This window comes from Phaseolus vulgaris, chromosome 4, assembly GCF_051622355.1.
Source record: "Phaseolus vulgaris cultivar YP4 chromosome 4, ASM5162235v1, whole genome shotgun sequence".
In the NCBI taxonomy this organism is placed as follows: Eukaryota; Viridiplantae; Streptophyta; class Magnoliopsida; order Fabales; family Fabaceae; genus Phaseolus; species Phaseolus vulgaris.
This window is the reverse complement of record NC_143501.1, coordinates 47,423,760-47,565,188: the sequence shown is the minus strand read 5'-3', so window position 1 is coordinate 47,565,188 and position 141,429 is coordinate 47,423,760. Positions and strand designations below refer to the sequence as shown.

Here is a 141,429-nt window from a genome sequence, read left to right as displayed (position 1 = left end):
CATAAGAAAAGGAACATGTAAAAGGAATATAAAGTGATTTCATTCTTTCTATTTAAACCATTTTTTTAAAAGAGCATCCACCACTAATATATTTTCCCACTTTAAATTAGCTTCTATATTATAAATCTTGAATTCATTCTTCACAGAATATTTTAAAAAACTATTTTTGAAAAAAAATATTTTTATAAGTGCTTATTTAAATAATAATAATAATACTTTTAACGGGTTTTAGAGATGTATTTCATAATTGGAAGTTGTAACTTTGAATCAGAAAAAAAATATATATATATTGAAAAAATGGCTAATATGTTGAAACATCTTAATCCTAAACAGTTGTGCTTTTTTTCTTTCAATTATATTTTTTAATTTGATTTAAAACTAATAAATAAACTAAAAAGAAAATCCTTCCTGTGGTTTTAAAATATTTCCTTTATTCTTTATCCTCAAACTTGATTTTCTTTCTTGTTTTTCAATTTTTTTTATCTTTGTATTTAAACTGAATTTCAATAACATTAAAAAATTTCAATAATTAAGAAAATTATATCATAATAAAAATTATTTATTAAGTCTAGAATGTAATCTGTATATATTCTAAAATATTTATTTTTTTGTGATTATAATAAATATTTATTCATTATGATTTTTACCTATATAAAATGCACAAGTTAAATTACAAATATAACTTTCTCAATTAAACGTCAATATTTTTCACTTCTTAGTAATGTTGATCTTTTATTATTCTCGAAAATTCTAAACCCATTTTTAGGAATTAAGAACAACTCTTTCTACAATTTTAAGAAATATTTTTTAATATTTAATTTTGACTATTAAGTTAGTACAAACTATTTGTTTTTTAGACAATAATAAATATAATTTAACTAGGGATTATCTGATTCTAACTTGGAATATACTTTTTTTTTTTTAAAAATTATGCAGAATCATAACTTGCATAGATTATAATAGAATTGAAGTATCCCAAAAATTTTCATATTTTTTATTTATTTTATTTATTTTTTGATAAAAAAATGTTCTTCTTACAACACTAATAATATTTTATTTTTAGTTTCAATTTAAAAAATTGTATACTTTTAATTATAATAAAAAATATTTATTATTTATTTTTAAAATGTGTATTATCTCTTTAACTAATTTTATGTGCATTTTTTCACTTAAATTTAAAAAAATATTTGTATAATATAAGAAAAACTTCGAAAAGCTTGTTAGAAATAATTTAATATGAAAAATTGTATGATAGGATCATCTTATGACCAATTGAAGTGATGAAAATTGACAGAATACCAAACGATAAAAAAGAACTATAACTTTTAAGATTATTGAATTATAATCGCTTTTAAAATCAACATGTGTAGGGACACAATCTTCTTTTTTATTAGTTTATATGCTTTTAAGCACTTTTTTTTTCATTTCTAAATTACGAAAGCTCTTTAAACAAAAAGGAAAACTGTGTGAATTTTAAATAATATTAATTGAAATTCGATCACATATTCTGTATTATAAATTATACTATGCAACTGGTGAGTATTTTTTTTCATTTTATCTTTTAAATATGTATTTCACACATTATCTTTACAAACTAAAATTAAAATTTTATCCTATTTAATATGAAAACTAAAATGCTATTTGATTTCTTATTATTGGAAACTATTTTACGTTTTTAAGAACAATAATTAAGAAAAAAGTACTTTTTGAAAAAAAAGTAATATCTCTTTTTCAATTTCTAAAATAAAAAAAAAAAAAATCAAAGTATTTTTAGTGTGGGTGTCAAGTTAGGTCACATAGTTCCATATATATGAAATAGAGTTACGTACAATTTCTAATTTAATTAAAAAAAAACAACACATATATAAAAGGTGTTTTGTCGTATCTTTTTTTCCTAATTATTTTAATGCATTACAAAAATATGATATTTTCATTACAGAATAAATTTTTAAAATGACAACATCTAAAATTTCTCTTACGTGGTTATTTTTGAATGTATAACATAATAAACATTATGAAAGTATGATATTTTGATTATGAAATAAATGTTTTACAAAAATAACATTTATCTATGAAATACTTTTATGATAATGCAGTGTTTGTTTTATACCGTAAGTGTCATCATAGTATAAACATGGTTGAAATATAATAGTTTAATTAAAAAATAAATCTTTCCGAAGAAAAAACAGTTATCCATAAAAGTGACCTAAAATAATTTTTCTTCAAAATTTATTTAGAATTTAAAAACTAGTAAATGAAAAATGTTGCCAAATATAAAATGAGTAAATGTCTTTTTATTTTTATTTTTTATGTGATGTTAGATAATTATTGTTATTTTATATATGAGCGTATGTTACTATACTTAACATAAAAAATTTATATAAAAAAATAATAAATGTTTAATTGTTCCATAAAATAGGGTGTGCTAAGTAATAGATTTCTTTGGGCCCAGGCCCAAAGTGAAATGCACTGAAAGACCCAAACTGGTTGACCTAATACAAAATATAAAACGGCTCAATGCGCAACATGAGAAGGTGAAATGATGAATCTTTTTAAAAAATAAATACATTTTAAATTTTAAATTCTACATTTCGATAATATATTTTTAGAATGTATATTTTATAATTTATTTTCAAATTTAGAAATTTAATTTGAAATGTATTAATATATTTCGGAATGTATTTTTAATCCAAAAATGTATATTTTAGAAAAACATTTTAAAAATGTACAATATGTAATATTTTTAAATGTATTTTTGGATTAAAAAAATACATTATCAAATGTTAATTCTATAATATATTAATAGACTATAAATTTCAATTCTGGAATATATCGATCAAACATAGGGTATATCGATTGGCTTGTTTATTTTTTCTTATTTTTTTTAAGATCTTGATATAGGTATATTAAAAAACATAATTAATTATATAAATATTTTTAAAGTTTTTAATTGACTAAATAATTTTTATAATTAAATAAATTAAAATAATTGTTATAATTATATGTTGAATTATTTCATTATAAATAATAAATAAAATTTAATTTGTAAGTATTAATAATTTAAGTTATAATATTAATATATATTTGTATAATTTGTAAGTCTTATTTTTGTACAATGATAGCAATAGCAATAAGGTTTAAAGTGAAAAATTTAATAAATAAAGTTTTTTTTTTAATATAAACCCTAAACAAACATGCCAAAATGTATAAAGAAAGACAGTATAATACATGAATAATGAGAATATCTTAGAATAACCTAAGATTCATAGAGTATAGATTCATGTAATTAACTTTAGGTGATTTTTCTTATATTTTTTTAATTACAAAACAGAAAAAAAAAACTTTTTATGTTTTCACTATTTTCTGTATAAAACATTGGAAAGTATTTAATGCATTTTGAATTATTTTTTTTGAAGAAGTTTAAACTAAACACTTTTTTTATAGGATTGAATGGCTCTTTATTTCTTAATTTTTAAATTTATTTTCTATTCTGAATATTAAAATAAAAAAGTTGTATAAGGACTACTAAAATACTCTTCCAACATTTTAGTGAAAAACTAGTTTATTAACTCAGTGGCACAATGTAATTTAATCACAAATCATTATAAATGAGTAATTTATTAACTTTTTCTAACAATAATTTTTATCAGTTGATAGTGTATTTTTTTTTATAATTGAGCTTTAAAATTACAACTTTTCTTGAACAAATTTTTAAAACTAAATTTTAAGAATTAGATTTTGAAAAAAAATAAAAACAATCTCAAAATTAGGATCCATTCACTTTTTTTTTCAAATTTTCGTGTGTTTACATACATTGTGAAAAAAGAGAATAAAAAAATTATTTTCAGTATTTTTCATAGAGAATAGAAATAAAATTTCAGAAATTTATTTATAACCTTCCTCGAATTAGATAAAAAAAATTCGAAATAAAAATATATTATCAAAAGTATTTTTCAAAGGTTATGGACCAATAGGGTAGAGAAAGTTGTACCAATACTTTAACACCCATTTTCTTCACGGGCTTGGGAAGCTAATGGTGTCAGCCCATGTGTTTTTGGCCCAATCTATTTCTCTTTTCTTCTTGTGAATGAAAAGTGACTGTTTCTTCCTGCACCTCCATATATTCTTCTACCACCTCCATAAATTTTCGTATTTTCAAAAATATCCCTCTGTAATATTTTGGATTACATAATCCAAAAGTCTTTTTAAAAATTTGTAATTAGTTTCTGGATTACATAATTCATAAATTTTTTTTACATGTATGGTTCATTTTCAGATTATGTAATCCCGAAGTCTTTTTTAACTTCCAGATTATGTAATCCGAAAGTCTTTTTCCAAATGCGTGTTCGGATTACATAATCCAGAAACTACACTATAGGGGTGACACAAGAAGGATTAAAAGATATTTTCACGTGGAGTGAAACAGAAGAACCTATGGAGGTGCAGGAAGAAACAACCGTGAAAAGTAAATAGAAAATAAAGTTGTTTAAATTGACTTTGACTCACTAAAAAGTTGAGAAGAAAATTTGTAAGAAATTTAAATAATATAATAAAATAATATTTATAAAATAATTTAACATAAATTTTTTAAAAAAAAAATGTAAATTAAAACTAAAATACAAAATTATTATAAAGTTTTAATAAATAAAAACTATATTATTATCTGTATCGCATAGTAGTGCTACATAGGTTTATATGCAAGGTTAAAAGAAAATTCTTCTAATTTGTTGTATTTTTTTCCATTTTAATTTTCACGCTTTTTTTTTTATAAAAAAATCACACTTTCCATATTTTTGTCACTTGAAACAAAGAGGGGTTAAGTTCATTCTTTCATAGCTTCACTTTATAAACTATTTATAGTTTAATAAATATAAAGAATATATTATTAAAAACTATCATTAATATATAATTTTAGAATATAAATATTATAAAAGAGGTTATATATATATTGGTCCACCTATTATGTAGTGAAATAAGGCATTGAAAAATAATTGTTTGATGGTGGAATGTGAATGAGAATGTCACTTTCATATCTCCCAAAAAGATAAATGATAACCATTAATGTTGAACAAAGATAACCTTTCATTCATTCCAAAAGCTAATTTTGTGCATTCTTTTTTCAACACCAAGGGACACAATTAATAAACTTTACTTAATCAAATTTTTAAGATATTATCTATGTTATACTATTCCTTTCTCATACATAATGTTATGTTTATTTTGAAAATTAAAAAAAATATATAAAAAACTAAAAATATTCATAATTTCTCCACTGTCACTGCTGCTAATTAGTGTTGTTGTTTTTATCTAAATTAAATTCATTGTTCATGGTTCATTTACAGTTGAAAAGTTTTTGTTTGCCTTAATTAGTGTATGATGATTTTTCATATAAATAAACTAAAATAACTCAAATTATCGTTTCAAATAAATTATTTTTAGTACAATATATTTGTATTGGGAGATATATAAAAAAAACATGAAAGAAAAGTGTGTGAATGAATGAGGAAACAATTTAAAATTGTTACGTAGAAAAATTACATAAAAAAGTTTCATATGAATCTAATAGGGAAATTACTTAATAAGATAAATTTTATATCATAGACAATTTCTATGGGTGTAGATCTTCCCAAAAATAACGGAGGCGTACAAATGTTTTCTCGAATCAGACGGGGATTGTTCCTCGAATGCAAAGGTAAAAGGGAGTTTGACTGCAAGACTCACCCGTCAAGTAGTGACGAAAGTCTATCTTAGTGATTTGACGGTGACGAGTGGAAGGGTTGTCGGATAAAAATTACTCTAGAGATAACAGACTGATTTCCCTAAGAGTTCACATCGACGGGAAAATTTGACGTTTTGTTAGAAATGGAAAGAAACCATGTAGAATTTATTTTTTAATGTGTATTAATAAATTACACAGTGAAGTTAAATTGAGTTAGATTTATTGAATCGAGAGATGAAATTGAATATATAATGTAAAAGTGTTCCTTTAATAAATAAAACTATATATTTTTCTTTCAAAGTCAAACATTTTACATTTCTCTTTTCATTATTTTTCATTTCTTTTCCTTATATTTTCTTTAGATAGAGAATGGATTTTAAATAATTCGAAAGAAAAGTGTGGAAGTTAGGTTGTTTAGATTAAGATAAATAAACATTTATATTATCCTTTTTCATTGTCTTTTCCATTTTCATTACTCATCTTAAACTCATTGATTAGCACAAACAAAATCATAATATCAGTTTTGAATTATTTTAGTTTGGATTTTTTTTCCTTTTTGAAAGTCATTTTTCTTTTCTTTTTTTGGTGTATTTTTTTTATCTTAATCAAAGAATAAATTTTGTAGAGCACAAGAAAGATTGAGATAAAGAAGTTAATAAATATAATTAAGTATGATTTTTTGTATCTAATTAAAAAAACTGGTCAATATAAAAGTTATACATAATTTATATTAGTTTTAGCTTTCAATCAAGATAACAACTAACTAGAAAGGATTAAATAATTCCAGATATTGTATTTAGACACTGAAATCCCTGCAAATTGCATATGAGTATAAAGAGTGTGTGGACAAAAAGTTAACAAATTGCATTTAGTTGTAATGTGTGGAAATTATATGGGATTAAATAATATGATTTAATTAGTGACTTATAATGATAGTTATGTGGTGAAATTTTGTATTTCTTATATTTAATTTAATTGAATGCAAAGTACAATATGTAATGAAATAAATAGTCATTAATTAAAGAAAATATTCAAACTTCAAGTCACATATATTAGGATATTAAGGAAGTCACATATATTAATATAATTCAAGAAGAGTTAACATGTATAAATATGTGTATGTCTTAAGCACAAAGAAATTTTAACAATTAAAAACTTTTATTAAGTTTTAGTTTGTAAACTCATTTATTATATATATATATATATATATATTATTTAAATATTTATGTGTGTTATTTTTTAGGTCAAAAAGTTAGAGTTGTTTGTATTTGTATCTGGCTTAATTAAATTTAAGTTTCTTATAAATTTAAATATTTTCAGTTGAGTTTTAATTAAAAAAAAATTATTTTATTAAATACACAATTTTTTTATATTTTTTAAATGAGTCCGTATCATTTGATTTTGTCATTAATGGTGAGTGATGTGCTTTTATTTTGTATTGTCATTGTTTATATAATATCTTCACAAAGAAAATAAAAAAAAATATTTAATTATGTTTTAAGTGTATTATAAATTTCAGTATTTTCAGTTTAGTCCTGATAAAAGAATTTGTTCTATTGAAGGTTCAAAATTTTTATATTTTTTAATTAAGTCTTATATGATGATTTGAATTTGCAATCTTAAACAAAATACCATAAACTTGAATAAAATAAGAAAAATGAAATTTTCAAATCGTAATTATCTTTAATAAAGAACATCTTTTCATTTTATATATTAATGTTAAAACAAAAATTACATTAACCATGTAAAAACATGAAACAATGATTTTTAGTAAAGATAAATATAATTAGAGTATCAAAACTTCATTTTCTTATTATTCAGGTTGGTAGTGTTCTAAACCTAAATCCTAAACTCAAATGGTCAAACCACTCCTAATTAATGGTAGGGACTTAATTGCAAAATATAAAAAAAATGGACATTGAATAAAATATTTTTTTAATAGAAATTCAATTAAAAATACTCAACTTCATTAAAGACTAAAAACTTAATTATTTTTTTTATTTTCTATGTAAAAACACATAAGCAATCACCGCACAAAATCAATTAAAAATATCAAAATTTTAATACTTAATATAAAAATAATTAAAAATATATAATTTTTTTTAGATTTAAAATTTAGTTAAGTGTTTATGTCTTATGAGATGTTAAATTTTATAACATAAAAAAATAAAGAGTAAAAATATTATCAAAATTTAATTAAATGAAAAGAAAATATAAGAATTGTTAGTATTCTTCTAGTTTATGTCTAATTTATTTTTAATAATTTTTTATTTTCCACTTGATTTAAAAAAATATATATTATTTTTCTATCATTCACTCAATTTCTTTCTTCTTTAACCAACCTTAAGTTGAAATAATTTATCTTTGATTGAAAGAAAACAACCCTGCAATTATGTATCCCAAAAGTGGTAATGGTCCACAAGGTTTTATTTTTTTTATTTTAATTTGAAGAAATGTATATTTGATAAAGTTAAAATTATTGGAGATAAAGTCATAACATACTCATCCAATTTCCAAAAGTGGGGCACCTTTAACGGACTAACGGTGAAACTCCATGACAGTTATTTTAATATTAAAATTAGAAAAACAGTTTTAGTAAATAAAATAATATCAAATAAACCCTAATATGTCAAATAAGTTTTTAATTTTAGACTGATATATCATATAATTTTAGATATGCATTTTTAGAAACCTCCTTAACTTTTTTTTTAGTTTTGAAAACAAACAAGATAACATTTTCCAAATAACTAAAATCCTCATTCACTCTATTATTTTCACTCTATTATTTATTAGTAAGTCACATTTTCCTATATCTAACTTTAAACTTAACTGGTTTCGATTTCAAGTCCGAAAGATAGCATCGGATCGTTAGGGTCAATCATTGTATCTGAAGTATTGTTCCTCGAGAAATAACATTGGATTATTAGGGTTAATTACTGTATTCGAAGTATTGTCTGTTTTGGAGGTCAGTGTTTTGTCACGGTTTAGTGTTTTGATAAGTTGGAGAAAAAAAGAGTCTATAAACTATCATTAACTTGATTCTTGAGCGATGTAAGACTATATTGACTTACTGTAACATAACTTAGTCTTATAAAATTAGAATGAGATATTCAATAATTTATGCAACAATAAATAAATGATTTGAGAGAAAAAAACAGAAAAGAAAATGAAATAAAGGAGAAGGTGAATCATTGTGAATGGTAGAGGCCAAGGAAGCATTGTACCCCACAAATAGGGTCCTTGCAGTGTCTTGTTTTTGGTTTATTCTTCCATCAACAGAAAACAACAGAACCTGCAAATAACATAAATCAAAAAGTTATCTTAGTGAACATGTATGATATTCTGTTTACATACATTTCACAAAGTTTAGTATTATTCATAAATATTCATCTTAAATGAAGCTTATTCACATGCTTTGTGTCTTCCTTCTAGGGCAGAATCTTTGTAGAGTTAAAGGAGAGTGCAATATTATGCTACCTTAGAACCATCACTAGAAGGTGCTAGGTCAAGACAATTTGGATAAAATGTGAGGTTTTTCTAATGGTGTAATTTTTTTATATTTAATTGTATATCCACTCTATTATTATTATTTTAAGAATTTTATTACCTTTTTTTTACATGTTTTTTCAATTTTCCTATATTTTATTAATAAATTAAATTTGTAATAATTTTTTTTTTTAAAGGACATCTTTTCAGTCATGATAGTAAAAAGTGTAAAATTTGAACAACATGATTGTCAAATATAAAAAAAAAACCATTTAAAATGATAAAATGTATGAAAATTGAAAAAATTTATGATAAAATAATAAAATAAGTTGAATGGTAAAATTCTCAATATAATGATGGTAAGTAATCATTTCATAAGGAATTTTAAATTGAATGGAAAATAAATATTTTATTATTTTAAAAAAATATAATAAGGTTATAATAATATAAAATAATTTATTTTTTATTTGTTTAAGAAACTTTATCTCTCTAAAATATAATTCTTTTGAATACTCTGAATTTAGTTTTCATCCTTTCTTTAATAATAAGAGTGTATAAATTAGAAGGTAATAAAGTATAAGATAATTTGACTCGATGAGATTTTGAATTTTGGGTAAGAATGCAAGTTAGGATTTTCTTACTTTTCCTTTGTCTTTTGAGTTGTTAGATTTGAATTGATGGAATGCGTTTGATGAGTTTTATTTATCAAATTATTTGAACTGTTATTGAATTCTCAAAATAATGTTATTAGTAAAAAAAACATGTTTGAAAAAAAAAATACTCCACAAGCACAATTAGTTGAATGTAACAAAGATCATGACAACATTACCAAATCATGTTGCAAGTCTCACATGCAAGAAGTCTCACATGAAGAGAAGAGAAAATTAACAATTACTTATAACAATCATATTCAATATGTATATAAATAAAAACTTGTTATACAAAACAAACTAACAATTCTACACAAAATATTAATGTACTCAACATGGGCCATTGTCAAATATACTTAAGTGCTAGATAATTAAAATGTCACTAGATGATATAGATAATGTTATTTTTTATAAAAACCTTCACTTTGTGAAGTATTTCTCTCACAAGAAAAGCTTACACTAGAAGAAAATCATGAAGTAGAAACCAATTTTTAGAAACCATTTTAAAAACTAAAAAAAAATAGTTTCTAAATTAGTTTCTATTATTGTTAAATAGTTTCTAAATTGGTATCTAATTAGCCACCAAGGTTTTAGAAACCAAATTTAGAAACTAAATAATTGGTAATTAAAACCTTGGTTGCAAATTAGATACCAATTTAGAAACTATTTAACAATACTATAAACTAATTTAGAAACTAATTTTTTATTTAGTTTCTAAAATGGTCTCTAACTTAGTTACTATTGCAACTAATTATTTTGGTATCTAAAAATTGATTTCTATTTCATGATTTTCTTGTAGTATTATATGCATATTCTCTCATCAAAGAGTCATCATTATAATCTTACAAATAATTTCTTTTGTTGTATCGAAAAGGGATAATATCAAAATAGTCAAGAAAATCATAAATAACTTAGTAAAAAATAATACAAGTGTTCTTTATTTCAGGGAAAAATAAAAGGATAGTTAGAGTAACTTTGTACTCATTATTAAGTGATAGTGAAAATAATAATTATTAATTAATTAGTGAAATTCTTTACCATTTGTAATAGCCCACTATCAAAATTAAGGAGTTTTAGTCTCTTATTTATTACACTTACACTAGTTTTTTATTATCTTTGAGAAGTTGTTTGCAAGAAAAAAATTCTAAAACCCTTGTTATTGTTAAACGATCGCTCTAAACAATTTAGACACCATTAATGTTTGAAAAGTTCTTTTAAATTGAATTCCATTCTTCCTACTCGAGTTAACTTATTAATTTTCATTTACATTTTTAAATATTTTGAAACATTTCCTTATATATAACATATATTTGAAAAAAATATGTAAATATTATGTACAACAATTTTATGTTTGTATGTTTTTGTATTTTAATTTCGGATACATTAAATGATAGTCTTATTTTTTTTATAAATTAATTATTAAAGTAAGTTACATAGCTAAACCATATTTAAAGGTATTTAAGATTTATTGTGAACAAAATGAAATTTAGTTTTATGAATGGATTAACCTTATACATGACTAGGGAGTAAAATGGTTGAATGTACTTGAAAAACAACAAATGATACAATGAGAAAAAAGACAATGACTTTTTACACTTGGTTTGTTCTTTCATGCATGATGTCCCTTTCTTTTTTCCAAGCATGCATTCATTATTTAGTGCTTCCTCTCAATTATTTGTACCCTACATTCCATTATTGTTGGTTCTATATCACTTTCATTTTCTCTTTCCCCTCTCAAAACTCTTCATATTATTATAACCTTATATTAAATATTTTTTTTAAAAAATAAAAGCTTTATGTTAGACATCACTGTGTAGCTTGAGATCTCAACTACACTGATACCTCACTACAAGAAAATCATGAAATAAAAACCAATTTTTAGAGACCAAAATAATTAGTTGTAATAGTAACTAAATTAGAAAACTACAAACAATTTTGGTTTCTAAATTAGTTTATATTATTGTTAAATAGTTTCTAACTTGGTATCTAATTAGCAACCAAGGTTTTAGAAACCAAATTTAGAAACTAAATAATTGGTAGTTAAAACCTTGGTTGCTAATTAGATGCTAATTTAGAAACTATTTAACAATAATAGAAACTAATTTAGAAACCAATTTTTTATTTAGTTTCTAAAATGGTCTCTAATTTAGTTACTATTGCAACTAATTATTTTGGTATCTAAAAATTGGTTTTTATTTCATGATTTTCTTGTAGTGCCTCAAGTAACAACAATCATTTACCATCACATAAAAAAAATATTGTTAAAAAAAATACAAAAATACGGAAGAACTAGACCAAAATTCATATATTAACAAAAATGATATATAGTATACATAAAAAATTCTAATAACAGAAATCTTATATTAGATACTTACTTATTGACATTATTTAAATAAATTAAGTTGACCCATTTAAAGGAACAAATCACCACTTCTTTTTCATTCACTTGGAAGAGTCAAAAACATATATAGTGCTTTCAATTATTTATTATCTTTCTTAAATCACAACCACAATCTCGAGATACCAATTTGGATTCTCATATAATTCATTTTCTTGTCTTTGTTGTAGGGAATCTTTTATAATATAAATAAAGATAAGTATATACATCACTTTCTTCCTTCTTAATATAGTTTAAATAATATTATCTCACTATCTATTCATCAAAAACAAATATCAAAACTACTATAATTACGAATATTTTTTCAAAAAACTTTTATTTTCGTCAAATTCCATTTTATACTTTTCAATTATTTAATTATTTTTTTAAATGGTCAATGTTCCACGTTAGTTTTTGTGTCTTTCGTGGGCATCCCTTTCTCACGCCACAAATATTAATGATCACAAGTTACAATATCTGTGGCAATTATTTTTAATGTATAGTATATTGCATCTTAAGTGTGATGTTGAAATATTTATTTTAATTATTTATTTTCACAAAAAATAGTTGGAAGTCTTGATACCAAATGTTCAATTTGTAATGAATTTTTTTTTTTAATTTTACTTGTATTCAATGATGTTTTGTTGTACATTGAATAAATTCTCATTTAGTTATTATTACAATTGTATTATGAGATAAAATTTAGGTTAAATATATTTTATATCCTTTTACTTTTATACGAAATTGATAAAATTTACATTACAAGAAATAGAAACTAAAATTTTAACTACTAATTTGATTGCTAATTAGATACCAATTTATAAACTATTTCACAATAATAGAAACTAATTTAGAAATCAATTTTTTTTTTTAGTTTCTAAAATGGTCTCTAATTTAGTTACTATTGCAACTAAAAATTGGTTTTTATTTCATGATTTTGTTGTAGTGTTAGATTCCGTGTGTACTTGTAATAAAAAACTATTGAAATTACTCATTGTAAATTTTTTCTACGCGACAAATAGATCTTCAATGTGAATTAGTCGCTCACGTAGATGTTATAATATTATAATACAATCCATTAAAATTCATTTGTTACTTAAAAAAAACATACAAATAATTACTCACTTCAATAATTTTTTTACTACTAGAAAGTTTAAAGTTTGAATCAAGAAAAACCAATATTAAAGGACGTTATAGTACATATTTAACCCGCACAATATTAAAGGATTATGTAGTTTTTAAATTAAGACCCAACTTTTAGATGGTAATTAATTTAAAATGAGATAAATGAAATTATTTAAAGATATAAATATTTATACTCTTATGTATAAGATATAAAGAAGGAGTCTTATTCAAAAGATTCAAAAATCTTAAACAGTTACTTGAATCAATTGACGTTAATATATAAAAGTTAGATTCTTAAATTTTCAACGAACAAAATTAATTAAGAACGAAAAGTCTCTATATGAATCATCAATGACTATTATAATCTAAAAAGTTTTTCAACTTCAAGTGGAGCACTTCCAATGGCATTGCTGCATTTGATTAATTGATTCAACATATCAAATCTTTGAGTATAACTTAATGTCATTTTCACATTATTTAAAATAACATGTTTGTAACATTTCAAGTACACAACTTTGTAAAAACCACAAATTAATTAATATTACATAGCATACCATAAGATTTTAGATTAATTTTGTATTTGTTTTTTTATAAAAAAATTTATGTTACACATCACTATAAAATTTGAGATTACTTTAAGTAAGAATCACAATTTGTCACTGCACAAAAAAAATACAAAAAATTATGAGAAATTAGACCAAAACTTTATTAACAAAAATATTATATAGATAATTTATATCTATTAATAAAGAATTCTAAAAAACTAGATAAAATTATATTATAACAATGAAAATACTCTCTATAAACATAAAATAAAATCGTATATAATATTTATTTTTATAATTCTTAATATTAAAAATTCCATTGTAAAGATATGAAAAAATTATAATATATTAATAAATTAATAAATACAAATTTTACCTTATTGAATCTATTTTATGAAATTGAGGTTGCACTAAATTTTGCTCTCATAATATTTAATATTAAATAAATTAGTTACATTGTTGTCTTAGACACAGTCTTAAAAAGTTTATTAATTTATAGTGGGACTGTTAGTAGAAAATTGATAGAAAATGTGATTGATGTAAGAATAATTTTTTATTTATTTTAAAATAGTTTTTAAATTAAAGTTAAAATAAAAAATGATTATGAAATTTCAATAAACGAAAACTTATTTAAAAAAAATATATATATTAAAGTAAAATATTTTATAAAATATTAATTTGATATTAATTTATTTTACTTATGATATAATGCATTATAGGGTGAAATGAAAGTAATGGAGTGATCGAGTGAAGAGTGTTGAGAGAAGAGAAATAGCAACACGTGAAGGTCGTTTAGCAAAAAGTGGGACCCATATTGATTCCGTTAAAAATTTAAAATTTAAAATTAAAAAATAAAAAATAAAAAATAAAAAAGTAAAAAGAAAAACAGAAAAACAGTAACGTTTGTTGGTGATGAAAGATTGGTGTGTATAAATAGGGAGGAAGTTGGAAGGGCAAGAAGAGAAGTGATAGCAGAGAGTTTTTGTTGATGGCTTCGTTGGCGATGGTGCAAGGTGATCAACATCGATTCTTCTTCTTCTTTCTTCTTCTTCATTTTCTTCTTCTTCTTCTTTTTCTTCATCTTCATTCTTCATTCTTCATCTTCTTCTTCTTCTTCTTCATCTTCTTTTTCTTCTTCATCTTCTTCATCTTCTTCTTCATCTTCTTCATCTTGTTCTTGTTCTTAATTATAAGGAAAATGTGCAGGTGGAGGTGTGGATGAACGGTGCGTGCAGAAAAGCTATTGGATAGAACACACGACGGAGCTATCGGTTGAGTCAATGATGCTGGATTCAAACGCTTCTCATCTCGACAAGGAAGAGAGACCAGAAGTGCGTCTCGATTCCATTTTCTCCACCATTAACCTTCTTCTTCATCTTCTTCTTCTTCATCTTATGCGTTAAACATGTTTATGTGTCTCTGAATTGCTAACAAATTCATTTACTACTAATTATTCTTTAAATATACTAATTTAAAGTTAATTTATGCTTTAATTATTATTATTAAGAGAGTGAAAGTGAGGTAACTAACTCTTCTCACATGAGTTGATTTACTATGAATTGAGCTAAAATTAAATTAAATTAAGTCATTTTTAATTATTTTTTTTTAATGAAACTCGACTTATTACATGTTGTTTGATAAAATGCGTTAATTTATTTAGATATATTTTATTTTCTCTTTTATGTGTGTATAGTAGTACGATTCATGTAACACTGATTAAAACTATAAAAATAGTAACTAAAATGAAAGTGTTAACTTATATTAGTAGACAGATAAATAAATTAAACATTCAAACTATTTAAATACTATTAAATAACATTTTAATCTTAAAAAAAATTGAAATGTCAATTTATATAATTAAAAATAATGAAAAATAATATGAAAAAAAATTATTATTGATGAGTTCTTTGTGAATATATTTCAAACCTAACTTAAACTATTTAACTCGGGAATTAAGTGAGTAAAATTTATTACTTCATATAATTTTTTTTTATAAAATTCACTTTTACACCCCTAATTATTCTATAAGCATTCCATTTATACTATAAGCTTTAACACTTTTACTGAGACAAATTTATCCTTTAACTACTGCGTTACAAAAATCACCGATTTTTCTAATACAAAACATCTTTTTTTCTCTTATATCTTATGTTCTCAAATTAAAATTTAGTAAACTACAAATTAAATATTAAAGTAAAATTATATTTTTTAACTTTCCTTTTACTTTTCTAAGATTAAAATTTTTACTTTCACTTTGTAATTGGTTTACGTTAGATTTTGAATATTTTTTTTGCAAGTACTTATTATAAGTGTGATAAAAAAATAAAAAAATTTGAGTTTTATAAGATAAAATTAGTTTTTACACAATTTAAATAAAAAAATTAGATAAATTATTCAAAAAAAACTTTTATAATTTAATTTTAACTTACGAGGAAATTTCTCATCGAAATATTTATGAAAAAATTAGCTAAAAGTGTACTAATAAGTCATTACATCAATTACCACACTGTTATAAAGTGTGTGAGAGCTACATCAATTTAATAAAACAAATATTGTTTTTGGTTTCTTTCCATTAAAAAACATAGATATTAGTACAAAGATAAGATAAGATAAAAAAAAATCTTTTGTTCTTTATCTAATAATTAGAGATAATGGTTGAAATATGGAATATCTAGTTAAAACGTAAAGTTTCATAAGTTGAGATTTTAAGTTTCATAAACTAAGATTTCAGGTTTAATAGTTGATACACATATTGATATGATTTTTTATAAAAGTTGTAATTTTTTTTTCTTTTTATTACTCTTTATCATGGAATCAAATTTACATAAATTTTGATTAACATCCAAATAAAATTTATTTATTAATAAAAAATATACCATTTCTCTAATTTTTTTCACCACTATTTCTTTATAGAGAAGTTGGATTCTTTCTCATTACTATATATGTATACCATTGTTTTTCTATTTGTTTATTAAACATTATCCATTTTAAATATTTTCTTGACAGTTTTTTATTTTTTGTATCAGCAAATATTTTTATGAGAGTAACTCCAATGTAATTGTTGACTTTGGTTCTTAAAATTTAAAAATTACAAAATATCATTAGAGTAAATGAGTTTTTATAAAATTTCTTTATATAAACAGCTACATTATTAGTTTTTAATATTTATATTTTAGAGGTTATTTATTGTGTGACATCATGTAAAATATTAAAAAATTAATTAGTTCATAAAAAAAAATTAATTACAATGTATTCACAGTGCAAGGTTTTTCTTTACTAAGTTAACTAAATATGAGCTGTTAATTTTTGTAAAAATTATTCTAAAATTCATATTTGGAATAACTTTTAATTACTTGATAAATAAATATTTAATTAAGTTGGCAGTATATAAAATTTAAACTCAAAATTAAATGTTTGAAGTGATTTAAACAATAAATATTAAATTAGTTTATATTTTAATGTACTATTTTTTCTTAAGGATTTTGCAGGATTTAATTAACTTTCTCTTATGGTTCTTAGTCTGAAGTACTAAATTATAGGACCACTTTCCCTTTTTTTTATGTGAGTAGAAATGAGAGGCTAGAAAATTTCTTCTTGTACCTTTTATCAGTACCCTTTTGTTTTGTTTTTTTCTTTTCAGAGTGAATGGTTTTGTGACTCATCATCTATTTTTGTCACATAGGTTTTGTCCTTACTACCAGCATATGAAGGAAAATCAGTTCTAGAACTTGGAGCAGGTATTGGAAGATTCACAGGTGAATTGGCCAAGAAAGCTGGCCAGTTACTTGCTGTGGACTTCATTGAGAGTGCTATAAAGAAGGTAATTTCAAATCAAACTTTGAACACTAATTAATAATTATGTTTGTCAACATGAAAAAAATTTGGTCCTAGACATGTTATGATTTCCTTATTATTAAAAACAAAAGAGATAAAAAAAGAAAAAGAAAGATAAAGGATATGAGAAGAAATATTTCTTGTATTTGTTTTTATCTAAGTTTTCTTATATAATATGGTATCAGAGTCATTTCGAGTCTATTTAGGCTTATCAAGTTACTTGCTATCGGGTCACTGTCAGACCACTGATAGATATATAGTCCCGTTGACAGTTTCAATGTGAGGAAGGTGTGTTGGAGATCCAACATTAACTAGAGATTAAAAAATTTCATACTATATAAGTGTATTATAAGTTAATTTTCCAAGGTTGAATTAGGTTTAAAGTATTTTTAATATATTAACTAATGATGATCCTAATTTTTCATTTCACATCATTTTTCTGCAGAATGAAAACATTAATGGGCACCACAAGAATGTCAAGTTCATGTGTGCTGATGTTACATCTCCAAACTTGCAGATTTCTGAAGGATCTGTTGATCTGATTTTCTCAAATTGGTTACTCATGTATCTTTCCGACAAAGAGGTGAGTTTTTGTGTGGAAAATATTAAAGTATAGAAATTTCAATGGCTTTGTGTTCAGGTTAGATATGTTGAAGATAGCATGATGTATGACATAATCGGTTCTGGTTCCAAGTGAAAATGACCATGATAAACCTTCTGTTTTGTTATTAACATGCCACCAAACCCATTCTTCCAAGATGCAGTTGCATAATTTCATGACTGTGAGAAACAGACAAATAGTGACATGGCTTCCTTGTCACTGCCTCTTTTTGCCCTCTATGGTAAGGCTTTTATCTTTCCCTTTATTCATTTCAGGTTGAGAATTTAGCTGGAAAGATGATGAAATGGTTAAAAGTAGGTGGATATGTATTCTTCAGAGAATCATGTTTCCACCAATCTGGAGATTCCAAGAGAAAATACAACCCAACTCACTACAGGGAACCAAGATTTTACACTAAGGTTTCTTCTTACTCTAATTACTATGCAATCATTATATTTTTATTAACACTAATGCATTGCATCACTACAAATAATTTTTTTTAAGTAAACTAGGTAAAATATCCTAACATTTATTATTTTCATGTAGGTGTTTAAAGAGTGTCATAAGAGTGATGACAGAGGGAATTCCTTTGAACTTTCGCTTATTGGATGTAAATGCATTGGAGCTTATGTACGAAACAAGAAGAATCAAAACCAGGTAACAATATCTTATTTTAGTTTATTCAACTGGTTGAAAATATCTGATTAAAATAGTAAACATGTCATGCAGATTTGCTGGATATGGCAAAAAGTGAGATCAGAAGATGATAGGGGGTTCCAGCGGTTCTTAGATAGTGTTGAGTATAATCACAAGGATATTTTACTCTATGAGACTGTTTTTGGCCAAGGCTTTGTGAGCACAGGAGGACTTGGTATGCTTTGTCACTTTCATATATTTTCTTATGCAATACATTATTGGTATGTTTCTGAATTGAAAGTGCTTATTATTGGTCTTTGCAGAAACAACAAAGGAATTTGTGGCAAAGTTGGGACTAAAAGCAGGCCAAAAAGTTTTGGATGTTGGTTGTGGAACTGGGGGAGGTGACATTTACATGGCTGAAAATTTTGATGTTGAGGTAGTTGGCATTGACCTCTCCATAAACATGATTTCTCTTGCCATTGAACGTGTAATTGGACTCAAATGCTCAGTAGAATTTGAATGTGCCGATTGTACTAAAAAATCATACCCTGAGAACACATTTGATGTAATCTATTCCCGTGACACATTGCTACACATCAAAGTAAGGAACCATCTCTGCCTTTTTAATTTTTCTTTGGTAAAGGCCACACCCTCTTGTGTCTTCAGTTCATTTCATATTTCTAACTTTATTTTCTGCAAATTTTTGTTGATTTGTACAGGATAAACCATCACTGTTTAGATCATTTTACAAATGGTTGAAGCCTGGAGGTACACTTCTAATAACTGATTACTGCAAAAGTGTGGGAAGTCTATCAGTAGGATATGCTAACTACATACAAAAGGGAGGATACTATATCCATGAGATGAAAACATATTCTCAGGTATGATCACAACATCATTTGGCTTCTTTATCCCAACTGAAATTATGGACAAAATTTCTTTCTGTTTTCTTAGAGAATCTACATTAACCTTGAATATAAACTTTTATTATACAAATTATCAAGATAAAACTCATATTCTGGTGAAATTGCATATAATTTATTATTCATGTTGATATTTCTTGTACATGACATGCTTCTTCTATTCTAAATCATGCACAGATGCTCGAATTTGCTGGATTTAATGATGTCATTGCCATGGATCAATCTAATTTGGTATGTCAGAACCAATGATAATGATTTGCTTCATTGACAACTAGTATATTTTACCTATGATAATACTAGAATTTGTTTAACTTGAATACTTGTGTGTTTCAGTTCATGAAAACACTACAACAGGAGTTAAATGATCTTGAGAGCAAGAAGGATGATTTCATTGATGATTTCTCCAAGGTGGTTTTTTTTTTATGTTTTAAACATTTTATATGTTATTTAGGACCCATTCCTATATGCAAAACTCTTTTAACTAATTCATTCATTAAGAAAATTGACTGATTTAGGAAATAGCATTTATTTTTTACTGACTAGAGGTTGTAAAACAATCAAAGATATTTAAGTAAAAAAAAACTAATACAAGAAAATATCTTAAAAGAACACATTTCTAATAAGAATCTTACATACAACACAGATTTCTAAATGTACAACTTGTTGCTCCCACTAAATGTGAGTCCAATTCCATGAGGTTCACATAAACTTCAATCCAAAGAAGAGATGTTAATGAAAAGAGAATGTCAACATTGGTGACATTTCTTTTATTGTAATTGTAAGTTTTATTTTCAGAGCATTCATTCATTGATTGGTGGAAATACTTGGTTTCAGGAAGACTACAATAAAATTAGTGAAAGATGGAAGGCCAAGCAGATGAGGGGTGCAGATGGTGAACAAATATGGGGCTTGTTCATTGCCAAGAAAAAATGATGCTTCATTCTCATCATATCTCTTATTTTGTTATGCCTATATATTCTGTTGTTATTTATATGTTTTGAGAAAAGAATGTTTGTGCACTCTAGCACAACATAAACCATAAAATGTTCTTGACTGATTATGGTTTCCATGCTGCAAATATATTTCATTACCTGCTTCTAGTAACTATCTTTCTACTTTTGAAATTGTGGATTGAAAAGTTGAAACTAGGTTAAAAAAATAAACCAGTTTGGTTAGCTTCTGAAGCACTTGAAGCAACAGGTGAATTTCACTGTCTTACTGAAAAATCTAATCAACAACATGTTAGTCCATCTTTTAGGGAAAAGTTTTACTGTCTGTATGTTTCTAATAAGCTCTAACAAAACTGTTTCCAATAAAAAATAAATTTGATCGATGAAAAAACACACTAAATAATAGCATCCATTTAAAACTCATGCAGTAAAATAAACATCTATATTAATAATTACGAAAAATATTTTCTTTCACTACATGCTTAATTTCAACTATATCTGGATGTGAAGCAAACAAAGGAGTTTGATTTATATTAGGATCCTGTGAGGCATCCGACACATGCTCAAAAACATCATTGATTTTCTTAATTGAAACCTTCTCCCAATATGAGTATGAGTGTCAACAGCAGAACAACCAACAAAGTAACTCCTTTTTCCAATCACTTCTACCACACCTACTGGTCTATCCATACTCAGTAAAAGACTCTATCTCTACTTATGATTTCAACAAGCCTCTAGTGCCCATTTCCCGAAGAAATTTCTCTGCCTTATCAGTCTCATCCCTTTCAAGGAGTGCACAAATCATTATTTCAAAAGTTATAGCATCGAACATGCAACCATTGTCTTCCATCATGCACCACAAGGTCAATGCCTCATCAAGTAAACCCTTTTTACATAAACCATTGATCATAGCACTATATGTGTGTACATCGACACAGTAGCCTTTAATCAACACATTTTGAAAAATCTCTCGGGCATTCTCAATTCTATCCACTTTACACATTCCATCAATAAGTATCGTAAAAGTGTATATGTTCGGCCGAATTCCCTTCTCTGTCATTTTACTGACTAATTCAATTGCCTTGTCTACATGATGGTTTTTGCATAAAGTGTCCAATAAGGTATTGTAAGTGAATAGATCTGGTTGTTGATTTCTATCATGCATGTCCTCAATCAGATCCCAAACATCAGAGATTCTCCCAGATTTGCATAAACCATCAATAAGAGAATTGCAAGTCACTGTATTTGGAACTATATTCCTCCTATGCATTTCCTGAAAGAGATTCATGGCCTCGTCCACCCTTCTACTTTTACATAATCCATTAATCATAATATTGTAACTGTAAATACCAGGGGTTACTCCCATTTGGATCATAGAATTGAATAAATATTTTGCATTTTCTACTTCATTAAGTCACCGTGAATTCCCTTGAGCTCCATTTGCTTAAAAAGCGAAATAGCAGTGGAGTAGTTTTTCATTTTCACAAGGGATCCCAAAATCTTTCCAAATTCGAAGATGGGAGGAATAGGGTGCATACGAAGGAAGCGATTGAATTGGGAAACAGAGTCATCTTCAAGTGATGGGGTCTGAGAGTGAGAATGAGAGTGAAGGAGATAATAAGGGTTTGGAAGAGAAGGAGGAAAATGGGGGACAGAAGAAGTAAGAGAAAACCTTAACATTCTTCTTGTAACATTATTGAAGAACAGTGTCATCTTCAAAAATGGGGTCTGAGAGTGAGAATGAGAGTGAAAGAGAAGAAGGAAAATTGGGCATTGGAAGATGTACTGTAAAAAACTTAGGTAGAGTTTTTAACTTCACACAATTGTTTTTTTTAATTTAAATGCATATATTAATAAGGTTGACTCTTTTTAGTGAATTGTAGAGTTAAACCTTAATCTCATGCCATAATGAATAATTTCATTATTTACTTCACTATAATACAACTTGAATGGTGAATTGAACATTTATATTAAAAACTTACAATAGATATATATATATATATATAACAACATTAAATAAATAGTATCATTACTTAAAAAGCAAAACTGTTAAAGGTAGTGAGTGAGAAGGGCAGCCATGTCCGTGGAACTCAAGCTCTCTCGTTCCAATCGTATCTATCGACCTTCGGTAAAACCTTAATCTCTCTTTTCTCTCATTTCTCTCTTTTCTCTCTCTCTCTCTCTATAAACATGGTTCATCATTTCATTTTCCAGGAAGCTCTCGAAGGCAAAATCGTTGTCAAAACTCAGTCTTCAATTTCCCACTATGGAATTCGCCTCACTCTCAAAGGATCCGTCGCATTGCAGGTACCCTCTTGTTTCATCCCTCACAAAATGGCCAAAATATGTCAACTTTATGCTCAAAATCACTCCTTTCTCATTGGGTACCTTTCATTTTGAAACATGTTTTGATGCCATGTTGAAGGTTCGTGGAGGATCAGCTGGGGTTGTTGAATCCTTCTATGGCGTTATTAAGCCTATCCCAATTGTGTAAGTTTTCAAAAATAATTGGTGTGCATTCACAGGGAAATTAATAATTATGATTTTTGTTCCATTTTTAAAGAATTTTGGCCTTTATATATTTATAATTTGGATAAGTAAACCATGATAGTTATCCTTATATTATAACTACATGTTCTATGGATAACTCAAGCATTTTTGTAAGATCAATCTCAGTTTTTAATGGGATTTAATCTATTCTCCTTACCCTAGCTATAATTCACCTATAGTAGATGTCAATCTATCTGCACTGGGTAAAACCTTCATGAATGTATGCTGGATCATTTGATTTTGTTTTCATGGTAAAAGTGTAATTGTACCTTTGACCCATCACTTTCATTTAGGATGCTCTATAGCTAAATTGAGCTAATAAGGCCATTATTGGTGTTTGAGAAAAAAATCTGAAATAATTCCTTCACATGTTTCCAAATTCTTTTGCTCACATTAGTACAACTGTGCTTGATTCTTGTGATTGGCTTCTAACAGGAACAGGACCATTGAGGTTAAATCTTCTGGAAAGATTGGTTTGGGTACATCAGAGGTAGTGTATCCATAGCAAATGAATGGAAGTTCCTATTCAAAGCACTTTTATTTTGTTTAGTTACTTACTTGGCTACAATTTATTTCTTGCATTTATCATCTGTGGTCTACTGGAAACAAGATTGAGCTACTCAAATTGGATTTTTTTCATGTTTGTTTTGTAGTTATATCATTAAAGCTTCTAAATAAGAAAATAATCTGAAAAACAAATATTACTGGCTTGTGATTCTCATAGAGGATTATGCTTATTTATGGTGAATTTCCCTTCAAATCATTATCTGAGTCATCTGCTTTAAAATTTGTTTCATACATTATATTTGGTAGATCAAATGTGTCTTTTCTCATCAAAATTCATCTTGGTTAAAGCAATGGAATTTAAATTTGAAGGAGAGGAGCACTAAAGTGTTATTAGTATGTGATATAGCATGTAAAATGTGATTCAGTTTTAATAAGTTTGTAAACATTTCATTTTTTGAATCTGCAACTAGTTCATTCTTCGTATTTTCTTCCTGTTCTCATTTATGTGTTTATATGCTGTTAAGTGGTCTGGAATACTCTGGATATGATTTCATAGCTTTGCTAAAAGTATGATACTTGGCCACTTAACTAATTTGAATTTCTGAAATATTTGAATAATGTACTCTGCATGTGTGCAAAGCTTAGATACTTATTGATGAAGTTCTCAATTTAATACTTGGTTTATGTGACCTATTTTCTCATGTTAATACTCATTGTAAGTTTTGCAATCTTTATGCCAGTTACCATTTTCACTCAATCTGCGACAGCAGGACAAAAATTTAGAAAGATTTTATGAGACGTTCCATGGTGCAAATATAAGCATCCAGGTAAAATTTTCTAGGAAGTGCTTTGTTTATATATTTTTTCATTTCTTGACATCTACTGAAGAGTCTAAAATTAATCTGCTGCCAGTGTAAATTCTTTTCATTATACACTTACACTGTCACTGAACATGAAAGAGCCACATAAGGTAACAAGATTTGGTGAGACCTTATAGTTCACTGGTGGTATAAAGTTTTGCATTGTCAAAGGATCGCAATAACATCATTTTTCATTCCTATTCCTTTTTTATTTTTTATTTTGCATAATTTATTAGGTTGGTGATTGATAGCCTCTATAGTATTTGGTGACTGTAGATATACCTCGTGGATACTTGCATAAATCATTATCAGCAACAATGGAGTTCATTGTTGAAAGTGATAAAGGTAAGATTCTGTTTGGCCCAAATCTATATTCTTTATTTTTTGTATGTGAATGAATAGAAGTACTAAACTACCAGTCTCTTTTTTGTGGAAAAAAACTTCAGCTGATCTTCTACAAAGACCACTTTCTCCAGAGATGGTAATCTTTTACATCACTCAAGACACTCAAAGGCATCCTCTACTTCCTGAAATAAAATCTGGTATGTCCATTTACCTTCAATTCCGGTCTCATGAAAAGACAGACAGAAATAAAACAAAAATCGCACAATTGTTATGCCTTAATATCTCACATCACAAGTTGTAACTCACTATAGAGGACTTGAATAGGTTATAAAGATCAATGAGAGTGTGGCTCATGCAATGCAACAATGATATGTTTGAATAGGTGGATTTCGGGTGACAGGAAAAATCTCAACTCAGTGTTCTTTGTCTGGTCCTATCAGTGGTGAGTTAACTGTAGAAGCTTCTGCAGTTCCAATTCAGTCAATTGACATTCAGTTGTTTCGAGTCGAATCAATTCTTCTTGGGGAGAAAATTGTGACTGAAACCTCTCTGATTCAAACAACACAGGCAAGTGATGTTGGATTTGTATCGTATTAGAGCATGTCATTTCAAAATAAGCTGTCAATTGTATTTTTATTTATTAGCAGATAGCAGATGGAGATGTATGCCGACATTTGAGTCTGCCTATTTATGTAATACTACCACGTCTTGTGACCTGTCCAACAATCTTAGCTGGGTATGTGCTTTTCATCATGATTCTCCTCCAATTTATTTCACAAGAGTTATGTCACATTACATCCAAAACTGAACACATTCACACATGAATACATAGACATCAACATGATTATTCTTCTCCAATGTGCTTCTAACTTTTTCTTGTTGAGCACTTTTCACTTCATAAATATCTTCTCATGAATTACTTTGTGCTTGTAAAAACTCATGTTTATGGCAATACTGAATCAATTGAACTTGATGTTTATGCTATCACTTTGGTGCAGTCCCTTCTCAATTGAGTTCAAAGTTGCAATTGTTATAAGCTTTCAGTCAGAGCTGAGTAAATTGCATAAGAAATCTGACCCCAAAACTCCAAGACTCTGGGTAGGTGCACAGGTCCCTCCCTTGTTAGATTTGTGATCATTTTATGAATCTTCACTTTGAAGTATCATTTTTATTTTATGCTACCAAACACATGTTTCTGACTAACAATTTCCTTTTTGTGAACTTTCAGCTGGCAATGGAAACATTACCACTTGAGTTGGTTAGGGCAAAGTAAGAAGATTTTTTTTGTATAGTTTCTGAAAATATGACTTGATTTCAATTTGTGAATAGATATCTAACATTGCTTTACTCAAGTAACATTTTAAATATTTGGTTATTTCAAGTTTGATGTAATGTAATTCAAAATTTACGTTTCCAACATTTCAATGTGTTTTACAGAAGTATTGCATTGAAATAAATCTTCATCTCTCATATAGAAACTAAACTATTCATTTTGATAAAAAGTTCCAGTAATTTTAAAAATCACAGGTGAATCTAGATAACTAGTGAGGGAGGGACCAAGTTTTGTTTTTTTTTACTAAATTTTTAAAATTTAAAAGTGAATATATTTTATATTAAACTAAAGATATCTGTTTTATTTATTTATTTATAAGCTAAATGTTATTGTTGTTATCTTCTTCAACTCTACTTTAAATTTTAATGTACTATATTAATAAAGATAATTTTTTATTTTGATGCTTTCTTTATGTAATTCTCTCCTGAATTTTAAAATCACATGTCTTTATTTTTATTTAATATAATAGAAAAATATTATTAAATAATGAACATATTTTAATTATATTATTTGAATTGAATAACGTTTATGCCGTGCAAGGAAAACTGGTAGATTAATATAGTATATCGAACATGTTGTGAGAAACCGTACTCTCAATAAAAATTAACACTATAATTTTATTGTACCATGTAATTGAATGTTTGAGTTTAGTAATATTTTTTTATAATTTTTATTAGTTTTTATACTGAAAACTATTCCAAATTTACTTATATATTTGTGATTTTCATTTCTAAGGATAACTCTTTTATAATTTATAATAATTTTTCTTATATAAGATGGAGAGTTTAATATTATATGAGGTTACTTATTATTTATAACCAATCTTTTAATAACAAATTTAACAAATCTTACAGCTTAAAAAATCCATTTTGGACAATAAACCTTAGCTAATTTTGATTATGCTGAATAATTCAAAATTGATTATATTTAACTTTAAAACTGTCTGGTTTTATTGATGTGATCTGTTTAATTTTGTTTTGATTAGTTTGGTATTGTGGATGAGGGATGTACTAATGCTCCAATTTTTAAATAACAATGAAAAAGTAACAAATATTTTGATTGAATTTCTTTTTATTTAATTTTTCAGTAACAAATATTTGTATTGAATTTCTAAAAATAAAACATTGTACGCGGGCTGACCTTATGCAGGGCGGGCTAGACGTGGAAGCATAGGTTTTTGGACCTGGTCAAACATGCGCCTCACTACTAACCAGTCTCTCTCACATGGAATTTCACTTTCTTCCTCACCTTAAAACAAACACATAGAAAGCATAAAAAACAGAAAACACAAATCACAGCACATTCGTAGTGATGAATTAACAAACACATAGAAAGCATTGAAAACAGAAAACGTAAAGCACAACAAAGTGATATTAAGGATGAAGAATAGAAAGAACAGAAACCAACAGACGAAGAGAGAAAGCAAGAAAACGCATAGTGTTGAGAACGAACCTTATTTTTTAAGCTTTTTTATAGACTTCAAAATTAAGAATAGTCACTTTTACCATTTCAACCAACATTACTCCAAAAAATAAGTCTTCTATACCTGAAATATTTTAACTTTCCATGGAGATGCTTATACCATTAGTATACTGATTGATGCCTTATCTAAAGAAGGAAGGATAAAACAAGCCTAGAATGTGTTAGCTATGATGTTAAGAGCTTGTGTGAAACCTTGTATTGTTACCCTTAACACATTAATGGATGGGTATTACTTAGTTAATGAAGTAGAAAATGTGAAATATGTATTTAATGTTATGACCCAAATTGGAGTAACTCCTAATATTTACAGCTACAATATCATGATTAATGGATTATGTAAAAGGGTGAATGAAGTTATGAATTTCTGTCGGAAACCTAAAAATGGGGTTGCCTTTAAGGTTTGACTAAGTCAAAACCACACCTTAGGCTTGTTCTTCTAGAAACTAGGTAAAAAAACAAGCTAAAGTGATAAGCACACCTCCCCTATTATGCTATATGAACCTAATCTAGCCTATCTTGCTATTTGGACCCCTAGAGTGAACCCGATTTATTTACAACTTGTTTAATTCTTAAGAAGACTAGCAGGAAGAACATTTGATGTTCTGGCCTTTGCCCATTTCTTCTTCTGGTGAGGTCGGCTATATCCTTGGTGGGGTCTTCACTTGAAAGTTGAGATGACTTCTCATAGTGTGAATGGTCATGTGAGTCCTTGATCATCTTCTTGTTGGCTCAAGCGATAAGGGTTATCGCACAAGCCAAAATGTGATGAATTTTGGGAGTGCTCTTGAGTTGATTTTTGCTCAAGCAAGGTCTATTTTTGCTAAAACGAGATTATTTTCGCTTAAGCTAAAAATAATCAAAAAAACTTAAATTTTAAGATTTTCTTTTGTGTTTTTGTTTTATTAATTTATATGAAAATTTTAATTATATATTTAATTGAATTATCTTTTGTTTTATATGTTTATATAAATTTTTGAGTTATTTGCTTTCTAAGTTTTGGTATGATTAAATTGTGTGATTTTGTATAATGTTAGATGTAAATTCTGAAGTTGAAATTATTTTAAGGAAATAAAATATTGTGTTGAGATTGTTAGGACGTTTATTGACTAGTAATACGTCTAAAATGAGGTATTCTGACTCTACTGATATAATGTAATCATATAGATGAAGTTATTCAGGTGGTGAGAGTCGAATAAGGTTCATATGATTCTATCTAGGGTGTGAAAAAGAACTCAGTCTTTTATATTCATGTGGATTAACCCTAGCATATGAGATGATGCGAGATATTGAGATTTTTATGCACATAGTTGTGTGGATTCACAATGAGATAGTATTACAGGTGCAAATCTTTGCGGTTAAGTTAATGCACAAGTCTTCCAAAAATAAAGTCAAGTGTCTGAGTATGTTGGTCAGTAGAAGTCTTACATGAGAAATATTGATTATAAAATTTATAGACATTTGATTTTTCTGCATACTTATATGAACATCGATGAATTTGCAAATGTTAATTGAAGTTTTATTTATACTAGAAGTTTAAAAATAGTTAGTTTAACCTTTTGTCTGTGGTGTTTATGTGTTTATTTATCTGTGATGTTTGTATATATTTATACGAAAATAAGTGACTTTGCGGATAAAATAAAGCTCAACTATGTGCTGATGAAAAAAATTATATTTTGTTAGATAGTTGTTTTCAGTGTTGGAGATCCCACATCGACTAGAGATTAAAACATTTCATTGTATCTAAGTGGGTGCAAACCTCACCCCATGAACCGGTTTTATGGGGTTGAGTCAGACTTAAAGTTCACTTCGTAATATGGTATCAGAGTCATTTTGAACTAGTTTTATGGGGTTGACTTAGACTTAAAGTCTACTTCGTAATATTCAATTATATAAATATTAAAATCCTTAATAAGAGAAAATATTTTGAAATGTTATATGAGAGACATATATTTATAAATATTTAATTAGATATTTCAATTAGGTACTTATCACTATCAACTCTAGTTTTTAGAAAATAATATATTTTGTATATTTTAAAATTTGTATTATTTTACTATAATAAAAATCTAACGCTGGTTACAAGCATGTGTTGTTTATTAATAATAATAGTAATTAATAATAGAGACACCAACATATTTGTTATAATTATTAAATAAAAATATCATTATAATATTATTTGCACGTGGGGACCAAGAACGTTCACATTTCGTGACAAATAGACTCATTAATCACATGCTCCCTCTTATTTGTCCCCACTTTTCCTTATGCACATGCTTCTTTCTTCACTTTTTTTTTTCTTCTTTTAGAAACAATGATGTATGAGGATATTTAGTGACAAATAACTTTTTCAATTTTTGTTATTAGATTTACTGTTTTTCATGTTTCTTCATTGGATAACATAAACTTTATTGTTTCATGATTGTGGATAATATATTTATTCAATATATTTTGTTTAAGATAATTCTAACAAATTTTTGTTAAGATATATGATAAATATTATAAGAAAATGATAAAAAATAGTAAGAAGAAGAGATGTTTTTTTATCATTTTTTTATATGGTATTTTCGAGTCTATCATAGTGAGAATTTGTTGGGTTTATCAGGTCACCTGCTATCGGACCACCCATAACATATATCTCCACGCACGAGTTGGTAGCCTCGGCGTGAGGGGTGTGTTGGAGATCCCACATCGACTAGAGATGAGGACATTTCATTATATATAAGTGGGTGCAAACCTTACCTTATGAGCCGGTTTTATGGAGTTAAGTTAGGCTTAAAGTCCACTTATATATTATGAGATGTCTTAATCTCTGATTGTTGTAGTTTCTCCAACAGAGAAACTCACATTATCTTACGACGCGTGGTTAATGAATCTAGTCATTTTGTATTAAAATTAGATATTAAGATTATACTTAATTTGAGTATATTGTTTTGATTCTCCAAAATAATGGTGAAGATTTGTTATTATTCCTACTTCTAAATCTATTTGCTAATTAGTATAAGTCTAAGTTACAATATAATTAAATTTTGTATACAAATATAATATTTAAAGAATATACCATTTAAAAGAAAGATAAGAATAAGGGTTTATCTAAGTCATGATTGAAGCTAAAAATACTTAATTAAGTTATCTAAGACAAAGACAAAATAGATTGAACATAAGTTTAAATAAATTTTTTAAATTTACACAACACTTCAATCTTCATATGTCAAAGAATTTGTTACTACTTGCTCAAACCTTCATATTTTATTTTATTTTTCACACACATATATATATAAATAAATAAATATGAGGAAGTATAATATAATTAAAATATATCTTGTAATATGATAATTAAAAAATTAATTATCAACAAATAGTATATTAAAAGTGTGTAATTGATTATTTGAACATTTACAATTGTTGTAGTTAACTAAAGAGATTCTATTGTTTACAAAAGATTTACTTGGTCATCATTAAGTGTGTTAGTACACTTATAAATTTATTGTTGTAGGTTAAATTAATAGAACTTATTGAAAAATTTCAAAGCTAAAGGGATTTAACAAGTTCGTAATTAAATCTCTATACAATAAAACTTTCCAAATACAGAAAATCTCAAGAAAAATATGTCATTTGTAGAAATTTGTTCAATTAATTTATAATTAACATGTTGGTAAAAAATCCCAATAAGACAAAAAATAATACTATGATTTTTAACTTGGTTTTGGATTAATAGAGATTATTTTTAATTTCAAAACCTATTGTAAAAGCTGCTTTTTCCTTTTTATTATTGGCAACAGAAAGCAGATAATGACTTAAGATGATTGTGATGATTAAAGTATAGGAAACTAGATTCCAAGAAAAGAAAAATTATATTAAACTAATTTTTGCATGAATAGTTAAAAAATAACATTGACCAACCAAATAATAGTTGAAATATACAAAGTTTTTTAATGTTATTCATATTATATATTAAATATTATATGTATTATTAGTACAACCCACAGACAAATCGAATCCATCAACTTTTCCTCGTGAAACGTTTAGCCATGAAAATAATAGAATTTTTTTTTTATGAATAAAACATTAATTAATATCCAAACATGTGAGTCCAAAGTCAGAAAATAAAGGACACTGCTTAATTAATATATATATATATATATATATATATATATATATATATATATATATTATAGAGAGAAGGACGAGAGACACGTGTCAAATTAAGCTGGTTAAAGTTATTTAAAATAGAGAAATTGTTTTTTAAAGTTATAAAAAGGAAAAAAAAAATTAATTTTAAAATTTATTAAGTGAACTTATAACTCAACCTCATAAAATCACTCACGAGATTTGCACTAATTTATATATGATGAATTATTTTCAATTCTAATCGATGTTAAATTTCTAATAAAATTAAAAATAATAAATTTAATTTATTAAGAGAATAAAAAATACTTATTTTTCTTTATAAGTCTGATCCTTTTAAGAAATCATAGTAGATGTGATTTATTTTAACTATAAATGAAGCCTTTATTTACAATGTTGTGAGAGATTTTACGGTTTATAATTTAATGAGTCTTTAATTGATACCTCTGATCCATTATTAACACTATTTTCTATTTAACTTTGTGTGTAAAATTAAAATATTCACATTTAAGAGTTGAATAATTTTTATAGACATTCTTTTTAGTATTAAGATTGTAATTTTGTTCATGAGAAATAATATGTCCTCTCTTCTGTTTTTATTTTTACTATTGACTTTCGTTTATTCCTTATCGGTTAATAACTTTTCATTGGTAAAATATCAATTACTAACTAAAACTTTAGACAATTTTAAATTTGGAGAATAATTACACATCATATTTTTATTTATTGGAAGTATTTATTCAATTACTTAACACAAATAGTTATATCTCATAAAAATAAATACAATAGAACAATAATAATTCTTAAAATTTTAGCAGTATTATTTTAAGGAGAAAATAAAAATTGTAATGTATCTCGTTTTAAACAATTATGTCTCATCCCTAAGTTTTTTTTTTTTTTTTTGATAATGGCTCTCTGGTCTATTGGTCCCTCCTTCTTCACCTTTTTTTCGTAATTGTTTTCTTGTCTCTCGATTACTCCCCCTCCACCTTTCTTCTTGTAATTATTCTTTCGTCTCTTGGTTGTTCCTCCTTCTCTCTTTGTTATTCCTCCTTCACCTTCTTTCTTGTAATTGTTCTCTCGTGCTCAGTCGAGAGTGAAATTGCAAAAGTTTTCTAACAATCAAGTAAGTGTTTTGAATTAGAGTAAATAATATGTTGATAAAACGTACTTTACTCTTATATAACAATATAACAATGCTTATTTATACTACTTATGGGAGCGGTCAATCCCCCACCAACCAACTCTATGAGCCCTCTTCCCTATCACCACTTGTCAATGGAACTCATTTATCATACTAACCACTTCGAGATTGATTTAAATCATTGTGTGTATAAACAAACGTGAAATTAAACATGATCAACAAACTTAGAAAAATATAACAGTTTAAATTTTACATAAAAAAAATATTCACCCATCATGATCAACAAACTTATGAAAATATAACAATTTAAATTCTATAAAAAAATCCACCCATCACCAATAGGATGATTGATAAATAATAGTGAAGGTTGAAAGGTTGACTCTATTTTAATATCATATCTTACCATTTAATTAATACTATTATTATTTTATAAATTTCATCATTCAATCTTATTCACATATTTTACCGTTAAATTTGTTATTTTCATCACATATTTTATCATTTATTTTGTTTTCCATTTTGTGGTTATATTATTATTCATCACATAAGATGTTCGGACTTTCTTCTTGGTCTTTTATTCCTCTTTGTTTTTTTTTATTTATAAAATTTATCATTATTTCATTTTGTTTTATTTATTTGTTCCATTAAATTATAAATTATTAATGAATATAAAATATTAAATAATTTTTTTTATTGTTATAATAATATCATGACTTTAAAAATATTAATAATAAAAAAAAAATGTAAACACAAATATATGAAAATAAAATCTATGAACGTCTATGTTTGTTTCCGTTAGTAAAAGATGATATATTTTTAAGAATACCTCAACACTTTATTATGTTAAAATATTTAAAATGTGATAATAACATATATTAGGAAAAAACTTAAGTAATAAAGTTTATAAAATAAAATATGTAAGTGATTTTTTTTTTATCTATGAGATTGATTTGACTTCAATTAGCTCACATGGACATGAGTGTCTTACTCATCGGTTCGACCGGTCAATCAATATGAACCAACATAGCATAAATAAACCGAATCTAATTTAATCCAACGGTCCAGATTAAATGATTCGAACATGTACACGAGCGTTTTATTTTAGCTCACATTCATTTTTTCTTTATAATTTTATATATTTTTGTTCTCTCCTATCTCTGTGTCTTCTTCTACTCTTGTCTCTGCTCACCATCCAACCATTCCACAAACTTCAGATTTTTTTAATCTTTTCTCAAAGTCCTTTTCTTTGGGCCACTAGCCACAGAAAAATTCTTCAGGGTCTCTGATTTTTTGGCCATATGGAGAGGGAATTCTTTGGCTTGAGTTCCAAAAATGGTGCATGGACTACCATGAAAGATGATGCTGCTAACAAACCAAAAGACCCAGGTTGCACTTTCCACCATTTTTAAAACTATTTGTATCATTATTCTATCCATATAAAATTTGCACTTCTCACGTTGGTTTGAGCTTGAAGGTTTTGCATTAGCTCAGAAGTTAGAAAGCCAGAGCCTTTTTTTGTTTCAAATATTTAGAATTTTGTTATCATTGTTTTTGTTCTTTTGGATTGTTATGTTGTGCAAGAGGAAAGAAGTGGAAATTTTGAGTTTTTGTATGGCAACATTTTTCAGTTCCATTTTTGGATATTTTGACACCCCTTTTACTCAGTTTTACTTGACATACTATTAGTGGCTTATTTTCATAGAAATAAGAAAAAAAAGGAAAGAGCTTGTATTCCTTCCAAAAAGGAATACAACATGGAGGAACAGAAGAAAAGGAGAGTGCTTTAGCACCCATGTGCCACAGAAAATATAATTGTGGGGGTTCTTTCTTTGTTTGCTTTTTCCTTTTACCCTTTTATCTGAATTGATAAGAACTAGAATTTAAAATTTAAGATTTCTAATTCTAAGTGCCCTTTTAATAATAAGGGTGAGTGAGGAAGTGAGCCTATTGAAACATGAAGCTGTAAAGTGAAGGCATTTTATTCCAAGTTACAACCTAACTATAATGCATAACTACATTAATTAGGTGAAGTATCTATCATGTATGGAGCTACTATTAAAGAAAAATCTTGATAAGTGGGGTAATGGACCCATTTGGTATTTATGTTTTAAAGTTGATGTTTGATAGATGGGAATGGTGGGGAATGGCAAGTTGTATACAGTTGCCTTCATCTTCCTCCTGTGTCAGTGTGTTGTGAGATGGTCAAACCTAGGTGAACACTTTTTTAAGAGGAGGGAAAAACACTTTTTTGCCTAATTAAATAGTATGGATTTCAAAAACTAAAAGTGAAAGGTTTTGACTTAAAAAGAAAGTATTTATCATAAGAATTTAGTTTCTTACTTAATGTGGATTAAAAAATTTAGAGTTGTAGTGGAAGAACAGTGCACACTCTTTTACTTATGTATAAACTATTCACTCTTATAACATTAAAATGATTGACACTGTAATAACTGAGATCTTAAAACCAGTAGCAAAACTAATGATAAAAAGGCTAGTTGGGAGTTCTTGGTGTTTGTCATAATTTTTTCTGAGACATCATCAGTCTCTGAGATTAATTTTCATCATTTAAAATGTAATTTTCATTAATTTTGTTTACTAAGTTGGATGTTTTAATTCACTATTACTTTATCTCTCTAATATATATATTTTTCATTGTATTTTAGACAGTTAAGATATCAGGATTTAGAGATCAATGATAGCATACTATTTCACAAAAAAATTTATGGTAAATAGTCCTTTGTTCTCTTGTTTCACATTTTACAAAGAATAAGTAATGTGCAACAAAGTTTTTTTTCCTTTAGAAGAAGAGAAGTAATGTACAGTAAGAGGGACATGACACAAACATTATTGATTTATTAGATATGTCTGGTACATAATAGAGACGTGTCATTGGTGGTCTCTGGTGCTATTTCTTCTATATTTTATTGCAGAATGTGTCACTTCTTTTTCTCGCTTTCATATTCATCTTATGATGTGCATTATTCAAATGATGGAGACCATCAACTGTATTTTAGTACTGATATTATGGATTCTGATGTATGAAAAACATTTTAAAAGGATAAACATGTGTACACATTTTTTTAAAGTACATTAACCACCATTTATATTAGATATCCGAGGTTCACATGTGCATGCGTGGTGCTAAAATAATATTTTATGGTCTTGAGTAGTAGTGACTAGCTGTGTGCAACAAGGTCTGCATAAAATATTGTAACAGCCACAGCATAAAATATTGTAATAATAATTGCATTCAGTAAGGTTCACCATTAAACAATGGCAAACTTCATAAGGAGTTAATATATATTTATATTTTTCTATGGTTTATAAATTTGAATTTCTACACTGTGCCTGTTCAGATGCTGCCGACATTTATAATAAACTAATATGGCCACATCCCCACATATGAAATAATTAAAATACGTGAATAAAAATACAAGGCCTCTGGCTTCTTATGATTAAAGAGCTTTTGGAGCTTCTGTGAAATAGTTTTATTGTAGAGTAACTGTTTCAAGTGTTTTCATTGCTGTTGCTGAAGTTGTTCTGAGCCATTCAAGTTATTAGTTGTACCTTCATTATTTGCTTGCTTGTTTATCTTTTCTGTGGGGGGAAAGGGTTGAAAAAATAGTCTGTGGTGTGGGGTGGGGACATATTCTCATTTGTTTGATATTGGTTTTCCAAAGGCTGAGAGTTTTTCTTGTGGATATTGTGTGTCTTTGCTCAGGTTCTAGTGAACATGGTGAGAGTATTTTTCTTACTATTTTAAAGCTCCTTGAAGACCATTATCATTCTCCTGTTTCCTGTTGTTTGGATTTGGAAAACAGTTAATCTAATCTTTTTATTAGGCACTTTACCTGTATTTTTATACATCTCAATCAAAGAGCTAAGCTTCTTTAACTTTGAGGTATCTATGATTCTATGAATGTGTTATCATCTTTATTCACAGAAGAATTTTCTTTTGCATGGTTTCATTTCTCATGAGCTTGATCTAGTGTTACAACTTACATACACCTTTTTTTATCTTAATTTGCTGCAGTGAGGAGTTCAGGAATGCGGTGCTCATTCCCAAACAAGGTTTCAGTTCTTCCTCAGTTCCTGTCCTTCAAGACCAATCAGGAAGACAGACCTAGAAAGACTATTCTTGATCCACTAGCTTCATCTGGATATATGAACATGCCAACTAAAGAGGCTTTTGAGTCTAACCAGAAACCATTTTTGGGTGTGCCCCAGGTTTGCTTCTTCTTCTTTTTCTAATTAAGAGACTCTTTCAACTTCTTATTTCTACACAAGGCCTAATCTCAAATTTCATAGAAATTTTACCTAAAAGTAGAACATTCTCAAACTATCAGTGCATGCACCATTTATTCTATCTTATAGAGTTTAATTTCTATCTACTTGTATAAAAGTTGTGATTGGTATGATTTTTAAGGTGCTTATTGTAAAAATCCTCAAACTTGTCATACATAGTGGTGTGTGGTCGGATGATAATCTAAAATTTCTTTATACTGAGTGCATACATTATCTACTCCCGTGTTATTATTGTGAAAGGTATTTTCCACTTTTTTTTGTATTTTTTTTCTAAAGCTAATTTTTCCTTATTTATTACTTTGGTATTTTGTAGAGAACTTTGTCCATAGGCAAGCATAGTGCTGGAAACAAACAGGGAATGGTAGTTTATCCCATGCAATGCTGTGATGCACAATCTGCATGCCTTCAGGAAGCAAGAACATTTCCAGTTTCCAATCAATCAAATCAAGTGAGTCCTGTTCTTCAATCTAATCTTGCTACAACCGGATTGAACATGGTCAATTCAGGCATAAAACCACAACCTCTTGGTTCCAAATCTTCTGGCACACCTCTATCTGTTCTTCCATCAATAGGTTCCATTGTTGGATCCACTGACTTAAGGTATTACAAGTTTAAAACATCTAAAAATTGTAATTTTCAATTTCACCGAAGATACATGCTTAAGATATATTGAAGTGTGATGTGATCCTGTTGAATAATGTCACATCTGAAAACTGTTGTTTTTCCTTCAGGAATAGTTCCAATTCCTCTGCAATGGCTTCTCAGCTCACCATTTTCTATGCTGGTTCCGTATGTGTTTATAATGACATAACTCCCGAGAAGGTATATTTTTTCTAAATTTGTCTTAATTCTACTAAACTCTGAAGATTTGGTTTCTATGTAGCCAACCTGACCTAGTGCAATAAGAATTTAGTTGTTGTTATAGTCTTAATTCTGTTAAAACTTCATATCAGTTTTGCTAACCACTGTCCACTATTAAGGAACCAAAAGTGAAAAGGTTTTATTAGAAATTGTAACATTTAATGTTATCAATGCATTAAATGGCGTGATTTTCAATCAAAATTTTCTATTTATTGATTTCTGAACTAGTACCCTCAAGGCAATAGGTGTCAAAGTCACCATGTTCAATATTTGCATTTTTAGTTTTCTGATTTTCACTTTCCATGACCATTAGGCCAAGTCTATCATGTCAATGGCTGGAAATGGCTCTACTCCAACTCAGACAATGGCAGTTTCCACAGCTAAACTTCAGACAGCAGTTTCTATTCCCTTGAAAGATGATGGTTTCATTATGAGCCAATCCTATCCTCCTTCACCCCTCCCAAGCCCTCTCTCACTGACCTCTGATGTCAATTCTCAGCCAGGAGGAGGATCTTCTAGCAACAATAAACTTGCAATTATAAGACCAATTGTAGGACCTTCAACTGCCCCTACTAACCATTTGGAGTCACCTATTATTGTTGGTTCTGTAGGATCTGCATCTAAGGAAAATGCTCAACCAGGTATACTATGCCTAGTCTCTCCAGTATACTTGCCTCAGGCACGCAAAGCATCCTTAACTCGGTTTTTGGAGAAGAGAAAGGAAAGGTAATTGTTGCAGCTGGTCAATTTATTTTTTCTCTATCCCTTATTGTTTTAGACTCTAATTTGCACCCAGTGCAAAGTATCCGCACACTGATACCATATTAAGAACTGAGTTGAACTCATCTTCACAAGATTAGTTTGAAAGTTGAGGATATTAAGAACTGAGTTGAAGTCTAACTCGTCTTCACAAGATTTGTTTGAAAGTTAAGGATTATCCGCACTTATATATTATAAAAAATTGATTTTATTTCTAATCAATGTGAGATCTCCAACCGTATAAAACATTTGTAAATTGATTTCTTTCATGGAATACTTGTTTCCATGTTCTCCCTTTGTTTGGCCAACTATGGTGGTGCGGGTTGAACTTTCTAAAAATTACACAGACATACACTTTAGCAAGTGACATAATACTGAAAATAAATAGCACTATGTTATTCAATTCTCTTGCAATGAGTTTGTGATGTTGAAGCATGTTTTTGCATTGAATCAGGATGATGAGCACATCACCATACTTTTACATGAGCAAGAAATCATCTGAATGCAGCTCATCTGGATCAGACAGTGTTAGTTTCTCCTTTAACATCTCTGGATCCTGTTCTCTTCCAGCCACCAACTAGCCCTACATACTTGAATGGAAGTTTAGATTTATATACTTCTGTAATTGTAAGATCAATTTTTTGGTCGTTGATAGAGAAATTTGGTAGGCTTTTTTGTCCTTAGTATCTTCTTTTGGTTTCTGAGTTTTTCATAATTATTACTTTTTGTAGCAGTTTACTTCTCTACAAAGTTCCTGCAAGTCGTCATATATGATTTTTTATCTTTCACCATAATGTATAATTATTTCTTTTATACATATTACAATGAACAATCTTCAGATTCATCATGGCTATTGGTTGGAGAACTGATCAATGATTAATATATTTTCAGCTGATACATGTCTTACTTACATGGCTGATTAAGAATTTGGCTTAATTTCTATGGACATTTACTGGAGTATTTGTATATGGATATTTCTGAATCTTAATTTCAGGTGATGATAGAGAATCTGTTCTTATTAAAATATGCTTAACTTCAAATATGTTTGGTTGATGAAGTGTGAGCCACACACACTAGAAGATTGCACTAATTCAAAACCAACATATAAACGTGCATGTTTTGTGGAATAGCATCTGTGCCACAAAAGAATAAAGAGCATTTGATTCCATATTATCATTTGAAGTTGTTGGTTCTTTGTAGTTTAGATTATGTTCTACCTTTTTGCATGGATGGTAAAGCATCAAAGAAGGGTTCCACAAAAAATTTCTTGTGTGCAATCACATGGATGACGACAATTTTCAAGCAAATGACGTGTAGTTGTGCACTTCAAAACCTTTATTTCTTGTTTTATATACACACATTTTCATGGTGCTTATGCTTTTCAAGAGAGAAAAAAGCAAGCCCTTCATGTGAAATAGTTTATTCTTTTCGAAACTTGTGCTTTTGAAAACCACAAACAAATATATGGAAGAGTATAACCTATATGAATTTGAATAGTGAGTAAAAACATATTTTTTAGCATTCTCTTCCTACTTTGAAGAGTATAACCCATATGAATTTTCACTGGTGAGTAAAAACAATATTTTAACATTCTTATTACTTTATTACTTTAAGTCTAATTTAATTCCATAAAACCATATTTATGAGGTGAGGTTTACTCTCAGTTATATACAATGAAATGTCTTAATAGGTAGTTGATGTGGAATTTTCAACACATCCTCTTCACATCAAGAGTGATAACTCGTGTGTGAGATAACATATTATGGGTGGTTCGATAACGGTCTGATAGCAGGTGGTCTGATAAGTTCAATAAACACTCGTTAAGATAAATTCGAAATGGTTCTGATACCATATTATAAAATAGAACAAAGATGAACAAAAAAGTAAAAAAGAAGGCAAAAGATATGAGAATCCCTAATACGCACACTTACTACTTTGTTATTTGATATTCATGCATAATTTCCAAATTTTTGAACGACAAAAAAAAAGTTTAAATTATTAAGAGGGTAGGTGAATTATTGAAGTTTTTAAAAATAATTAAAACTCCATTTCAGATTATTTTTATCTGTAGGGTTAAAATTTTCAAAAATTATAATCAATTTTTGTTTATAACACCTTTTAGTTTTAAAGCTTTTCCTTTGTAAATTTCAGTTTCAATTAAAAATGTCCTATTATGTTAAAAATCATTTTAAATGTATTTTGTATACAATACTGGTGAGAACAATTGTATACATTTTGTATATAATGATAGTGATAGTGTCCCTAAGTTTAGTGACAACAATCACGTTAACATTTCAAATTATGGTAGTGGTAATAATAATAAGAATTATTATTATTATTAAATATAATAAGGGTAATTTTAAAACTTAAAAAGTTACATCTTTTACATTTGGAAATGAAAAATTATTTTAAAATAAAATAAAAAACCATTTTAGTTGTACCTTTGTGAAGGAGTTTTATTTTGCAAATGCATTTTAAAAAAAATCAAATAAAAGTTCGCAATTATCTTCAAGGAGTCTAAGTCTTCAAACTGTTTTTTTTTAAAATAAGTTACAGAAACAATCTTTAAATTGTTTTATATTTTTCAATATTTATAACATTTTTTTAGGATACATAGTATAATATTTTCTAACAATTAAGTTGTCTCCTTGTAACCTTTTTTAAATAATTCAGAGAAGTTATTGTAAAAGTAAAAGAAAGAGAGGGGTATAGAGAGAAATTTGACAAAAGGGGTAAATACACTGCACTAAATTTTTTTTAATTAGGTCTTTAAACATGTAAAAAAAAAATTGAGTCTTGGATTTTTAAAATCATCATATATTATTATTTTCTAACAATTTCAATTTGCCATAAACCTATTTATGTTTAGTTTAGGAATCCAAATGACTATTTTTTACTTTAGAGATATATTTTCACTTTTTAAAAATGATTAAGTGGACTATTAGTAATTTAATCACACAAAAAAGGGATAAACAACCTTATCTACAATAGTAAACTTAAGAAAATGTGGCTTCTATTTCATTCTAGCTAATATTTGCACATCATTGGTTTTCATTATGAAAATGAAGAAAAGTTAAATGGACTTCATCCTTCAATCATTCATTATTTCCACAAAAGGAAAAGCTTGATAATTCCTTTTTTTATTTCCTAAAAGTTGTTAATTTTTTTATATTTTTAATTTAATAGTTTTCTCATAATAAACAAACATGTGGACTTCATAATATAGCATGCTTGTTGCACAAAAATCTAGATAACAAACCAATACCTAAAAATGAACATATACAGTTGAATTTTGCAGATTCCAACAACATTGTACAGAAAATAAAATGTCAAATAATAGTATAACACAGAAACACATCCCAAACTAGCAAAAAGATAGAAGAAAAAAATGGTTGGCTCCATTTGGTTTGGTCTTAAAAAGAACCCTTTAAAAATAGAAGTTCCCTCAGATTTATATATCTATAACACCTAGAATGAGACACTGGGGGAATAGAGAGAAAACAACAGCAACATAAACACAATATTTTGTTTGTTGGTGTTGTTTCATCCTGAATTTTCTCTCTTTGATGATGAAAATGGCTTCTGGCATTGGCCCCCTTTCATTCCTGCTCATGGCCATTTTCTTCTCATCATATCTTCATGTTGGTTTCTGTCAAACTTCCCTTGAGCAGCTCCTACCTGGCCTGTCACAAGGAAACATTCTACAAGATGCACAGTGCATGCAAAAGCTGCTTCCATGCCAATCATACATGAAGTCTCAAACCAGTCCTCCTCCTGATACTTGTTGTGCACCCTTGAAGGAGATGCATGACAACAAATCACAGTGCGTCTGCAGTTTTGTTAACAATCCTTCTCTGCTTCGCTCCATTGGTTCTTCCAAGGATGACCTGTTGAAGCTCCCCAATGCTTGTGGCATTGATGCTGACTTTTCTGCCTGCAACAGCACAGGAGGATCTCAAGGTAAAAATAGTAACAATTAATCATTTGTTTGCTGCCACTTTTCTTTGTTTTTGTGTGCTTTCTATGCACCACTTGTCATATTTTGTGAAGAACTGCACTTTAAATTCAACTCAATCTTATAAAACTGATTTATAAGATGAGGTTTTAACCCAGTTGGATCTCAAACATATTTTTCTTTGTTTTTCTTCTTGCAAGAGCCTGTTGGAATAGAAGCTGAGTGCAGGTTGTAAACTTTTTTCATTTGGGATGGTTTATCTGTCTCTTTCTTTCATTTCATGATTGATGTTTGTTTCTCTTTTCTTCTACTAATAGAGGAGAGAAGCTTTTATTGGTCAAGTTTTTCATTGATTGTTATACCTTTTGCTTGGTTTAGGAATCTTTTGAATTATTCTTCCTTTTAATAGGTGATTTCACTCTCACATGCAAGTCATTGCATGATATTCCAATGAAGTGAGATGTTGTATTTTGCATTGTATCTTGCTGCAAAAGAAAGATGGCATGCAAAAATCTTAATCAAAATGATGAATCCTTATAAGGGCTACAACAACAGCACATGCTTCTGCCATAAACTGTTAGAATTTGAGAAGATGAATAGTTTAGAACCTCTAGAGTAAATTTTAGCAACTTGTGTGTGAGTTTACATAAACAACTCTTAGAATTCTTTCTCTATTGAGTGAATTTGAGGGTTTCTCTTTTGATAATATACATACAATACCTTCTTTTATTCAATTTTGTGTTATTATTATTAGTATTGAACTAAAATTTATTCATCATTTACTCTCTTAATATTCTCCATTCTTAACATTTTAACAGAAACTAGGTGAAGTCTTGCTAGTCATACACCTATTTCTATATGAATAAATACAAACCTTCATCACAATTGCTTTAAAAGTCATTTCAATTGGTTTACTAACACTTTTAATATCTTTACTTTTTCTTAAATTTTGCATTTAATTGGTGGTTCTGACTTCATCATGGTTTTTTCATTGTAGATGAAGGCTCATCATCACCAGCAGCAGAAGGTAAATCATCACCTACCCAAATGGACTTATGTTGACATAGGAGAAGAAATTTTTAATATGAACACATGAAACATTGGAAATAAGAGTTTTCAATTGAATTCAGACTAAATTGATCTATATGAATAAGAAGCTTTGGACTAGCTGTTTCTCAACATGCAGATGGAAAAATTGTTGAGCTAGTAATTCTTGGAGTGATGTTTTCATGAACAAATCCATGTGATTATAACTAATACTGCATTTACTTCTTCTAGGTGAAGGTTCTGTACCTGATGAAGACATATCTGAATCAACAAGTTCAACAAAAATCATTACTCCATATGGAATCAGTTCTTTTGGTGTACCTGGCTTTGCTGCTTTGTTGAGTGCTCTAGTATTTTCTTCATACTAGGCATCATCTGTGCATTTTCATGGCATGAATATCAAATGAATAAAGAACATGTTCCAGAAATCTCCATAGTGCAACCAACACATTTTTAATTTTAATTTTGCAGTGGCAGATGTATCTTTAGTGCCATCACTTCATTGATCAAATTCAATTTACAGTACTAAACAAATTACTGTTGTAAGATTGTTCATTGTTATTCATGTGTCTGTCACATTTTTGAAAACTTATAACAGAGGATTGTTTTTTATCAAAATCACAAGTTTCTTTTAACTTATTTACAATTATAAGATGCCTATAATAATTCACCACATTTATCTCTAGTTTTCTGCTATAATCATTGTCACAATTTATAACCTATATATATTATTTTTTCAATTAAAATGAGACAGACAAAAAAGAGAAACACAGGTAATAGGATAAATAGAAATAAAAAAATGAGATATAAAACAATATCAAATAATTAGGTATGATTAGGAATCATATAACTTTTTAATTAAACCTTCCAATTGGTTTTAATCATTATTAAGGACAATATAAATGTTTTTTCACCATTTACTTAAGAGCAAGCCCTTAAGAAAAGAGTAATAATATTAATATTATTTTTAAATAACCTTTCCCAACCATGTAAGGAAACATTAAGGTCAAAAAATTACCTCAAGCTCTAACAAATAAGAGAGGAAAATTGTCAAAAACACATTTTGATCCAAAACTAAAATATACTACAAATCTCTCCTTTACTAAACACATTTTAGGAATTTGATTTAATTTACTGTTTTCAATTTTTCGTTTTCATTTTATTTTAAAATTAAATTTTACGGTTATTTAAAATAAATTATTAATAGTTCAAACAGTTTAACTTTATAATATAAATTATTTATCATAAATTTAAAATCAATTTATATATTTAAAAATGTATTTGTTATAGATTTTAATTATAACATGTTTATATATATATATATATATATTGACATACTTAACTCAAACAATAAATAAGGATAATATAGTTTAACTTTATATAAATTTATTGAATACAAATTTGATTTTTTTTATCACTTTTCTTTGATAAATGAATTTTTATTTTCAAATACATGTGAGCTTGTAATAACCTAATGCATGAGGATCCACAAGGTCCAGATATGCTAACGGTGTTCCAACACGCAGCAGATTTTTTCTCCATAAACCCTTCGATCCTTCGTCCTCCTTGCTTCTTCTCTTCACATCACACATCTTAGAGGATTCGTCGCCACCCGCTGCCAGAATGTTTACTCAACTCCGTCGCGCCGCCGCCGTATGCGGCGGTGCTACATCCGACCGCCTACTCGTCTTCAGGCCCTTCAGCTCCGCCGCCGCTGTTTCCTCTGTGTCTGATTCTGATCCATCACTTCCCTCTTCTTCCGAATCACAAAGTATGTGTTGAATCCTGTCCCTTTGATCGATTCTCCATGTGGGTCAGTCTTGGTTTTTGCAATGCTGAAACCACTCTTCAAAAAAATTGAACTTTTTTTTTATGTCATTAGTTTTTTTGTTTTTATTTTCTTGGGTATATGGAAGGAAAATCATCTAGATGGTTGCTGTTTCTACCTGGAGCAATCACATTTGGCCTTGGGACTTGGCAGATTATTAGAAGAGAAGAAAAGGTGTGCCTTTTTTGTCATTGAATTCATAATAAGTTGGAAGCTGTTTTGTTTTCACATGATGTTTTGTAACATATGAGATTTCGAAACATTGTTTTTGATGAAGGGGCATGGAGTAGGATGGGGAGAGGGATGGTGTTGAGTAATATTATGTGAATGGTGTAAGAGGAGATTATGTGCAATGTGAAAAGTAGCGCCACCAATTGTACTTGTATTGTGATTTTTTTTTTTCTCTTCTTGCAATGAAGTGTTTGTAGTGAATGGGGGTATCAATTGTGTTTTGTGAATCTGTGATGAGGATCAAGTACAAGGACTCCAGTGTACCAGCTTAGTGGATATTGAATATGTGTTATATATTATATTGGTCTATGCAGTTCAACTATTAATTCTCTAGTTCGACTAGTAACTCATCTAACTGGCTCGGTTCTGCTTACATTGGATGATAATGTATTATGTTGTAAATATTTGGAAGATAAAAAGTTGGGGGATTGAGTTTGTTTTGTATTAGCTTGAGATTTCATGTTTAGATATTAGATCATTGAAAATTCCTTCTGTCTTTCAATTTTACAGATTAAAATGTTGGAATATCGAGAGAAGAGGTTGCAAATGGAACCATTAAAATTCAGTAGTACTTATTCATTAAATGAGGAATTAGATTCTCTAGAATTTAGAAAGGTTGCGTGCAAAGGATATTTTGATGATAGAAAATCAATCTATGTTGGACCACGTTCAAGAAGTATTTCAGGAGTTACTGAAAATGGCTACTACATTATAACACCTCTTATGCCAGTTCCTGATTGTCCTGACAGGTAAAACATAAACATTAATGGCTTTGTCAATGAATGTTATGCTTTAATTCGCTCAAAACTTTATTTCTCTCGTGTTGCTGACTATCATGTATTAGAGCTTAAGTTTCATCAAATGTTAGTGTGAAACTCTACACAGTACAACACTAATGTGTTCATTTTTCTGTCAGTCTTTTACATAGGTGCCACTACATGGTTCACTTGTTCTGTAAAACTATCTACTGATACAGTGGATTGAAAGTTTTCCTCATCATTATGTACTATTTTTAACTCCACTTGATCAAAGGATGAATTTTCTGTAAAACTGATGTTAGTTAGTTGATGTTGAAAGTTTTGGACATTGTATTCAACAGTACTATTTAATGAAAGTATTTGGCTTCCTGAAGTAAAGGGATCCACTTTAGAAGATGAATGCAGTTATATCTGTTGATTAGAAGATTGATTTTAATATAGTTTGTTATACTCTCCTCTGTGTGTGTTTGTTATAATTTCAACAATAGATTTTCTTATTAAGAGTTGTATTTGTGCTTTATTTTCTAAAGTGCACCCCTCTACTTTAGAGGAACTAATTCTTTATTCAAAAATGGATATTTATTATACTATGTACTATACACTATTTTCTCTTATAGTAGATTTTATTATTTTGATTCAAAATGTCCGTGTGCGGAATGAACTTTAGTATTTTACTTTTGGTGAAAGATTATTAACTTATTGTTTGCCCATTATGAATGTTTCATGTTTCACCAATATAGTTATCCATGGATGCATTGTGTTTACTGTGACTGGCTAAACATTGTTTAGTTTTTGAGAGCTTAGAAGATATTTGATTAATTTGCATTGCATCACTTCATAAACTTTAAGTGCTAACTTCTCCGTGTTAACATGTCATCACATTTTCAAGTCAACTATTGTTCTGTTCTTGTTCATAAGCAATCCATTCCTGGTTTTGAATGCTTCCGTGCCACTGGTTTAATGAATAAATTGCATTAGTTGTTCATAGTTTCTTCAGTTCTTATATCGTGTTTTGCTTCTTCCAGTGTCAGTTTTCCAATTTTAGTCAACAGAGGGTGGGTTCCTCGCAGTTGGAAAGACAAATTTTTAGAGGCTTCACAAGATGAAATTTTGGCAGATTCGTTGCCTTCTCCTTCTCACACAGATGAAACTACATCCTGGTGGAGATTGTGGTCTAAAAAGCCTCCTGTTATCATTGAGGTTGCCTCTCCCCTAAGTCATTTTCTTATTTAATGTGGAAAAATTATGGATTCAAACTTATCACATGGAACCACTTACAGGATCAGGTCCTGTCTGTTACACCTATAGAAGTTGTTGGCGTAGTTCGAGGAAGTGAGAAGCCAAGTATATTTGTTCCTGCAAATGATCCTAAATCTTCCCAATGGTTCTATGTTGATGTTCCTGCCATTGCTCGTACGTGCGGCCTTCCAGAAAATACCATCTATGTTGAAGATATTAATGAAAATGTTAATCCAAGTAATCCTTACCCTGTGCCCAAGGATGTGAATACCTTGATTCGAAGTTCTGTCATGCCCATGGACCACCTAAACTACACATTGACATGGTATGCAACTTACTTTCCAATGCTCATTGAATATCAATGTACTTTTTGTGGTGGCCCCTATCAGTAATGGTTATTTTTATTGGTTGATTGATAGTGTCAAGCTTTTATATTGATAATGTGTAGAAAAAAATTAGACTTGTAAATGGTTATTTTTTATTGGTTGACAGTGTCAAATTATATTGATAATGTTTGGAAAGTAAACTTTTTGTATAAAGTAAATAGTGTATGCATTAACCCTACAAAGGATTCTTACATTGTTATCGAATTATATAAGTCATCATGTTATGTTAAAGTAAGCTTGTTGAGTTGAAGCTTTATTGATTGGTTGATAGTGTAAAACTTGTATACTAAAAATTCATAGAAATGAAACACTTGTGTATAATTGGTTGGCAAGATTACAGGTTTTATAATAATAATTAGTTGACTCTGAATGATTCTGCTAATATTAAAATAAGCAGGTTTCTGTTGAATAATCTTTCTAACAACTTTTCTTTTGGATTTGGGTCAGGTATTCTCTTTCTGCAGCAGTTACATTTATGGCTTTTAAGAGGCTTAAACAGAAAACTAAGCGGAGATAGCAAACTCATTTTTCTGATGCATGTTATAGTAGAAATATTCAGACAGATTCTCCCCCATTTGACATCTTATCTCCTTGAAGCATTGTCTTCCAAAACTTTTCACATCTTGGTACATCTTATCTCCTTGAAGCATTGCTTTCCCAAACTTTTCTTCAAATCTCAATTTTCATGCAACTTTAGTCTTTCAAGTGAAGTCTTCCCTGTAAGTTATCCTCACCTCAAAAACACTGATGAAATGAAAGTGGGGTGATATCTTTGATCAAGAATTTTGAGCCACTGGGGCAAAGATGTGGATATTTTTTATCTAGAAGGTCATTTTTTTTGTTTGTTGGAAAAGCAAATAGCTATAAGAGGATATCATAAGAATATGTTTAGGCTGTTTGTATGGTTAGGGAGTTGTGAGTGTTCTTCAATTTTACTGACACAGACACATGTTCTACTAATAATCTAAATAAAAGATAATTCTGATGCTCTGATGCAGCATTTAATATCATTGAACATCATTCACTAATTGATTCATTTTTATTTTATTTTGATGAAATGTAGTTCATGGATTGTTTTTTAAAATATATAATAAAATAGATAATTATGAAAGAAATCACAAATTTAAATGTAATCAGTGGATTTCTATGCAAATGCACAATTAAATGTTTTTTCTTTAATTTGTCATCACTCTGTAAGAATATTTTCTTAAGATAAGGGAGTGTTAGAAGATACAATTTATAAATATCCTTCTGTAATTGTATTCAACGAGTAACTTGAATGTTCTTATAACATATCTTTGAAAGTATCTCTGAAGAAAAATTTCTTTTTGTAAATTGAAACAAACACATTTTCACTACTTTTTTGGTTTGATTTACTTGTTGTATAAAAAAATGGTAAGATCAAATAACCATAGAATCTAGATTTTTGAAACACTTTTATATTTTGTAATCTTTTTTCAAAATACATTTCTAAATGTTTTTTTTGGAATTTATTTTTCAGAGTGTAATTTTTGTATTTTATAATTATTTTTTAAAATGAGATTTTGATTTTTCAATTCTATTATAGAATACAAAAGTATATTTCAGATTATTTTTCGGAATATTTTTGAATTTCAGAATTTTAATTCAATAATGAAAAGTAGTTTTAAAAATTTAAAACGAGATTGGGTGTAGGTTACAATTTAGAAGTGTTGTAGGAAGAATTTGCCTCAACTAAACCATAAACTAGAGAATATTATTCCAACTTTATAAGCATACAAATAAATAAAAAATGAAGGTGAGAGGACATTTAAAATGCAAAGATTACATGAATTTACTCTGAAATCTTAATTTAAATAGATTTTACCATGTCACTTGTTATTTTGTAAGTTTTGTTTAAATAAGGAAGTCTTATAGTAACTATAATTTTCTAGTCTTTTATTTTTATAAAAAATAATTTAATTATATAATTAATTTTATTTATCCCGTTAGAGGTATTGACAACTGGTTTGTTTTTTGGTTTAAAAATCACTTGAACAAAATCAAAATACAGTTTAATATGAAATTCAAATGGATCATTATTTTATATTTCATTTTGGATTTATTTTTGCAGTTTTTATTACTATAAAATTCGTAAATATTTTATTTGAAAAGAATTGTACCTCCTTCCTTCTATGTGCCTTTTCAGGACAAAACCTTGACCTTGAAGGGGGGAGGGATTATATAAACTGTCATTGACTTCGATTCCTAAACGATGTGAGACTATATTGACATACGAGAACGAACATTTACTCGAATTAACTTAAACGTCAAGGTATCTTTACAGGTGTAAGAGCTGAAAAACAAAAAAAACTCGAGGAGAAACACTCAGGTAGAAATAGACTTGTAAAAACAAAATTTATTAAATATTTTATAATAAAAAAATGTAAAATAAAAGCATACTAATCTTTTTACTATAATTATTATTATATTCATAATTTCAACTTTATCTTGTACTTATAAATAAATTACATAATTTTATCTTTAAAATTATAATATAAATTTGTTATAAATATAAAATATATGGTAAGGAATTGGTTTATCTACATGTCTAAATAAGCATGAAAGAGTGTGAATGACTTCACTTTGAAACCATCCATGGCTTCACTCGTGTGTCTCAACCCTCTTCTTCTTCATCTCGGATCAGCTCTTCCCGCCATTTCTAACCGCTGCTTCAACCGTTCATCTTCCCTCAACCGGGCCTTCTCTGCAAACTCTCCTCCACGCGCCATGACCAAGCCCGCTTTCTCACCGGCTAAAGACGAAGTCGCTTCTCGTAAGTTCTACACTCCACTGATTCAACCCCATCTCTTTTTTCTCAAGCCTTAATCTCTTTCTGTGTTTTCTGAAGCTGGTGATTTTGAATTTGTGCCACCTCTGAGAATTGTGGAGTATCCGGACCCCAAATTGAGGGCCAGAAATAAGCGCGTAGTTACCTTCGATGATAATCTGAAGAAGCTTGTCCACGAAATGTTTGATGTTATGTACAAGTAAGCTTTTTGAATGTTGAAGCGTTTTCTATATTTGTTTAAGCTGAATAGAACTATGCTGGGCTGTTGCTAATTTGCTACATTCTTTTTTATTTTTGTTTTTCATTGAATTATTAATAAAATGTGGCATCAGTTGGGTTTAAGGCTGCTCTCCTCTGTTCATTTTCTTGGTTCTGACTCCTAGTGAGTGAGATAATGTCATTTGTGGAATGCTTGGGTTTTAGTGCATTTCAATGCTTGCTGTAATTTGGATGGGAAGTTAGTATTTTCTTTAAAGCACGGTTGTGAAGATTGACTTTCAAATTATATAGGCTAGTTTTGTTTTCTGAATACAGGACACAACAAATAAAAATTTACTCTAATCCTGAAAATATTTTTCTCTGTGGAAGTTTCCTTACAATATAGGAGTGTTCTTATGGTAAGCAATATCAACCATAATTGAAATTTGAGGGCAGTTTGCTGATTCAAACATGGTAATGTTTTTTGGACTTTTGTCTAAAATACCCCACAGTAATAAAAGGCAGTTTGAATTGGAACTAGGCATGCGATATATTTTAAATTATGTTGAATATATATAAATAAGCTATATTAATTGATATGTTAATGTTAATATAATCAATATTTTAATTCAAATAACATATTCTCAATTTGCTGAATTGTTAACAATATTGGTTGGCTTCCCACAGAACTGATGGTATTGGTCTCTCAGCACCTCAAGTGGGAATTAATGTGCAACTTATGGTGTTCAATCCAGTGGGTGAGCGTGGTGAAGGAGAGGAAATTGTTCTTGTAAACCCAAGGGTTAGCAAATACTCAAAGAAATTGACCCTATTCAACGAGGGTTGCTTATCTTTCCCTGGAATTCTTGCCGATGTAAAGGTACTTAACGCAAATCCTTTTCTTTTACATCATTCTTTTGACTGTATCTTTCCTTTTAGACCAGTTTTGGGAGAACTAGAGTAGCAACTTTGAACTCCAGTCAGTTTGAAAAGTTTTTCGTGTTTTTTATATATTTAAAAATTTTCTTCTTCATACTTGTGATCTTTGCTCCCATGAACTCAGAAAATCTTGGTCCAGATTGCAAATCAACCTTTGTTATTGGTGTTTTGGTTATGTATATGTAAATGTAATGACTAAAAGATTGAAGTATGTAAACAGCCTTTTCAGCTTACATACTTCAATATGTGCTAAATATCCATTGCTTTTCTTCCACCTATTTGGTGCTTGCGGAATGCCGAGTTCTGTGTTTCGTGCAATCATGATATTTTGTCAGATTGCATGATTCTACAATTTTTAATGGCCTGAAAGATCCTGACCATGCTCTAAAACATGTGGTGAAGTCATTTAGGATTGTAGTGTTTACAAGTAAATGGTGGGATCGTGTGATCCTCCAAGCTGGACCAAAATACTGATGGGACCCAAATATGCACTCTTGGCTCTTCCAACCTTCATTTCGGCATTTCCCTTAAAACAAAACGTGTTCTGCCACTGAAAGAAGTAGAGTTATCAGCAGTGAAGAAAAGACTTTTGGAAACATTCATCCGTTGGCCATAAGAGGTACCATATGCTTATAGAAACTTCATAAGTTTGGTCAATGATTTTTTGTTAGCCCTACAAAAAACAAAAATATCATCTGCATAAAGAACATGTGAGGATAAACAATCCCTTTAGGACTAGAATCTGTAGCCCAAGAACCAATTGAGATAAACCTCTGCTAAGCATCTTTTCAGCCAACATAAGGGCAACCAGAAGTAGGATCAGCTCAGGATTCCTTGACCAGAGATTTTACTAGTGTTATTTGCTCCACTTTATTTTTCTGTTTGATGGAAGTTGTTTTATACCCTAAAGTTATAATTGTTTTGTATGTAGCTAAAGTTGTTTTTCCATTTTTGTTGCTTTCAACATGTGCTTAACTGCAGGAATATAGCCATCTTGTCATTTGTTTCATGTTTATTTACTTATATGTCTCATAATTGTGGTTTAGCGACCAGAATCTGTTAAGATTGATGCACGTGATGTTAATGGAACTAGATTTTCAGTCAACTTGTCTGACCTTCCCGCACGAATATTCCAACATGAATTTGATCATCTACAGGTATGCTTTGAACTTGGATAACTAAAGTAACTAGTGTTTTAGTTTGTGCATCTTATTTTTATATAGTTAAAAATCGTAATAAATAAATACTTTTAAAATACATAGATTATATTATAATTAAATTCAGAGTAAATAAGTATCTTTGAATGTATAAAATTTAATTTAAATTTATTTTAATTGTTATATAAGGGCTTTTTTAATTGTTGATAATATTTTGAAAAAAATACTATGAAAATTCAACTGAGAGATAGAGATAAAATATGATAGATTGAAGGAATGGGTAACTAAGAAGGTCAAGAAAATATCAAGAAATATCTCATCATAGCATTATTGTACAAATAAAACCTGTACCTCTTCAGCTTGGTTTCCAAGTTTCATTATATTTTATGATTTGTATCTTTCTTTTACTTAAATCAATATAAGAATGTTATTGCATCACTCTACACTTCCCCAATACTATGGTTTGTTAAACTATTAGCACACATGTTACCTTCTTTAAAAATATGAGAAATTCTAAAATACTTGAACTACACAAGGAAATAAGAAATTTTTTATTGATAGCAATCACATGAATTACATTCTCACCTCCTCTATTTGTAACAATCAATCTCTCTAAAATAAGGAAAAAATATATGCTAAAATAAATAGAAATATTCTAAAGATATTTTATCATAATCAATATGTAGACCCTGAGATATTTTTGTCCCAATAAACCACTATTTACAATATTAAAAATGAATATCAATTATTCTCAATTTTTCATAAGATCCTTGAATCTGTTCTGACGAAGACCCTTAGTGAAAATGTCTTATCTGAAGTCTTATAAGAACATGAGTTGTAACCACAAGTTCTTTGTCTAGATTATTTTTTTATGAAGTGTTTGTCAATTTCAAAATGTTGTCATGTCATGTCTTGGATCATGGACAATGCTCATGACTAATGTAATTTTAAGCATATGTTTACATATTGTTGTTGTGTCTATAGGGAATTCTTTTCTTTGACAGAATGAGTGAAGATGTTCTTGATAGTATTCGCGGGCAGTTACAGGTTAGAAAATCATTTTCCTGTTTTGTCACTCTGTCACTTTCACTTGTATATCTTCCTTTGATTTTGTAATACATTATTGGAAAAACATTTATTTCTTTAGATAAATAAGCTAGACGAGTTATTTCATGATATGAGGATTTTAGCTATGTTTTGTGATGTACTACTACAAGGTGGAGGTGACTATGCCTTAGCAATCAAAACTAAAAATCTAATTTCTATTAATAGCCCAACTTTACTTGTTTTAAAAAAGATAGAAAAACTTCTGTTAGAGAGTGAGCCTTGTGAAAGCTGTAAGGTGTATTGTGAAATCTGTAAGGTAGCTTGTGACTTAGATGTCGCTCGTAAGTTCAAATCTTGAAAATATTATATCTACTTGTGGAGATACGGCTGCATGTAGGCCTTGTCAAGAAAACTGAAATTCGACCAAACTCAGCTGCATGTAGGCCTTGTCAAGAATGTTAATAATTTTTTTCGGTTTTGGTTAAATTATTGCAGGCCCTGGAAAACAAGTACGAAGGATTGACTGGACTCCCAAGCCCTGAAAAGATAGAGAACAGCAAGAAGAGAAAGGCTGCAGTTGGTTTTGGGAGATGATTATCTTCAAGGTCTACGGTAAATTTTATTTTTCCCATTCGCATAGATATTTAAATGTTTACATTGAACTGAAAACGGCTTGCTTATTTTGCAGGTCAATATTCATAACACTCAATTTATCACATAAAGACATTTCTACTTTGAAGTCCATAAAAAGATGAACCATAGATTACAGGTACTGCATATGGTTGGTTATGTTGGAGACATATGTGCATATATATATATATATATACACAACTAATTGCTCTAATTATCATTATACTTAACGAGGTTTCTCAGGGTGGACTTGCTTGTCTAGAATTGTTTATGCATACTGATTAGAAGACATCTCTATCATAAACAATGCCAGCGTCAGTTTTCCTGAAGGAGAGAACTGTCTTGAAGAGATATTTCCTATTGATTTATTTGTTTTAATTGTGGTTATTGAGGTCACCTGTGGAGTTGATTTTATTTTTCTGTAGGCATTTACTATGTATTATTTTGGGATTTATTACCTGAAAACAGCTAATGGAATGGAGGAAAGCCTTTCTTTATGTGGTTTGCTCTCAAAATCCCAAAGGCAATAATTGTTTGTAATAAAAGGGCCAATTGCAATTTAATAACTTGATTGGTCTTGAATGATTATCCTTGCCTGTGTGGAGGGGGTTTGTGATTTTAGACTTCCATTTATCTATTACAACACATGTAAAAACAAATAAAATACAATAAAAAGGTTGAATTTTGTTTCTAATAAATTTTGAAACCTTTCTTGCAAGTCTTTGAAGGATATAGTTTGTAGTTTTGGGGCAAGCCATGATTTTGTAAATTTAAACTTTCACAAACACCAAAATCAGGAATTCAAGGTTAGCTAAAAGATATAAAGAAAAACAACACAATTTTTTTTTATACGGTTTCGTTTAAGAAGAGATTTCACTGTAAGAAAATCATTAAATAAAAACTAATTTAAAAAAAAAAACAAAATTAGTTATTATAATAATTAAATTAGAAACTATTTTAAAAAATTAAAAATATTTTATTTTTAAATTAATTTATATTATTATTAAATAGTTTTTAAATTTGTATTTAATTATCATTAGAATCTAAAGGTAATAGTACTGATAATTGTTTTTCTAAAATTGATTTCTATGATTTTTTTTTAAGTACTAAAGGTATTGTTCAGAGTTAGTCCGAACTTACAACACAAGTATTTTTCTTTTAGTTAATGTTTAAATCATATAATTGTCATTCTCAATCCAACGATTTGAATACTTTGTTATTATTTTATAATAAAAAAACACCTTACTATATATAGTTCATAATTACTAATACTTTGACGCTATAATAATTTGTGCTTAACTTGCGGTACATTAGTGTAAATATGTTCGCACTATTTTAACAATATAATAATATACCAATAATTGTGAATATAAATTTAGACTTTTGGATTTTACAAGAGCATATAAAATTGAAAAGGATTAATTTAAATGAAAAAGATATAAATCAATGTCTAAATTTAGAACTGGATTTAAAATATGGTTCAAATTCTAGATCCAATTAAATGTATGGAAAACGGAAATCGAATTTATAAAAAAAAAATGAAAAAACAACCGAAGAATATGAACAATCCAAAATAACCATTAAAAATTTAAAGATTATTAAAAATCAAAATAAACCAAAATGATCACAAATAGTTGAATAGTACATTTGAATATCAACTCGAGATCTAAATGTTATAGTTTTTTAATGTCTATATAGACATTTAAATTTATGTAAGCTGGAACAATCTTAGTTGTGTTCATAAATGTTACAAGAACATAGTAAAACTTCTCAAAACAATTTTTCATTTTTGGTGTTTTTTGTAATTTTACTTTCTCCATTATTTTGATTTATGCTACAAAATTTAAATCACATATATTCATCTACTTAAGGAGTGAAAGTCATAACCTAGCCAAGTCACAGTTAATATCCCAGAAAGGAAAAAAAATTTCATGATGAAAAATTTGGAATTTATTTGTTTATTTATTTATCTGAGACAATATGAAGTGTAAACAAGATATTTAGGTTTAAGATCATCAATTACAGAAACAAAGTAAATTTTTGTTTGCACAACTATGTTGGTTTTGTGCTAAAAAAGCAAACATTTCACCTGCATGAGAAAGAAGGAAAAATTAATCAGAGAACTCACAAACAAAGAAACAAATGCAGAAAGCACAAACAAAAAGACACAAATTTGGAACAAAAATATAACCTAATGTAAATTGGCGTGTGTGCTCACAGAGGAGGTGATGCTGCTGGCATGTCCCACTTGTGTGTTTGGGCGTTTGAAGAAGAAGGTGTGCCCTTAGAGAACAAGGTATGTTGCCTTCAAATTTTTTTCATTAAGAATTTGAGATGCATATGCAAGAATAAAATGTTAGTAAATTTGCCACGTACCTGTTTGTAAAAAGGTTGTGTGGGTTAGTGGTTCAAAATACCTAGACTCAACTAAAATAGTGAATGAGGTGCTTCTCTCATCTCTGTTTTGTTCTTCTCAATTCTCAATGGGTTTTATTTATTGGATGCATCTTCGCAGGAGATGAATTTTGTGAAGTTCAATCCAACTTATTCTTCGTTCAAAGTTTGGAAAGAGCTGTTGAATGGAAGCTTGGATAAAAAATCCAATCTTGGTCATACTTGGAAGGAAGATTGTCATGTCTTTCACTGCTAAGACAACAAACTTAAGGTATGCCATTCCCAAATTTAGTGTCTTCCTGAGGTTCTTTTCTTATTCCCAAAACAAAAACGCCAAAAGCAATTATGGGTTTGATGCAATTGATGATGCTGTGGCCTTATTCAGTCGCTTAATCACTATGCACCCTCTTCCATCTGTTGTAGAATTTAACATGATTTTAGGGTCAATAGTGAAGATGAAGCATTACCCTACTGCTATATCATTGTTTAAACAAATGGGGTTGAGAGGAATCACCCCTTCTATAGTGTCATTGAGCATCTTGATCAACTGTTACTGTCACTTGGGTCACTTGGGTTTTGCCTTTTCAGTGTTGAGCATGGTTCTCAAGAGGGGTTACCAGCCCAATACGGTAACCTTGACTACACTCATGAGAGGGCTTTGTGTCAAAGGTGAGGTTAGGAAAGCAGTGGACTTTCATGATAATGTGGTGGCTCAGGGGTTTCTGTTGGATGAAGTTAGTTATGGGACCTTGATCAATGGGCTGTGTAAAATAGGACAGATAAGAGATGCCTTTGTGTTCATGCAAAAAATGGAAGAGCAGATGGTTAGGCCTAATGTAGTAATCTACAATATGATGATTGATGGTTTGTGCAAAGATGGATTTGTGACTGAGGCGTGTGGTTTATATTCGGAGATTGTTGGCCGGGGAATAAGTCCTGATATTTTTACTTACACTTGTCTAATTCATGGTTTTTGTAGTTTGGGGCAGTGGCGAGAAGTTACCCAGTTGTTGTGTGATATGGTTGATGAAAAGGTCAACCCAAATGTTTATACCTATAATATACTAATTGATGCATTATGTAAAAACAGAATGCTCAGAAAAGCTCATGATATGTGTAATTTGATGATTGAAAGAGGTCAGCAACCAGATGTAGTTACTTTCAACACTTTGATGAGTGGATATTGCTTATACAATGATGTGGATGAGGCAAGAAAGTTATTTGATAGATTTGTTGAGTGGAAAATTGTGCCTGATGTTTGGAGTTATAACATCTTGATTATTGGGTATTGCAAGAGTAAAAGGATTGATGAAGCTTTGATCCTTTTCAATAAAATGCATTACACGAATTTGGTTCCTAATATTGTAACTTACAGTTCTGTTATTGATGGTTTGTGCAAATCTGGGAGAATCTCTTATGCATGGCAACTTTTTAGTGCAATTCATGATGATGGTCCCTCCCCTAATGTTATCACTTACAATATCATGTTAGATGCTCTTTGCAAAATCCAACATATTGACAATGCAATTAAATTATTTAACCTAATGTTTGAAAGGGGATTGACTCCAAATGTTTTGAGTTATAACATCTTGATTAATGGGTATTGCAAGAGTAAGAGGATTGATGAAGCCATGAACCTTTTCAAAGAAATGCGTCACAGAAATTTGGTTCCTGATTCTGTAACTTATAATTCTCTCATTGATGGCCTGTGTAAATCTGGGAGAGTCTCACATGCATGGGAGCTTTTCTATGCGATGCATGATGGTGGTATGCCTGTTAATGTTATCAGTTATAATATCTTGTTAGATGCCTTTTCCTAATACACCATGTTTTCAAGGAAATCGATTATTGAACCTAATGTTTGAAAGGGGATTGAGTTCTTATGGTGTTAGTCATTGCATCTTGAATCTTGATTGATGAATATTGCAAGGGTTAAAAGGATGGAAGAAGCTATGAATCGCTTCAGAGCCTTGCAACAGTTTGGTTTTTGATACTACAAACTCATATCTCTTCTATTAATGGCTCAGGAATCTACGAGAATATCATCTGCATGGGAACTCATAGATGATATATACATGATAATGCATGGCCATCTATCACTTACAAGTTACAATATCTTGTTAGATGCTTTTCTGCAAAACCAGCATCCTGACAAGGTGACTATTTTATTTCAGTGGTGTCAAAATAGGTGCCCATTGCCAAATTGATAGGTTTTACAGAGATCAAAGACTTAACATTGTACTAGAGATTTTTCAGCATTTTGGCTAAACTTGCTGGAGTGAATGTTCTCACATATTACCCCATTATCAATGGACTCTGCTGAGAAGGTTTGTTCCATCAAGTACTGGGATTTTTTATGTGCATAAAAATGAGAATGATAAGCACAGGGGCTACTTCAAGAGATGTTTGCTGGAGATCTGAACAAATGATAAAACCTGGTGAGATACAGTCAAGGTTTTCAGACTCGAGAGTCTACTCCTAAACTCGAACGGTTCCCTCATAAACCCGTTCGAGTTTGATAACCTTGGATACAGTAGCTAATTCACACTGAAAACTACACTTCTAAAGAGAGGTTGGATAAATGCTTAGCAAATGCAGTGTTGTAGCTTTGATGTAGGTTGAACTCCAAGGAAAATGCATTGTTGCATATAGTCTTGCATGGTCATCTCCAATAGTTCATGAAAGGTGGCACTCTCTTGAGGTAATTGATGTTTTGTAAGAATATTTCAGGTAATTTATATTTATTCTTGGTATAAATTTTCTATTTCTTGAATGAATAATAGTTGTATCTGCATACTTGCTTGCAAAAGTGAAGCAATTTATGATATGGTTTAACTACTTTTTATGAAGTGGCATAGGTGGTGTTTGTTCCATTTTTTATGTACCTTGTGTTTGAATAGAGAATTTCACAATTTCTAGCACATTCAATTTGAAAGGGTCGATCTCATTTCAAATTATTTCATTCTTCAAATGTTTTATTTGAAAAAGGCAATTCAAATTTATTGAATTTTAATTTGCTTTTGTTTGAATAAAGTATTCCAGTTACCATCAAATACTAAGAAAAAATGTTTAAATATTAAACAATTTTTAATAATTAAAAAATGTTAACATTGATGATGTTTTTAGTTGATCTTGGTTGATGTTATTTTTTGTTAAAGTTAACCAAGATTTTTCAACTCACATTAACCAAGTTTTTTCTTGATTGACAAAATTAACATTGTGTCGTTAATAAAAAAGATCATTGTACTAATCAACAAAACAATAACCACAATAAATGTTAATAGAAGAAATGTTGTTCATATTTGTAAGAAAAAATAGTCTCTTCCACATTGATCAAGAAAACTCTAACTTATGTCTATTAAGAAAAAATAGTGGTTTATAAAAACAACAAAATAATTCTGACCATTTAAATAAAAAATAATTTTTTATTATCAATAAAAACTTGACATTAATAAAAAAGTAGTCCACCCATTGGAAAAATTCTAACTAACATTGACAAGGAAAATCCTAATTAACACTGATAAAAAAATAATTGTCAGTAAAATAACTCTAATTGATATTGGTTAAAAACAACCACTACCATAAACTAGAAATAATCTCAATAGACATAAATTGAAAAAAAAAATGTATTTGACATCAATTCAATAACATTGTTAATGTTGACCAAGATTTCTTACAAACGTTGGTTATGAAATAACTATGAGTTACTTTAGCAATAAAGTAATGTTGTTGATGTTGGTCAAAAAAATAAACACGGTCGACTTTAGTATGAGAAATTTTTGGTGACATTTATCTATAAACAATATTGAGATTAAGACATTCAAACCTCGATCAAGCCAACAATAACTCAATCTTAATCAAGTTAGCAACCTTTTGACAATTTAGTTGAAAAGAAAATATGAAAAGAAAAAACATATATTTGAGTATATGATGAATTTTAAATTCTTACATTTGAGTTGGAATTTAAAATTCTCTTATTAAGTAATCCAATTACTCAAAAAAATCTAGAGTTTCAATTTCTTGTGAAATTTCTCACTCAAATGACATTTTTTTCATAAAACATTTCAAATTCTCTATAAAAATAAATTATTCTCTTTAAGTTTCCTATTCAACCACACTATTGGTGAAATTTGAATGATATTTTAGTTGTTATCAGAGCATGTGTGTCTTTGAGTAGCTAAGCTTATTGGAAAAAAAAATTAAATCTATCCAAATGTACATTGCTAAGCTTATAAGATTTAGCATATAAAATTCTCATGTAATTAATAAGAGTCAACTTTCTATATGTACATTGCTTTTCAAATTTCTGTGGTTTCTATTATGTTCTATTGTCCAAATGATCAAACTCTTGTATTCTGTTCTTATTTTTTGCTTCTATGAAGGTTTCTTGCTCTCTGACTCTTCAGTACTATTATTAGTGCCAGTCTTGCTTTATTTGGGAAAGGTAAACTTTTTCAATACCCTTTAGATATTTTTGGAGGAAGAGATGTGTGTTGCTAAACATGCAGCATAATGTTTTGTATTTTATTAGGAAGTGAACTTTAAACCTAACTCAATTTCATAAATCGGTTTATAGGATTATAAGGTGAGATTTACACCCACTTATAAACGACTCTAATCTCTAGTCGATCTCTGATAAGTTAAATTTGCTCAATTCTTTTACTGAATGAGATATGCATCATACATTATTAGGTTCTGTAGTATTTTTTAGCATTTTTGTGTGTGTTCTGTTTTGGTGGATCAATTACTCATTATTTTCTAATCAAATGTTTGAAACTTTTCAAGTCCAGGTGTCTAGACACAGGAAAACTTGGTTTTTCTTAGCTGATGTTTAGCACACTTTCATTGTTGAAAGATAGAAACACACTTTGAATAATTCAGTAAAACACACTTTTATATATAATTCAGTAAAATACATAATGTATTTTAATCTTTTTTACATCTACTAATTTAAATTAGTTAATGAACTCTACTAGTTGCTGGAGGAACAATTTGGATTGGTATGTAACTATGTATTAAATGTATCAAATATCAGCATATTGTTTTGCTGTTCAAATTTCAATGGATGTCTGGTTTGTCATTGAAGATGTCAATTATCAGTTTATTCTTAATGAAATCATTAAGACTTCTTCAATCTCTCTGCCATACTATCTCTGAATATGCTGAACTACCAGGATCAGGTAAGGGAATTGGAAAATGCAGTTGCCAAAGAAAGAAAGGGGCAGTTCATGAGCATAAACAGTTGGTGTGGAAGGACCTGAACCCCAAAATTTGTTCTCCATCAATGTTATTTTTCTAATCCTGTGCTGGTGCCAATTGTACTGCTTTAACAATTGCATATTCTGGTTATATTTTTTAAAACAGAAAGAAAGAAATTGAGATTGAATTGAGGGTTGAAATTTTAGACACAATTTTCTGTATTGAATTTACTTTTTTCTGTCTACTACTGCTAGATGTGCTGATTTCATTGTTCAGTAAGATCAAACAATCCGTATCAGCCGAATGATACAAGTTTAGGCGTATTTATTAAAATATATATTAACAGTAATTAAATCGTCCGAAAATTAGATCATGTGAGTGTTAATGATGACGCATGTCTTAATCAAGGTTTAATTGTGGAATGATCCCAGATATTATAAATAGACACTTCAATCAAGACAAATGTACATCTATTATTAATATAACACTTATTTTATCATCAAAGAACTCTTTGAAAATACTCTCGATCCAGAAGAGAAGCTCGAGTGGCGAAAAAAAGAAAACAAAAGAAATTAAAAAAAAAAATTGATCAACCATTAATAATGTCTTAACCTATTTTACAATAACAAGTCAACTTTAGGAGAACAAGTATAAATGTGATGTTAAAGCACTTAGGGACAATGGTTGCTAATAATATCAATGTTGGATCAAAAGAAAGACATTTTTATATTAAAAGAATGTAAATAACATTTGTATGACTCAGGTGGAGCCTAAATTTTCTTTCACTTTACACTTAACTTTTCCATATGGAATGATAAACTAGTTAATCTCTAGGTAGAAAGCTTGTAAATTTACTTGAACATTGATTTTGGTTAATCATTGTACCAAGAACCAAAGTCTTTCTGTAATCCACATATTACTAATCATTTTTTTTTCTTCAAGTTTTTGCCAAAATGGAGCATATGATTAGGACCAATCACCCATAATGTCTGTGTATTAATAATATATAATTTATAAGGTGGTGGACCACAATTAGAAAAAAAAAAGAACAAAAGGAGAAAAAGTAAAAAGCCCAAAAGGCAAAAGGCAAAGCTTGCGTTTTGCACATAAACCACGGACAAAAAGAATCCTAATCTTCCAATTTGGTAAAAATCAAACAACCCAAAAAAAAGTTTTTAAAAATTAAAATAAACCAACAAAAAATTACTTTCTTTTTATAAAATACTAAAAATAAAAATTGATAAACGCTTTTGTAACAACTTAAGCCGCTCCGCCGCTGCAAATTCCGGCGAGCGAGACCGGAAACCGATTGCAAAGGCTCTCTGCCGCCCGTGCTCCGTCGTCGACGTCAGCGGTGGGCGGAAGAACCCTCCCGTCGACAAACAGCACTCTGCCACCGTTTCTCTGCTGGTGGCCGGCGACCATCCCCTCGAGCTCCGCCGCCGTGCCGTAGAACTCGCCGTCTCCGAACCGCCTCTCCACCTCTAGAAACTCGCCGAGCGACGCCGATCTGGTGTCACCGTCGCGGCAAAGCTGCCACCACTTCCGCCGCCTCTCCGCTGCAGTCGATGTCGACACGACGGTAGCCCTTTTCTTCTTTTTGACTGCGGCGGCGGTCCTCCTTGCACCGCCGGTGACCTCGGCCGCGGAATTTGGATTCCGGTGCTGTGATGGCACTCTGAATGTAATGGTTGGGAAGTTCACTCCCATCAGAGTCCCCAATGTGGTGCTTCTGTCATGGAAGAATGATCCAGTGGACTATCATTCAAAAACAAAAAAACAAGCTTTTGATTACTCTGACATGAAAAAGGACAAAATTAGAAGAAAAAACCTTCTGGGGTATGAAAAAATTGGAGATTTTTTAGAACTCTGAAAGAGGTAAGGTGAATCAGTGAAAGTGAACTTGATGGTACCTCAGTGTCAAGATCAGATGAAGAAATGGAAGAGATTGTGGGTGAAGATGGTGGTGGCACCAATTCAGTGGCAGGATCTAGCATTGCTGTGTTGTGAGTTGTGGTGAGTGAAGGATCAGAGAAAATCTCAGAGGTGTTGTGAAGGTTTTGTGAAGAGTATATTGTGTGAACTGTGAATATGTTGAGGTTGAGATTTGTTGGTTTATATGCAGTATAAAGAATTGATGAAAAAGCATGTTGGGATCAAAGGAATAGGATGCTTTTGAAATGATTGTTGCTTTGGGTGATTATCAATTTATCAGTATCAGTGGTGGTGGAAACTTCAAATCCAGTTTAATTTTAATTTGGCCATTTTCTTTGAAACCAAAATAAAGGAGTGTTAGGTAATAGAATTTAAACTTGGAAATTGCATTCATAATGCAGGTTTTCTTTTCTTTGAAACTTTTGTGAACATTGTTAAAGCAGTTAATTTAATGAACTTAATTATATTTGGATAGTTAACTTTAGTCAAATGTTAACCATAATGTATAAGGTAAGCAATGCCATATGCTGTCATATTTGCTTCTGTTTTTGAGTCTGTAGAAAGAATAATGCAATAAGAGGTCACAGTTTTCTGACTCATAATGGCCAAAGCTAACACCTATTAGTATTTGGTTTCTGATTCTTACCTTAATTTCCTTCATCTCTAGTCTCTATATTCTTATAGGTTACATTTGAGAAAAGGTGGAGGGATAAGTCAAAATGTATTGGTAAGAATGCCTCCATTATTGTTTTTACCTTTTTTAAGTTTTCCTCTTTTCTGTGCTCAGAACAAAATTTTCTTTACTCCTTACTTTTGTACAGAATAGCTTAATTTAGTATTTGATAGCTGTCTGAGGAAATGTTTATCATAGGTCTGATTTCTTTTATATGACTCTTGTTTTTGAAAGGAATGAGTTCCCAGATAGATACTTCAAATATTTTTTAAGAGATTGGATTTGTTGATAATCCATCAGTTGAATAATTATCTTATATTACCACTTTTAAAAATAGGAGCAAAATTAAAATTTTACTTAAATATGGACAATATAAGATATTATTTTATTTTTGAAAGATTATTGTTTTCGAACTGAGTGTTGAGACTTAGAGAATAAAACACTCTTCCACTCCCTTCGGTAGGTCGTTATCACTCTAAGTTTTCTGCTTCTCCTTCTTCCTCTTGGTCGTCTGGTCTTAAAGGTGGGGATAGTACCTGCAGAAGACACTCCAACGCTCAAGTCAGTCAGGGTGTCGACACTCGGGATAATGATACTTGGTTTTTGAAGTTTGTGTTATGTATATTACCTTAAGGAACTTGTCACCATAAGTTGATCGATCACGTATCGTCATACGACCTTTTCATTGTGGTTAATTGGTCAAGTTCCTGACCGACACTATCATGTGAATACAATTATAAATTGGTATTTTTCATTGTACTGTTCTCAAAGTAATTTTTTTAGCTAAAGATGCAAGATTTAAGTAGAATACTACCTTTGTGGCAATCAAGGAGAAACTAATATTTTTTTTATGTGAATCCATATAAAAGCAACTTTCTCTTTTAAATAATTTAATATATAATCCTAGGTGAGATATAATACATGGAGGAAAACATTTTAGGCTTTCAACAACAAGAGGTACTTCAGATGCAAAAGGCACTATTGTTCAGTTGAAACAGTACAATAACTTCATTTAAATTGCAAAATCAAAACTATGAACCATTAATAAATTATAATATGGTCTAAAAAAATGGGTAATAAGATTAATTTAATATGGTCCTCTGGAACATTAATTATAGCTTCTGTCCATTCAAAAATGTTGGTTTAATTAAAGTTTGGAAATTGAACAGAAACAATAATTGAATTATTAACATCTATTGTAACATGAAGCATAGTTTTGAATGAGTGCAGAGAGATAACCTAATGATGATTCTGAGTGGTAAAAGATGAATTATAATATGAACCATTATAACATGCTTTAGGAAAAGGTAAGGAGATCAATTAAATATTAAGTACTGAAACATATAAGTAAAAAAAAAACACTGATATAATAAAATATGTTAAGACTGATCAGGTAGCATTAAGAGAGAAAATATAAATTATAATAGGTAGAAATATAAATTATAACTGAACAGCAAAATTAGAATATATAATGGTTTGAATCTTTGTTGAAAAACATGATGGTATTTAATATTTCACTAAAAAATCAATGTTAGAGATAAAAATAATTAATTGTTATATTAATAAAATAAATACTGTTTTAAAAACTAAAAAAATTATTGGTATCTAATTTAGTTTCTATTATTAATAAATAATTTCTAAATTGGTATATAATTAAATACTAAGATTTTAGATACAAACTTTAGAATTTAAATAATTGGTAGGTAAAACTTAGGTAATTAATTAGATACCAATTTATTATCAATAATAAAAACTAATTTAGAAATCAATAATTTTTTTAATCTCTAAAATAATATTTAATTTAGTTAATATAGAAAAAATGGGTATAAAATCCAAAATAAAGTAAAATAAAATAGTTACTGTATGGTTGAGGGGGGAAATACCTAATAATTAATTTTCATTTGTAAGATGAGCTAAAAAAAATGTAGAGGGTGATGAGAAAATTTGGATTCGTTTTTCAATAGAGAATTGTTAACCATCTATTTGGCATGGAATCTAACATAAAGTGTAAGTAAATTACAAGAAAATGGTGTTCAAATCTTCAATTTAAGCTAAAGCTAGCTTGAAAGGGACTATCACATGATGTAATGGCAAAGTGTGGTGGTATATTTCTGTCCATATCCCCAACTAAAAGGTGAATTAAAGGTTAATGTTCTTGGCTTCTCTTACCATCATTCCAGCTCCAAGACACCATTGAGATTGAACTAGTATTGACAAAAATTTCACTTGTAAGTTTATGTTTTAAAAACCCTTTTAATAATCTTTTCTGAATATGTTGTGTTCTTTTTTATTGTCAAAATGTGGTTTTTTTTATCCATTGAATATATATATATATATATATATATATATGAATATAGATAGATAGATAGGACGATGATGATGTAATAAAATTGTTTGAATTGAGGAGAGATATATTTGCAAAGAAATTTTATGTTCAACAAAGATAAATAAAGTAATAGATACATAAATTATATATGTCTTATCATCTTATTTATTTATATTATTTTTATTTTACTTTTACATCTATAAATTTAAATTTAGTAGTAAGAAATCTTACGATAATTAAAGGTAAAATTATTTCATAATATATAAATAAATGTAAATCTCACATTCAATTGATTGGTCTAAGATTATCGACAAAAAAGATTTGTCTAAGTCACTTTGTTTATTTTTGTCCAAGTTACTTCTTTGTTTGTCCAAGTTTCTTCTCTTTTTGTCTAACTCACTTTCTTCTTTTTTCTTTGTGAGTTTTGGGTATCTCCTCCATTCATAGATTTTATAAAGTTGAGTTAGGTTTAAAATCTATTTTTCAAAAATTTGTAATCAGAATATTTTAATAAGTGGAGATGTTCTCATACTTAGTATACATGACATTATCTATGATAATCTATTAATAAGTTGAAACTTTGTTACCAAGGTGTTTTTGATAGTTTAAGATTTCTTTACGTTAATATTTGTACTGTGTTCATACAACCTTGTGAGTTGTTATAACTCATTTTAAATTGTGGAATGGGCAGCATAGTGCATGAGTCATATGATATGATATGATCAGAAGGGAATTGCATAAAGTGGAAAAGGGCTATGCCATCATACATGGCGCACGAGGTTCAGCACATCAAACTCATATAGTCATTTCTAATTCAGACTAAATTCACATGGAATTTGAGTTTTCTTTAACTTTACAGTTCAATAGGGGGGTTGGAGATTCATGGAAAAAGTTTCAAGCACAAACATAGCTCATTCATTCTAGAAAGGTTTTTGCCTTTTTAAATTTGAGAGCATATTCTCTATTATTTGTTTATATAAATTTTAAAATACGAACTTATTTTACCATGTTTCTCACTTTAAAAAATCGTGTAAGAAACAATAAATATAACAAATATTTTCCACTCTTTTCCTTTTTCAATGCCATCTTAAAAAAAACTCAAGAAATATGTTAACTTGAAGTAGTATCTATTCGACTACTATTAATCATTTCTAAAATAAAATGATTATAGAAATATATTAAATTGAAAAGGATGAATAACATACATGTGTGTAGTAGTGAATATATTGAGAAATTTTGTGGAGCTATTAAAGTAAAAGGTTAACGTGGAGCTATTATCTAGTGTAACAAAAATAATGACATTACAAGAGATATTTTGAAGTTCATTGCAAGGCATAAAACTACCAACACAGAAGAATGTTAGGAGTATCATAATATCTTACGGAATACTGAATCAAGTGCCGAAATTCCATAACATGACAACAATATATTAGCCTTTCAAGCTAAGTCATTTCTCTGTCTATGTACCTTCATTCCTAATTCCATGTCAGTATACTTCTTATGGTCCCATGAACATTTGAGTATACTGTACACTAAATGTAACTATATCCTTTTGGCTTGAACAGACTATGAATATTGAATGTGAAGGTCACTCACATGACTTCACTTGGCAACAAGATGAGGTACAGAGAGCAAACAAAACACCTAAAACAACTGCAGGAAATTTGGATGATAAAAATTGGCACAGAAACTATTTTTTTGGAGAAAACTCTATAGTAGAAAATCTGAATGAATTTTTTTTTTTTCTAAATCGACCTTTTACTGTGTTCATCTGTCAGCAGGGATTGGAAGATTATTGGCCCCAAAATTGAAGCTTATAATTAAAAGCAAAAGCTTATGAGATGAGATGTGATGTACAGGAAAGGAATACTTCTGTTTTATGAACAAAATGCTAAAGTAAACTATGGCAACATAGTCTCATAGTGTAGATCATGAGAAAAATGCAAACCTAATCTGATCATATAAGCTTGATTAAAGAAATTTACATGGGGGGGAAATCGTGGATAAAATCATTCCACATTTCAGCAGCAATAGAGTCCCTTAACTGTGAAGCAAGTACAATTTCTTCAGAATCAAAAGTATGATCTGATGGCTGAGTCTGGCTCTCAATATTCATCTTTGGTGGCACTGTCATCTCTAATGGGGGTTGTGATTCTTCCATTGGAAATGAACCCTGCTCATACATCTTGAAAAGCCAATCATCTGACTTCTCCTTGCGAATGAAATTGTGTAATGCACATGCAGCCACCACCAACTTCACTTGTGTTTGTAATGGGTAAGAAGGAGCAGACATCAATATAGGAAACCGTGCCTTTAAAGCCCCGAAAGTTCGATCTATGACATTTCGTAATAAGGAGTGCCGTTGATTGAATAGCTCTCTAGCATCTTGTGGGTGGAAATCGCTGGGAAATTCCTTGTAGTAGGGAGCAATGGGATACGGAGCAACGAAACCTGGCACATTTGGATACCTACCATCTACGATGTAGTATTTACCTGTATCATAAGACAAAGTGTATGGAAGTCATAGGAAATAATTAATCATTTGATTTGACCCTTAAGTTTGCATCATGTTTCATTTTTGTTGTATTGGCTTCATCATATGTTTCGATTAAGTCTTAAATATAAAACGAAGTTGGAAATGTTTTCCCTTAGTTGCTTTGTGAAAATAGGAATACATCACCAATCACCTAAGGTGGCATTTGGCATTGTCATCTCCTAATCATCAATCTTTCACAACTACAACCAAATAAAAGTTGAAATCAGCTAAATAATGAAAGATGTACTATCTTGATCAACTTCAACTTGATGCAGCTAAAGGATCGATAGGAAAAAATTCCAATGCGTTTGGTTCAAATGATAAAAGGGAAAGGAAGAGTCTCATTTTTGCGTTTGATTCAAGAAAAGGGCAGGGAAAACATGAATCACATACAGTAACATCATTACTAATATTAAAGGGGATGAGGAAGCAATTTAGTTAGTATAGTCCAAAGGTTATAAATTACTTTCCCTCTCCAACAAATTCACTCAATATCAGAGGAGAGAAAAATAGATGGAAGGGGGATTTTGGCGGCCAGTCATTTCCTCTCCACCCAACCAACTTTTTGAACCAAAAGAGATCAAATTAAAAAAAAAATACTTCCTCTCCCTTTATTTCCCTCCAATCAAATACACCATACTTTTTTTTTCAAACCAAATTAATGGGCATATGGGGAGAGAACATAAAATCCTCAAATCCAAAAAATGAGCCATGGTGAATTTCATCGACTAGGCCGCTCAACCCCAATATCATCTCTTTGAGCTTTGAGTAGAACAAATATAGGGACGGACAATGAGTCAACAGGATTCAATGAAGGTGTGAGAAATGGAAGGAAGAAAATGAGACGTATGGTTTTTGTGTGTGAGAAATGGACCGAAGAAACTTCAAGGAAAAATATTCATATGGTAATGGGTGAGTTAACAGGATTGATGCCTAGTATTTCCACCGTGCGGAACTTGCATCTCGACTTTTTTGGGGAGAAGTAGAAACAAGTTCAAACAATACACGAAGTTAGAGAAGCCAAATAGAGAGCAACATGAAGTTTTTTTTTTATTTAGTATGAAGAAGGATGAATCATAACAAGCATAATTTCATAACAATGAACCAAAAACACTTGTTGAGTTGGAAGTGAATTTTTTTTCCATAACAACACTTAAATTCGAAGGTTGCTACATAGACAATGCGCAACGAATTTTAGTTAACTGTTTTTTATACAAAAATGAAATGGGTAGCTAGTTGAAAGGGTTGGTTATAAGAACATTACATCTAGTAACTCTCATTTATTTAGGACATAATTGAAGCATAAAACTTTTCGTACAATAATGAAAATAATGTGAATTTAAAAGGCCAAGGAGTTCTGTTCTTCCTAATCAATTCATATATCATAGTACTGAAATAAAATGACTTTAACTTCCTAGTGTTAAAACTTGGTTTCATTCAAGAGACAGAGTTCAAACAGTATTACTACCTAAATCATAACTGCATTTTACATAAATTTACCGAGATAACAGAATATTTACCTTCAGGGACCTGCAATTTGTTTCGTCTTGTGATTGCTGAATTAAAAACTTGCAAGTCTGTAGCAGATCCTTCCCATCCAGCCAAAACATAATGGAACTTGAGGTCAAATGAGCAAGCTGCCAGAATATTCTGTGAAAGCAAACCATTCTTATTGCGGAAAGGTCCTTGCTCATCTACACCTACCGTCACTGGTACATGCATACCATCAATTACTCCCACACAATCCTATTAAGGAGTTTATAAAAAGTAAGATAAAATAAACCCATACAAGATACTGATTAAACTCATTTCTGAAATCTTACTTTAAAATATGGATAAAATCTAGGATCTTCAAGGATTTCTGAAGGAACACCAGATCCGGGAGGCTGAAATAGATCCAGTGAAATTGACATTATAGCATTCAAAACATGGTTAAAGTGACGACTAATAGTTTCTCCAGAATAACGAAATAACTCTTGAACTGCCCTTGTCCGTAGATTATGACCAATAATGAACACAAATATGGCCAGTTGCTCCTCAATTTTGATTCGATTTGTGTGGTGCAATAAACCCTTGGCTCGCAGGATATTACATAACTTATAAAATACAGGCTTATCCATGCGAAAACTCTCCAGACAACATTCATTTTGACCATTGAGTACTTCATCAACAAATTTAGCACCATTAGATGCTAAACGGATCAGTTCCTTCGGAACATGATTTCTGGAGACTCCATCATTTTCCTCTTCAGAACTCTCCATTAAGGAGTTATGACTGCTTCTGAGTTCTGATAGATGTTATACGTCAGTAGATAGAAATATGAAAATGAAATTTGTCGTACAATCAGAATGTTAATCAATGGCCAGTCATTCATACATTTTCAAACCCTTCCTCCCTATCTCTTTCGCATGTGAGACTAAAAGCCAGACAAGTAAGTTTTCTCAAATTATGCCATTAAGGCATAGTTACAAACAGAACTTAGTTCCAATTTTGTATTCTTCAACGTAATATACACTCTAGACAAAACCTACAATGCCACCCCACCACTCCCGGCAGATCTCAATATAAGCTTCATTTATCAAAAAATAAAAACTAAAGCAGGCAACAAATACACAGTCATAAATTGCAGAGAAAAGACTAAGCACCAAGCATGGAAAGCACACGGAATGATAACCATCTACTCAACTTCCCTCATACACCATGTTTTTGCATTTGCATCAAGTCCGTATTGCATTTAAAGCCAGAAAATGAAAATATGAAGTTTATGCAGTTTATGCAGTTCTTCAAAAAAATTCCTTTGACAATTTAAAATAGTCAGCAACGGTCCTACCTAGTAGAGGAGAGCGTTTATGTAAAAAATTAATATGTAAATGCAACATCAAGTACCTAGACAATAGTTAGGAAGCAGGGATATGGCGTGCAACATGGATATGATACGACAGAGCAGACAAATTTTAAAAATCATAAACATAACACAATTATAAGACAATGCATATAACTAATATAAAAATTAACATAAAACACAGATCTTAAATCAGAAGAGAGAACAAATTCCTTGTAAATATAATAAAATTTTATACTTTATCTAAGAATTGTGATAATTCTATCCGTATTAGTGTAAAGTTTAAAAAGGAAAATTAAATACAGGTGAAAGCAGTCAAAGTGCTATGGATTCTTAACATGGATACTTGTCTGACACAACTAAGAAACGACACAGCTACTACTTTAAATGCTCCATTTGATGGCCCTTTTCTTCTCTCATTCTTCGTTTCATGCTGGGCAGAAATGCCTGTAATTAATCACTCCCACAATCAAAACTGAAAAGTGAAATGCTCACAACAACTTTTTAAATACCTCAGGTATTGACTTAAGCTTATTAGGAACAACAAATTTTTTGCGTCTAACTTCATATTCATTTAATCTCCCTCGTGAATATATAATCTACAATAAACTTCAACAAACAACAGCAAAGAATAAGTTACTAGCAATAATCAAACTAAAAATTCAAGAATGCACAAAAAGGATTGTTCACTTTTACACAACCACACACAATACCTAAGTAAACACCATCAATGTACACACATTAGAAACAAGACCATCCTCAACCTCACACGAGGCTTTGAAAAACTGTTCGCGATCGCGATTGCGGCTGCAACGTCAACGCGACCGCAACTATGGTCCATTTATCTGTTATTTGGCACAATATAAAAAAAAAAAACGCGCAGCAATTTAAAAAACCTCTTCTGCAGACACAACAGGTTCATGCAATGCAGCAACAAAATGCAAAGAGAGGAACATTCACATGCTCTTGCTGCAAACAATTACCGCGAATTCGCACCTTAGATAAATGTGTGACGGAGATTGAACTCGCTCACTCCCATTTTGTCAGCACAGAAACAGTGAAACCGCGATTCCAAATGCGGCCGCCAGAAGTGATTTTGTTGCAGTGAAAGTAATTCGCAATCGTAACGCTTTTCACAATCTAAGAGACAGAAAATCGAAAGGGAAAATAATTGAAAAAATTTCTCAACAGCCAAACAGAAAAGAGAGAGAGAAATTACTTCACGGTTGGACTGGTACGGTACCTGACACAGTAATAGAATTGCACGTTATCATTATTTTATAGATAAAATTGAAAAATATGTTATTTTATTCCTATTTTTTTTATAAAAATTTACATGTTAGTTATTATGAAAAAAATTATTAAATAAAAAAATATATAAAAATATGGAAGGAGTAGCAAAACCTATATGTTAACTAAAAGACGAAACTGTCCTTAATTTCCGAAATTAAGAGATTTTTGGAAATTAAAATAATATGTTGGGTGCACGTTAAAAATGATTGGGTGTAGGAAACATTTGTCCAAAAACAATACATAGATAAACTATATATATCCATAAAAAATTCTAAGACCAGAGTACAATAAAATGGTTCTCTATTAATAAATTTTAAATTAGTCAACTTATCACTACATACATTTCTTTGACAAAAAATATGAATAACCTTAAACTTGATTTTCTCACAGTAATTAAGATAAGTATTTTGTTGATTACGCATACCTAATTTTTTTTGACATAGTGTGTTTTTTTGCAAAAAAAAAACATTTTTTAATTGTTACCTAAAAAAGTTTAATTAATAATTATTAAAGTTCTAGTTAAATTTAGAAGAAGAAAAATCAAACTAATTATTTTACAATTAAAACAAAAATCATAAAATTTTGAGTTTTAATGCTTAGTTACAACTAAAGGTTAAATATAAGAAATTGGTAGTCCAAACTTTAAATCTTATGTCTGTTTATAACAAGTAAATTATTAGAAATGGATTTGCAATATTGGCAGTATTATAATTAACGTCCATTGTTTGTCATGTAATAAAATAATTAATAAATATTTAGTTTTTATACTATAAGTAACAAAAGATCTAAAACTTGGGCAAAACTAATTTCAGGTGAAAATATACAACAAAAACATATTTACATAAATAAGAATATTTCTTATTTTAAGTAACTTATTATTTATTAGTTTAAAATATTTTTTTCCTATGACCGTCACTTTATATATATCATTAATGCTTTGCCTAAAATATAATAATAAAAAAATACGTAGTAAACATTATCAACATTTGTAAACACTAGATAAAATAAGAATATTAAAATAAATGATGAACAAATAAAAAAAAAACTCCTTATATATAAACACACCCTTGGAACCTAACCAAATCATTATAATTGGTTTCATTTTAAAAGGTTATTAATAGAAATATGTTAAGTAGTTTTATTTAGACAGTGATTATGTTATCAATAATTTATAAAACTAAATTAAAAAATTAGTATATTTGCACTTCATTAACAAAACTATTTTGAATGTGTCAAAGTAATTAGAGTATTTATTGTGTGAGTATAGAAAGGAATACTGTTTTAATATCAAAACCTTAATTTTATTTAATGTTTTAATTTAATGCTTAATATTTTTTTTTCGTAAATATATGCAAAATTTGAACTTTATATAAATTTTGAAAAAATTATAATTTATCAATTAACACCTTTGTGTGTCATGATAAAAAAAATATAATTATAATAAAACATCAAATTAACTTGTAAGAATTAGTGTGGATCAAACTTGCGATATTGTTAAAGTCAAAGGTAAAAGATTAAATTTAAAAAATATAAAAATTATAAAAAATAAGATTTTTTTATTGAATAGATAATTATGTTAATATCCAATTAACATTCATTTATCTAACGTAATATAACGTAATAGTTCACTTAATGTAGATATTAATAAAATAGATTAAGACGATTCTAATATGAAACAAAAATGTTATTTATTTAAAAAAATAAAAATGAAAAAATATTTTTAACAAATAGATATTTATGTTAGGATGGAATTAGTGTAGTGTTAGTTAAAGCTCACTTAATGTTGAAAATATTTTTAACCTTTTTTAATAAGTAAAGTTATTTGTTTCCTTATCAAACTAACATCAACTAAGCTCATGCGTAATAAAAGAAATATTAAAAGTAAATAAAATTAATATTAATTTAATTGACATTAATTTTAATAATTTTTAGTATTTATATTGACATTAATTTTATTTATTTTTAGTATTTATATTTATTTAAGTTAATATCAACTTAATTACTACTAATTTATATGCTATAAAGTTAACTTTATGATAAGAAATATATATTATTTTTAATTTAAATGTCTAAATTTAGAGATGATTTTATATATAAAAAAACATATAGAGTGAGAGTGAACTTAGAAGACTATGAAGCACAAATAGAGAATTAAAGAAATACTCCTCTCATTTGCATGCATAACCTCCTTCCTCCTCCTTACACTCTCTTATTCTCTACTCTTAAACACAAAACAAACTCTAAACTCTATAACCCTTTATTTAAATAATTAAATATTACTTAAATAAAAAGTATGTGTTCAAGTTGTTTCTTGTTTTATCAACGAGACTATCATTGATACAGATATTGATACGATACGAATACGAACACGAAAATATGTATAATCTCTAAAATGTAAAACATGGAGACACAAATTTACATATTATATAATTATGAATTATATAAATTGACAATAAAGATTTATGTGCATAAATATGTTTTAATTTTTGTTAGCAGAAAGAAGTTCATAACTGGTTCAAAATGATTTGTTATTTATTTTTATAATCATACTAAAAATTTATACAATAAATTTTAGTTTTTAGAAAACTAATGTATTTTTTAATTTTAAAATTGTGTTATAATAATACTAGAATTGTCAGAAATCTAACAAATATTTTTTGAATTTAACAGTTTACCGATACATATCCTACGATTGTCGGTGTTCGATACGTGTAACCGATACAAACACGTCATTTAACAGAAGTGTAAAAGACTTATAGCTATAATTACAAACTCTTTTATACTAGAGAATATCACTTCAGAGATGTTATCGTAATTTTGTAACATTAAATCTTAAATTCTAAACTTTCTAAATATTATATATTATTTTAAGTGATAATGAAGTATTTTAAAAAAGGTAATACTAATATAAAATACAATATATTGTCGTATAAACATAGTTATTAAAATAAGATTTACTATTAATATATTATTTTTAAAATAATTTTTTAAAAAAATTGTAAAATATTGATTTGTATGAAACCAATCCAAAATACTCCACTATTCTCATAAAACATCCAATATTATAAATTCTAAAGCTATAACTCGTGCACGTATCAGATTCCTCCAATACATTATCTCTTTATGGGTTTAAAATGGTTCCTTTCATTTTAGTCAAAGTAATTATATTTAATATTTTTGAGTTGTGTATTAATATTTGATAAAATATACGGTTATTAATACTATTAAGTGCTTTTATTTTAATTGGTAATAATTAATAAATATTATTAGTAATGATGGTTGAGTTAATGTACACATATAAATAAAGTAAACATAATTTTTTTCCTCGTTTATTAATAAAACAGGAGCAGAAAAATATTATGCTACACTCGCAAATACTAATAATTATAAATGAGTTGAGAAAATTATAATAATATATCTGGTAAACTGTTTTAATTTATTATTGAATTATTTACATTATATATATATATATATTTTAGAATTATTTTTAATCCAAAATTATAAAATTGGTAAGTACTAATGGTGCACGTGATAACTTCGAAATAGTATGGGCATTTATATATTTCGATTGGAATTATGAATGACTAGGAAATGAGTCACTGAAAAAGACACCTCAAATTTGTAAGATTTTTAATGAGTCTTTATATTCATTGAATAATTTATTATTATTTATATGTTTTTCTTTAATTTCAAACTTTTCTTTGTATTAACTCAAAAAAGTTAGAGATATTTTTAACTAACAGATTTTCAATATAAGTTTATGTTTGTTTTAAATATTTTCATTTTTTTATTAATTTTAGTGAAATTAGTTAAATCTTTGACTACTTCTTTATCTTAGTTAAAATATTTTTTAAAATAAGAAATTACATGTAAAAAGCGTTATTTATGTAATAAAATTTTAGATATGAATGTAGATATTTTGATATTTGAGTTTTATGTAAGATTTGTGTTGTTGAATATGTTTTTTTTAATATTTGAGTTGAAAATATAATTTATATAGTTTGAATGAATGAGATTATTTTGTATTAAAAGAATAATAATTATCAAATTATATGTAATTATTGTATGTAATATTGTACGATATTTTGTACGATATTGTACCTAATTATATGTAATTAATTTAATAATGATAAAATCTTATTATTATTAATATCTTACATTCGCAAATTCTTATAAAATGATGTAACATACACATATGAGAATAATAAACATTTCTTCTATGTTTTTATCATTTTCTTATAATGTGAGTATTTTAAATCTTTTAAAATGAAAAAATGAAAAAAAATAAATACTATAAGAAATCAGAAGTTTAAATATTAAAATATATAAATAATGGTGGAATTACAACTCACGTCAAATAATAATTTATTTTTAGTTGAACAAATAATATTACTTTTTTCTCTACTAAGAAATAATTTTAAATTTCTTAAAATATTTTTATTGCTTTCCAAGTTTTTCATAATAATAATTAAACATGTTATATATTTTTAAGAAATTTAATATATTAGTTTATTATTCAATGCTCCTTCATAGACTAGTGGAGTGTATTTTGGATGATTTATAAAAAAAAAATATAACATATTAAAAAATTCATAGACTAGTGGAGTGGTTTTTGAATCATTGTTTCCATGTGAAAAGTATTCTTTATATAGTCCTTGCTTCCGCATCCTCCACGAGTCTCTGGTTTTTTGCGGAAACAGACGTAATTTCCTTACTCTTTCCTTCTCTCAACTTGTGTAATTTCCCAATTTCATCGTTTCTGTTTCCATTAACTTCGATCCTTACTTCATCTATCTATTTATTGATTTTATTTGCATCTCTTTCTCCTGTGCAGTGTGCTGAAATCAATCGGAAGGTTATTCACAATGGCGTCTCGGAAGGCGATCGGTTTTGTTGGCGTTGACGAGTTCAGCTTGGAGATGGCGTTTTCCGCGATTCGCCATGGATACGATGTGCAAGCTTTTCAGGTTCGTTTTCTTTGAACAGTCTCATCATATCTGCAGACATAAGAATATAGGATCTGTCATTAGGAATCTGATTATGTGTGCTCCTACATTTCGGTTTTCGTGCAATGTCGTGCAGTCACTCAGCATTGGAACCGTCGAATGAAAATCAACGGTTCACTTTTAGTTGCGTGGTTAGAAGTAAAATGTAGGCAGTCATTTTCATTCAACGGAAGAATGCGTGAAAAAATGAATTATGATTTCAAATATTTTCCTTTTATTTAATATTTTAAAATTATATCTAATATTTACAAATCCAGATATAAAGTTGGTCTGATTATAAAAATAGATGAAAGGAATAAATATATTATGATTTCAAATATTTTATTAATTAAAATGTTATATTAATAATCGGGTTTTTTAATAAAGTTAGATGAGTTAATAGTTGATAAACTAACTGCATTTTTAATTTATACTGATTGATAAACAAGTTGATAATTGAAAAATAACATAAAATGATATAATTATGTAAATGATATCTGTGTTTCTAAGAAGAAAATATATTATGAGTTATAATTTTAAATTTTTTTAAATAATTAAATTTTTATTTATCTTTTAAAAGTTGTATATGTTTTTTTTTTAATTTGGAAAAGTTATTTGATTTAAATGAGTTGATATAACGAGTATTAATTTTTTTAATTTATATTATTATTACATTAAATTTATTATATTAATTGTTTCTCATAATGTAATAACAAATTTATTACTTCAACGTGATTTTTTTAATTTGAAGTAAGTAAAAATTAAAAAATAACGTACAAGTACTAAAAATAGTGTGATTGTTTGTAAAGAATTGAAATAGGTAATAATACGGAAAAATACGAATAATTAAATAATGCACTAAAATGCAATAAATAATAATAATAATAAATAATAATAAACAAGTTACCAGTTAGAAATTAGTTGAATTTGTTTATAACTAAGTTAGCTCTTAAAATAAGCTACTTTAATATTTATAATTTTTTAATAAAATAAATTAATAATTAAATATTCTCCTCAAGTTAGCTTAAATTTTAAATTTACAAATTTAAAATAAAGAGTAATTTTAAAAATTTTAAATCAGGTGCAATTAACAATTAGTAAGAATTTGCCGGAAACGTATTCCTTATCGGACTAGGAACCGGTGACCAGTCTGATTCGGTATGATACAAGATCAGTACAAAAAATGCCAGTCAAATTGCTAAAAATTAGTTTAACAAAATAACATTGTTAAATTAAAAGTTTATCTTTTTTTCTTAAAAAACAATTTGAAATATTTTTTTTTTAACTTATATAATTTTTTTATTATTAATAAATATCAAATCGTTATTTGAAATATCAGACATTCTTTATTATTATTATTATTATTTCCTCTCACTTGTTACTGCATTTTCTATTAGGATTTTACTGCAACTAATGTTTGCTTTTAGTTTGTTAAATACTACCACTAAGTAAGGTTACATTTAATTTGTACGGTTGGAATAAATTGTTCCGTAGATAAATAGTCCCGTCATTGAAGACATCGTGAAGCTTGGAGGAGTTAGATGTTCAAGCCCTTCGGAAGCTGGGAGAGGTAAATTTCAGCCATATGGTTCACTATTTCATATATTATATTTCTTTGCTCAAGTTTGTTACACTAACTTCATAAAATAGTTATATAATATGCAATATCATTCTAATTTCATAATAATGTACTTCAGAAATCTAAAAAAAATCAAACAGATTAGTTGTAAAGTTGTAACTTAAAATTCATAAATATATATAATTTGGGTGACAGCACCTGTTATCAATCGCAAGCTAAACTTTTCCGCCCTATGTTTAGCAGCAGTTGCTCAGTTATATTCTCTAAAATTTAAACATACTATTGTAGATTCCTCAAATCCATCATGAGTGATCGCGACTCTATGCTCCTTAGCAAGTTCTGGAGTGAACTTTTCCGTTTTCAAGAAACCAAGCTATGCATGAACACATCTTTTACCCCCACAGTGATGTACTAACCGAGGTCGTAAATTGGTCTATGTAGTACAGATACGAATACGGATACTGACACGACACGAATACGGATACGGATACTGTCATTTGATTCTGCTCGTATTCATCCTTTTTTCAACGTGTCTCAACTCAAACTTTCCATGTTGCAGTTACTGCCTTACCCTTAGGAATGGAGGTGGGTGATTCTGACCCTCCACCCCAAAGGCCATTCTCTCAAACCTTGAAAAAATTGACGCAATGGAGCCCCATTTATCGAATGTTTTATTTTGTGGAAAGCCCAACCACATGAGGAGAAAGTTGGGAATCAGCAGCTTACATTAAGATCAGATTCTCCTTTTTCTTCCTTGAGGAAACAGCAAATTTTAGAGAGGGTGATATTGGGAACGAGCCCAAACTCGGACACTCCTCTTAAATGGCGAGTCGGTGTCCGATACGAGTATTGGATAGCGACACTCGTATGACACCTGTAGGACACGTATCCGTAAAGTGTCCAATTCAAAAAGTATTTGTTAGATTTCTGACAATTCTAGTACGGTTCTAACACAATTTTAAAAAGAAAAAATACATTAATTTTATCAAAATTCAAACTTTATTATATAAATTGTTATTATGATTATAAAAATAAGAAACAAATTTTTGGGAACCAGTCATGAAAAACATCTTTCTGCTCCAAAAGATAATCTAGAACATACTTGTGCATATAAATCTTTATTGTCAATTTATATAATTCATAATTATATAATATATAGATTCGTGTGTCTCCGTGTCCTATATTTTAGAGATTTTACGTATCTCCGTATCCGTCTCCGTGTCGTATCAGTGTCTGTGCTACATAGGGAAGAAACCTCTTAAAGTTAATGTTCTTAGGCCCAAGAGGGAAAATATGACTACTCAGTAATTGGTGTTAGTGGGGGAATCAATTAGTTAGAGGAGAGAGTTTGGACAGGGAATTCGGTTTTCCTGTTTTGTAACTTTTTCTTAGATACTACATGTATCACATTATTGTATTAGAAACAAAATCTGCTTTGCCATATTTCATGTTACTTCGAGTTCAACATTTATTAATTTTACATGACTTTTCAGTAAAGAAGGATGATTCTTTATTAATTATTATTAATGTTAATTGCTATTGTCATGATTTTCTCTCAAAGTATGATCAGTGGAATAACTGTCCCGTTGGTGTTATCTAATACACTGATTGTACAGTTTATGTAAATTACACTGTTTCATGGTCTCCCTAATACATGTATTTCTGTCTCACTTGCAGATGTAACAGCTCTAGTTATCCTAATATCTCACATAGATCAAACTAATGACCTCATTTTCGGAGATGAGGGTGCTTTGAGAGGTCTCTATGCAGCTTTTTGGCATTAAACAAGTTTTACGTCCTAGGATTTTGTTTCATGTAAATGGCATTCATTTTGGGTTATGCAGGTCTAAAACCAGATACTGTTCTTATTCTGCGTTCGACCTTATTACCATCACTTCTCCATAAACTGGAGAGGGATCTAGCAGGTAATACATGTGATATTTGTTGGAGATCACACATCGACTAGATATTAGAGCCTTTCATTGTATATAAGTGGGTGCAAACCTCAACCTCATGAGCCGGTTTTATGGGGTTGAGTTAGGCTTAAAGTCCACTTTATAACAATATTTTTTGCTTTATAATTGTTGATTCTTTGTTAAAGGAGTTCCAAACTAGTTATTCCCATTCTCCCACTTTGGGCAAATTTAGTGATAGGGTGTTGCAGCCCAAAATTAACCATTTTTGTATATCGTGTAGAAATTCATGAGATTGCTTATGTTGTTGATGCTTATGTCTCTTATGGGAGATCTGATGATTTGAATGAAAAAGTCATAGTAAGTTATTGTCTCATTATCTTGTATTTATAATTTATTGCTTGGTTGTAGAATAAAAACTAATTTCCTTCTCTAATTACATACCCAGCATGTATATCTTGACTATTTTTTCTTGAATATTTAGATAGCATCATCTGGAAGTCTAGATGCCATTGCACGAGCACAGCCTGTTCTCTCTGGTAAAATTTAAAACAGTTTTTGAACTTGATATGCATTAAGAAAAGGGCAATTTGTTTCATTTGTATCTGAAGGTTAATTTATTGTTGCCTTTTGTTGACAGCAATGTGTGAAAAGCTCTTCACTTTTGAGGGTGAAATTGGTGGTGGCAGGTTTACTTCGTTCTTGCTCTTTTAAAACCTAATCTTTCCATTATGCAAAATTCTTTAACTGCACCAGTTCATCTTGCCATTCCTTGTTTTTCTCCCTCTCCTAAGAAGTGCAGATAATTAACTTAGATTGTTGTATATAAGTGGATGCAAACCTCAATCTCATGAGCCGGTTTTATGGGGTTGAGTTAGGCTTAAAGTCCACTTCGTAACATTGTTCATCCCAACCAAAAGTTACTATTATAGGTTGCTGTGTTCTGTTGGATATATTAGTTTTATCAAAATTTTCACCCTTTTCCTTTGCAGCAAGGTTAAAATGGTTAATGTAATGCTCGAAGGCATTCATTTCATTAATGCAGTGGAGGCTCTCTCTCTTGGTGCCAAAATTGGAATTCATCCTTGGATAATCTATGATATAATTTCCAATGCTGCAGGAAATTCATGGTATGTGTTTAACTGAAGCCTCTCCTAGCTCTATTGGAAGGTGGAAATAATTTCATCCATTTTGTAGGGCGTTCAAGAATTATTTACCCCTTTTGTTAAAGGGAGAGGTTAATCATCAAATTCTGAACACTTTTGTTAAGGAGTTGGTAAGATCAATGGATATCTGAACAATTATATATTTCAGTGTTTTTGTTATATTTTATGATTATACGATTACATCAAAATCAAATGTAGTCTACCAATGTTTGATTAATAATACTTTTAGGGTTTAAGGTTCAGGGTTTAAGGTTTAATTGATGTCAGAGACAAACCATTCTTGAACCTCCACCTTCTTATGCGAAGTGATCGGTTGACATAGTATTAGAGCCTAAAGAACCAAATTGTAAGGAGTTTAATTTTAAGTACCTATAATTAAGTTTTAGTTTCAGCTCAAGGTTTTGTCATTGTTATGTCCTCCAACACAAACAAGCTCTTGTATGAAAGGATGTCCAAGAGATATAAATGATTCTATGTACCCACTTAATAGCCTTAGCCCTTGTTTTTTTAGGAGTTACTACGAAGTTTATTTGACTTTTTGAAATGAACATGATGCCTTGAATTTCTATTTCATTTCCATGAATGAAGTCACTTTTTTTTGTTGTTGGAAAAGAGTCACTTTATATTATATGACTTGTTTTCAAAAATTGTCATTTTTCTTGCCTTATAGCAACTTTGTTTTCATTAGTTATTCTTTTGCAAACACTACAATGATAAAAAAAATTGTTTAATTTTCTAGGAAATCATTTTGAATATGTCCAAGTCACTTACTTTTCCACTTCCAATTTTGGCTGCTACTCATCTACAACTTATTCACGGTACAAAATCGGTAAACTATACATCCCTTATAAAAATAAAAAACTATCATTTCCAGCTTACATAGTTTGGAAAATCATTTTTTCAGGGGTTTCGCTTGTTGATAGTGGAGATGATGTTGCAGCACCGATCAAGGTTAATTGATGAAACATCTGTTTTAGCAGTTTCAATCAGAAGTTGTTTTTTGTTTTAGAAGCTGTAGTGTTCTCTTAACATCTATGATTATGTATCTGATATGGTTATATGAGTATTTCTAATGTTAAATATTCTTTCTTCATCTTAATAACAGGTTTGGGAAAAGGTTTACGGGGTTAACATTTCAGATGCTGAAAAGGCTGATACGTATAACCCAGAGCAACTGGCATCTGAATTTACTACTGATTCTAAGAGTGTGAGAAGGGTTGGTTTTATTGGCCTTGGAGCTATGGGATTTGGCATGGCAACTCACTTACTGAGTTCAGAATTTTGCGTTGTTGGTTATGATGTAATTTCTCACTCTTAAATCTTAAGCTATATTGCATTTAACTAGTAACAAGGAGATCTGATATTAGTATCTTAATAGTGAGTTGGTTGACCACAGATAATGAAAATGTTGGTTTGCATTATCAATAGCATTGGTGCCTGCTAGTAGATTATTGTGCTGTATCAAAATCAAGAGCCAGGTCCAACTATAATACTCTAAAAGGACTTCAAAGCTTTTTTTGAATGTTTGAAGTTGAATTTATTTGTATAAATTGTGTTAGGTATTTAAGGGAAAATGACAAGTACTGTTTGAGATCTCGCATCGACTAGAGATTAGAGCCTTTCATTGTATATAAGTGGGTGCAAACCTCAACCCTATGAGCTGGTTTTATGGGGTTGAGTTAGGCTTAAAGTCCACTTTGTAACATGGTATCAGAGAGCCATTTCGAGCCTATCCTAGCGAGTGTTTGTTAGGTTTATCAGGCCACCACCCATAACATATATCTGGTGCAACCCTAGTTAGGCTTAAAGTCCACTTCGTATATATCTGTTTATGGTCTAAAATGTGGGTGTTTGTATATTCATGCAAGGCAATTACTTCCTTCACCATATCAGTGCCATCCAGTTTCAGTATGAAAAAGACAAAATGAGTACATATAAAATGTCCTTTTTCTGGTATATGTTTCCAGATTTTTTTTACAAAATGAGTTTTTTGTATTGTGGATTTTCTTATCTGGAATGGGATTTTTGGAAATTTAAAACTGTATTGGGTGCAGGTTCAAAAAGATTGGGTGTAGGAAGAATTTGCCTTCATGCAAAGATGAAACTTTTACTTAATGTCATGGAAGAAAGTTATATGATCACTATAAGCATCGTTTCAATTTTTTGTTTCTAGGTGTATGAACCAACTCAAAGACGATTTACAAATGCTGGTGGCCTGATTGGAAATTCTCCAGCTGAAGTGAGCAAAGGTAAATTGATATATACTACGTACCCATAAATAAAATGATACATAAAATCCTGAAACATTGGTAATGTAGTGAATAATAAAATGAATAAAATATTGCCTTTGTATTCCCTGTTCTAAAAATGAAAAGCTTGAGATATTGATTATGTAACTGGGAATTGTTTGGCCTTAGAATTTGGATTATATCATTATGAATTATATAAATTGACAATCAAGATTTATGTAAACAAGGTTAGTCAAATATAACAAAAATAAATTTAATTCATCTATTTAAAATCCAAAAAGTGAAAAGAGAATAGAATTTATTTGAGGTATTTCATCTTTTTCTTGATCATCATCATTGAAAATGACACTTTAGTTTAAATTCATCAAAAGACAAATTAACAACTTCAAAAAAAAGTCACGTTATATGACGATATGATAAGAGATTAAATAAAAACATTCCCAACAATACATATATAATCTAAATATTCATGATTATACATAGGCATCAGATTCCTATTGTATTAAATGCTGTACATGATTTAGATGTACTCGTATAGTTCACAATTCCCTTAATTTCTACAATACAATGGATATAAGCTGCCTTCATAACACATAATGGAGAAACCGATTGGGGGTATGATAAATAAAGCTTCAGCAGTTTAGATACTAGAACTAAGCATTGATGTCAGCTCTTACAACACTGAATGATCCTTTCTGGTGTAATGAGTTCTACATATAAGCAGAAGGATATATTCAACCCATTTATTTATTTTCTCTTTACGTGCTATGTTTTTGTTATATATGATAACTTGCTAGATCAGGAAATCACTCACTTATTATTGGTCACAGATGTTGATGTTCTCATAATTATGGTCACGAATGAATCACAAGCAGAAAATGTTTTATATGGAGAAAATGGTGCAGTTTCAGGTGCATATAATATCTTACTACCCATATTAAGATGTCTATTTAACTATATACTGATATATTTTCTGCAATATGTAGCTCTTCCAGCTGGAGCATCTATCATTCTCTCTTCCACGGTTTCCCCTGCATACGTGAGTCAGCTGGAGCATAGATTGCATGGTATGTTACTCCTCCAGTGATATGGTTATCTTTTTTTTTTATCAGCAAAGAATGAAATTAAATTAAGAGGGATACAAAAGGGGTATCCCAACCCTTTTACATAAATCAAACCACATTAAGAATCTCCAAGAATAAAGAGATGAACAAATACCTAAAAGCAATAGATAGATAATGTTTGTTGCATAAGTTAGACATCCCATTCCAGCTAGCACCGTGCTCGTATTGGAATGCTATAAGCACTGCAAATTGCAGCTACAAAACCATCAAAAAACACCAAAATATTGGTTATCTCCACCACCTCATTGACATTCCTTCTACCCAGCTTGCAATGGCACGATTGTAGCACTTGTCACAGAATTAATCACTTCAATGCAACATCTTCCATTCGCTCCTTTTTGGACTTTGGCTTCCCCCTGTTTGCTCCTTATAAGCTCACTTTTAACAGAAACCAACTTCCTACTTGCCAGGGTCCATCTCGCACTCAGAATGGTTGGAGTTTACACCTTCGACTTACATCCCCCAACATGTCTGAATCACCACAACCTCTACTGCAACCATCCACGTGTGAGACCACTAATTGATCAGAAAACACACTTAGGGATTTCCACAACAACCAAAACACCACATAAAAAACACAGTGATATGGTTATCTAATCTGTATTTAGTCTCAATGTTTTCAGCTGATGGTTGAGAACTGGAATTAACATAGTTTGCTTGAGGAGTTTGAGTCTCAGTATTAATAACAGATTTAGCATGAGTTAGATTCAAGGTAGAAACAATATCAATAGTTTCTTTTGCTAATAACAGAGATTCAATATCATCAAAATCAAAAAGTATTAATAACAGATTTAGCACGAGTAAGATTCAAGGTAGAAACAATATCAATAGTTTCTTTTGCTAATAACAGAGATTCAATATCATCAAAATCAGTGATTCATAATCAGGAGCCAACGAATCAAGTAAATAGTTTCGCCAATAGAGATGAGAGAGTCCGAGATATATTTGATTCCATTAAGAAGTTACGAAATGGAGCGATCACCTTACTTTGTGTTCCTGTGTTCAGATCGAAGAAAACGAGCTTGCACCCAAGTTTCGAATGAAAATGATGTTGAATTTTGTTGCATAATTAAGAGATAATTATTCCATAATTAGTGTAGATTCCGTTTTCTATTTATTAGGACAAATTTGATATCTTCTGAAGATTTGATTTGTATAGTTTTAATTATTTTTTTTTTCCTTAATTAAATTGTAAAGAGTCTATAAATTTAGGATGTAATCACATTTTGTAAATACATTCAGAAATACTATCAATCCTCTTTCAAATTGGTATCATAGCTCCCGATCCCTGGGAGACTCTGTTTCTGTATTTTTTTCGGGCAGTCTTCATTGCTGCAACCATTTTTTCTGGTAGTCTTGATTGTTGTACTTTTTTTATGTTGACCACCACCTTGCATCGTTGATTGCTAACTACCGTCGTTGACCACGGTTGGAAATTTTTTTTCCGACAAGTTTTGTGAACAAAACCACTACCATTAGAACCAGATTTCGCCGATCTTCAAAGCTCAATTGGTTTTGAACTCTCATGGACTCCCTTAGTAAGACATTTAGCTCTTGTTCCTTAACCATTAGGGCTAAGAATTCTAGTTTCTTATCCTTTAATACTTCTAGTACTGAGAATATATGGATTATAGACTCTGGTGGTAGTGACCATATTACACCTCATTCCTCTTCTTTTTTTATCCTACATTGCTTTATCTGGTAAACAACATATTACGGTTGCTAATGGTTCCACGATCTTGCCACGGGAAAGATGATTGGAATTGCTGAAGAGTAAGGCAGGTTATACTACTTACATCACGAAGAAAATAAAGAGTGTGCTAGACTGCAGGCACTCACTTCTAATCTTCAGTTGAATCATCCTCTCAGATATGGTTTCAACACAAATGTCTTGGTCATCCTCCATTTAGTACCCTAAAGTGTTTATTTCCTGTTTTATATTCAAAAGTGTCTGTTCTGTTGAGTCTTTTCATTGTGATGTTTGTCAGTTTGCTAAACACAACCAGACAACCTTTTTTTCCAAGAATAATAGAAGTCCTAAACATTTTGATCTTATTCATTCAAATGTATGAGGACCTTCACCTATTCCTAATATCTCAAGTGCAAAATGGTTTGTTTCATTTATTGATGATTGTACTCGGGTTATCTAGATATTCCTTATGATAGATAAGTTTGAAGTTTTTCACTTGTTTGTCAATTTTTATCGAATGGTTCAAACACAATTTGGAAGCCCAATTAAGATATTGAGTTCTGATAATGGTGGAGAATATGTGAACCAAAACTTTTCCAAGTTCCTTAAGGAAAATGAGGTTGTTCGTGAATTAACATGTGTGAACACTCCTGAACAAAATGGGGTTGCATAAAGGAAAAATTGTCATCTCCTTGAGGTTACTAGAACTTTATTCTTCCAAATGTATGTTCCTAGATCTTATTGGGGAAGACTGCCACTTATTTGATCAATAGATTACCCTCTCGAGTTCTAGAGGGAGTTAGTCCATTCATCTTATGACCAGATTCTATCATTCTATTCCCATTATGACTAGTCTTCAAAGTTGTGTCTTTGGTTGGTTGTCTTGTCTTTGGTTGTCCTGTCTTTGTCCATGTTCATAGTCCTTATTGGGGTAAGCTAGATCCTCGGGCCATCAAATGTGTCTTCATCAATTATGCCTCCAACAAAAAGGGGTACAAATGTCATCATTGGAAAAGTCGTAAACCAAGGATGTTACCTTTCATGAAATGAAGTCCTTCATTCTTGGTTCTCAACTTAAAGGGATAGTATTCAAGAAGCTGAGTTGGGATGTAGGACCAGTGGAGTGCCAATAGAGAAAAATAATAGGATTGGGAATGTGAGGAAAGCCTAAAGATGGAGAACACACAATATCAAAGAATTGTGGGAAAACTTATCTATCTATCTATCTATGACACAATATGGCAGATATAACCTATGCAGTTAGTGTAGTTAGCCAATTTGTGCACGATACTTGCAGGCAATAAATAGAATTATTTATTACTTAAAAGCCTATATGGTAAATGATTGCTATTCAAAAAAGGGGAAAACTTATACATGAAAGTATATAATAATGCTGACTATGCAGATGAATTGTTGATAGGAGATCCACCATAGGTTATTGCATGTTCTTGGGTGGAAATATGGTAACATGAAGGAGCAAAAAAAAAATGTAGTCGCAAGATCAAGTGCAGAGGCAGAATATAGAGTCATGGCTCAAGGGGTTTGTGAACTATTATGGATGAAGATCATACTTGATGACCTCAAAGTATAATATAAAGCTCCTATGGGACTAGGGTGTGATAATAAGTCCGTCATCAATATTGCACACTATCCAGTTCAACATGACCAAACAAACACGTAGAGATAAACTGACCTTTCATCAAGGAGAAGTTGGATAATGGTCTTGCAACCATCGAGTACATCTCTTCAAGACTCCATTTGGCATACACATTCACACAAAACAGTTCAAACATCTTACTTGCAAGCTGAGAATGATGGATATATATTCACCGGGGAGTGTTGCTTAATTAGGAGATAATTATTCAATAAATAGTGCAGATTTCATTTTCGATTTCGATCTATTAGGACATATTTATTATCTTTTGGTGATTTGATTTGTGTAACTTTAATAATCTATTATTTCTTTCTTAACTAGGTGGTATAGAGTGTATAAATTTAGATTGTAATCACATTTGTAAATACATTCGAAAATACATTCATTCTTTTTCTTTCAACTAATCTTCTCCCAAAGTTGCCGAGTGGGAATCCGAGGCGTAGCACAATATCGATGAAGCCCATGAGCATGCAAAACATGTTTGATATGTAGAAGCCAAAGAAGATAATTTTCATCGTTAAGCTTCTCTATGATTGAAAATGCGGAAGAAAACACCGGATATGGTGACGGAAACCTCACTGAAACAGAGGTCGAAAAAGAAAACCGTGTTGGATTGAAAGCCATGAACTAATTTAAGAAGCTATATATGTTATGGATGGTCCAATAACAACCTGATAGCAGATGACAATAGGCTTTAAATAGCTCTGATACCATGTTAAGAAGGTGATTTTAAGTCTAACTCAACCTCATAAAATCAGTTTATAAGAAAAGGTTTGCATTCACTTATAAAGAATAAAATATCCTAATCTCTAGTCGATGTGAGATCTTCATCTGAAAAATATTGATTATATAATTTCTCGAAGTCGGACGAAACTCAACAGAAATAGCCATGTACTGATGTGGGACTAAACTCAACATTATGTAACAGAAACAACCACTTTTCTAATGTGGCGAATGTTATTCAGTTTTACAAAAACAGAGGTTTTATTCAATTACTCTATTAGTAACCATTCATGATAATAATGCAGATAAGAATTTGAAGTTGGTGGATGCCCCGGTTTCTGGTGGTGTTACGAGGGCCTCATTGGGAACTCTTACGGTGTGAAATACATCTTTGTCTTTTATCGAAACTTCGTTTTAGATTTTGTGGACCAAGACACTGATGTAATGAATAATTCTCAGATAATGGCGTCAGGAACTGATGATGCCCTTAAGAGTGCTGGTCAGGTCTTAGCAGGTAAAACTAACTGATCATAAAAGTGAAAAATGTTAGTTCTAATTCTGGACTTACAGTTATTTCAGAAATAATTTTCTGGTTAATTTATTTTAATTCTTTGAAATCAGCCTTGAGTGAGAAGCTTTATATTATCAAAGGTGGTTGTGGTTCTGGAAGGTATTTATTAATTTTCCAATATTGTTAATTCACTGTTTTGCTTTGACTAATACTGATACTTGTTTCTTTTTCGCATGAAACAGGTAATGTGATGTTAATTCTTATTGAAAGAGACACTGAAATCCACATAATGTACTATCCTGAATTCAAAAAATTGTACAATAACATCTGTTAAAATTGTTCTGTAGTGGTATAAAGATGATTAACCAATTGCTTGCTGGAGTTCACATTGCCTCAGCTGCTGAGGCAATAGCATTTGCAGCTCGGTTGGGTTTGAATACAAGACTGTTGTTCGATTTTATTGCAATTAGTGGAGGAACTTCCTGGTATGTCTCTTCTACGAAACAATCACGTTGTCCTCTCAATAATTTTGAAGTCACTAACTTTTTGATCAATTTGTGACATTCGTAATCCATTTTTTTTGTTATTATGTGTTGGAGATCCCACATCAACTAGAGATTAGAGCTTTTCATTGTATATAAGTGGGTGCAAACCTTAACCTCATGAGCAGATTTTATGTGGTTGAGTTAGGCTTAAAGTCCACTTCTTAATATGATATCAGAGTCATTTCAAGCCTATCCTAACGTCTAAGCTAGACATCCTATTCTAGCTACAAAACCATCACCCTGCCTCTATTGGTCTATCGGGGTTGAGTTAAGTTTAAAGTCCACTTCTTAATATTATGGTTGTATTCATGTCTTATATGGTGACGTGTTTATGGCTATTTCGAAAGAGTTTATGTGTAATTTTGTCTCTAATTCTTGAGGTTTTTTTATCCTCTTCTAGTCCTATTTTTCACTTCTTTCCTTCTTCTATTACATTATTCTTTTCTAAATAAAACACATTCATAGATTTTAATAGAAAATTTAACTGCTAACCTTAAGATATGTCTGTTGTTTCAGGATGTTTGAGAATCGTGGGCAACACATGATAGACAATGATTACACGCCATGTTCAGCACTTGATATCTTTGTGAAGGACATGGTAAGAAATAGTATATTCCTCCTGCTATTCAGCAGGGACACTTTATTTAAATAACATCATGATGTTATTTTAGTAAAATCTACTATTGCTACTCATGTACAGGGAATTGTTACTCGTGAATCATCTGCATGGAAAGTTCCACTTCAGCTATCAACTATTGCTCACCAACTATATCTGGCAGGTGCTGTATAATACTTTTGAATCTTAATGATGTATACAGTCTAATGTTTCTCTTCAATTCAACTTGGCCATTACTATTTCTGATTTTAATAGACAAAAGTAAGAAAAAGATACTTGAGGTTGACCATTTAATGGATAGAGGATGGTGCTTGTAGGATCTTCTCTTCATGATCTTATTTTTAAATGAACATCTCATTACTTAAATTGAGATCATGGTATCACAAATAATTGGACATAAGATTTAGAGTTTAGGGTTTAGGGATCACAAATGATTGAACATCCCATTGCACGAGTATTATTTGAACTTAACCTGATTTTGATGAGGAATTCCCACATTGATTAGATAAGGGGTATTGGGTATACCCAATTTTAAATCGGGTATGTGGACGAGAATTGATATGTATATATACACCTTTTTGTCATTATAAATTAATAAAACACTTTTAATTTATTAGTTAACCTATAACTTTTTTTATTATTATGTTTGATTTTCTTTTTCATTTGAACAACCATTCCTTTACTACACAATTTTTCATTATCTTAATTCTTTCACTCATTTGATATCAACCACAGATCCCCAAAGTACTGTACTGCATTTTAGTAAATATAAACTTTAATTTTATTGAATTAAATTGTTTTTAAAGAACACATTTTATAATTTATGATCATTTTTAGTATTTTTATTTGTTATTTATTTTTTTTCATTTGAGAATGTTTAACTATCAATCTCGAGTGTTCAATCATGCAAAAACTTACTTTATGAAGTCATCTAAAAAACTTATCTTGTCTTTTTTTTTTTCTTAGTTTTCATTTCTTTTCAAGAACTCTTCTTTTATTGCATAAAGTTATTTTTTCTTCTCTCTCAACTATTCCACTAGTTCAATATCCCCCACGTTTACTTAAATTTCCGATGTACTTTCCCTTTTAATATTTAAAAAATAGATATTGTAGTTTGTCTTAAAATTTCAATTATGTGTATATATTTTTCACAGAATGATACATAATAAAAATACAAAAAAGGGCTTTCAGGAAACTGTTGGAGAATTGCTTGCTCAAATTTATAATATTACTTTACAGGTTCTGCTGCTGGCTGGGGGCGGATTGACGATGCTGGTGTTGTCAAGGTATGAATAACTAATTTCAGTTCGTAGAACCTCTAGAATTTCATATTTTAGTTTTTTCTGATATCACAAAATCCATTTAGAATGTAATTAGCTTGATAAAATAGCAATTTAGGGTCTTCCATCTTAAACCCTTTTGAAAGTAATGCGAGAGACCTTCGGGCTTGACACATGGATAATTCACCAGTCCACCTATTTGGGGTTGAAATTTGACTAGTTATTAGAAAAATTGGTATGGCAAGGATGAACCCTAGACTACTTTGTCATTTACGCTCTCATGTACCATGTTAGGAGCTATGTAGCACAGATACGGATATGGATAAGGACACTGACACGACACGGATACGGATACGGAGATACGTATAATCTCTAAAATGTAGGAACACGAATCTATATATTATATCATTTTAAATTATATAAATTGAAAATAAATATTTATGTGTAAAAGTATGTTTTAGATTCTTTTGGGAGCAGGAAGATATTATATTTTTCATGACTGGTTCAAAAGAATTTGTTCCTTATTTTTATAATCATAATAAAAATTTATGCAATAAATTTGAGTTTTTAGAAAATTATTGTATTTATACCTTTTAAAATTGTGTTAGAACCGTGCTAGAATTTTCAAAAATTCAACAAATATTTTTTGAATTGAACACTAGTGTCGTATGAATGTTGACACCGATACGTGTGTCCGACACGGATACGCCCATTTAAGAGAAGTGTCCGAACTTCATAGATTAGGAGTAAATTAAGCCCAACAACCCCAAAATTTACCTTAAGGGATGATGCTACCCAAGTCTTATTTCTTATTAGGAGTGTTTTGACCATATTTTCCTTGAATTCTTTATTTCTTACCAAATTCTCTATTTTCCATGTAGCAGCCTATCTTTAGGAATAGGAAACTATAGTTATCACCAAACATTAAACTGTACCAGGTTTAAGTTGCTTGCTGGTAGACAGATATCATGGTACTATTGTAGTTTGTGAATTTGTTGGCACCTTTTCCCCCTCCTTTGCTTTTTTAACCCCCTGTCATCAGTTATAATTTTGTGCTCCCGCTCCAAACATTAAATTTTTCAAGATGATTTTGTCAAGAAAATAAAAACATTAGAATAAACTCTTCTTCTCCCTCTAATCTTAAAAAGACTGGAATTCCTGTCTACATAAAATCTACATTTGTTTAATATATGATAAACACAATGGCTGGAATAACTTGGGAGGCTGTACCAAATTTTGCACAGGTTTACGAGATGCTAACTGGTGTAAGAGTTGAAGGAAAAATCCAAGCTCAAAGGAAAGATGCCATGTTACATTCTCTTCCACCAGAGTGGCCCGAAGATCATGTTCTTGATATACAAACACTAAAAGAAAGCAATTCAAAGATTTTAGTTGTATTAGATGATGATCCGACAGGAACACAAACTGTTCATGATATTGAGGTATTAACAGAATGGTAAGTGTATTTCATTTTCTTTCTTATTTCCATTTTCTTGGAAGAATGAATGCGAAAGATATCTCATACGGTGCTACCTCAAACCAAACTACCAAAGCACTGATTTTTCTTTCATATTGTGCTATTTGTGCTATTTTTAATAATTTCTATAATCAATAATAATTTGTCATCATGAGATTGGAATTGAAAGCAAGATCTTCCTGAATAAATCCCAAGTTATTACTCAATTGGCCATGTTTCACTGCAGGACCATTGAGTCACTGGTGGAGCAGTTTAGAAAAAGTCCAAAATGCTTTTTCATTTTGACAAACTCCAGGTCACTGAGTTCTGACAAGGTAAACAGGAAAATTACTTCTATTTTTATCTCTCTTCTGTAAGAATTCTACTAATAACCATGGGTGAAATTTTGAAGAACTCTATTCAAAGGTAAATAGGCTACAAGTGCATGAGAGATAAATAAGGGGTGAGGGGCGGTCAAATTTTCTTTATTTTATGTATAATAAAGGAAACTTAAAAAATTTAAATTGATTATTTAAGGATATTCTGTGTTTGGCCACCAGAACAATTTGTATTTAAATTGCTTTAGTGATACTATTTGTATTTGGCCACCACAACTAAATCAACAAGCTCCATTTGTCCTATTGCTGCCCCACAAATGGAAAAACTTGTTATTGAAGTATGAAGAAAAAGTGTCATTACTGAGATGCAATATTTGAGCTTAATAAAGTTTTGAACTGAAATACATGCAACACTTTAATTTTAAGCGCCATACCATTAATTAAAATAATCTGAAGCATGGGCCTTGTGTCCCAACCAGAGTTTTAAGACTACGGCCTATACTGGATTTATAGTTGGTTGGAGGTGTTGGTGGGTTTGTCACGGCCCGCAGCTGGTGCAAGATGGAAAGGACATATGTGCTTGTGTGCAAGGGAGTCTAAAGGAATGTTAAGGACATGATGGAGGATTCTGTTTTGATGTGTCTTATAACAGACCAATAGAGGCAGGGTGTATTTGATGGTTTTGTAGCTGCAGTTTGCAGTGCTTATCCAATACGAGCACGGTGCTAGCTAGAATAGGATGTCTAGCTTATGCAGCAAACATTATATATCTATTGCGTCTGGGGTGTTTGTTCATCTCTTTATTCTTGGAGATTCTTAATGTGATTTGGTTTATGTAAAAAGGTTGGGATACCCCTTTTGTATCCTTCTTAATTTAATTTCATTCTTTGCTGATAAAAAAAATCTATATCAAGTTTATAAGTTTGCGCTTGATCTGTGGCAGGCCAGTGCACTGATAAAAGAGATTTGCAGAAATCTGGACATTGCTGCAAAATCAATTGACAGCATTGACTATTCCGTAGTTTTGAGGGGAGATTCAACTTTACGAGGTCATTTTCCAGAGGCAAGGATAATGTATTTTAGCTCAATAAGTATATTTCAATAAATAATATCGATACTCTTCAGTTTTCTAAACGACACTAGGTTGTTGTGTACAGGAAGCAGATGCGGTTGTTTCAGTATTGGGTGAAATGGATGCATGGATAATTTGTCCCTTTTTCCTTCAAGGGGGTCGTTACACTATTGCAGACACACACTATGTTGATGATTCTGATACGTATGTCTTTTCATTCATGATCTAGCTATAAGGAATTATGAATGGATCCAAATTAGAGTCCTGTGTATTTAACTTTTTTCACTGCAGGCTTGTTCCTGCAGGGGACACAGAGTTTGCTAAAGATGCTTCCTTTGGCTACAAATCTTCAAACCTGCGTCATGTAAAGCTTCAAACCCTTTATTGGCTTGGTCAATGCAATTTATATTTTCATGATTTGGATAAATTCTAAATTTTGAGATGCCTTTTATCCAATTGTAGTGGGTAGAGGAGAAGACAAATGGCCGAATACTTGCAAGTAGTGTTGCATCTGTTTCTATCCAACTTTTGAGGAAAGGAGGTCCAAATGCAGTTGCTAAGCATCTATGCAGTTTGCAGAAGGTATGCAAAATAAGGGAGATAGTTAATGCATAGTAGTTTGTACATTTTTAAGGTTCTAAGAAGAGAACTTGTGGCTTACTTTGTCTGGGTAAGAAATTACAAATAAGAAGGTATATTCAAACCACTTACTATGAATGTCTATTGTATTAAGCAGGGGACAATATGCGTAGTTAATGCAGCTAGTGAACGAGACATGACTGTTTTTGCTCTTGGAATGATCAAGGCAAACCTTCCTTCTCTTCCATGCCTTTCTGTCTCATTTTTGTGTGTTTTGTTACTGATGCAAATATTCTTGGACTGTCTTTTCTTATTAACAGGCAGAATTGACAGGAAAACGTTTCTTGTGTCGCACTGCTGCTAGTTTTGTCTCTGCACTTATGGGAATCATCTCTAAGCCACCAATATTGCCAAGTGATCTAGGAATAGCTAGAGAAAAGAATGGTGGTCTGATAGTTGTGGGATCCTATGTTCCAAAAACAACAAAGCAGGTGATAAATGAATTTAAGTTCCAAATCTAATCTCAAGCATACCCAATTTCTCATTTATGCTTATGCTTGCAAGTTGTATTCCACAGGTTGAAGAACTCAAACTACAGTGTGGTCAGTTCTTAAAAAGCATTGAGGTGACTAACATTCCAACTCTATACCTCATTTTTCATTCTTAATTGTTAATTCTCTCATGGAGACAATGATGATGAAAGTTTGCTTAGCAAAGACATTTCATTTTTATGCATAACGCAATTTCTGTTTTGAAATTTCATTTGCCTGTCTAATGACAAGGGTTTCTTTGTACTAGGTATCAGTTGAAAAACTTGCAATGAGCCCTATGGAAGAGAGGGAGGAAGAAATCAGTAGAACAGCTGAATTAGCAGACTTATATCTTAAAGTTCATAAAGACACTTTAATAATGACCAGCCGAAATCTCATAACTGGAAGAAGTTTGTCTTTCTTCTTTTGCTTGTTTTCTCTTCTTCCCATCTCTTGGTTAGTGTTGTAATATGGGATCTGTTCACCTATAAGATCCAACACAGAGATAGCTTACTTCTGTTCTCTTTTTATCTACCATTCAAAGCAAAGTGTAGTGCATTAAGTGGGAGAAATATAAGTTATTCCCCTCAATCTAATCTCTTTTTCAAATGTGCAGCTGCAGCTGAGAGTTTGGACATTAACTTTAAAGTGAGTTCCGCTTTGGTGGAAATAGTGAAAAGAGTAACTACAAAACCTCGCTATATTATTGCAAAGGTACTTCATATATAAAGGACCCAGTGAACGTTCATTTTGATATGGAAAATATGATATTTCCTTTTGTTCTACTGTCCTTACATTTTTTTTTGAAAAATAATCACGACTTTATACGCGATCAATATTGCATATATGGCTAGCATAGTCACACTGATAAGCTATGAAGCTCAGACACTTCTCTTAAATAGTGTGTCGGTGTCGGATATTCGTATCGGACACCGACACTCGTATGACACTTGTAGGACACGTATCCGTGAAGTGTCAAATTCAAAAAGTATTTGTTGGATTTCTGATAATTCTAGTACAGTTCTAACACAATCTTAAAAAGGAAAAATACATTAACTTTCTAAAAACTCAAATTTATTGTATAAATTTTTATTATAATTATAAAAATAAGAAACAAATCATTTTGAACCAGTCATGAAAAACATCTTTCTGCTCCAAAAAATAATCTTAAACATACTTGTGCACATAAATCTTTATTGTCAATTTATATAATTCATAATTATATAATATATAGATCCGTGTCCCCATGTCCTACATTTTAGAGATTATACGTATCTCTGTGTCTATGTCCGTGTCGTATCAGTGTCTGTGTCAGTGTCTGTGCTACATAGCTGATCGGACCTTTTTGGGCTGATCATCCAGGCATTCTTGTATCATGATCACTATGCTTTATCACGAAGTTAATTGACACGAGAAATGTATAGTTCATTAAAACCTTTTAGAAACACAGAAGTACAAGTGGACACTTAGGTTTCATGCTCAGGAAAGCAAGAAATATGTTCAAAAACATTTTTGCTGTTTAATTTACTGTAACAGATTTTGAAGTAACGTTTTAAAAAAACTTCATTGCATTTATCTTTACTATTTTGCAAGTTAAATAAAACAATTTCGTGAACTTTTGGTATTTAATCATGATATCAAATTCGGGGCTTTAGGGTGGTATTACGTCTTCAGACCTCGCTACAAAAGCCCTTGGTGCAAGATGTGCGAAGATAGTTGGGCAAGCACTTGCTGGTGTTCCCCTGTGGCAATTAGGCCCTGAAAGTAGACATCCTGGAATTCCTTACATTGTCTTCCCTGGTAATGTTTTTTAATTTTATTTTTTTTTCTCTTCTTAATTACAGTTTACGACCAAATCTTGGTATCTGGTGCAGTAAAATACATATTTTCCTCTATTCTTTAGTATATTTCATCTTATCAAAGATAATTTGCTTCTGGTAGGTAATGTTGGTAACAGCACAGCATTGGCAGAAGTTGTCAAGTCCTGGACTTACTCAATCAGATTTACATCAACGAAAGAAATTCTTAATGTAAGGATACTTTGGTTCATGGCTATGCAAATTGGAACTGATTTTCTTCTAATATTGTTTATTTTTTGGCACAAAGAATGCAGAAAAGGGTGGTTATGCTGTTGGAGCATTTAATGTCTACAATTTGGAAGGAGCTGAGGCTGTTGTTTCTGCTGCTGAGGAAGAACAAAGTCCTGCTATATTACAGGTCTGGAATAGTTAGTTCAAAATTCAACATATTGATTTGTGTGAATCCCTTTTTTTTATTGCGAACATAAATAATGTGATAGCACACAAACGAGGGGGAAAAAGTGGTACTGGAATAGAAAAGCTAAATATCAAGGGTTCCAACTTCTAAGCCTGTTGATGAGATTGGTGTAAAATAATAATCCTAGAATACTCCTCTAACTAGGGTATCAAACGCTCTCAAGTAAAAGGAAATTTTTAGTATTTTATAATGAGGGATCAAGTTATTCTAAGAGTACCTTTAAAAGACATAATCTTTATCCACACCCTTCATTTTCTTGTAGTCTAACAGTTACAGACGAGTTACCTGTTAGAACTATTAGATTACAAGAAAATGAAAATAAAAATGGAGTGTAACTCTTTTCAAAGTTACTGTTGAAGTAACTTGATCTCTCCTCTTTATGATTGCTCAAAAAGGTTTTGAACAAGTCACCTAAAGGGTCTGGATGTCTATAACTCCGAATCCAAGAGCACCAATTTGATAGTGTCTGTTGTGGGATCTGGGTCTAGAGGGATTGCTTCTGTTCCATTTTCTTTAGAATTTTTGTCGATTAGAGATTAGAGTCTTTCATAGTATATAAGTGGGTGCAAACCTCACCTCATCGAGCCAGTTTTATGGGGTTGAGTATACCATGTTACGAAGTGGACTTTAAGCCTAACTCAACCCCATAAAACCGGCTCATGTGGTGAGGTTTGCACCCACTTATATACAATGAAATGTCCTAATCTCTAGTCGATGTGGGATCTTCAATAATTTTTTTTCTATTTGCTGAGCACTAGTGCCAGAAAGACTCTTCAAATCAAGATAGTGAAGGATATCTCTGTAAGGCTGCTTGGAAAATCACATGATATGCTGTATTAAGGATTAAGCTTTTTCACAACATTCTTTTGAATCTCTGGCTAATGCTTAGATTCTGCACAGATAGTGTTTCTTACAGTATATTTTCTATTTAGTGTTGGCTGTTTTTCTTATTTTTGATGCGATATCTTTCTATCCTATAAATTTACACGATGATAAAAAATTTGAAAACATTGGAGGACTTATATGTTGATCCTTATGAAAATCATTTTGTCAGCCTTTCATTGTATAACACCTCCAATCTCCATGATCCCACCAGTTTGAGAAAATAGTGGAAACCTAAACAAAATTCCTTTATTCATGTTTTCTTATTTCATGATGAGCTTTGCTTTGTTTGTGGAGCAACTATGCTTCATACTTGATTAATTGTTTCTTATTAATTCCCTGTATATGTGCATCATCATATTAAATGACCTTTTGAATAACCCACAATTCTATTATTTTGTATAAAAACTTTGCTTCCTCTAAAATTTTTCTGAACTATCTTTACAATTTTCAGATCCATCCAGGGGCCTTGAAGCAAGGAGGAATTCCCTTGGTTGCTTGTTGCATTTCTGCTGCAAAGCAAGCCAGTGTAAGTGGCATAATATTATTTCTGCTGCTGCATTATTTTTTGCTGATAAAAAAAAAACTTAAAAATCTTCCTGTGTCTTACTAAGTATCTGATGAAGTTACACACTTGACACGTGTGGATGAGGAGAACGCAGTGACCAATATTTAGGTTTAGTAACCAACTAACCAGTATTTTGAGTGTCTTTAAATATCACTGCTTATTCATGTTCATATATGACAGGTTCCCATTACTGTTCACTTTGATCATGGAACTTTAAAGCAGGATCTTGTGGAAGCTCTTGACCTGGTAATTTGAATTTTTGCTTGCATAAAATCATACCTACAGAACGATTTCATTCTCAAAGATGATCCAGTGTCCATTTGTGTTGTGGTTAGTTATTTTTCTGTTATCTCAACTGCAATGTGAATGTAATGATTCCAGGGATTCAGTTCCATAATGGTTGATGGTTCACATCTTTCTTTCAATGAAAATGTTGCATACACACAATTTATAACATTACTGGCGCACTCAAAAAATATGCTGGTTGAAGCTGAGCTAGGAAGATTGTCAGGGACAGAAGATGATTTAACTGTAGAAGAGTTTGAAGCCAGACTAACAGATGTGAATATGGTATGCTACCTCTCCTCTACGTTACTCAAAATGTTCTCATGAGCTTTGCTTAATTCCTTTGTGCTTGTTGCATTAATTTCAGGCATCAAAATTCATAGATGAGACTGGAATAGATGCTTTGGCAGTGTGTATTGGTAATGTGCATGGAAAGTACCCTGCAAGTGGTCCAAATCTCAGAGTTGACCTGCTTAAGGTGATTAATTCCTTAGCTGAAACTTGCATAGAAATGCACTCTACCTAATTGTGCACAAATCAAAACGCAATTTTCAAAAAGCTAAGTTGATTGAACACAAGATAAAATGGTTGGAGGTTTCATATATGATTAAGAATTGGGATTGAAATGGACTTGAACACTAATCTGCACTTCTTGATCATACATTCAACCTTCCATGTTCATCACAGTTAAAACAAGATAATTCCTTACACTTAGTTACTAGGAATCTAACAAAAATTAATCAATTCATTGATTAACTTCAATTGATCCCTGCATTAAGAATAGAATAGTTAAAACCAAAAGCATCAACTTTGTTCCCAGCAATTGTAGCTTTTATTTGATTTAGTTTAGTTCAGAAAAGGAGATACATTTCCCAAAGGCATTCCAATTCTAAAAGCAAGAATATAGATTCCTCTACGCTCAAGCATTAAGCATGAAGCTTAACCTAGAATTGAAAGCTAAATATACTTATATATATGAGTCAATAGGTACAGATAAGTTACAAATTCATTCAATACCAACAACAATGAAGTTTAGCCACTCATGGTGATTAGGATGATTCAATGACTATAGTGAGATAAAGAAATGAAAAGGGAATAGCACAACTCTAAAGTGTCTTCAATTCTAATGTGTCAGCCCCTCCTCATTTTTCTTCTCTTCTATTTATACTCCAAACAAGTTGCCTTCAGCTGATGGCTTATACTCGGTGCTTGGATGATCTTCTCAGCGGATCACTTTTCTTCAAACTGAAGGCTTCTTGTGTGCTGAGTGGTTTCATTTTTATTTTTTTTTATCAGTAAATAATGAAATTAAATTAAGAGGGATACAAAAGGGGTATCCCAACCCTTTTACATAAACCAAATCACATTAAGAATCACCAAGAATAAAGAGATGAACAGACACCCCAAAAGCAATAGATAGATAATGTTTGCTGCATAAGCTAGACATCCTATTCCAGCTAGCACCGTGCTCGTATTGAAATGCTATAAGCACTGCAAACTGCTGAGTGGTTTCATAGTTCGCTTAGCCAAATCTGGTTTCAAAATTCACCTCTTCTTTGGAATACATCCGCTCAGCACCTGTTATCTCCCAACTGTCTGTGCTCAACAGAAGCTTCCTTGCACTGGCCAAATTCTGCTCAGCGGATCCTGTCTTAGCTCCTTGTTCATATCGATAACATTTATCACATTTTTCTATAACTTCTCTTCGTTTAAATATTTCCATAGTTCAACAAAGATTGGGGTTCTTTTTACAAAAAGATATCCAACTTCTCACGAATTAAGTATCTAAAACAAGTATTGAAATGTGTTTTTTTGAGATTTATCAAAAATCCAGACCATTGCTGATCTCCCATGTGATGAATTTTAGTAAAATTGCAAAAACCAGACTTCTAGGCTGATACTTCTATGATCTAGACTGGGTGACCTATACTATTTTGAGAATACTTCTTTTTCATGGTCTTTTCTCTTCAGCTGTAGTTTCCGCAGTTAAGATAAAATTTACAGATATTTGAGGACAACCTTGTGTGCTTCCACCTCTGAATTGGATATTTTGGGGTGGGAGTTGCCCATGTTCCCAATGGATAATAATTTAATTTAAGCCACACTTGAGGTTTTCTTTTCAATTGTGTAATTTTGACATTGTACCATTTTTAGGAGCTGCATGCTTTGAGCCTGGAGAAAGGAGTTCATCTGGTGCTTCATGGTGCTTCTGGTTTGAGCGAAGAACTTGTTAAGGTACAGTTACATAAACAACATATTTTGGAAGTTGGCTTTGAGTTTTGGTCCGTCAAAGTAACACTTACGTTTTATTAGCTTTGAGCTCACGGTACAATTGTAACATGCACTACAAGAAAATCATGAAATAAAAACCAATTTTTAGAGACCAAAATAATTAGTTGCAATAGTAACCAAATTAGAGACTATTTTAGAAATTAAAAAAAAAAATTGGTTTCTAAATTAATTTATATTATTGTTAAATAGTTTCTAAATTGGTATCTAATTAACAATACCAATTATTTAGTTTCTAAATTTGGTCTCTAAAACCTTGGTTGCTAATTAAATACCAATTTAGAAACTATTTAACAATAATAGAAACTAATTTAGAAACCAATTTTTTTTTTTAAGTTTATAAAATGGTCTCTAATTTAGTTACTATTGCAACTAATTATTTTGGTTTCTAAAAATTGGTTTCTATTTCATGATTTTCTTGTAGTGATGCGTCTAAGATTTTCTAAGTTATCCTTTATGTATCCAATTTCTGGTCCCTCCATTGAAGTCTAGTAGTTTTAGCACTCTATATTGCAAACGTTATAAGAGGTTCTTGTTTTTGACAGGAGTGCATAAATCTTGGTGTTAGAAAGTTCAATGTGAACACTGAAGTAAGGAAAGCATACATGGACTCTCTGATTACCCCCAAGAACGATCTAGTTCATGTCATGGCTTCTGCAAAGGAAGCCATGAAGGCTGTGGTTGCAGAAAAGATGCATCTCTTTGGTTCAGCAGGAAAGGCATAATTTCTACAAATTTACTAGCTAGGACTATGGTAACTTTCAACTTCATATTATTTTGTTATCATGTTTTCTGTTATAGTAAGGAATAAGGGTGGACATGGATTGGATTTTGAAAAATCCAATCCAAATAAATCCAATTCAGATCCAAATATTTGGATCAGATTTTAAATCCAGATTTATATTCTTTTATAAAAACAATTTAGATTTTTATAGATTCAAATCCAAATATTTGGATTGGATTTAAATCCATATCCATAATTTTATAAAAGAAGATTAAATTGATTGAATTGGAATGATATAAATGAGGTAGCATTAATGTGTCTTTCTGCTTAGTTATATAAACAAATCTAGTGTATAAAATATAAAAGTAGGGGTTGATTTCTAAGTTACTTTCAATCCAAACCAATTAAATCAATGATAAAAAAACAGTTTTTCTTAATTTAAGTTAGTATCACTTTTTTTCACAATAATATTATAACATCAATTTTTTTCATACACCTCCATGCACTCTCAGAAATATAAAAATTATCCTTTCATGTCATGAAAATATATTCTGGATTAAATGATTAAAAAAATTACAAATTATACAGTATAAAAGTTAAAAAATTAAATTATACAGTATAATTCTCGCAGTGTCAAACTGTGAAAATTAATTATTAACTCTAAATATATTTTCAATCATTCAATTATTGTATAATCTAAAATTATACTTTAAATTATATAATCTGTAATTAATATTTGTAATTTATATTTTAAATTATACAATTGTAATTTTATAGTAGTGTAATTAATTTGTAATTAATCTTATGAAAATATATTTTGAACTCAAAATTAATTTTTCGAGTTTCAGTGCAATTAAGTTTCACAATTTGAAATTAATTTTTCTATTTTTAATTAAATAAAAATTAATCTTTTTCTTTTGAAATATGTTCCAAAAGTAAATTTCCATTTCAAATTCTGAAATCCAAAAAAAATATATAGCTAAATCCAAAAGTTTATTTTTCTCTTTTCAAGTGGCATCTCAAATGAATGTCCTCAAATTGACATTTCGTGTCGTTCCAGTGCATAACGCTCAGAGATAGTGGAGAGAGAGTTTAGAAGTTTACAATTTAGAAATTCAGATTTTCTAATTTCTAAAATCTGTAAAACTAAAACGGAAATCTGATCTGAAAAAAATTGTAAAATCCAGATCAAATAAAAACTGGATTGAAATATATGAATCTTTAATGGATCAGAAGAGTGCAAAAAGAAGAGTAGTTTATCTAACTGGATTTTTTTGTCCACCCTTAATAAGGAATATCACCTCCTCATGAATTCGTTATATTGTTTCCTTCGGTTCAATAGATGCTTTCTAATTTTCTTATTAACTTCTCCTTCACTGCTTATGTTTATACTAATCACCAACACTCATTAAAGTGCATACCGAAGGCAATTTCTCCCTGCACCATATAATTCTAAGATGTAAATTGAAAATGACAAAAGTGTCAAACCTTACATAAAAGGAGCTGCAAATAAAAATTAATTTCGAAATCTTTTATCCAAAAATATTCTGGATTTCAATTTTCGGTAGAAACACACTTTTGAATTTTGAAAATTTTTATTCGGAATTTATTTTTAATTGTGTTTTGGATTTTTTTATATTTTTGAATTATATTTACTATCTTATTTTCAAATTTGGAATAAGAGTAATTTTGAAAATTTGAAAAAAATGATAGATTGCAGATTAAAATTGATATGATAGTGTTGAAATTGATATGATACCGAAGAAATTGCCCAACCGAATCTTAGGATATTTTTGTAATCATAGTTTTGAAATTAAGTTTACAATAATTTTAAAGAAAATTAGAATAATGTGCCAAAAGCAAGTTACAAAATTTGATAATCTGAAACATCTGTAACGTATTCTTTGATTTTCTTTAACAATAAGGTTACAAATAGCATCAATTATGTCAGAATTCAGTCAATAATGGTAAAAAAAGCTTGAATAATAGGTTCTAGTAGAAGTCTTAAATATGTAGAGTGTTTTGACAAAAAATAATAATAATAATAATAAAGTGATATTAGTTTTAAATCAATTCAAACAAATGCATTCTTCATCTATATACGAAATGCGTGAAAAAAAAGATCGAGAACAACATCTTTTTTAGTATATTTTTTTATCTTTTTTTCAAAAAGACGTGGTTGTGACACGTGTAAAAAACTAGCGTTTGTACTCTATAAGTATAAGTATAAGTATTCAAATTCAATTGTATTCACTATAGATGATTGATTTACATAACACATTTAAAAAGCATCTATCATCTATGTAATATGATACAAATCTACGTGAAAAAAAAAATGCAAAATCAAACTTAACAAAAAAAAAGTCCAGGTGTATAACTTTCTTTTATTTTCCATATCTTCTAATTTTCGGAAGATGGCTATACAGTATTAAATTTTTTAATTGAGTCTCTTAATTTTTAAATCAAAATTAATTTGATTTCTTTTCTGAAATTCTCTGATAACGTAGTGGTTTGTAGCAGTTGACAAAGAAATAAAATTGATGGTAATTTAAATATTAAAAAATTAATTATATATTTTACTAATATAGAGTCAAAATCAAAACCATTTTTAAAGCAAATATTAAGTATCAGTTATTAACAATTAACAGTTATATATCATGAATATTTTTATGATAATCTTGTTACATATCATGCTACTGCTGTGTGATGATGACAAAATCTTTTTTACATAAAAAAAAATAACCCAACAGAATTTTTACTCTTTTGAAAAGATTGATTTAGATATGATAAAAGATAGAGAAAAGAAAAAGATAACAGTAGAATTTTGAAACATTGTTTGTTACAATAACCTCGTTAGCAGTTAATGTTCACTTGGATCAGTTCTTTTTATATGTTCTTCAATCTCATCACTTCACTCACTTTCATACTCTCTCTCTTCTCTGTTCAATTCCAATGGCGGATCAGAGCCCCAAACCAGAGACCTTTGAGCTCAGCAATGGCAGCATGAAGGTTCTCCTCACCAATCTCGGATGCACCATCATCTCCTTATCTGTTCCCGGAAAAGATGGTTATGATCCGTTTCAAATTCCTCATTTGAAGCTTTTCCTTACCTTCAATCGTGTTTGCGTTTTACTGATTCGTGACGTGCTCTCTGTTTTGAAGGGGTGTTATCCGACGTCGTTCTTGGCCTCGATTCTGTTGAATCCTATCAGGTCCCTTTTGATTTTGCGATTTCTTTTATTGGATTTCTGGCGTCAATCGTAATGGGTAGTTTTGTTTTAGCTTAGAGAGGCTTGTTTGGTTGATGGGTATCTTTTCTCCCTTTTCAAAATTCTACCTTTCTGGTTTAAACAATACAATGGTGGGTGCCCTGTGAGAATCCATGGAAGTGATCTTTTTGTGAAATTCATGATTGAAATGTTTCGTCCTTGACATGAGGGAGTGTTGGAGACTATAAGGCTCAGACACTCCTCTTAAAAGGACTCTAGGAAGGGTGAAGTGTCTCGTTAAAAAAATATTTGTTGTATTTCTAATAATTTTAACACGATTCTTACTCAATTCTAAAAAAAAGAAGCACATTTATTTTCATGAATTTTGAGTATAATCCTTAAATAAGGAACCAATCCTGTTGAACTTGATGAAAAATATCTTTCTGCTAAAAAAATTGAAACATGTATATATAAATCTTTATTGTTAATTTATATAATTTATAATTATATAATATATAGTTGTGTCTTCATGTAGTTTCTGAGATTTCTCATTGATTAAATTTTGGGGTTGATGTCAAATTCAAATTTTAAGACACCTCAACCATATATGATGAATACGACTTTTGAAGTATTATATGTATAATATTCAGTTTCCTTCTGATGATTTACTGAATTATGTTGCTTGCAAACAGAAAGGTCTTTCTCCTTATTTTGGCTGCATTGTGGGTCGGGTTGCGAACCGAATCAAGGATGGCAAATTTACACTTGATGGAGTTCAGTACTCTTTGCCTCTGAACAAACCCTCAAACAGTCTCCATGGTATCAATTCTGTGTTTTCATGTAGTTAAACTAATCCTTTCAGATTTTTTTATCCATTTATTATGATTGAAGTTAAAAAAAAAGGTTTTTTTTGCCATATGAAGTAGTGGATCATGCAATGTTTGTGTTGAAATATATGCATTTGATTAGGGTCTTATTGTAATGGTTATGAAAATATGAACAATTATTTTAATCAATCTGTGAGTATTTCCTCCATTCCATTGAAATCTGACTTTGAAAAAAAAGGCGAAACATGTATGGATCTGTCAAGCAAAACATCATTATTGTGTGCACTTTTATTTTAAAATAGCACAATGATCTAAACAAAGAAACTTTACCATGATCTATTAGTTTTGTTTGCTATTTTCGTGATCCCTTATCCCTCTCCAAATCTCAGGTGGAAATGTTGGGTTTGATAAGAAGGTATGGGAGGTAGTTGAACATAAAAATGGCGAAACCCCCTCAATTACTTTCAAGTATCACAGTCACGATGGAGAGGAAGGTAGTGTCTATTCTCTCTTTCTTCCTCACTCTTAAGCATCATTATGCTCTTCCTTTGTCTTTATTCAGCTTTTGTTTTCTGTAATACAAGGTTATCCTGGGGATATCACCATTACAGCCACTTATACACTCACCTCAAGCACAACTCTGAGGCTTGACATGGAAGGAGTGCCAAAGGACAAACCCACCATAGTTAATTTGGCTCAGCATACCTACTGGAATTTAGCTGGTCACAACTCAGGGAACATTCTTGACCATTCAATTCAGATATGGGCTAATCATGTCACTCCTGTGGACCAGAATACTGTGCCAACTGGTGAAATAATGTCAGTGAAGGATACCCCTTTTGATTTTACATCTGAGAATAGAATAGGCAACAATATTAGTGAGGTTGGATTGGGATATGACCACAATTATGTGCTTGATTGTGGAGAAGAGAAAGATGGTTTGAGGCATGCTGCAAAAGTGAGGGATCCATCAAGTTCAAGAGTACTTAACTTATGGACAAATGCCCCTGGTGTGCAATTTTACACTGCAAACTATGTTAATGGTGTTCAAGGAAAAGGAGGGGCCATATATGGAAAGCATGCAGGGTTATGTCTGGAGACACAAGGATTCCCTAATGCCATAAACCAGTCAAATTTTCCATCTGTTGTGGTTCATCCAGGTGAGAAGTATGAACACACCATGTTGTTTGAGTTTTCACTTGAGTGATGTTGTTGGAGTGGCTTAGCAGTGAGGTAGAAAACATCTTGTATTGCATATTATGATTTAGAACCTGAACTTTGGCTTCTAAAATTATCACTTTTTGCTTCAAATAATTATCACTGTCTCAAGTTTGAATTCTCCATTATAAGCTGTGCTGTTTTGTGCTCCTAAATGTAGCATTATGTAGCAAAATGTTTGTATTTGGAAGTTGTGAATTTTGTGTATGTTGAACTTTTAATAAAGACGAGTTTTGAACCTTGAATTTATTTTTTGATTAATTGATAAACGATTTGAGATTATTTGACATTGTGATATAACAGTATGAACAACAGTTACATATTCTATGCTTAACTATGGTTAAGCCTTCAAAATAGTAAGACTACTAAACTAGGATTTTCTAAATTTCTTCTCCTCTTTCCTTATTTTCATAATATCTCACTTATATAAGTGAGATTTAGGTTAACTTAGATTGGATGTGTATACTATTGGACCTATCCTAACACATTGTCTATACTATCATTTCTTTTGTGATAAACTATCTATCTTTTCAATTTAACTGCTAAACGATAATAATTATTAGTAAATCATGATCATAATTCATTATTAAAATGTTACATGGTTAACATAGCAATATGGAGTAAAACACCCAACAATTTCTCCAGTTTTATGTGTTTTCAGTATGTTCAATTGTGACCACAATGCCAAACTAATCCAAACGAAGTTAAACAGATCCCATCAATAAAACCAGACAGTTTTAAAGTTAAATATAATCAATTTTGAATTATTCAGCATAATCAAAATTAGCCAAGGTTGATTGTCCAAAATGAATTTTTTTAACCTATAAGATTTCTTAAATTTGTTATTAAAAAATTCATTATAAATAATAAGTAACCTCTTATATAATATTAAACTCTCGATTTTATATAAGAAAAATGATTATCTTGGAATTATAAAAGAGTTATTCTTACAAATGAAAATCACTAATATACATATAAGTAAATTTGAATTAGTTTTCAATATAAAAACGGTTTTCGAACGAAGTTGGAACTTAGAAAACGATTGAAACTATTTTTCTTCTTCTTTGTTAGGTCGATTGGATTGGACTTCAGTTCCTCTCCTTACAAAGATCCTTCCTCTCCTCGTTCCACTCCTTAGCCTTCATATAGTCCAGACTTGGATGATATTTTCAGAAGACACTCCGACACTCAAGTCAAATTTAGTATTCGACACTGTATTTTGAGTACTGTATAATGACGTACTTGATTCTTGGAATCAATGTTATTTATAGAGCCTTTCTCATTAGGTCATATCAGAGAGCTTGGTTGAGTCATGTTTAGAAGTATATTACCTAACTCTTGATTTTTTATTAGTCTCGCTAACTCTGCTTAAGTGTAATTTGATTTATGGTGTCAGTCGGCATCATGACCGAGTTCCACACCATGATGTTGGTTGTACGAACTCTCCCAGTACAAAAACTAATAAAAATTATAAAAAAAAATATTATTAAACTCAAACATTCAATTACATGGTATAATAATTCATTTCTATTGAGAGTACGGTTTCTCCCAACAATGTTCTCCTTTTCAACAATCTACTTTCTACCCTTTTTAAATCTAGCTAATTTTGATGTGTACAGTTACTGATATCAAAACTTTTAATATATAAATTCAAATTTTGATATACCATATTAATCTACCAGTTTTCCATGCACGGCATAAATGTTATTCAATTTAAATAATATAATTAAAATATGTTCAATTTTAATAATAATTTTCTATTATATTAAATAAAAAATAAAGACAAGTGATTTAAAACTCAGGAGAAAATTACATAAAGAAAGCATCAAAATAAAAAATTATCTTTTATTAATATAGTACATCAAAATTTAAAGTAGAGTTGATGAAGATAACAAGAATAACATTTAGTTTATAAATAAATAAAAAAACAGATATCTTTAATTTAATATAAAATATTCACTTTTAAATTTTAAAAATTTAGTAATAAAAAAACTTTGTCCCCCCCTCACTAGTTTTCTAGATTCACCTGTGATTTTTAAATTACTTGAAATTTGTATAAAAATGAATAGTTTAGTTTCTATGAGAGATGAAGATTTATTTCAATGCATTACTTCTGTAAAACACATTAAAATGTTGGAAACGTAAATTTTGAATTACATTACATCAAACTTGAAGTAACCAAATATCTAAAATGTTACTTGAGTAAAGCATTGTTAGATATCTCTATTCACAAATTGAAATCAAGTCATATTCAGAAACTATACAAAAAATTCTTCTTACTTTGTCCTAACCAACTCAAGTGGTAATGTTTCCATTGCCAGCTGAAAGTTCACAAAAAGGAAATTGTTTGTCAGAAACATGTGTTTGGTAGCATAAAATAAAAATGATACTTCAAAGTGAAGATTCATAAAATGATCACAAATCTAACAAGGGACCTGTGCACCTACCCAGAGTCTTGGAGTTTTGGGGTCAGATTTCTTATGCAATTTACTCAGCTCTGACTGAAAGCTTATAACAATTGCAACTTTGAACTCAATTGAGAAGGGACTGCACCAAAGTGATAGCATAAACATCAAGTTCAATTGATTCAGTATTGCCATAAACATGAGTTTTTACAAGCACAAAGTAATTCATGAGAAGATATTTATGAAGTGAAAAGTGCTGAACAAGAAAAAGTTAGAAGCACATTGGAGAAGAATAATCATGTTGATGTGTATGTATTCATGTGTGAATGTGTTCAGATTTGGGTGTAATGTGACATAACTCTTGTGAAATAAATTGGAGGAGAATCATGATGAAAAGCACATACCCAGCTAAGATTGTTGGACAGGTCACAAGACGTGGTAGTATTACATAAATAGGCAGACTCAAATGTCGGCATACATCTCCATCTGCTATCTGCTAATAAATAAAAATATAATTGACAGCTTATTTTGAAATGGCATGCTCCAATACAATACAAATCCAACATCACTTGCCTGTGTTGTCTGAATCAGAGAGGTTTCAGTCACAATTTTCTCCCCAAGAAGAATGGATTCGACTCGAAACAACTGAATGTCAATTGACTGAATTGGAACTGCAGAAGCTTCTACAGTTAACTCACCACTGATAGGACCAGACAAAGAACACTGAGTTGAGATTTTTCCTGTCACCCGAAATCCACCTATTCAAACATATCATTGTTGCATTGCATGAGCCACACTCTCATTGATCTTTATAACCTTTTCAAGTCCTCTATAGTGAGTTACAACTTGTGATGTGAGATATTAAGGCATAACAATTGTGCCATTTTTGTTTTATTTCTGTCTGTCTTTTCATGAGACCGGAATTGAAGGTAAATCAACATACCAGATTTTATTTCAGGAAGTAGAGGATGCCTTTGAGTGTCTTGAGTGATGTAAAAGATTACCATCTCTGGAGAAAGTGGTCTTTGTAGAAGATCAGCTGAAGTTTTTTTCCACATAAAAGAGACTAGTAGTTTAGTACTTCTATTCATTCACATACAAAAAATAAAGAATATAGATTTGGGCCAAACACAATCTTACCTTTATCACTTTCAACAATGAACTCCATTGTTGCTGATAATGATTTATGCAAGTATCCACGAGGTATATCTACAGTCACCAAATACTATAGAGGCTATCAATCACCAACCTAGTAAATTATGCAAAATAAAAAATAAAAAAGGAATAGGAATGAAAAATGATGTTATTGCGATCCTTTGACAATGCAAAACTTTATACCACCAGTGAACTATAAGGTCTCACCAAATCTTGTTACCTCATATGGCTCTTTCATGTTCAGTGACAGTGTAAGAGTATAATGAAAAGAATTTACACTGGCAGCAGATTAATTTTAGACTCTTCAATAGATGTCAAGAAATGAAAAAATATATAAACAAAGCACTTCCTAGAAAATTTTACCTGGATGCTTATATTTGCACCATGGAACGTCTCATAAAATCTTTCTAAATTTTTGTCCTGCTGTCGCAGATTCAGTGAAAATGGTATCTGCCATAAAGATTGCAAAACTTACAATGAGTATTGACATGAGAAAATAGGTCACATAAACCAAGTATTAAATTGAGAACTTCATCAATAAGTATCTAAGCTTTGCACACATGCAGAGTACATTATTCAAATATTTCAGAAATTCAAATTAGTTAAGTGGCCAAGTATCATACTCTTAGCAAAGCTATGAAATCATATCCAGAGTATTCCAGACCACTTAATAGCATATAAGCACATAAATGAGAACAGGGAGAAAATACGAAGAAAGAACTGGTTGCAGATTCTAAAAATGAAATGTTTACAAAATTATTAAAACTGAATCACATTTTACATGCTATATCACATACTAATAACACTTTAGTGCTCCTCTCCTTCAAATTTAAATTCCATTGCTTTAACCAAGATGAATTTTGATGAGAAAAGACACATTTGATCTACCAAATATAATGTATGAAACAAATTTTAAAGCAGTAATTAAGTATGATGTTGTAGAGAACTCAGATAATGATTTGAAGGGAAATTCACCATAAATAAGCATAATCCTCTATGAGAATCACAAGTCAGTAATATTTGTATTTCAGATTATTTTCTTATTTAGAAGCTTTAATGATATAACTATAAAAAAAAACAAGAACAAAACATGAAAAAAATCCAATTTGAGTAGCTCAATCTTGTTTCCAGTAGACCACAGATGATAAATGCAAGAAATAAATTGCAGCCAAGTAAGTAACTAAACAAAATAAAAGTGCTTTGAATAGGAACTTCCATTCATTTGCTATGGATACACTACCTCTGATGTACCCAAACCAATCTTTCCAGAAGATTTAACCTCAATGGTCCTGTTCCTGTTAGAAGCCAATCACAAGAATCATGCACAGTTGTACTAATGTGAGCAAAGGAATTTGGAAACATGTGAAGGAATTATTTTAGATTTTTTTCACAAACACCAATAATGGCCTTATTAGCTCAATTTAGCTATAGAGCATCCTAAATGAAAGTGATGGGTCAAAGGTACAATTACACTTTTACCATGAAAACAAAATCAAATGATCCAGCATACATTCATGAAGGTTTTACCCAGTGCAGATAGATTGACATCTACTATAGGTGAATTATAGCTAGGGTAAGGAGAATAGATTAAATCCCATTAAAAAAATCAGATTGATCTTAGAAGAATGCTTGAGTTATCCATAGAACATGTAGTTATAATATAAGGATAACTATCATGGTTTACTTATCCAAATTATATATATATATAAAGGCCAAAATTCTTTAAAAATGGAACAAAAATCATAATTATTAATTTCCCTGTGAATGCACGCCAATTATTTTTGAAAACTTACACAATTGGGATAGGCTTAATAACGCCATAGAAGGATTCAACAACCCCAGCTGATCCTCCACGAACCTTCAACATGGCATCAAAACATGTTTCAAAATCAAAGGTACCCAATGAGAAAGGAGTGATTTTGAGCATAAAGTTGACATATTTTGACCATTTTGTGAGGGATGAAACAAGAGGGTACCTGCAATGCGACGGATCCTTTGAGAGTGAGGCGAATTCCATAGTGGGAAATTGAAGACTGAGTTTTGACAACGATTTTGCCTTCGAGAGCTTCCTGGAAAATGAAATGATGAACCATGTTTATATGTTTATAGAGAGAGAGAGAGAGAAAAGAGAGATTAAGGTTTTACCGAAGGTCGATAGATACGATTGGAACGAGAGAGCTTGAGTTCCACGGACATGGCTGCCAACTCCCCTTCTCACTCACTGCCTTTGACACTTTTTTGCTTTTGAAGTAATGTTGTTGTATATATCTATTATAAGTTTTTAATATAAATGTTCAATTCACCATTCAAGTTGTATTATAGAGAAGTAAATAATGAAATTATTCACTATGGCATGAGATTAAGGTTTAACTCTACAATTCACTAAAAAGAGTCAACTTTATTAATATATGCATTTAAATTAAAAAAAACAATTGTGTGAAGTTAAAGACTCTACCTAAGTTTTTTACAGTACATCTTCCAATGCCCAATTTTCCTTCTTCTCTTTCACTCTCATTCTCACTCTCAGACCCCATTTTTGAAGATGACACTGTTCTTCAATAATGTTACAAGAAGAATGTTAAGGTTTTCTCTTACTTCTTCTGTCCCCCATTTTCCTCCTTCTCTTCCAAACCCTTATTATCTCCTTCACTCTCATTCTCACTCTCAGACCCCATCACTTGAAGATGACTCTGTTTCCCAATTCAATCGCTTCCTTCGTATGGACCCTCTTCCTCCCATCTTCGAATTTTGAAAGATTTTGGGATCCCTTGTAAAAATGAAGCACTACTCCACTGCTATTTCGCTTTTTAAGCAAATGGAGCTCAAGGGAATTCACAGTAACCTTGTCACTCTCAACATTCTCATCAATTGTTTCTGCAACTTATCTCAAATTACCTTTGCTTTCTCTGTTTTCTCCAAGATTTTCAAACTCGGTTATCAACCAGATGTCATAACATTAAATACATTCATGCGAGGTCTCTGTCTTAAGGGTGAGGTCAAGAAAGCACTGAACTTTCATGACAAGGTGGTAGCACAAGGATTTGTCCTCAACCAAGTGACTTACGGGATTTTGGTCAATGGCTTGTGCAAGATAGGAGAAACCGAAGTTGCCATTCAGTTGTTCAGAACAATTGAAGGTTTATCAATCAAGCCTGATGAGGTAATGTACTCTACAATTATTGACTCTCTATTCAAGGAGAACCTTGCAAAAGAAGCTTATGATTTGTATTCTGAAATGGTTGCCAAAGGAATTTCTCCTAATGTCTCAACCTATAGTATCCTAGTTCATGGATTTTGCTTTGTGGATCAGTTACAAGAAGCAATTGGCTTCGTAAATGAAATGCTATCAAATAATATGATGCCAGATGTTTATATCTATAATAGACTGATTGATTGCTTATGTAAAGAAGGAAGGATAAAACAAGCCAAGAATGTGTTAGCTATGATGGTCAGAGTTTGTGGGAAACCTGATATTTTTACCCTTAGCATTTTAATGGATGGGTATTACTTACTTAATGAAGTAGAAAATGCAAAATATGTATTCAATTCTATGATCCAAATGGGAGTAACCCCTGATATTTACAGTTACAGTATTATGATTAATGGATTATGTAAAAGTAGAAGGGTGGACGAGGCCATGAATCTCTTTCAGGAAATGCATAGGAGGAATATAGTTCCAAATACAGTGACTTACAATTCTCTTATTGATGGTTTATGCAAATCTGGGAGAATCTCTGATGTTTGGGATCTGATTGAGGACATGCATGATAGAAATCAACAACCAGATCTAATCACTTACAATACCTTATTGGACGCTTTATGCAAAAACCATCATGTAGACAAGGCAATTGAATTAGTCAGTAAAATGACAGAGAAGGGAATTCGGCCGAACATATACACTTTTACGATACTTATTGATGGAATGTGTAAAGTGGATAGAATTGAGAATGCCCGACAGATTTTTCAAAATGTGTTGATTAAAGGCTACTGTGTCGATGTACACACATATAGTGCTATGATCAATGGTTTATGTAAAAAGGGTTTACTTGATGAGGCATTGACCTTGTGGTACACGATGGAAGACAATGGTTGCATGCCCAATGCTATAACTTTTGAAATAACTTTTGAAATAATGATTTGTGCACTCCTTGAAAGGGATGAGACTGATAAGGCAGAGAAATTTCTTCGGGAAATGGGCACTAGAGGCTTGTTGAAATCATAAGTAGAGATAGAGTCTTTTACTGACTATGGATAGAAGTGATTGGAATAAGGAGTTACTTTGTTGGTTGTTCTGCTGTTGACACTCATACTCATATTGGGAGAAGGTTTCAATTAAGAAAATCAATGATGTTTTTGAGCATGTAGTGAAATTAAGCATGTAGTGAAAGTTTCTTTACCTTACAAAATAGTGTAATTAAAAGAAAATATTTTTCGTAATTATTAATATAGATGTTTATTTTACTGCATGAGTTTTAAATGGATGCTATTATTTAGTGTGTGTTTTTCATCGATCACATTTATTTTTTATTGGAAACAGTTTTGTTAGAGCTTATTAGAAACATATAGACAGTAAAACTTTTCCCTAAAAGATGGACTATCATGTTGTTGATTAGATTTTTCAGTAAGACAGTGAAATTCACCTGTTGCTTCAAGTGCTTCAGAAGCTAACCAAACTGGCTTATTTTTTTAACCTAGTTTCAACTTTTCAATCCACAATTTCAAAAGTAGAAAGATAGTTACTAGAAGCAGGTATTGAAATATATTTGCAGCATGGAAACCATAATTAGTCAAGAACATTTTATGGTTTATGTTGTGCTAGAGTGCACAAACATTCTTTTCTCAAAACATATAAATAACAACAGAATATATAGGCATAACAAAATAAGAGATATGATGAGAATGAAGCATCATTTTTTCTTGGCAATGAACAAGCACCATATTTGTTCACCATCTGCACCCCTCATCTGCTTGGCCTTCCATCTTTCACTAATTTCATTGTAATCTTCCTGAAACCAAGTATTTCCACCAATCAATGAATGATTTCTCTGAAAATAAAACTTACAATTACATAAAAGAAATGTCACCAATGTTGACATTCTCTTTTCATTAACATCTCTTCTGTGGATTGAAATTTATGTGAACCTCATGGAATTGGACTCACATTTAGTGGGAGCAACATGTTGTACATTTAGAAATCTGTGTTGTATGTAAGATTCTTATTAGAAATGTGTTCTTTTAAGATATTTTCTTGCATTAGTTTTTTTTTTACTTAAATATCTTTGATTGTTTTACAACCTTCTACTCAGTAAAAAATAAATGCTATTTCCTAAATCAGTCAATTTTCTTAATGAATGAATTAGTTAAAAGAGTTTTGCACATAGGAATGGGTCATAAATAACATATAAAATGTTTAAAACATGAAAAAAAAAACACCTTGGAGAAATCATCAATGAAATCATCCTTCTTGCTCTCAAGGTCATTTAACTCCTGTTGTAGTGTTTTCATGAACTGAAACACACAAGTATTCAAGTTAAACAGCAAGTAACTGGCCAGCTTTCTTGGCCAATTCACCTGTGAATCTTCCAATACCTGCTCCAAGTTCTAGAACTGATTTTCCTTCATATGCTGGTAGTAAGGACAAAACCTATGTGACAAAATATAGATGATGAGTCACAAAACCATTCACTCTGAAAAGAAAAAAAAACAAAACAAAAGGGTACTGATAAAAGGTACAAGAAGAAATTTTCTAGCCTCTCATTGCTACTCACATAAAAAAAAATGAAAGTGGTCCTATAATTTAGTACTTCAAACTAAGAACCATAAGAGAAAGTCAATTAAATCCTGCAAAATCCTTAAGAAAAAATAGTACATTAAAATATAAACTAATTTAATATTTATTGTTTAAATCACTTCAAACATTTAATTTTATATATTTAATTTTGAGTTTAATTTTTATATACTGCCAACTTAATTAAATATTTATTTATCAAGTAATTAAAATTTATTCCAAATATGAATTTTAGAATAATTTTTACAAAAATTAACAGCTCATATTTAGTTAACTTAGTAATGAAAAACCTTGCACTGTCAATACATTGTAATTAAATTTTTTTTATGAACTAATTAATTTTTTAATATTTTACATCATGTCACACAATAAATAACCTCTAAAAATAGCAATATTAAAAACTAATAATGTAGCTGTTTATGTAAAGAAATTTTATAAAAACTCATTTACTCTAATGATATTTTGTAATTTTTAAATTTTAAGAACCAAAGTCAACAATTACATTGGAGTTACTCTCATGAAAATATTTGCTGAAACAAAAAATAAAAAACTGTCAAGAAGATATTTAAAATGGATAATGTTTAATAAACAAATAGAAAAACAATGGTATACATATATAGTAATGAGAATCCAACTTTTCTATAAAGAAATAGTGGTGAAAAAAATTAGAGAAATATTTTTTATTAATAAATAAATTTTATTTGGATGTTAAGCAAAATTTATGTAAATTTGATTCAGTGATAAAGAGTAATAAAAAAAATTATAACTTTTATAAAAGATCATGTTAATATTTTTCTCAAATATGAAATCTGACATCTCAGAACTTGCATGAACTTGCATCTTAACAAGACTGGTATTTCATATTTCAACCATCATCTCTCATCATTACATAAATAACAATGAATTTTTTTTATCTTATCTTTTACTAATATCTATGTTTTTTAATGGGAAGAAACCAAAAACAATATTTGTTTTATTAAATTGATGTAGCTCTCACACACTTTATAACAGTGTGGTAAATTGATGTAATGACTTATTAGTGCACTTTTAGCCAAGGATATAATAAATTGATGTAAATTGATATAATAAATTGAACATTGCTTCATTTCAAGGATCAATCTGTCCAAAAAATTCAAGCAAAGTACAACAAAAAGCATATCAAACTCGATATTGGATACCATGATTAAATCAAAACATTTATACAATTATTATTTTTCTTACAATGTGTTTCATTGTGATTTGAAGCCTTAAATTATTTTAGTTAATCATTGCAGACTTAAAAATATGTGATTTAGCACTTGCTCAAGTTTCATTTGATGAGGCTTCATCAGCTATATTGTGGACAGTAAGTATTTTAGGAAATTGATGCACTAATTATTTTTGTTCTGTTTTTTTAAGGTTTTTCAGCTGGAAAGTGCAATCAAAATAATTATTTCTGTTCCAGAATCATTTTTCTAACCATTTTAATTTGAGTTTTGAAGAGTCTATATCAGTTAAGACTAACTGCTCCGAGGTATTTCCTTAAAGTTTCATGAGAAATGGCAAGCACAATAATTACATATGATGTTGTAACAATTATTATAAGTGAACAATTATTGGATCATAGGTTATTGTAAGTGAACAAAAATCTAGTTAAAAACACACACAAAATGAAGATATATTGCAAAAATTGTTTACAAATTGACGTTGTCAACTTAGATTTCATAGGTTATAGAGGATTCTAATAACCATGAAGTTGGGTTTAGTGGAAAGTTATAGTAAGAAGAATCATGTGTGAAAAATATTTTATAAATGTTCATAATACTTTAGGATGGATGTTATGATTATATATTTTGTGAGTATTGGTCATTTACAACTCTGCACTGCAAACTCATGTATGCATGTTTTTATTTATAGTATCCAAACCCTAAAACAAGAGTAGGAGCTAAAATTTAATGGCCCAATAAGGCTTTATTCCTTCTTCTTATATGCAATAGAACAATAGTGAATAGTTTCCAAATATCAACAATAGTAGTTATTAAGCCTTGCTATATTATTATAGAATATTAAAATTGAGTTAAAGGTTGTAAGAGCATGTTTGTTGTTTTGCTGTTAAATTAATGAGATGATAGAATGTTTAACGTCGAAGAGATAGTACTATAAACAATCTTTGATGATCTCAAGTTGTCTACCAACGAATTTAATTATAAATTCAGTTACCCAATGTTCAAAACTAAACAATCAAACTTAGTAATGACAATAAAGTAAAAGTGGATTTTGATTAAAATGTTGAAAAATAAAGTAAACAATTTAAAACAATAGAAAAGCAAGTTTACTCTCAAGTTTCAATAATTAATTCTTCATTAGTTTTATTAAGATTATTAAATAGTATTCAAAATATATGATTTATCCAATTTTAAAATTTTAAAAAAAATTGTCTTAAATTGTACCGATTTGAACAAAACTTACTATGTAGGACTAATAGGACATTTGAACAAGACATAACGCTCTATCTAGTCTTCTAGAATTTTATGCAACTCTTTCCTTCCATTACACCAAGTATAACAAGTACCAGTAAAGACATACAAGAAAGATCATTAGAATTAATCCAATCAAGGAATTCATTACAAGAAACCTAATTAAGAGCTACCCCCTTTACAGTCATCTGCCGAGAGCACAACATTAAAATCTCTCATAATACACCAAGATCTTATGAAGGAACTAAGATCCCTCCACAAAAATCATCTAGCCACGTATGTGTTAGCACCATAAACACCTGCAAAGCTAAAACATTTATCATGCAAATGACAAGTTACATAAATAAAGTGTTCATTTACAGAAAAATTTCGGACCAGATTAGGAACCGAAAAACACCAAAGCTTAGCAACTTTATTAACAATACGAGACGTAGTCACCAAATGCATATTAACAGATTTGAAAAGGACTTCAAAAGCATCATCAGTGTATGACACCATAGGTTCAGCAAGAAAAACCAGAAGGGATTTATGTAGTTTAAGTAAATTAATCAACATCTCCACAATTTTGTGGTTTCTCAGTCCTTTAACATTTCAGAAAAATGAAGAGACTTTCGTTGCGACGTTGTTGAGAGAACTATCTTAGCAATTTTTTTTTGGATTTACCAGTCCCCTTAGGTGGTCTCCCTGGTTTTCTTTTAATGTAAACTTTTTCCTCCCCAATATCACTGGCATCTTCTCCCATCTCATTAGGATCAACCCAAAATTTTGAAACAACATTTGTAGTTTCCAAACCATCAAAAGAGGAAAAATCATTTTGCAAGACCAACGATAGTGCTTTAGCCTTTCGAGGGGAGGTATGAGGCGACGAAGATGGTACAATTGCAATAGCAGAGACCTCCACATGATGACCATCAATTAATTATAAATATATAAATTAAAATTATTGATGTTATTAATTAAATATCTTAATTTATATATTTTTATTATAATGTTATTTTTAAAAGTAATGTTTAGGTATATAATTATGTTTAAGATGTTCTTACTTTTTTAAAATGATAATTTTTGAATAATTATGTGTATGTAATATTAAGAAATATTAAGAAATTGACTTACACCTAACTCAATCTTATAAGATCAATTTACAAAGTGAGGTTTACACCCACTTATATACTACCAAATGTCTTTATCCTTAGTCGATGTGAGATCTTCAGCACACTCGTCACGTCGAGACTTGCCAACTCGTGCATGAGACTATATATTATGTGTTGTCCGATAATGACCCGATAGTGGGTGACCTGATAAGTCCAACAAATTTTCGCTAGACTTTAAATGACCCTGATACCATATTAAAAAGTAGATTTTAAGCCTAACTCAATCTTATAAAGCAGTGAAGTTTGTATCTACTAAATATCTTTATCTCTAGTCGATGTGGATCTCCAACATATAATATCTTAACTTTATTGTTTATTTCATTATTTATCGACTAAGTTATGAATTTTCTAACTCTTAAACATCAAACTCACTATTATTTTGATTGCACATTTGATGTCACTCATGCATGTGTTTGGTTTTTTTATCAAGATACTTAAATTTTTCATGATAATCGTGAATGTGCGTTTTGCTTTAATAACTGGTTTAATAAACTTAATTTGTTTCTTTTAAATATTGTTTTGATTTGTGAGTAAGACTCTTACTCCCTTTTAAATTTGAGTTTATGCACTCTACAAGATTGATCGTTACATAAACATGTATTCTGCCTCAATTATATATCTAAGTTTGTGTTTTGGATGATATTTAATGTAACGACTTGCAAAAACTCTAACTACATAACACTTAATTTAGCATAATATTGGAGAACAAGAGCAATATGTAATCCAAATTTTTGCTACATATATTGTTAGAGCGTAAAATTCATCATCCTATGATTTTGATAGTGTGCTAAAAAACAATCAAATATAAAACATGACCATACTTGATTTGTAGACGATAACTTAGTTCATTAAGGTTTCAAGTATTCAAATTACTTCGTTATATTATATTTTTTCTCATAAAAAATAAATGTATTTGTACTCTAAATTAATTTGGATAATTTCTTTTTTCACATCCTAAGTTTACTCTTTCCAAAATTTTAAAATAAAAAACAAGCCTCTTTTTCCTAATTATTTTGTCTGAGTGGTAGTGTGGAAGGTTTCCATGACAAACCAAAATAAGTAAAGTATAATTAACATAAATAGCTTCAAAACCACATTTTAAAAGAAGTTAACACGAGAATTTATAAAAACTAATTTACCTATAAACTAATTTCAGTTTAAAACGAAACTCTCTTAATTTTGTTCTAAATCCTTCAAACTACTAGATAAAGGTTTAGCACAAAAGCTAGAAGGTTTGTGACAAAATGGTAATAATATGAATTTTCAATTGCACATTTTCAACAAGCACATAAAGAAAGTGTATTAGTTTGGTCAAAGGTAAAAATAAAAAAGGGTCAAATAATGAAGTATTAAATAAATAAAAAAAGAAAAATGAGTAAGGTGTGGGTGATAGAAAATGTTAAAATGATTCTAAAATTGGGGTTGAAGAATTTCTGTAAAAGTCATACACATTTTCCTTTGAATTCAACATCATCACTATCACACCAAACCAAACCCTCTCTTTCGCTTTCTCTCTCTACATTCGTTTTCTCTCTCTAAGTAAAGCTTCAAAATCAATGTCGCAGTTCACAGCAGCATGGTGCTAGGGTTAGTTTGGTTCATCCAAACATGGTCTTCAAGGGAAGGTTCTTCTCTTCCAAGAAATCCGATTCCTCCAGCCCCGATGCGTCATCCAACAGTCCTCGATCTTTCTCATCCAATTCCCCTTCCAGATCCGACAAGAAGAAGGCTAAATCCGCCGCGCATCCAACTCTAGCAGCCGGAGGCAGCGGTGGCGGAGCTCTTGCTGCGTGTCGTCAGACGCAGGTGAAGGACGGGACCAAAAAGAAGGATGTGGTCAAGGGGAAGGAAAGTCAAACTCCGCCGCCGGAGGCTAGCAAGGAATCTCCGGTGAAGAAGTTGGCGGCGGGGGAAGGACGGGAATCGTCGGCGTCGGTGTCGCCGATTCTCGCGTCGTCGCTGGGGCTGAACAGGATCAAGACGAGATCGGGGCCGCTGCCGCAGGAGAGCTTCTTCGGGTTCAGGGGCGAGAAGGGAACGACGGCGCTCGGCGGTAGCAACCTCTCCCGCCCCGGCGTCGGCGTGCGCGGCGGCGATGGGAAGAAGAAGGAGGCGGCGAGCCTGAACAGGGTCGGGTTTCGTGAGGGTTCCCGTGGCGGTGCCCCTGCTGCCGGAGGTTGGGGCGATAACCGGAACAATTCTGACAGCGTGTCTACCTCGGGGAGCATGCCGTCTAGGGAGCAGAGTCCGGTGGTGTTGCCTCGGTCGCGGTTGCAGAACGGAGAGTCATCCTCGGAGGCCGCAGGTAACACTGTAACTGTGTCTGTGGATTTTGTAATGTAATGATTCTGATTGTTTGGTTTTGGTTGATTTTTTAATCAGTTAAGTAAAGGATTGTTGCTTCGGTAGTTTGATTAGAATTTTTGTTGAGAAGGGTTATTATGGGTCCGCAAGACATTTCTATTTATTTGCATGCTTTAGAAGAATGGCTTGTTCTCATGCATTTAATTGAGAAATGAGAAATGAGAATTGCAAGGAATGAGGACTGGGGAGTGGGGCTGGTGAGTGGAGTGGACTGGGTATCTTGCTTGCTCTTGTTCTGGTACTATGATTCTATTAGGTTTAGAACCTTTTGGAGTGGAACCCCTAATTGAAAGGACTTGGTTGTTTCTGTTCCCTTTGAGTTGGTCAAGATTAGATGCTCCATGTTCTTTCAAATTTGTTTGGAACACAACAGTGGGACAGAAGATTGTAGTTCTTATTTCACTTTTAGTACGATCTGAATTGGAGTTGACTAGACTTTTATTCTCGTGTTTGAAAGAGTAAAGAGACGAGGGATAAAATTGTAATTGAATTTTAATCTATATTAGTAATTACATTTTAAAACTGTTATGTAGTTCTTCACAGTGATTATATATATACACCTACACTCATATATGTTGATGACTGCATTTTATATGGACATCTCAAATATGATGACTCTGCATTGAAATAATCGTCCATACTTGGATGACGTCTTATTAATCTTTGTATTTGAAGATTTTATCTACAAGATATAGCTCACACGTCATATTAGAATGATTAAATAATCATGGATTATAACCAGCTTTCATTTAGGAATAGAGAATTGCATAGCTCAATTGATGAAGTTAACTAGTATTTTCAGATATTCTCCTTAATCCTTATGACAATCATTTTTCTAATCACACTTTGAAGGGGAAAGTATTTCTACTGTTTTACTTAATCATTTAATTAACTAAATTGAATTTTTAGTAATGTAGTTGGGAAATACAGAAGTATTTTTCCACTAGATGGGGTCAGCTACAATAGTTGAGACCACTTGGACTCAATTTTGGAACTACTTTCTAAAGGTTTGGGATCTTAGTTGTAACTTGTGAAAACTGGACCAGGGTTTGACTTGAGCAAATGACCTGGTTACTGATTCAGTGATTCAATCTCATTCTAGTTGAGAAAACAGGTTAGGCATAAAATTAAGAATGAAAACCACAAAAATCAGCTGCATTTTCTGATTTGATATAAACCAACTGGGCTTACCAGTTTCTACCTTGATATTACCTGGTTCCCTGAGCATTGACCATGTTTGACTGAAAAGTAGTTATTGATAGGCATATCACACCCAAGAGAAAGAAGCATGTCAAATGCAGTGAGACTAGAATTTGTTCTGAAATAATTTATTCGTGCACTTTCTATATTTTGATTGCTGTTTGCATTACTTATTCTGGAAATTCATTATTCAAGTAGATATAATTCACAATTTAACTCCCTTGTAAAATAACCAGCTTCTACTAAACATAAATAAATATCTAAATAACAATAATAACTGAAGGTAAATACGTAACTAAAGCTTGAACCTGCGCAAATGCACAACTAAAATATCATGCTCGCATTCACAGATCCTAATTAAAGCACTGACATATCCCTATGACTAAATATTGCAATTAACCTTACCATAACATTAAATCAAACTGTTGATGCCTGTGGATCACTGGATCTTTGAACTTAAGATTTCTTATAATTTTTAGTGCGGCCATGTCACATTGGTTGCAGCTTTGTACTGAAAAAGTGGATGGTTTTAGTAGCTAATTCACAACTTTTCACCTTTCTGTATCTCTGCCTTGCAAGCTCATCTATTGTTGGTCTCTGTAGTAAACATGATTTTTTTATTGTGAGGTAATACTGTGTATGTAATATGTGTCAAATGTGAACACAAGGGGTATTGGAAATAGTCCCAAGTGGGTTAAGCACAGACTGTATATATAAGAGGTAGACTAGTACAAATAGCCCAATCAATTTTGTACAACAGCACACATAAGCTCAAAGATCAACTAAGCTTACTCCCTCACACAAGCTTGGACCGAGACTTGCTCACAAATTGCAAATGGGGTTTTGATGAGGCGGTTTTGGGTTGATGCCATTATTGGTTTACTTTTATATGTACACCATTGATCAACAAATTTGTTTTAAAGTATTTAGCAAAACTGACAGTTTTTTTTTCTTCTTAAAATGTTACTTATCCTTATGATATCACTTCAAACAGGCAACCAGGCATCATCATGGGCTCAGTCTGGAGGCTTAAGAAGTGAAGATGTTTGTACTCCAGAGGTACCACTGGTTTAGAGTGTGTTGGTGCTTGGTATCTTTTGTCATCACTTTGATTAACTTTTTTTTTTTATGAATTAGTTGTTATTTTCTGTTTGTTCATCTATTATGGTAGAAAATAACTCAATTGTTTCTTCTCAGGCAGCATATGATTTTGAAAACCCAAAGGAGTCCGAATCTCCTCGTTTTCAAGCCATATTACGTGTCACTAGTGCACCTAGAAAGAGGTTTCCTTCAGATATCAAAAGTTTTTCCCATGAGTTGAATTCGAAAGGTGTCTGGCCTTTTCCATTTTTGAAGCCTCGACGGTTAAATAACCTTGAGGTATTTTAGTTTTGATTTCACATTATATTGTGGTGTTGATGATTTGTGCCACAGGAGGGAATTGCAATAAAATTGTTTAACTTTGTTGTGCAGGAGATTTTGGTTGTTATTAGGGCAAAATTTGATAAAGCAAAGGAAGACGTAAACTCTGATCTAGCCATTTTTGCGGCAGATCTGGTTGGAATTCTTGAAAAAAATGCAGATACTCATCCTGAATGGCAAGAGACAATTGAGGACTTGCTAGTTTTGGCAAGGAGCTGCGCTATGACTTCATCTGGGGAGTTTTGGCTTCAGTGTGAAAGCATAGTTCAGGAGTTGGATGATAGGCGTCAAGATCATCCTCCAGGGATGCTAAAGCAGCTTCACACTCGAATGCTTTTCATTCTCACAAGGTGTACCCGATTATTGCAATTCCACAAGGAAAGTGGTCTGGCTGAGGATGAACCTGTTTTCAATCTCCGTCAATCAAGAGTCTTGCATTCTGCTGGAAAATGTATTCCTCCTAGTGTGGGAAGGGATTCTAAAAGTTCAAGTGCTGCAAAGACATTAAAGCCTTCATCAAAAAAAGCTTTTAGTCAAGAACAGAGTATGATGGGTTGGAAGAAAGATGTTATGCAACCTGAAAATCTTTCACTTCCTGCTGATGACGACAATACAAAACACTTTGACTCTTCAAGCAGGGATCGAATGGCTTCTTGGAAGAAATTCCCATCTCCGTCAGGAAAAAGCCCTAAAGAAGCTGCTCAGTTGAAGGACCAAAATTATGGGAGAGTTGAATCTTCAAAGGCATCAAATAATAAGAGATTCCCTTCTGATGTGGATCTCTCTACCGCTAAGCCATCTGAGTTTCTTCCTATCAAAGATTCCTTGGATCATGTTTCCAAACACCAACATAAAGTTTCTTGGGGATACTGGGGAGATCAGCAGAATAATAGTGAGGAGAACTCGATAATTTGTCGTATATGTGAAGAGGAAGTTCCTACTTCACATGTTGAAGATCATTCAAGGATTTGTGCAGTTGCTGATAGATGTGATCAGAAGGGACTGAGTGTCAATGAGCGTCTTGTTAGAATTGCTGAAACACTAGAAAAGATGATGGAATCATGTTCACAAAAGGATTCCCAACAAATGGTGGGAAGTCCTGATGTTGCAAAAGTATCAAATTCTAGTATGACTGAAGAATCTGATGTTCCTTCTCCTAAACTTAGTGATTGGTCTCGCAGAGGCTCAGAGGACATGCTAGACTGTTTCCCTGAAACCGATAATTCTACTTTTATGGATGACCTAAAAGGATTACCACTTATATCATGTAAAACTCGTTTTGGTCCAAAGTCTGACCAAGGTATGACAACATCATCTGCAGGGAGCATGACTCCAAGGTCACCATTGATGACACCACGAACAAGTCAGATTGACTTGCTCTTGGCAGGGAAGGGTGCTTATTCTGAACATGATGATCTGCTGCAGGCATGCCATTTTTTAAATCTTTTTCTATAGTTCTTTTATATCTAATTTATTGCCCATACTAGTTGTCATGGCTGGCTTTTATCCTTTCAATTTAGTATGTTGTATCAAATGGTCCTCCCCATGTGTTTACATATAATGTTGAGGTGATACATGATCCAATATTCATAACTATCCCTAGGCATTATTTCATTCTATATTCAGTAATGTTATATTGTAGGACATTGAGTTGAAATCGTGTTTTTTGAGACAAAACATGTGCTTTTTTTGTACTGAGAAAACAAAACCAATACAATAAATAGAGGAGTTATGGTATCCTCTAATAATAAAGATATGTTTACGAGAATAAATAAAACAATTCTAATAATAAATATAAAGTCTAGATATTCTTGATTCTAAAAGATATTCCTGGTTATGAAACATCTATGCCTTATTTTTATAATTATAACATTTCCCCTCAAGCTGGAGTATATAAGTCATATGTGCTTAGCACTGCGAACATGATTTTTCATTGGTCCTCTTAGAGACTTGGTGAATATGTCTACTTACTTTTCACTAGAGTTGACGAATCTACTGTTGGTGCCTTCAAACCCAACTTTTTCTCTTGTGAAATGACAATCTACCAGAGTATGTTTAGTCCTCTCATGAAAGACAAGATTAGAGGCAATGTGTAATGTTGATTGATTGTCACATGTAAGGTGCATTTGGGATTTTTTTTTTCAAATTTAAGCTCTTTGAGGAGTTGCTTTAGCCATATGAGCTCATAAGTGACTATGGCCACTGCCCTATAATATGCTTTTGCACTTGATCTTGCAACAACATTTTTTTTTCCGTATTTTTCCACAATATTAAATTATCTCCAACAAGAACACAATATCCTAAAATGGAGCGTCTATCATTTGATGACCTTACCCAATCAACGTTAGAATGCCCAACAATTTGAATATTTCCCTTGTTTTCATTAATATGGCCCTTTGCGTGGAGCATTCCTAATATACTTTAGGATTCGTATGAATGCATCCCAATGGTCTTAAGAGAGTTTTGAAATTGACTTCCTATGCTCACTTCAAATGAAATATCAGGACGAGACACAGTGAGGTAATTTAGCTTACCAACTAACTATTTGTATCTCATAGGGTCAAAATACAGTTCACCTTGGTCAAGTACAAGTATGACATTTGGATCCATTGGAGTGTCCACAAGCTTAGCATTTAAAATCCTTGATTCTTCTGAAATATCCAAAGCATATTTTCTCTGAGAATGTCCTTGGACTATGAAACTTGTATACCAAGGAAGGAAGTACCTCAAATGTGCAAGATTTTTTGTTTGGAATTGTTAACCAAGATATTTTTTTGGTTGGACAATATCGTCCTTATCACTACTCATTATAACAATGTTGTCCACGTATACAATAAGGTAGATACATCCTTGGGGAGGATGACGATAAAACAGATAATGGTGAATGTATGATTACAAATTGTTAGATGATTGGCCAAAAATGCCCAAACCATGAATAAGGTGATTGCTTGAGGCCATATAAGGACTTGCAAAGGCGGAATACCGTATTAGATGACTCACCCTAAGCAACAAATTTAGGTCATTTCTTGATGTAGACTTTGTTGTCAAGATCATCATGCAAAAATGCATTCTTGATGTCAAGCTGAAATTGAGTCTGGTGATAAATAGTTGCAATGGACAAGAAAAGTCAGATATATGCCATTTTTGTAATAGGAGAGAAAGTGTTAATATAATCTTGTCCATAGATTTGTGTCATCCTTTGGTGACCAAGTGAGCTTTATAGGGATCAAATTTACCATTAGGCACAATGTTCTAAGAGTGTAACATCACATGCTCTTGATTGTGAACCATTAGCAACAATGATGAAAGACACATTTTCAGTAGTAGTGAAGGAAGATAAAGAACAAATATTACCAAATATATGTTTAGTTGCACTAGAGTCAATGACCTAAGGATGCATGGAATTACTAGTGTGTGCTACCAAAACAATGTTACTAGTAGATTGGCGAGTCTTATACCATTTGAGAATGACCTTATGTGTTGGTTGAGTTATATGAGGCAGTCAACTATGTTGGAAATCAATCTTTTAATCCTGGGGAAAAACTAATTATAAAAAAATGTAGGACAATAAACTTAGATTGAACCACCGAACGAGGTCCAATGGCCGCGACCATCGAGGTCGTGTTGAGAAGGAAGAGGTAAGCACAATGATGGGTGGTTGTAATGTAGGCTTCGCCGCACACATCAACAAGGTTTGCAGAAAGAATAAAACTCTTCACACCAAAGATCGTGGGTCCATCAGGCGAATAGGGTTTTCTAGAGGCTCTAGATACCATCTTAGAAAGTAGACTTTAGGTCTAACTCAACTTCATATATTGAATTGTAAGATAAGGTTTATACCTACTTAAATAATATAATTTGGCTATATCTTTAGTCAATATGGAATTTCAACACACTCTTCCACGTCAAGGACTAGACATGTGTATGGGAATAGATATTAATGGCGGGTATGGTAGTAGTCTGATGGCGGGTGGTTTGATTGGCCTAACAAACTTTGTTAGGATAAACTCTAATACCTTGTTAAACTATAGAAAATAAAGAGACATTAAGCTGAAACCCTATGTTTATGAGACACCATGGGTGGGTGCTTTATTTATATTGAGAAAATGGAATCAATACAATAAATAGAGGAGATATGGTATCCGCTAATAATAAGGATATCATATAAGAATAATAGATATATGATCTAAATATTCTTGATTCTAAGAGATTAAAATAGCCATTCCTGACTATAAATGATATTTGCCACATTTATATAATTATTAAAATAAATAAGGATTTTGGTGTCTAATTGTTTGTGCTTTAATATCCAACTGTTTATGTCTGTATATGTACTGAACTTTAATAAATGAGTCATGTATTACATTTGCTTAAAAAAAATATCAAATACCTTCCTACTTCCATGTATTCTTGTCAGAAAAATCTCATATTTTGAATTCTTTTGTTCAAAATTCTCTATTTTATTGTAGATGAATGAACTTGCTGATATAGCTCGATGTGTGGCAAATGCATCTCTGGATGATGATCGCACAAGTTCATATTTATTATCTTGTCTTGATGACTTGCGGGTTGTTGTAGAACGAAGGAAATTTGATGCACTTACTGTGGAGAGCTTTGGAACACGTATTGAGAAGCTGATACGGTTAGTATTTTTCTGCTATACATTATGTAAGACATCCCCGTAATATGGAAAGTACTCCTAGTAAACGTTGAACTACAGGATAAGGTCTGGGGAAAGTTCTTGTTAGACCCTTTTTTGAGGGAATAGGCATAATTTTATAACTGAACACAGAATACCATATGGCATAACGGTATTGCTACAACAATGTTTGTGTCCAAATTATTTTGGGATTTGACTATAGTGAGGAAATGTATGTAGTGAGAAAGTATTGGTGTATCCATTGTTAAAGTATCTCATAAACTTAACCTACTTTAATTTAATATGCAGTCTTATTTTCTCACTTTACACATCTCACCTCAGATGAGTAACACCTGATTATGTGTACAATTGCAATTCTCTGTTATGAAGTTTTTTTCTGAAGTTTATAATATAGACATCCATATTCATTCTTCTTTTTACCCTGTACTTGTGACTATCCCAGTGTTTATTACTGGCAGCATGTTTAAATCCAAGATAAACTATGGTGGGCAGCATAGTGGCAAATTGTCGACAATAAAGTATATTAAAAAACTAAAATTTCTGCATATCTAAAATAAAGTATATAAAAATTGTATAAAAAATAATTAACATAATTCAAAGATGTTGTAGTATATCAACAAGACAACAACAGCAATGCTGATAAAAAAAAAAGACAACAACAGCAATAACAAAGTGTTATGCCACAAGGTGAGGCTGGCCGTCGGCTGCATGGATTACATGATGTCATTCAGCTTGGTTACAGACCAATGTTTTAGAGATGTTATTTTTCATGAGATCCCTTGAAAACTTCGTTGAATTTCTTACTTAGTCACCTCTCCTCTTTACAGGATTAAACAATTTACTTTTATACTGTTCTAGTTCATGAAATCTAATTTAACAGCAGTTCAAAGTAAATAAAACAGACAAACTTCAACATAGAAAAATCAATAGCACAATTTTAAGGAATTCTATCTTTGTATATATGGTTCTGTTGTATTGATGTCTAGGCTTTGTTATGATCGTGAATGAAAAGGAGCATGTGCTGATTCTGTTGTGTAACTGCTGCCATGGATTAAATAAATAAACAAACAATGAAACAAACTAAGGTTCTGTTTTTTATGAAGTAAAACACAGCAGAGTAGAGAGTGAGAAACAGGAGGACGAGCTGATGTGAGGGAGGTACCTGACTAATAAAGTGTGAGAAGGGAGGCTAGATTGCAAACTAAATAATTAAAAAGGAAACAAAACAGAGCACGGGATAAAAGTTGCCTCTCATGAAGTCCTTAGCTAAGATTAGAGTGCCAAGTCTTTCGCATGGCCTTGTCTCTAAAACATTTTCTTCAATCCACCATTGCAGTACATTTAATTTAATAACATGGACTTTGCTAGTTGTTTTGAAATCTATTTTGATTATTCTTGATAAGTTGTATTTTGGTTTGGTAGAGAGAAGTATCTGCAGCTCACTGAGTTGGTGGATGTTGAAAAGATAGATACAGAGAGCACGGCAGATGATGATCTTTTGGAAGATGATGTGGTTCGTAGCTTGAGAACAAGTCCAATCCATTCATCAAGGGATAGGACCTCTATTGATGACTTTGAAATTATAAAACCTATCAGTCGTGGGGCATTTGGAAGGGTTTTCTTGGCTAAAAAAAGAACAACTGGTGATCTTTTTGCAATTAAGGTATATATACTTTATGCTTCTGATTCATTTGTTGTATCATCTCATCACTAAATGTGAACATCCTTGTACTTGTGTTTGTTTCATCTTGACTGTGCTTGATACTTTTTTGGGCTTGTATATAAGTAAATTGGGTAACAAGTTTGAATAATCTGTGTGGAGTTGTATTGAAGCTTACCACTGTGTGTTTGAAATGCTTATATATGGCAAGAGCCCCCCTTTTGACGGTTCTTTTAGATAGCTTACTGAAAAAAAAGAGTTTTTCTAAAAATAATAGTTTCTGACATGCTGTTCAAGCTCTCATGTAAACTGTGTTACTAATTGTTGTTGTAGCTCTCATAACTTGCTGCAGGGAGTGCTACATATGTATTAAATCTGACCTTAATTTTCGTGGAATTATTCTCTAAACTTTTTCCTTGTGTTGTTTCTTACTTCATACTATTTGTATCTTCATACCAAAATTTTTGTGGACTTTTGGTATAGTAAGTTTGTTGCTATTCGACATTTCTTTAATCTACTCTGTTGTAAATTTGTTTATTCCTGTCTAACTTTTACATTAAAAATAAAACTTTCGGTTTACTGTATTCGGTTTGTTTAGGTTTGGCTCCCTACTATCATGTATTTTGATTTATTATTTCTCTATATGGAGTTCTTGCTGTGCTGCAAATGATTGATTTAAGCTGAGGTGCTGACCTAGTTAGAATCTCAATCTTGTATAGTGATGCATTTGCAGATCTCTTAGATTAAAATAAACTTGTTTCTATCTTGGTTTATACTTTTACTCTGCAGTTCTTTAACCCTGTTGAGCTATTTCCTATAGGTTCTCAAGAAGGCAGATATGATCCGGAAAAATGCTGTGGAAAGTATATTAGCAGAACGTGATATCTTAATTACAGTACGCAATCCTTTTGTGGTGAGCAGGTCTAACTTTTTTATTGTTCCATGTTGCTTTGAGAAATGTTATCTTATTCTAATGTTAGCTTTATTTTAATCAGGTTCGGTTCTTCTATTCTTTTACATGTCGTGATAATTTATATCTTGTCATGGAGTATCTGAATGGAGGTGACCTGTATTCATTATTAAGGAATTTAGGTTGCTTAGACGAGGAAGTTGCCCGTGTATATATCGCTGAAGTGGTAATTCTTGGTTCTATCTCCTTACTGGCTCTTTTGTATCTCGAGTTATCTGAATTTTTTTCATTACATTGTCTAGAACATGAGTTTTTTTCCCAATGTTAGGTGCTTGCGTTAGAGTATTTGCATTCACTCCGTGTGGTTCATCGAGATTTGAAGCCTGACAATTTATTGATAGCACATGATGGTCACATCAAGGTAACTACTGCGGATGTTCTAATTTCGGTTTATAAACCTCCAAACCATGGTGATGGGAAAAGGCTGTTTGTTGTAATTTTTCCCCAAACCTTGGTTTGGAATGAAAATCCAAAAGCTGGCTAACATTTTTTCGTCTCTTAGGAGTAATATCAATAATCTCATACTTTATATCTATGATGAATCATCGATAGTTTTGCATCTTTTCTATTATTAGCTTCTTTCAACAGCACCACCAATCCCATCCTTTAAGTTGTGATTCCATGTATTTGGTTCAATTATTTTGGAGAATTTCCATTTCTTACGTGTAGATTTCCTTTTGAGTTCAATTCAACATTCGTGTAATCCTTAAATACATTTTATAAATTGCTAATCAGCTTGATTTTTTTTCTGTCTACTTTGCAGTTAACAGACTTTGGGCTTTCTAAAGTTGGTCTCATCAACAGCACAGATGATCTGTCTGGCCCAGCAGTGAATGGGACATCCCTACTTGAAGAAGACGAGACTGATGTATTGACATCTGAGGATCAATGGGAAAGGAGGAAGAAACGCTCTGCAGTGGGCACGCCTGATTACTTAGCCCCAGAGATACTTTTGGGAACTGGACATGGTTTGTATTGTCCCATATTTATGTTTAAGGTGGTTTCATTTCTGTTTTCCCCCATCTCTTAAAAATATAAATTTGACTTTTGTCATTGTTTGGACAGTTTAGAGAAAACATGATTTCCCTTGTGTGTAGAATTAAATTCTTAACAATGCTTAAAATATCTCAAAATGATTGCTATTCTTTATAGTGAAACAATGTAGTTGAATGAAAATGTTTTCATCATTGTAGCTAGCTGATTTAATAATTCTATTCTACTTTATATATGGTGAATACTCATAGCATTTACTTTTGGAACATAACAAATGAAATACTTGTGCAAATTTTACAGCGTATACTGCCGATTGGTGGTCTGTTGGGGTCATTTTATTTGAGTTGCTTGTTGGTATTCCACCCTTCAACGCAGAGCATCCTCAGGTTTATATCTTGCTTCGTTGGGTGATGAATTTTTAGATGATTTTTAAGTTTCTTTTCATGTCAGTTTTGCCTTTATATGATTGGAGTTCTCTCTGACATGATATTTTTTGTGTTTGTAGAATATATTTGATAATATTCTTAATCGTAAGATACCTTGGCCTGGAGTTCCTGAAGAGATGAGTCCTGAAGCACAGGATCTTATTGATCGGTATATGTGTTTTTTTTTAATACTTTTTGTGATAACATACTTTCGTATTGGGTATTATTCTTGGTTAAGCACTCATATCTAAGATAGCTGAATGTTTTCCATTTGGTTCCTGACATTATGAATTTTCAGATTATTGACAGAAGATCCTAATCAAAGACTAGGATCAAAAGGCGCATCGGAGGTGATGCAATTTTCTCATAAACATATAGAACTTTGTTATCCATTTTTATGATTTATTTTCTCTGCTCAAATGTTAAACTGATTTTAGTGATCCAGGTAAAGCAACATGTTTTCTTCAAGGATATAAACTGGGACACACTTGCCAGGCAGAAAGTATGTAATAGTTTGCCCAAGAGATGAATGTTAATTGTTAATTTTACTGCCACTCTCTTGATGTCCAGTGTAATGCTTCTGTTGGTTTTGTAGGCTGCATTTGTTCCTGCTTCTGAGAGCGCTCTAGATACCAGTTACTTCACTAGTCGCTACTCATGGAATACTTCTGATGGCCTTGTATATCCAGCCAGTGATGTTGAGGATTCTAGTGATGCTGATAGCTTAAGTGGCAGCAGTAGTTGCTTGAGCAATCGCCAAGATGAAGTGGTATTGCAAGTTGTAGTAGGCATTGCTAATCGTAAAATACTTGCTGAAATCAATTTAAAGTATAATGGGCTGACTTCCTCTTGATAACAGGGAGATGAATGCGGGGGTCTTGCTGAGTTTGATTCTGGGGCATCTGTCAATTACTCTTTCAGTAATTTCTCCTTTAAGGTAATTCACTCAAATCATATTCATTTCTTTGTAATCTATAAGTAAACATTTGGAATTAATTTGAATGGATTATGCATGATCTGTCCTTGTTTTCTTGTCACCTACAGTGGGTTTTAATGTGTTAAAATGGCTTCTCTGAGCTTACTATACTATTCATAAGTAGCCTAATATGTTTAACATTGCCTATGTAGCATTTGTTCTGTTAATATGTTTTTTTCCTGGTCTTCACTCTTGTCGAAATATTCCCTTAAATTTAATGCGAATGTTTCCTTGGTGTTTTCAGAATCTCTCCCAGCTTGCATCTATCAACTATGATCTCACTAAAGGATGGAAAGATGACCCGCCAACGAATTCTAGTGCATAGCTGTATGTATTATCCTCTGTCAAAGTCCAGAATTTGGTTTTCGACCTATGATCCAAGCAATTTTGGGGGCACAAGCACCTTTATCGTTTGTATACCTTGTACATGTATGATTCTGTCTCATAACTTATCCATTTGTCATGTCTTGATTGTTTTCTTGCTCATATAGTTTGTATTTGCTGGATTTTGCAGATTTAGAGGTTCAAAGGTTCAGGATGTACTCTTTGCTTGTTAGGTTACAGGGCAACAGTGGGGGATTTCAGTTTTACCGTTTATTGTGTATGAATTGAGAACTGTAAATTTAAAAATGCATATCACAGTTGCTCACATTGTTCTGCAGTGTTCGGTTTATTATTCTATTCTGGCAATGAGAACACATCCTTTTTCTTCAGACAAATCACTGTTATATTATTTACTTGCTTAATTTGATCCCTTGCCACATTTTCAAGTTTTTCTTTACCTTAGCGAACGTCATTTACTTGTTCCCACCGTTGAGTTCTGCTGCTTTTATTAACGTACCTTTCAACCCCACTCATTTATTTCAGGTGACACTTTGCTTCCTTCTAACGTAATACTTATTAGTGCTGAAAATGTCCTTGTCATTTCATGCACTTTTCAATAACCTTGTGAGGATGTCATTTATTTTAAATATATATCTATCAGTCAAACGGCAAAAAAAAAAACGAAAGTCAAACCAAATTTTTTACATGATACAGTGAACACTATTTTCTCAATAATGGAAGTGCAGAATGTAAAAGAAATGAGGTAAGAAATAAGAAGTTTTTCCCACGTTGAAACCAAAACAAGTAGTTCATTCTTTATGATGCTGTGGGCGTGTTTGAACTACATCCACTTATTTAATGGTGCCCAAACTTAAGTAGAATGAATTATTGCTTTTTTTTTCTTTCTAAATTTGATTCCGATCTCATGTTTATGTATTTACAAAACCTCCTGGCAAAATTATACAATTAAGGTTAAGTTCAAATAATTTTTCTATAAATACTTATAAATACTTACAGAAGAAGAATACAAGGAGATAAAATAAACCGAATTTTTCTCTAAATTAAAATTAAACTATTTATTTAAATTGTTTCATTTACCTTCTCCTAAAATATATAAATTCTAATTTTAATTTATGAAAGAAAACCTTAGTTTGTGTTTTTAATTTTTTTTCCCTTATAAATACTAAGTAGGAAAAGTTCAGCAAGAACTTTTCACTTTTCCCACTATAAAATATTTTCTTTTACAAGATAACTTACTCTTCAGTCTATTACAACCATGCCTACTTGTAACCAAATAAAATCCAGCCATGTCCATTTGTCAGAATGTCTCTCTGGTTTCTATAAATGCCACATATTTTGAAAGGAATTTCAGATAATAGGACAACAATAGCCAAAGAGACAAGAGCATCCCATGTAGTAGTAAAATGGTGGCATTTCAATCTTTTCTTCTCACTCTTCACTTTATCATTCAGTTCTTAACAGTGAAAGCTAGAGTGTCTGGCCTGTCCAAAACCCTTGATATATTTTCACATATTTTGATGTGAACTAAAAAAAAAATTGTGACAGAAGAAAAACTATTATCCATGTTTAATGATGTGCTAAAAAAATTAAATTCAAGATAAAGTGTATTAGATACAAGTGGTTAATACATTGTATGAGTTTAATCTTTGACAGTTTTTTTAATCAGATTTTGCTTATTTTTCAACTGAATTAGATTAACATGAAATGAATCTTTAAAACACTGATAAATCATTTCAATTAACAAAATAGTGATACTATCTATTTTCAACCTTACCTAGATGGAGTCCCTCAAAGTATTAACAAAATTAGAATATGAAAGAGGGTCTATATCACTGGATGCCAACAAACTATGATCATGAACCACTATGAAGTAGCAGTGAGACTGTAGGACCACTATGTCAGGAAGGGTCACTTTAAACTGCACTGTCCCATCCACTATGTGTGTGTACTGGTCCACCATAAAGTCACAATGATAATCACATCACATTCACAAATACATCACCTTAGTTATCTGAACTTTTTCAGTTTGGCTAGTACTCACATGAGAAAATTGTTTCAACTGTCACACATTGTCAAGCTTTGATTTGATGTTTAAATTTAAAATTTTTCATTATGGATAAGAAAGCACAAGCTTAACCTTTGTCAATAATACCAAAATTGGCTTATACGGGGGACAAATCTAGCAGACATTCCAGCACTCACTATAAAGGTTCACATTTTCTTAAGAATCAAAATAGGCTATGCTTACAATTACAACAGAAGACTATTGTTCATAATCATGTTGGATTAAATGTTGAATTAGTAAAAGTAGGCATAATGCTTAAAACCTTATTCCTATGTTTTTAATATAATATCAAACTTTTTACACATGCCACAGCTGTTTGACCTCAGCCTTTTTACACATCAAATGACACCTTTTGAGAATTTATCCTTGCAAGCTTCAGCCTCAAGTTTGAGCTAAAAGATGTTTTTGTTAATATTCTTTTTGATGGAAGAGTCTCAAACTTCAAAGCTTCATTTCAAGTTAAGTTAAAGAGAAAATAAAGCATACAACTTTTAAACTGACAGTTCATAGAAACTAAACTTGGTAAAAAAGTAAAAACACTGATTAAAGAAACATCATGATTA

The 141,429-nt window shown here is 30.5% G+C and overlaps 15 protein-coding genes across 37 annotated transcripts; 11 read left to right on the top strand and 4 right to left on the bottom strand.

Annotated features, from left to right (window-relative positions):
• Positions 1-14,797: 14,797 nt before the first annotated feature.
• On the top strand, positions 14,798-21,003 carry LOC137837936 (phosphoethanolamine N-methyltransferase). The gene is made up of 12 exons (XM_068647118.2): positions 14,798-14,915; positions 15,109-15,233; positions 17,585-17,722; positions 18,182-18,319; positions 18,613-18,756; positions 18,884-18,994; positions 19,067-19,208; positions 19,297-19,577; positions 19,696-19,857; positions 20,077-20,130; positions 20,233-20,307; positions 20,734-21,003. The coding sequence occupies exons 1-12, from the start codon at positions 14,891-14,893 to the stop codon at positions 20,830-20,832; spliced, it is 1,494 nt and encodes a 497-aa protein (XP_068503219.2). The 5' UTR covers positions 14,798-14,890; the 3' UTR covers positions 20,833-21,003.
• A 465-nt stretch (positions 21,004-21,468) lies between these two features.
• On the bottom strand, positions 21,469-22,224 carry LOC137837941 (uncharacterized). Its single transcript, XM_068647124.2, has one exon. It carries the CDS (start codon positions 22,222-22,224, stop codon positions 21,565-21,567), a length of 660 nt encoding a protein of 219 aa, XP_068503225.2. The 3' UTR covers positions 21,469-21,564.
• Positions 22,225-22,251: 27 nt separating this feature from the next.
• Positions 22,252-26,568, top strand: LOC137837930 (Vacuolar protein sorting-associated protein 26). Of its 4 annotated transcripts, none has more exons than XR_016520345.1 (11): positions 22,252-22,977; positions 23,064-23,156; positions 23,275-23,339; positions 23,835-23,889; positions 24,647-24,733; positions 25,027-25,111; positions 25,213-25,308; positions 25,436-25,678; positions 25,759-25,847; positions 26,110-26,209; positions 26,340-26,568. XR_016520345.1 is itself a non-coding variant. In XM_090301138.1 (11 exons), the coding sequence occupies exons 6-11, from the start codon at positions 25,084-25,086 to the stop codon at positions 26,382-26,384; spliced, it is 543 nt and encodes a 180-aa protein (XP_090157264.1). In that variant the 5' UTR covers positions 22,252-22,977; positions 23,064-23,156; positions 23,275-23,339; positions 23,835-23,889; positions 24,647-24,733; positions 25,043-25,083; the 3' UTR covers positions 26,385-26,568. The 4 variants fall into 4 exon arrangements, 3 of the variants coding, with proteins under 3 accessions (XP_090157264.1, XP_068503214.2, XP_090157265.1); XM_090301138.1 differs by having other exon boundaries at positions 25,043-25,111; positions 25,494-25,678; XM_068647113.2 differs by having other exon boundaries at positions 25,494-25,678.
• Positions 26,569-34,305: 7,737 nt separating this feature from the next.
• LOC137837921 (protein TIFY 6B) lies at positions 34,306-40,015 on the top strand. Of its 4 annotated transcripts, none has more exons than XM_068647099.2 (6): positions 34,306-34,581; positions 37,229-37,422; positions 37,814-38,100; positions 38,232-38,322; positions 38,675-39,087; positions 39,575-40,015. In XM_068647099.2, exons 1-6 carry the CDS (start codon positions 34,494-34,496, stop codon positions 39,699-39,701), a joined length of 1,200 nt encoding a protein of 399 aa, XP_068503200.2. In that variant the 5' UTR covers positions 34,306-34,493; the 3' UTR covers positions 39,702-40,015. The 4 variants fall into 4 exon arrangements, with proteins under 4 accessions (XP_068503200.2, XP_068503201.2, XP_090157576.1 ...); XM_068647100.2 differs by lacking the exon at positions 34,306-34,581 and adding an exon at positions 36,427-37,096; XM_090301450.1 differs by lacking the exon at positions 34,306-34,581 and adding an exon at positions 36,676-36,748.
• Positions 40,016-42,600: 2,585 nt separating this feature from the next.
• LOC137836533 (non-specific lipid transfer protein GPI-anchored 8) lies at positions 42,601-44,599 on the top strand. Its single transcript, XM_068645203.2, has 3 exons — positions 42,601-43,080; positions 44,073-44,102; positions 44,354-44,599. The coding sequence occupies exons 1-3, from the start codon at positions 42,687-42,689 to the stop codon at positions 44,488-44,490; spliced, it is 561 nt and encodes a 186-aa protein (XP_068501304.2). The 5' UTR covers positions 42,601-42,686; the 3' UTR covers positions 44,491-44,599.
• Positions 44,600-45,577: 978 nt separating this feature from the next.
• Positions 45,578-49,574, top strand: LOC137837922 (surfeit locus protein 1). The gene is made up of 6 exons (XM_068647102.2): positions 45,578-45,893; positions 46,039-46,124; positions 46,692-46,930; positions 47,965-48,139; positions 48,220-48,503; positions 49,012-49,574. The coding sequence occupies exons 1-6, from the start codon at positions 45,746-45,748 to the stop codon at positions 49,079-49,081; spliced, it is 1,002 nt and encodes a 333-aa protein (XP_068503203.2). The 5' UTR covers positions 45,578-45,745; the 3' UTR covers positions 49,082-49,574.
• Positions 49,575-51,118: 1,544 nt separating this feature from the next.
• PDF1B (peptide deformylase 1B) lies at positions 51,119-55,841 on the top strand. 6 transcript variants are annotated; one of them, XM_090301487.1, is made up of 9 exons: positions 51,124-51,358; positions 51,434-51,572; positions 52,259-52,451; positions 52,913-53,129; positions 53,557-53,667; positions 54,652-54,714; positions 55,210-55,319; positions 55,403-55,483; positions 55,588-55,841. In XM_090301487.1, exons 1-4 carry the CDS (start codon positions 51,181-51,183, stop codon positions 52,982-52,984), a joined length of 582 nt encoding a protein of 193 aa, XP_090157613.1. In that variant the 5' UTR covers positions 51,124-51,180; the 3' UTR covers positions 52,985-53,129; positions 53,557-53,667; positions 54,652-54,714; positions 55,210-55,319; positions 55,403-55,483; positions 55,588-55,841. The 6 variants fall into 6 exon arrangements, with proteins under 6 accessions (XP_068503205.2, XP_090157613.1, XP_090157614.1 ...); XM_090301488.1 differs by having other exon boundaries at positions 55,210-55,326; XM_068647104.2 differs by lacking the exon at positions 52,913-53,129 and having other exon boundaries at positions 51,119-51,358; positions 55,210-55,326.
• A 1,215-nt stretch (positions 55,842-57,056) lies between these two features.
• Positions 57,057-63,149, top strand: LOC137837935 (uncharacterized). Of its 3 annotated transcripts, none has more exons than XM_090301905.1 (3): positions 57,057-57,640; positions 57,860-58,009; positions 58,327-60,661. In XM_090301905.1, exon 3 carries the CDS (start codon positions 58,335-58,337, stop codon positions 59,556-59,558), a length of 1,224 nt encoding a protein of 407 aa, XP_090158031.1. In that variant the 5' UTR covers positions 57,057-57,640; positions 57,860-58,009; positions 58,327-58,334; the 3' UTR covers positions 59,559-60,661. The 3 variants fall into 3 exon arrangements, 2 of the variants coding, with proteins under 2 accessions (XP_090158031.1, XP_068503218.2); XR_016520702.1 differs by adding an exon at positions 62,913-63,149 and having other exon boundaries at positions 57,354-57,640; positions 57,860-60,439; XM_068647117.2 differs by having other exon boundaries at positions 57,354-57,640; positions 57,860-60,661.
• A 754-nt stretch (positions 63,150-63,903) lies between these two features.
• LOC137837942 (uncharacterized protein At3g17950) lies at positions 63,904-65,213 on the bottom strand. Its single transcript, XM_068647125.2, has 2 exons — positions 64,851-65,213; positions 63,904-64,695 (listed from the first exon to the last, which is right to left on the bottom strand). The coding sequence occupies exons 1-2, from the start codon at positions 64,932-64,934 to the stop codon at positions 64,198-64,200; spliced, it is 582 nt and encodes a 193-aa protein (XP_068503226.2). The 5' UTR covers positions 64,935-65,213; the 3' UTR covers positions 63,904-64,197.
• A 4,453-nt stretch (positions 65,214-69,666) lies between these two features.
• On the bottom strand, positions 69,667-74,502 carry LOC137837937 (uncharacterized). 5 transcript variants are annotated; one of them, XM_090301797.1, is made up of 6 exons: positions 74,469-74,502; positions 74,246-74,389; positions 73,963-74,094; positions 72,231-72,694; positions 71,928-72,153; positions 69,667-70,364 (listed from the first exon to the last, which is right to left on the bottom strand). In XM_090301797.1, the coding sequence occupies exons 4-6, from the start codon at positions 72,666-72,668 to the stop codon at positions 69,853-69,855; spliced, it is 1,176 nt and encodes a 391-aa protein (XP_090157923.1). In that variant the 5' UTR covers positions 72,669-72,694; positions 73,963-74,094; positions 74,246-74,389; positions 74,469-74,502; the 3' UTR covers positions 69,667-69,852. The 5 variants fall into 5 exon arrangements, with proteins under 5 accessions (XP_090157923.1, XP_068503221.1, XP_090157924.1 ...); XM_090301799.1 differs by lacking the exon at positions 73,963-74,094 and adding an exon at positions 70,559-70,607 and having other exon boundaries at positions 70,258-70,364; positions 74,469-74,499; XM_068647120.2 differs by lacking the exon at positions 73,963-74,094.
• Positions 74,503-79,107: 4,605 nt separating this feature from the next.
• LOC137837934 (ketose-bisphosphate aldolase class-II family protein) lies at positions 79,108-105,787 on the top strand. Of its 2 annotated transcripts, XM_068647116.2 has the most exons (43): positions 79,108-79,244; positions 79,377-79,509; positions 81,022-81,097; positions 82,784-82,864; positions 82,951-83,031; positions 83,303-83,379; positions 83,504-83,558; positions 83,660-83,708; positions 84,012-84,149; positions 84,217-84,295; positions 84,925-85,003; positions 85,090-85,136; positions 85,291-85,485; positions 86,359-86,434; positions 87,265-87,345; positions 87,421-87,501; positions 91,931-92,001; positions 92,085-92,139; positions 92,247-92,295; positions 92,484-92,621; positions 93,198-93,279; positions 93,382-93,460; positions 94,537-94,583; positions 95,822-96,033; positions 96,281-96,368; positions 97,315-97,434; positions 97,529-97,647; positions 97,735-97,807; positions 97,906-98,025; positions 98,180-98,248; positions 98,343-98,513; positions 98,600-98,647; positions 98,821-98,962; positions 99,169-99,266; positions 100,208-100,352; positions 100,494-100,582; positions 100,659-100,769; positions 102,166-102,240; positions 102,460-102,525; positions 102,661-102,849; positions 102,932-103,042; positions 104,719-104,799; positions 105,399-105,787. In XM_068647116.2, the coding sequence occupies exons 2-43, from the start codon at positions 79,408-79,410 to the stop codon at positions 105,576-105,578; spliced, it is 4,125 nt and encodes a 1,374-aa protein (XP_068503217.2). In that variant the 5' UTR covers positions 79,108-79,244; positions 79,377-79,407; the 3' UTR covers positions 105,579-105,787. The 2 variants fall into 2 exon arrangements, 1 of the variants encoding a protein (XP_068503217.2); XR_016520344.1 differs by lacking the exon at positions 98,821-98,962.
• A 2,470-nt stretch (positions 105,788-108,257) lies between these two features.
• On the top strand, positions 108,258-110,956 carry LOC137837938 (Galactose mutarotase-like superfamily protein). Its single transcript, XM_068647122.2, has 5 exons — positions 108,258-108,644; positions 108,740-108,789; positions 109,479-109,605; positions 110,003-110,107; positions 110,198-110,956. Exons 1-5 carry the CDS (start codon positions 108,530-108,532, stop codon positions 110,818-110,820), a joined length of 1,020 nt encoding a protein of 339 aa, XP_068503223.2. The 5' UTR covers positions 108,258-108,529; the 3' UTR covers positions 110,821-110,956.
• A 2,006-nt stretch (positions 110,957-112,962) lies between these two features.
• On the bottom strand, positions 112,963-116,970 carry LOC137837939 (uncharacterized). Of its 2 annotated transcripts, XM_090301135.1 has the most exons (12): positions 116,847-116,970; positions 116,537-116,659; positions 116,368-116,460; positions 116,185-116,249; positions 115,632-115,686; positions 114,755-114,841; positions 114,377-114,461; positions 114,180-114,275; positions 113,806-113,994; positions 113,641-113,725; positions 113,279-113,378; positions 112,963-113,152 (listed from the first exon to the last, which is right to left on the bottom strand). In XM_090301135.1, the coding sequence occupies exons 2-12, from the start codon at positions 116,585-116,587 to the stop codon at positions 113,108-113,110; spliced, it is 951 nt and encodes a 316-aa protein (XP_090157261.1). In that variant the 5' UTR covers positions 116,588-116,659; positions 116,847-116,970; the 3' UTR covers positions 112,963-113,107. The 2 variants fall into 2 exon arrangements, with proteins under 2 accessions (XP_090157261.1, XP_090157262.1); XM_090301136.1 differs by lacking the exons at positions 112,963-113,152; positions 113,279-113,378; positions 113,641-113,725 and having other exon boundaries at positions 113,920-114,052.
• A 105-nt stretch (positions 116,971-117,075) lies between these two features.
• On the top strand, positions 117,076-118,852 carry LOC137837928 (uncharacterized). Its single transcript, XM_090301134.1, has one exon. It carries the CDS (start codon positions 117,168-117,170, stop codon positions 118,611-118,613), a length of 1,446 nt encoding a protein of 481 aa, XP_090157260.1. The 5' UTR covers positions 117,076-117,167; the 3' UTR covers positions 118,614-118,852.
• Positions 118,853-125,202: 6,350 nt separating this feature from the next.
• On the top strand, positions 125,203-139,175 carry LOC137837925 (putative serine/threonine protein kinase IREH1). 4 transcript variants are annotated; one of them, XM_068647108.2, is made up of 18 exons: positions 125,203-126,091; positions 128,345-128,409; positions 128,548-128,730; positions 128,824-130,197; positions 133,242-133,414; positions 134,855-135,095; positions 135,913-136,005; positions 136,088-136,228; positions 136,331-136,423; positions 136,826-137,030; positions 137,356-137,441; positions 137,561-137,649; positions 137,779-137,830; positions 137,926-137,982; positions 138,076-138,249; positions 138,340-138,417; positions 138,701-138,885; positions 138,971-139,175. In XM_068647108.2, exons 1-17 carry the CDS (start codon positions 125,395-125,397, stop codon positions 138,779-138,781), a joined length of 3,882 nt encoding a protein of 1,293 aa, XP_068503209.1. In that variant the 5' UTR covers positions 125,203-125,394; the 3' UTR covers positions 138,782-138,885; positions 138,971-139,175. The 4 variants fall into 4 exon arrangements, with proteins under 4 accessions (XP_068503209.1, XP_090157226.1, XP_090157227.1 ...); XM_090301100.1 differs by having other exon boundaries at positions 125,205-126,091; positions 137,918-137,982; XM_090301101.1 differs by having other exon boundaries at positions 125,205-126,091; positions 136,826-137,059.
• The last annotated feature ends 2,254 nt before the right edge of the window (positions 139,176-141,429 follow it).

Bases quoted from the DNA above. Each gene is read 5' to 3' on its own strand.
- LOC137837936 (XM_068647118.2), top strand. From the start codon at position 14,891: ATGGCTTCGTTGGCGATGGTGCAAG. The intron at 15,234-17,584 runs GTGCGTCTCGAT...TTTGTCACATAG, and splicing joins ACAAGGAAGAGAGACCAGAA to GTTTTGTCCTTACTACCAGC. The intron at 19,858-20,076 runs GTATGATCACAA...AATCATGCACAG, and splicing joins AGATGAAAACATATTCTCAG to ATGCTCGAATTTGCTGGATT.
- LOC137837941 (XM_068647124.2), bottom strand. From the start codon at position 22,224: ATGATCCAAATGGGAGTAACCCCTGGTATTTACAGTTACAATATTATG.
- LOC137837930 (XM_068647113.2), top strand. From the start codon at position 22,927: ATGTCCGTGGAACTCAAGCTCTCTCGTTCCAATCGTATCTATCGACCT. The intron at 23,340-23,834 runs GTAAGTTTTCAA...GGCTTCTAACAG, and splicing joins ATTAAGCCTATCCCAATTGT to GAACAGGACCATTGAGGTTA. The intron at 24,734-25,026 runs GTAAAATTTTCT...TAGCCTCTATAG, and splicing joins GTGCAAATATAAGCATCCAG to TATTTGGTGACTGTAGATAT.
- LOC137837921 (XM_068647099.2), top strand. From the start codon at position 34,494: ATGGAGAGGGAATTCTTTGGCTTGAGTTCCAAAAATGGTGCATGGACT. The intron at 37,423-37,813 runs GTTTGCTTCTTC...GGTATTTTGTAG, and splicing joins CATTTTTGGGTGTGCCCCAG to AGAACTTTGTCCATAGGCAA. The intron at 39,088-39,574 runs GTAATTGTTGCA...GCATTGAATCAG, and splicing joins TTGGAGAAGAGAAAGGAAAG to GATGATGAGCACATCACCAT.
- LOC137836533 (XM_068645203.2), top strand. From the start codon at position 42,687: ATGATGAAAATGGCTTCTGGCATTGGCCCCCTTTCATTCCTGCTCATG. The intron at 43,081-44,072 runs GTAAAAATAGTA...TTTTCATTGTAG, and splicing joins CAGCACAGGAGGATCTCAAG to ATGAAGGCTCATCATCACCA. The intron at 44,103-44,353 runs GTAAATCATCAC...TACTTCTTCTAG, and splicing joins ATCATCACCAGCAGCAGAAG to GTGAAGGTTCTGTACCTGAT.
- LOC137837922 (XM_068647102.2), top strand. From the start codon at position 45,746: ATGTTTACTCAACTCCGTCGCGCCGCCGCCGTATGCGGCGGTGCTACA. The intron at 46,125-46,691 runs GTGTGCCTTTTT...TCAATTTTACAG, and splicing joins TTATTAGAAGAGAAGAAAAG to ATTAAAATGTTGGAATATCG. The intron at 46,931-47,964 runs GTAAAACATAAA...TGCTTCTTCCAG, and splicing joins GTTCCTGATTGTCCTGACAG to TGTCAGTTTTCCAATTTTAG.
- PDF1B (XM_068647104.2), top strand. From the start codon at position 51,181: ATGGCTTCACTCGTGTGTCTCAACCCTCTTCTTCTTCATCTCGGATCA. The intron at 52,452-53,556 runs GTACTTAACGCA...ATTGTGGTTTAG, and splicing joins GAATTCTTGCCGATGTAAAG to CGACCAGAATCTGTTAAGAT. The intron at 54,715-55,209 runs GTTAGAAAATCA...AAATTATTGCAG, and splicing joins GTATTCGCGGGCAGTTACAG to GCCCTGGAAAACAAGTACGA.
- LOC137837935 (XM_068647117.2), top strand. From the start codon at position 57,924: ATGGAAGCTTGGATAAAAAATCCAATCTTGGTCATACTTGGAAGGAAG.
- LOC137837942 (XM_068647125.2), bottom strand. From the start codon at position 64,934: ATGCTAGATCCTGCCACTGAATTGGTGCCACCACCATCTTCACCCACA. The intron at 64,696-64,850 runs GTACCATCAAGT...TTTGAATGATAG, and splicing joins CATCTGATCTTGACACTGAG to TCCACTGGATCATTCTTCCA.
- LOC137837937 (XM_090301797.1), bottom strand. From the start codon at position 72,668: ATGGAGAGTTCTGAAGAGGAAAATGATGGAGTCTCCAGAAATCATGTT. The intron at 72,154-72,230 runs GTAAGATTTCAG...ACTCCTTAATAG, and splicing joins GATTTTATCCATATTTTAAA to GATTGTGTGGGAGTAATTGA. The intron at 70,365-71,927 runs GTAAATATTCTG...CTTATGATACAG, and splicing joins CAAATTGCAGGTCCCTGAAG to GTAAATACTACATCGTAGAT.
- LOC137837934 (XM_068647116.2), top strand. From the start codon at position 79,408: ATGGCGTCTCGGAAGGCGATCGGTTTTGTTGGCGTTGACGAGTTCAGC. The intron at 84,296-84,924 runs GTAAGATCAATG...TTAATTTTCTAG, and splicing joins ACACTTTTGTTAAGGAGTTG to GAAATCATTTTGAATATGTC. The intron at 102,526-102,660 runs GTAATTTGAATT...TAATGATTCCAG, and splicing joins TTGTGGAAGCTCTTGACCTG to GGATTCAGTTCCATAATGGT.
- LOC137837938 (XM_068647122.2), top strand. From the start codon at position 108,530: ATGGCGGATCAGAGCCCCAAACCAGAGACCTTTGAGCTCAGCAATGGC. The intron at 108,645-108,739 runs GTTATGATCCGT...TCTGTTTTGAAG, and splicing joins ATCTGTTCCCGGAAAAGATG to GGGTGTTATCCGACGTCGTT. The intron at 108,790-109,478 runs GTCCCTTTTGAT...GCTTGCAAACAG, and splicing joins ATTCTGTTGAATCCTATCAG to AAAGGTCTTTCTCCTTATTT.
- LOC137837939 (XM_090301135.1), bottom strand. From the start codon at position 116,587: ATGTCCGTGGAACTCAAGCTCTCTCGTTCCAATCGTATCTATCGACCT. The intron at 114,842-115,631 runs GTAGTGTATCCA...TCTTTATGGCAG, and splicing joins TTGGTTTGGGTACATCAGAG to ATACCATTTTCACTGAATCT. The intron at 113,726-113,805 runs GTGATGTTGGAT...ATTAGCAGATAG, and splicing joins GATTCAGACAACACAGGCAA to CAGATGGAGATGTATGCCGA.
- LOC137837928 (XM_090301134.1), top strand. From the start codon at position 117,168: ATGAAGCACTACTCCACTGCTATTTCGCTTTTTAAGCAAATGGAGCTC.
- LOC137837925 (XM_068647108.2), top strand. From the start codon at position 125,395: ATGGTCTTCAAGGGAAGGTTCTTCTCTTCCAAGAAATCCGATTCCTCC. The intron at 136,424-136,825 runs GTAACTACTGCG...TCTACTTTGCAG, and splicing joins CACATGATGGTCACATCAAG to TTAACAGACTTTGGGCTTTC. The intron at 137,831-137,925 runs GTGATGCAATTT...TTAGTGATCCAG, and splicing joins GATCAAAAGGCGCATCGGAG to GTAAAGCAACATGTTTTCTT.